At 40.0% G+C, this 124489-nt stretch overlaps 3 protein-coding genes across 20 annotated transcripts; 1 reads left to right on the top strand and 2 right to left on the bottom strand.

Annotated features, from left to right (window-relative positions):
• Positions 1 to 14607: 14607 nt before the first annotated feature.
• Positions 14608 to 46984, bottom strand: Alg5 (ALG5 dolichyl-phosphate beta-glucosyltransferase). The gene is made up of 10 exons (XM_048341493.1): positions 46841 to 46984; positions 42504 to 42675; positions 41855 to 41901; positions 40123 to 40191; positions 39678 to 39770; positions 38702 to 38815; positions 29416 to 29475; positions 23216 to 23367; positions 16804 to 16889; positions 14608 to 14814 (listed from the first exon to the last, which is right to left on the bottom strand). The coding sequence occupies exons 1-10, from the start codon at positions 46904 to 46906 to the stop codon at positions 14699 to 14701; spliced, it is 975 nt and encodes a 324-aa protein (XP_048197450.1). The 5' UTR covers positions 46907 to 46984; the 3' UTR covers positions 14608 to 14698.
• Positions 46985 to 48155: 1171 nt separating this feature from the next.
• Positions 48156 to 57025, top strand: Exosc8 (exosome component 8). Its single transcript, XM_048341494.1, has 11 exons — positions 48156 to 48211; positions 49362 to 49398; positions 49622 to 49685; positions 50042 to 50115; positions 52033 to 52078; positions 52650 to 52755; positions 52843 to 52888; positions 53780 to 53876; positions 55423 to 55543; positions 56401 to 56507; positions 56823 to 57025. The coding sequence occupies exons 1-11, from the start codon at positions 48195 to 48197 to the stop codon at positions 56936 to 56938; spliced, it is 831 nt and encodes a 276-aa protein (XP_048197451.1). The 5' UTR covers positions 48156 to 48194; the 3' UTR covers positions 56939 to 57025.
• Positions 57026 to 57123: 98 nt separating this feature from the next.
• Supt20h (SPT20 homolog, SAGA complex component) lies at positions 57124 to 104757 on the bottom strand. Of its 18 annotated transcripts, none has more exons than XM_048341473.1 (28): positions 104629 to 104757; positions 103211 to 103279; positions 102399 to 102494; positions 100626 to 100661; positions 100033 to 100091; positions 98656 to 98722; positions 94567 to 94696; positions 93626 to 93729; positions 91916 to 92032; positions 91767 to 91820; positions 91003 to 91142; positions 78582 to 78738; positions 78428 to 78484; positions 76720 to 76791; positions 74734 to 74891; positions 72775 to 72801; positions 72397 to 72429; positions 70523 to 70640; positions 69939 to 70041; positions 69662 to 69820; positions 67656 to 67962; positions 67098 to 67252; positions 65541 to 65596; positions 64685 to 64717; positions 62336 to 62464; positions 59535 to 59640; positions 58113 to 58216; positions 57124 to 57407 (listed from the first exon to the last, which is right to left on the bottom strand). In XM_048341473.1, the coding sequence occupies exons 3-28, from the start codon at positions 102399 to 102401 to the stop codon at positions 57270 to 57272; spliced, it is 2622 nt and encodes an 873-aa protein (XP_048197430.1). In that variant the 5' UTR covers positions 102402 to 102494; positions 103211 to 103279; positions 104629 to 104757; the 3' UTR covers positions 57124 to 57269. The 18 variants fall into 18 exon arrangements, with proteins under 18 accessions (XP_048197430.1, XP_048197443.1, XP_048197435.1 ...); XM_048341486.1 differs by having other exon boundaries at positions 67656 to 67725; XM_048341478.1 differs by having other exon boundaries at positions 69939 to 70038.
• Between the last annotated feature and the right edge of the window lie 19732 nt (positions 104758 to 124489).

Raw genomic sequence — 124489 nt, 5'->3', positions numbered from 1 at the left:
CCCCCGCTCTGAGTGTGCGCCCCCTGCTCCGGAGCGACCTCCTGCCCCGATCGTGGCCAAGGGAGGCCAGCGGAGGTCACCTCTCGTCTAGCTCTCTCTCATCTTGACATACCTGAAACTTTTCTAAGCTGCAGCGTGAGGCTGGAAAAGGAAGATGGTTTATCTGAACCAGAATACAAGACCACGACCACCAGTCTGGAATAATCCAAGCAGCACGTGCAGATGTTTCTGACCTTTGGAGGTTACTGTCATTTGTGTGTGTGTGTGTGAGTGTGTGTGTGTGTGTGGCGTGCACGTGTACACATTGGGGCTTAAACCCAGGGCACGCGTGCAGTCTCTTAGTATTTCCACTCAAGGCTGAACCACAGGTCTACTTCCAGCTTTTTTGAGTCTCATGGACTTGCCTGCCTGGGCTGGCTTCAAACCCTGATCTTCAGAAATTCAGGCTCTGACTCGCTAGGAATTACAGACATTAGCCCACCAGTGCCCGGCTTTAGCTGCTTTTCTGAAGGGGATCCACACAACCCTGACACTGCCAATTGGTTTGCACTGGCACAGGCAGAAGGAAATCTAATCAGTCTGAGTGGTGAGTAGTGGTTCGAACTAGTCATGTAATTATGCGGATTGTAATTTCCTTACTCAAGCATATAATACACAATATTATCTAATCTAATAAAGATACAGCCTCATGGGCACACAGCAAATGTTAATGTACAACCTTCTTACCTCCACAGTCTGGCTGCCTTCTACCTCTTGAAGTCATTGGAGACTCCCAGAATTTATTCCAAAATGCCACCCACGTTAACTGATGGCCTTTCCTTACCATCAGACCTCAGCTCTTCACAGAAAGGGCATTTGTAGTAGAGGTGCAGCCCAGACTAAGATCTTAACTTGCTCTTGTGTACAAAAATCAGTTCTCCAAGAGGCTCTGTGACTCTGGAACCAAAAAAAAGGGCCTTGCTTGAGTTTGAACTGCTTTTTCTAATTCTAAAAGCACTGCATGCCACGCACCAGTAGTTCATTCTAGTAATCCTAGCTACACATTGGAGATCTGAGGATCAAGGTCAGAAAAAACGTCTGAGACTCTTACCTCCCATTAACCAGCAAAAAGCTAGAAGTGAAGCTGTGGTTCAAGTGGTAAGAGCATCAGGCTTGTGTGAAAAAAGGAAGCAAGATTTTAGGGCCCGCCCTAAATTCAAACTAAAATAATAATTTAAAGAAAAGAAAACATTACATGTTGTGACATTATCCTACTCGCAGTATTAAACAATGACCTTGCTTAAAACTCACTGTGGTGGAATCCTAAAATACCAAGCTTTAACTTCAAATTTAAATCCTCTTTCTACACCTGATGTACATTCAGGCTTAGGATCAAGATTGCCCTGGGGCGGGGTACATAAGGGTTGCTAAAAGTTCCAGATTGTATTTTAAGGATTATGCTTGCTGTGCACTTTATTTGAAAATGAACTAAATTTGGTCCTCAGAATGGTACCTTGTGGCTGATTCTTGGCTTAAAAAAAATGATATTCAAGAGAGCAATGACTCCATCACTCAGTTTCCTTTTCTTACACAAGCACAGAGGAAAGAAAGAAACCATAACCTCGGCAGTGCTGGCTCATTCTTCTGGCATAGACTCCTCTTTTTTTGTTTTAATTCACAGAATTCTTCTGGCTCTTAACAGGACTTAGATTTAGAAAAGACACCAGGCATAGTGTGCATAGTCCACTTTTCCTGCACAGTCTCATTTACATGCACTCCTTTTTTGTTTTGTTCAGTTTTTGTCTTTTTGCCAGTCCTGGGCCTTGAACTCAGGGCCTGAGCACTGTCCCTGGCTTCTTTCTGCTCAAGGCTAGCACTCTGCCACTTGAGCCACAGTGCCACTTCTGGCCATTTTCTATAAATGTGGTGCTGAGGAATCAAACCCAAGGCTTCATGTATACGAGGCAAGCACTCTTGCCACTAGGCCATATTCCCAGCCGGAAATGTTTGTACTCCGATGACTTTTTTTTAACCTCAAAGGTTAGGAAGATCTAATTCCTGATTTAATTTACTGATACATATTCCCATCATATATTCCTTAAAGCTGGTATAGAAAGTTAACTCATTACCAAGAAGAAGATTAAGATCTGGTGAGCTCCAAGGATGAGAAAACTGTTCTGGGAAAGACGGCTCTGTCTTGAATTGCATTGTTCAGATGCTGACACTGTTCTGCTTAGGAAATTTCTAGTCTTTCTTTATCTTACTCCATGGTTTCTTGTTGGGCTGCAGTTTTGCTGCTTAATAGAATTCCTAGCAAAGCATTGGGTTTCAGAAAATGTATGAGGAACTAGACTCTGCCCCATGGCTGTGATTTTGGTGGAAACTTCAGTAAGGTTTTGGTTCATGACCTCAAAACCACAACAACACTAAGATCTTCCTGCAGTAAGAAAGGCAGAGTCCTTGCCCACAGAGGCCAGATCTTTGCTCTCACCATGTGCCTAGTGCTTAGTTTGGATGTGAAATGTTCCTGAAGGCTCACAGGTCAAAGGCCTGGTCTCCAGTTTGTACCACTGTTGGGAAGTGAGGGAACCTTTAAGAGGAGGCAAGGCCATAGCTCATTGAATATATACCCTTGAAGAGAATATTCACCCCTTCGCCCTTTTCTCTAATTCCCAGAAGCTACAAAGTAAACAGTACTCTTTGTTGAGCACCTACTGCTGTCTACACAGCTACCATAGACCCAAAGAAACAGGGCCAAACAAAATCTCCCAAACTATAAGCCAGAGTAAACCTTTCCTCCTTTTAATTTGTCTCTGGAATTTTGTCATAGTGATGGAAAGCTGACTGACACATGTAACATAAGACAGTCTATAGTCATCCGGAGTGCAAAGCATCTGCTTGGTACACTTCTTGTACTTTATGTTTGATCTAGTGTTATAAAGGTTTCACTCCAGGCCATATATGCATTCCATTTCAGTTTCTTGTCCTCACTTTGAATTTTTTTCAGCCTCCTCCTGGAATTTTCCTAGGAAGTCATCATTCTGTCCATGCTCACTACTGAACACTTCCCTAAGCATCGGGTGCTTTGACTGTGTGGACACCAAGCCCTGGCCTTTAGTAAACTTGATAAACCAATGTTTATCACTGTGGATGAGTCTGTTAGGGAGTGGGAAGGGCAAGGAGCTGACAGAGGCAACATTTTGACCATACCTTGAGAGGTATGAATACTGACACCCTGGCCCCCTCACCTCACTCTGTGTGGGTGAGCACAGCCCTGTGGGTGCTGACCTGGTGGCAGAGGGCATGCTGGAGTTCATACCCTCTCAGCTCTTTACCAAGCACACCAACTAAACAGGCACAACTGTTAGAACACAGAGGCAACAGATGGGAATCTGCTTTGTCCTAAACTTCACGTCGCTCCCCTCTCAGCCCAATCTTTTTATGTACCCAAAGACCCTATATGCGGGACTTGCCTCTCCTCTCTTGGCACAGTCTATGTATCCAAAGATGGAATATGAAGGATTGGCCCCCACCATTTCCACAGATACATACATATACAGGCAAGCCACCAAAGATAAGTTCAGACTGCCTGGTGCAAGCAGGGGAATCTACCTAAGCCTAGCTGTAAACATTCCATTGTGGGCCTAACTGAAAAGCCCCTCACCTCCCTAGACTAATAATGGCTTTTTCATTAACCTCTGGCTCCTTGCTCAGAAGTCATAAAAAACCAACTCCTGTCCCATCTCTTGGCACAGTTTCCAAACCTGGGGGCAGGCTATGCCCTTTACTGTCATATCTCAATAAACAGGCCTCACGCATGGAAGATCAAGCCCGGCCTGTTTCCTTCCTTTCTTCTCCATTTTCCTAACAGCAACTGAGAATGCCTATTATGTGCAGAATCTTCTGAGGTTTTCAATACCAATTTCTTGAATTTTTTCTAAGAAAACTATTAGATAATTTTCCTAAGAAAATGATATTACATGGCAGCTCATTGTCAATAAACACTAAGAAGAGACAAGGAGATGACAGATTATCTTGATTTAGCAGTGAAGAGCAGGAAATCTATTGTGAAACTCTGCCCAGCTAGAATTGGACTAGTGGTTTATTTTTGGTGGTATTAAGGTTGGGACTCAGGGTGTTGCATGTGCCAAGTTGCTGTCCTACCACTTGAACCATGCCTCCAACATTTTTTTGGACCAGTTACTACTGTGATCTTTAGGCTGGAACAATGCTAAGCACAGAGTAGGTGCTCAACAAATATTCACTGAGTGAATTACATGCTTGGTATTTGGTAAAAATAACAGGAAGGTGTTTAGAGGACAGATGGAGTTGTAGCCAAGTGCTTCCAGCTGACACCTGTAATCCTAGCTATTCAGGAAGCTGAGGTCTGAGGATCAAGGTTTGAACTAGTATGGGCAGAAAAGTCCCTAAGACTCAAGCTAGAAGTGGAGCTGTCACCCAAGTGGTAGAGTGCCAGCCATGAGTAAAGAACCTAAAGAAGCTGGGGACCGGTGGCTCATGCCTATAATCCTAGCTACTCAGGAAGCTGAGATCTGACCATCACAGTTTGAAGCCAGCCAATTAACTCCAATTAACTACCAGAAAACCAGAAGTGGGGCTGTGGCTCAATGTGGTAAAGTGCTAGTCTTGAGCAAAAAAGTTCAGAGACAGAGCCCAGGCCCTGAATTCAAGCCCCATGACCAACCAAAAAAAAAAAAAAAAAAAGGAAGAAATAGTGCTGAAGCCCTGAGGTCAAGCCCCAGTATTAGCAGACACACACACACACACACACACACACACACACACACACACACACACACAGTGTCACCACCAAAAAGTGAGAGGAAAACAAAATAGCCTTAGAAAAAGAGCAAAGAATCCTGCCAGAGATAAGAAGACAACTTGCAATTATGTTGCTCATCTATGAGGGATCATGTCCCACCATTCCTCAAAACTAACTTCCTTCCTTCCTACCTTCCTTCCTCCCTCCCTCCCTCCCTTCTTTCTTTCTTTCTTTCCTGTTACATTCTTGTCAGTACTAAGGTTTGAACTCAGGGCTCCATGTATTTAGGCAGATACTCTACCACTTGAGCCATGACTCCACCTTTTTTTCTTTTTGTTTTGCTTATTGCTGAGATAGTGTCATGATTTACTTATTTTTTTGGCCAGAGGCCAGCCTAGACTACAATGTTTTGGTGCCAATCATAGGACTTGAACTCAGGGCCTGAGCTTTGTTCCTGACCCTCTTTTTGCTAAAGGCTAGTGCTCTACCACTTGAGCCATACTCCTATTTCCAGCTTTTTTAGTTGTTAATTGGAGATAAGAATCTCAAAGGTCCATTTCTTCCCAAACCAGTTTCCAACCTTGAGCCTCAGATCTCAGTCTCCTGAGTAGCTAGGATTACAAGTGTGAGCCCCCAGCGCCTGGCTTCCTTGCAACTTCTTTCAAATCTCCCTCAACAAAAGCAGGACTGCAAACAATGCTGGCTGGGACCCGGCAGGGAAAGTTAACATGAAAGGTCCATGATAGCCAGCCTGAGCACTAAACTAAGGGTGGAGACTGGAGAATACAACTGCAAATTTAGCTACAGCCTACTGTCGCCCTGGGAGAATGGAGATGTAAGAGATAAAAGAAACCCAGAATTTTGTGGAAAATCTTACAATTTAAAAAACATTGTTAACTTACCAGATTTGTTTTTAAGGTGCAGGCCAAAGAAAATATTTGTGAGCCAAGTTTCACTAACAATTTGAGATTTATAGTCTTTCTGATTCAGCATCTCTCTCAGTGTCTCTGTTTCTCTCATACTGAGGATTAAACCTCTTCTATAAGAGAAAAACAATACTTCACTCCACTTCTTTATATTCGTGTTGATTTGTACATCTTCTCTGGAGAAGTATCTATTCAAATCTTTTGCCTATTTTTCTAGCTAATTATTTTTGTTCTGTCATTGTGTGGAATTGTAAGAATTCTTTCTATATTCTGGGTAATATCCTTTCTGAGCTGTATGCAACTTTAGTACCTTCCCATTCTGATTATTTTTTTCTTTTGATATGTAGATGTTTTTAAAATTGGCACTACCTTCTTATCTGTTGTTGCTTTTTAAAATACCTTATTTGATCCTCTTTTTTGACTGGCCCTGGGGCTTGAACTGGACACCATCTCTGAGCTTTTGTGCTCAAAGGTTGCACTATACCATTTCAGTGATTTCCCCACTTCTAGCTTTGTTAGTAGTTAATTGGAGATAGATTCTCATAGGCCAGACACCTGCAATCCTCACGCCTGTAATCCTAGCTACTCAGGAGGCTAAGATCTGAGGATCACAGTTTTTTTTTGTTTGTTTTTTGTTTGTTTTTTTTTGTTTTGTTTTTTTTGGCCAGTCCTGAGGCTTGGACTCAGGGCCTGAGCACTGTCCCTGGCTTCTTTTTGCTCAAGGCTAGCACTCTGCAACTTGAGCCACAGCGCCACTTCTGGCCATTTTCTGTATATGTGACGCTGGGGAATTGAACCCAGGGCCTCATGAATACGAGGCAGGCACTCTAGCCACTAGGCCATATCCCCAGCCCCGAGGATCACAGTTTGAAGCCATCCCAGGCAGGAAAGTCTGTGAGTCTCTACTCAGAAAAAGCTGGAAGAGGTTGCTGAAGTGGCAGAACACTAGCCTTGAGCACAAAGAAGCTCAGAGACAAGGCCCAGACCCTGAGTTCAAGTCTTAGAACCAGCCAAAACAATGACAGAGTAATAGATTCTGAGCTTGGATTCACATCAGATTTTTGGTTTCCCAACCAGGAAAAAGCAATGCCTGTCTTTGGTCTTCTCTTGGTAAAACGCGCGGGCGCGTACATATGTGTACAGACATGTACGTGGTAGGAGTGAGATTGGAGGTGATTTGTCATCTCCTGGGCAAGTGGAAGGCACGTTAAAGGAAATGGAGAGAGAAATGTATACACTGAAACTTACTTCCACTGGAAAGCTAACACTACATTCTTATTATTTGTTTTAATGCAGGATTTAATTATTTGATGGTTATATGTGACACAAACTCTAATATAACTAGGCCTTTTAAATTTAAATATTAGGGGTTGGAGCTGTGGCTCAGTTAGAGCACTAGCTAATGAGGGAAAGCATCAGGTACTGCGTTCAAGTCCTGGCCTCAGCCCCCTCCCCCCCCAAAAAAAGTTTTACGTACTTTTGTGAGTTATATGGGGAGTTGGTTTTGTGATACCTTGTTCTTACAGGAATAAATGCGTTTCCTCCTCTCCTTCAAGTAGCAGACACTTAATTTTATGTTAAAGATCAATTTAATTTGGATTTGAGAACTATGCAATGTTTTCTGATATAAAAGGTAAGCTCCTACAATGATAGTTGAGATTTAGTGCCAACTCTAAGTAAACCAAATGAGTAGATTAAATTCAAGTTTTGCCTTTGTCACAAATTGATTAGGAAGATCTCCTCTCCTTTAAAACAGGCTGGGGCTCTTAGAGCAGTCAGAACCCAGCCTGCAGCTGCCTAGCAAAGAAGGGCTCATTCCTTCCTAGTAATTAGGTGATTAGAATGTGCCTTTTGCCACTTGGGGGAGGCTACCTTCTTTACAAGGATTAATGAAAACTTAATAGTCTTTGATCCATGCATTTGTCTTCAACTTCTCTTTCTGTGTATGTGCATGTATGTGTATCAGTTGTGGGGCTTGAACTCAGGCCCTGAGCTTTTTTGCTAAGCTATTACTCTACCCTTTTGAGCCACAGCACCACTTCTGATTGGAGATACGGGTCTTAACTGTGATCCTAATTTCAGCCTTGTGAGTAGCTAGGATTGCAAGCATAAGTCACCAGCACCTGGGTCAATTTATCTTTTTTTTTTTTTTTGGCCAGTCCTGGGGCTTGGACTCAGGGCCTGAGCACTGTCCCTGGCTTCTTTTTGCTCAAGGCTAGCACTCTGCCACTTGAGCCACAGCGCCACTTCTGGCCATTTTCTGTATATGTGGTGCTGGGGAATCGAACCCAGGGCCTCATGTATATGAGGCAGGCACTCTTGCCACTAGGCCATATCCCCAACTCCTCAATTTATCTTTTTAAAAATTGTTCTTTAATTAATTATTCAGTTTATCTTTTGTTTGTAGAATTCTGGGAGATATTAAAGAGCTATTTAAAGAGATATTAAAATTCTTTTGATGCTAATAACTATCTCTAAAAGCAATATTTGAATATTTGTACAAATAAAATGCTTTGTTTGCACAGAATTGTGTGCACATGCACACACATACACACACACACTAGTACTGGGGCTTAAACTCAGGGTCTAAGTACTGTTTCTTAGCTTTACCCATAATGGCTGGCATTCTACCACTTGAGACAAACCTCTACTTTTGGCTTTTTGGGGTGGTTAATTGAAGATCAGAATGTCATGGACTTTTCTTGCTTGAGCAGACTTCAAACCATGATCCTCAGATAGTAGCCTCTTGAGTAGCTAAGATTACAGGAATGAGTTACAGGCACCTAGCTAAGCTATGTTTTGTTTTGTTTTGTTTTCTTTTCTTTTTGCCAGTCTTGGGGCTTGGCCCTGTCCCTGGTTTCTTTTTGCTCAAGGCTAGCACTCTACCACTTGAGCCACAGCGCCACTTTGAGCTTTTTCTGTTTATGTTGTGCTGAGGAATCAAACCCAGGCCTTCATGCATGCTAGGCAAGCACTCTACCTCTAAGTCACATTCCCAGCCCATTTTCTCCCCCTCTTTTAAAATTATGTTTAGGGCTTGGAATGTGACTTAGTGGCAGAGTGCTTGCTTAGCATGCATGAAGCCCTGGATTCAATTCTTCAGTACCACATACACAGAAAAAGCAGGAAGTGGTGCTGATATTCAAGTGGTAGCATGCTAGCCTTGAGGAAAAGAAGCTTAGTGACAGAACCCAGGCCCTGAGTTCAAGCCCCAGGACTGGCAAAAATAAAATACAATCATATTTAGTTTTATTTTTTAGTTTTACTTTTTAGTAAGTAGTTGCACAAAGAGGTTTCAAGTTCATAAATCAGATTATAAGTACATGCATCTTGATGTGTGTCATCTCTTATAACATTCTCTATCAGCTTCCCCAGTTCCATTCCTACTTTCAAATACCCTCAAAGTATCATATCTACATATGTATACTGGATATAGTACCTGGATTTGCCTAGCCTTCCTCTCTGTTCATCTGCTCCTCCTCCTCCCCTACTCCTCAACAAAACATGTTCCATTTGTTAAACTTTTTTTTTTTTTTTTGGCCAGTCCTGGGCCTTGGACTCAGGGCCTGAGCACTGTCCCTGGCTTCTTCCCGCTCAAGGCTAGCACTCTGCCACTTGAGCCACAGCGCCGCTTCTGGCCGTTTTCTGCATATGTGGTGCTGGGGAATCGAACCTAGGGCCTCGTGTATCCGAGGCAGGCACTCTTGCCACTAGGCTATATCCCCAGCCCTGTTAAACTTTTTTTTAACTTTTGGTTATGGGGCTTGAACTCAGGGTTTAGATGCTGTTCCTTAGTTTCCTCCCTCAAGGCTAATGTTCTACTACTTTGAGCCACAGTGCCACTTTCAGTTTTCTGGTGGTTGACTGGAGCTAAGAATCTCATGTATTTATCATTTTGGGCTGGCTTTGAACTGCCACCCTTAGATCTTAGCCTCCTGAGTGGCTAGGATTACAGGTATGAGCTACCAGAGCCAGCCTGTTAAACCATTTTTAATAAAATATAGATTGCAAGCATATATTTTTTTTCTAGAACAAATATTAGCAATATTCCATTCTTCTTTCCTTCACTTTTTCTTTTTTTTTGCCAGTCCTGGGCCTTGGACTCAGGGCCTGAGCACTGTCCCTGGCTTCTTTTTGCTCACGGCTAGCTAGCACTCTGCCACTTGAGCCACAGAGCCACTTCTGGCCATTTTCTATATATGTGGTGCTGGGGAATCGAACCCAGGGCTTCATGCACACAAGGCAAGCACTCTTGCCACTAGGCCATATTCCCAGCCCCACAATTTTTTTTAAAAAACTGGTCCTGGGGCTTGAACTCAGGGCCTGGGTACTGTCCCTGGGCTTTTTGTGCTCAAGGCTAGCACTCTGTCCCTTGAGCCACAGCTCCACTTCCAACTTTTTGGGTAGTTAATCAGGGGTAAGTGTCTCATAGACTTTCCTGCTTAGACTGGCTTTCAACTACAATCCTCAGATCTCAACAGGTGTCAGCTTAGACTTTTATATTTTGAATTTAGGAAAAATCCCTCATTAAAAATAAAACCAGGACACTAAGAGAAATGAAAAAAAAGTACGTACAGGACATAAGAACCATTTCTTTCCATATCTTGAATTTTTTTCTTTCATTTTTCTTAGTTTTTGGTATCTTGTGTCTTATAAATAAGATTTGACCAGGGAAAGGGAAAGGAATCATAGAAACAGCAGGTCAAAGGATGAACTAATGCAACAATGATACTCAGTTGACACTAGTTTGGATATAAGCCTTACAATTTGGGATTGGGGAGGCTAGTAAGGAGGAGTAAGTAGGAGATGGGAGGAAATGAGGGATGGGGTAACAGCGTTTAAAAAACACAACATAATCACTACCTTACTTATGTAACTGTAACCCCTCTGTTCATCACCTTTTAAATAAAGATAATAAATAAAATATAAATAAAACCAGGAAACAACCTAGTAGTTGTTGAAGTGGTAGCAGTAGTAAGAAGAGCAGGACTAGGAAAAAGATAAACTCTTGGGATGAGAATGTGGCTTAGTAGTAGAGTGCTTGCCTAGCACACAAGAAACCCTGGGTTGGATTCCTCAGCACCACATACACAGAAAAAGCTGGGAGTGGCACTCTGGCTCAGTGGTAGAGTGGCAGCCTTGAGCAAAAGAAGCCCAGGGACACTGCCCAGGCCAGTGCCCAGGCTCTGAGTTCAAGCCCCAGGAACAACAATAATAATTTTAAAAGGTAAACTCTTGTTTTACTTTTTAAACTCTTAAATTAAAAAAAAAAAGTGAGGATTCTTGTAGATTCGTGTATGCTAAGGACTCAGGGCTTGCACAGATTTTCTCTCGTTGAAATCCTAAACCCCAGGGGGCTGGTGTGAGGACTGCTGCAAAACTTCCCTGCTTGGGCTGGCTTCCAACTGTGATCCTCAGATCTTGGCCTCCTGAGTAGGTGGGATTACAGGCACGAGTCAAGGTCCAAGGATGCCTGGCTTCAACACCATTTTAATGTAGCTCTGCTAGGCATTCAGTATGTACTCTGAGATGGACTGACTCAGTACAGGGCAATGAGCATAGACGTTCTTCCTTTCCAACAGTTTTACTCTCAAGCCCTGGTCTAGAGCATGGGTGAGTATGGTCACAGGAAGGGATTCTGAAAGCAAAAGACAACATTCATATAACATGTACTATACCATATGGTTATAATTGCTTACTGTTGTTGTTAAATCTTTTACTGTGATTTGTAAATTAATTGTTACCATGTATATGTATAGGAAAAAGACAAGATAGCTGGTGTTTTGTAGATACTATCCACAGTAACTCACTAGGGGTTCTGGGATGCATTCCTGGCAGATCAGGGGCCTGCTGCATTGTTATATTTAAGTCTTTAACTTCCCCTACAATTCTGTGTTTTGAGTCTTGGGGCCCTGGTTTAATAACCTGCCATGATGGTAGTACTGTCAAATAAGTCATCTGCCCTCCATGGACAAACTTCTTGTTATAGTTACCATAGAAATTTATGAGTCAGAGATAGATATACTTTCATTTTCGCTGGAGGAAGAGGTGTCGGTGTGTGTGTGTGTGTGTGTGTGTGTGTGTGTGTGTGGTGTGTGTGTGTGTGTGTGTGTGTGTGCTGAGCCTTGAAGTTGGAGCCTTTTGCTCTCACTAGAGTTGCTTACTCAGAGCTAGTGCTCTATCACTTGAGCTACCTCTCTGGCCCACCAATTTGATGCCTAATTGAGGATGGAGTATCATGGATTTTTCTGCTAGGATGGCTTCAAACCATAGTCCTTCAGGTCTCAGCCTCCTTAGTAGTTAGGATCACAGGTGTGAGTTACCAGTGCCCAGCTCTCAGGATTTTGGTGGTGTTTTGTGATACTATTTAGTAAGAGCCATTTCTGTCTCTTTTCCTTTCTCAGCCCTCAGTCCCATCAGAAACTAGATTGAGGGCTGGGAATATGGCCTAGTGGCCAAGAGCGCTTGCCTCCTACACATGAAGCTCTCGGTTCGATTCCCCAGCACCACCTATATGGAAAACGGCCAGGAGGGGCGCTGTGGCTCAGGTGGCCGAGTGCTAGCCTTGAGCGGGAAGAAGCCAGGGACAGTGCTCAGGCCCTGAGTCCAAGGCCCAGGACTGGCCGCCCCCCTCCCCCACCCACCCAAAAGAAACTAGATTGGATCAAATCTAGAAAAGTTCTGGGTCTTAGAACCATTGAAAATGACCTGGAGTTTACTTCAATGTCAGTGAAATACAAAAGTGTTCATTTCTTACTGGATTAACAAAATAAAGTTATTTTGTGGATTTAGTGCTCTTGAGATAGCATAAAAACAAGGCCATTTGCTAGGCTGCTCCTTCAGAGATTGACCTGTTCATAAATGGATAATCTCATTCATGTAATTATTTTTTGACAAATGAGTTGAAATGGTAGTGTTATATAATCATTTGGGAAATTTTTTTTGAGCAGTCACAATTTAAGATGTTTCGGAGAAACAAGTTAGACAAGGTTTCTGTTTTTAAAGGAATTCTAAGCTAGGTACCAGTGACTTTTGCCTGTAATCCTAGACAATCAGGAGGCAGAAATATGGAGGATTGTAGCTTGAAGTCAGTTTCAGCAGGAAAGTCCACCAACTTCATGTCTAATTAACCAGAAAAAAATGCTGGACTAGAAGCATGGCTCAAATGGTAGAGTCCCAGCTGAGCAAGCAAGCTGAATATTAAGCTCTATTTTCAAACCACAATTATCAGAAGACGAAAAAGGGGGAAAATTCTCTAAATCAGAAGGAAGCAGGTTGTCTCATAATGAGATTATCACGTCAATTTCAATTACATACTAGTAATGTTATATTTCCTATTTCTTCTTTCAGTAGAAGTTCAACTAACTGGCCATTGGTATAGTTTGAGGCACATTACTTGTATATGTCTAGTATTCACTTAGTAAAGCAGCATGGTCATTGATTAATCAGATTTATCTAAATAATGTATGTAAAGTGCAGGTCACAGTTCCCTGACATATTAAAAAGGATGGGGTGCTGATGGCTCATGCTTTCCATCCTAACAACTCAGAAGGCTGAGATCAGAGGATCACTATTTTTTTAAAATATATTTTATTTTATTATCGCACTGAATTACAGGGAGGTTGCAGTTTCATACCTTAGGCATTGGATACATTTCTTGTACTGTTTGTTACCTCGTCCCTTCTTCTGGATCACTATTTTTTTAAGCCGGCCTAGAAAGAAAAGTCCAAGAGACTCTTTATTTCCAGTTAACCACCCTCAATCCCCAACAACCTGGAAGTGGAGCTGTGGCTCAAGGGGTAGAGTGCTAGTCTTGAGCTTAAAAGTTAGGGACAGGGCCTAGGCTCTGAGTTCAAGCTCTAATACTTGCACATACACACAAAGGGCAGTATTCCACTTTTGTTATTGCTGCTCATTAGGCTAGCAAGCCTTGTAAATCAAATTAAGCTGTCTTTCCTTCAGATACTTTGGGTTTTATTCTATGTTTAGGAGACCTGTGCTTCAAAAAGTTAAGGTGACATTGATGATACCAGAAACCTTTAGTCTTTAGGAAGCATTGACACTAAAAACTGTTTCAAATATACATATTAATCATGTGCTTAAAAGAACAAAAATTAATCATTTCATTGCCTTAGAGATTCTTAATCTTGGCTTAAGGCTTATATACCACATTCTTATAAATGCTCATGGTATTTCTTCTATTTACTTTTTATTTGTTTCTACCCCCATAAGCCTTGCTTTGCTGTGTTCACTTGAGTGGCTTAAAGGCTCTTAAAAATCTAGCAGTAAATTAAGCCTGCTTATTCACTTACCATCATTTACATGTTTGCTACATAAGCAAAGAGCTAGGGATACTAATTTGCATAAAGTAGCTTCTATTTTCAAAGAGTTTATCACTTCTTGAAATAGCAACAGAGTGCTATTATTACTGGTTTTCAAACTACTGAAGTAAATTCTAGCTTTTCCATTTGTTTATATACTGACTTTTGTTTTCTCTCTTTCTTCCTCCTTCCTTTCTTTATAAATTTATTTTTTTCTGTGCAGGTATTGGTGCTTGAAGTCTGAGCAGATAATTGGAATCTCACAGACTTTCCTGCCCTGGTTACCTCTGAATTGCAATTCTCAGATCTCAGCCTCCCAAGTAGTTAGGATTACAGGGGTAAGCCAGCTGTGCTTGGCACATTAACTTCATTTCTTAAGTCTCTGAAAATGGTTATAATTGTGATTTGTGTTTAAGGTCATACAAAATATGCAGGCACTTGAGAGTTAAAATAATTGCTTGTCTACAATATTTCTTAGAATCACAGTGACAAAATTGCTAAAGTAGTAGAAAATCTGACCAATGATACAAATGCCTTTAAGAGAAACCATTTAGGTCTCAAAAGAGACCAAAGATTATCCTAAGATAGACACTGACAATACATTTATTCCTGCTTTATTGGAAGCATTAATTTCAAATGAAATAATGTGACACTGATGGATATGCATACAATCAAAGTCCACACGTGGTCTAATTGGTTTTCGCAGTGTGTTCCAGCCTCCAGGCTCCAGTCAAGTATCGTAGTCGGATAAAAAGGAGGTCCCTGCCCATTTGTAGCCAGCTCCAAAATGGAACTAATTTAGAACCTGCAATTAAAAAAATTAAAAATGAACAAATTCAGGAGAAAATGTATCTGTTTAGGGCAACTGCCTAGAATACCCGAGTATCTGGATTAGATCCTCAGTTGAAAAAAAAAAGGAAGGGTGCTGGTAGCTCATGACTGTAACCTTAGCTGCTCAGGAGGCTGATGAGGTCTGAGGATCCTGGTTCAAAGCCAGCCTGAGTAGAAAAGTCTGTAAGATTCTTATCTTGAATTAACCACCTAAGAGACAGAAGGGGAGGTGTGGATGATCTTTGTTAAGTTTCTAGCACTTTGATTTTATTCTATTTGATTTTATTTTAAAAATTTAAAAATTTCACAGCCAAAGTCAATCGTTTAAAAAACAACAACAACAAAAAAACATCTTGAAGTGCAGTGAAACTTGGGAGAAGCTCTAGTATGACAATGTCAGAGGCCTTGAAATAGAGTAAAAAGACATCTTAGGGATGTAAGAGCTCTAAGAAGGTGCAATACAAAGACTTCTGATTGGGCCTGGTGCTGGTTTATGAAAAACAAGCACAGCACCTACAACATAGCCCAGGGCACTACAATATTTCTACAAATGCCCCAATCTGAATTGTGAAAAATAATACTGAGGATCAAACTTTGGGATTCTGTCCAGACCTCTGTCTCAGATTACATTGTCTACTTAAATGTCTGACGCAAAGCCAGGCGTGGGTTCTGACAAGTGTTACCTATAACACACCTGAAGACACACAAACACCTAGCTGAGGAAGGTTTGTAGTTTCATTAACATTTTAGTAATACCTCATTCTCAAAGAATGCCAATCACCCGGCTCTGAATTTCTAATAGCTTTCTTCTGAAAAGTAACCACTAAAGCACTTTTGTAGATGTTAATTTCTTTCTGTATGATTAACCAGAGGATTAATATTATCTTCATTCCACAAAGGGGGAAGTTGAGGTACCTACAATCACCTCTGCAATGTAAAGAAGCAAATGGTGTAAACATGACATGGAGCATGGATTTCAAGCCCCCGGTCCCCCTTCCCAGAGGGTCTCTGTTGGGCCTAGATTAACACAGATCAATAGTCAATTCTCAATAACCCTTTGTCACCTGCTTCTAGCCCTCTGATTCTACATTAATAACAGTGGGGTTAAGTTTCTTCAAATTCAGTTGAATTTAGCAAGACCCTAAAGGTACAAATCCCTTCTAGACCATCTTGAGACTGGTTCCTAACCTTTCTCTGCCCTAACTATCAGGGGTTTGGTGTTCCAGAGCACCACAGGGTAATTCCAACCACGACTCTCCAAGAAAGGGACAGATAGAGGTTCGAATCCTTCCCAAGTACATATTTATATACTCTTGCTTGAGACTGGTTCTGCACCCAGGGGAGAGGTAGACTTTGAAAAACTCCCCATCAGATTGTATTCATTGCTCCCACACTATCAAATTATTCAGATTCATTCCTAAGCTAAGAAAAGAAGAAAACTAGAGCATATTTTTAAAAAAAATCTATGAAGTCAGAGATGAGTAAGCTTTTCAGAACAGGAATGATTGAGATTTATGGTTCACTTCATATTATTATGGATTCGAGAGTACATCCACATTTTTGGAGACATGTACAGAATCAGATCAAATTCAGTAAATGGCTCTGTACATTGGTACGGGAGATGAGAGGACTTCTTGAGTCCATGAGTTCAAAACCATGGTAGGCAAGGTAGTGAACATGTCTGAAAAAATAAATGTGGTAGTGGTATGGGCGAGGGGAAGGCTCAGAAGGGAAGGTGGGCATTTGAAGTATAAATACTTATAACTTCTTTAGTTTTACCTAGTGGTTTGTAGGCATTTATAATGGACTACTGAGAGACTGCCTATTGGAAAAGATTTGGCTTAAAAGTGTTTTTAGCAAGGGTAGGAGGCCTACTAAAGACCCCAAGAAGGGACTTTTTGAGATACCTGCCCTGACCCCCTTGACCAATCCAAGATCAGTGATAAACAAACTATAGACTCACCTTCAATTTCAGTCCAGTTGACAGCAACTTCTGCTATTGGAATTTTAAAGAACTGTGCTATGTAGAGCAGTTCTACATCAAAAGCCCTGAAATAGAAAATATATTGATACTTATTTTTTTTAAAGGACAAAGAGTACATAATTCAATCCCTACCTTGGCAAGGTTTAAAGCTTACAAGGCAGAGGCTGGTACTGTAAGCTAAAGATCAGACTCTTTGAGAAGGTCAAATAGCTGAGCACTAAGTGGAACAGGAACTCCAAGACCAATAAGCTATTTAATGTCATTACCTAACACTTAAATGGGAAACGCTGTATCTTCACCGCCACTCAGAAATCCTCAGAAATGAAAACCGCCTTCTGGGCCCCAAGAGAAAATTTAATCCTAGAAATGTGCAAGATGGATAGTTTTCAACTCCAACCTTGCCTTGCCTGGTTGAGGTATAGAACAGAGAGCATTTTCAGAGAGCTAAAGAAGCAGAAATCAGTGAAGCTCTAGGAGCTCAATTATTTTTTCCTGCTACCAAAGAATTGATGGTTCTTCTCTAAAACACGTCCTTGTGACCTTCCCTGTGTGGTCCTGGATGAAAACAGTATGGGAGTGACAGAAAGGTTGCTGTGGCCTAGCTGAGGTTCCTTGGTTGTGGACAAGTACACACACAGGAACTAGACAACTAGTCTTTTTCTCTGTATGTGTGTGCTAGTAATGGGGCTTGAACTCAGGACCTGAGTGTTGTCTCTTAGCTTTTCTTATTCAAGTCTGGCACTCTACCACTTGAGTTATACCTCTACTTCGGGCGTTTTTGTGACTAATTGGAGATAAAGAGTTTGATGGACCTTTCTGCCTAGGCTGGCTTCTAACTTCAATCTTCAGATCTCAGTCTCCTGAGTGGCTAGGATTACAGGTGTGAGCCACTGGCACCTGGCTTGACATTTTGTCTGGATATAGGGTCCAACACACAGCTAGAACCATTTAGTCTGGATCCCCCTTATCCTTTTACTCAGGTAGTTTTTTTTAGCTCTTCTTTGGTCAGCTCCTAGCTGTATGTCAAATCTTCTTTTCTTGGAGTTTCTGAATTCTGGCCTATAGGGTTTTCTGTAAACTGCTTAGAATATTTCTGAGCCAGGGCTGTGGCTTAGTGTATAGTATGCATGAAGCCTGGAATTTGATTTCTCAGTGCCACATAAACAGAAAAAGCCAGAAGTAGCACTGTGGCTCAAGTGGGGGAGTGCTAGCCTTGAGCCAAAGAAGCTCAGGAATAGAGCCCAGGTCCTGAGTTCAAGTCCCAGGACTGAGCTCTTCTGATTATCTCTGAAGTCAGTGCTGCTTTGCTTCCATCCTTGGGTCCCACTGTCTCATGGCACCCCACCCCTTCCCCCCCTTTTCTGGACTGCATAGAGCATGGTTTAAATGTCAAGAGTTCAATTGAAAGATGAGAACATGACAGAGAGAATGTCTAAAGCCCACTGTGCTGGGGGTCTCCAACTCCATACAACCAGAATTTGTTTTGCGCTAGCTGCATTGGCATCACCAACCATTATGTAGCTGGCTTAAACCCTGAGTACTTGGATAAGTAGATATGAGACTGCATTTTTTAAAAAAAAACCTGTTTTTCCCCTCTTATCCTAATAAAATATTTAGCTAAGATGATAAAAACCGTGTACAAAAGTGGCTTGTGTTCTTAAAATGACTATACAGGAGTTCTGTTAACTTGTTATATAAAATTATGATCCTTCCAGATTAAGGAAGTAATTTCAGTGAGCCAGGTACTTAGCACTTAGCTTTTTACCCCCAAATTGAAATATTAGCTAGTGGACTAAGTTCTAATGGTATTCAGTAACCTGGTTAATAAGATCACTAAGTTCTTCCTAATGGAATCAGTATGTAGCCAATGACTATTCAAAAACACAACAAATGAAAAGGAATAGGAGAAGATGAGCATCGAATAGTTAACACTACTTACATTTACAAAGCAGAAACAAATGAAATGTGTGAGACTGAAAAGTTTTTATTGTCCTGTATCTCCTTTCTTGTCTTTCTTTCTTAACTCAGGGCCTGTGTTTGGCAAGCAATCACTTTTATTATGGCTAAGCTACACCTCCAGTCCTGAGTTTTTCTAGTTATTGATTGTGTGTGCGTGTGTGTGTGTGTGTGTGTGTGCATATGTATGCGTGCATAACAGTACTGGGGCTTATACTCAAGAGTCTCTCACTCTCCTTTAGCTTTTTCATGCAAGGCTGGTGCTCTAACCCTTGCACTATTAGTCTACTTCTGTCCGTGAATTAGTTTTATAACAGGGTTTTACATCTGTCCTGGTGCACACTGGGGACAATCTACCTGTGGTAGGCTTCCCAGTAGCTAAGATGACAAGCGTTTGCCACCAGTGTCCAGCTCTTTATTGCAGGGGGAAGGGGAGGTATCATGAATTTTTTTTTCCTGCCTGGGATGGCATCAAACTGCAATCTGAACAATTTTAGCCTCTCAAGTTGCTAAGATGACAGATGTGAGCCACCAGTTCCCAGCTTCTTTTTCCTTTTCTTTTTTTTTAGAGAAGCTACCTCATGAAACCATCTAGAGTATATCTACAGTGTCATTGGCAAAAATTGCTAAGATGCTGTTACTAAAGCAAAAAGTTCAACTAAAATACCAAGTCACTTATGGCATGCAAGTCACTTTGCAAATTAGGGGTGGGCAGCTCTACATGCTCTTTGAGGCTACTAGTTGCTGGTGCAGCTATTCCCTTAATAATATATCCAGGGACCCTGTGAAACACCTACCTCCTGTTCCCTCTGTAATCCTACTGAAACCAAGGCAATAATAATGGGAGAAACAGCCACTAGTCAGGAGGCTGAGGTCTGAAATCATAGTTCAGAGCCAGCCCTGGCAGGAAAAGTATGACTTTTACTGCCAAAGAGGAGCTGTGGCTCAAATGGTAAAGAGCAGCCTTGAGAAAAAAAAGCTAAAAGACAGTAGCCTGGTCCTGAAGACACAAAAGAAGAGAGGAGATGATGGTGGGCAAGGGGTCCCATGAAAAGAAATAGCAGCAGTGGAGAGGCCTAGAAGCAGCTAATGGCTGCCCTAAAGGATGCTTAGGGAGCAGACTTCAAAGGCCCTCTGCCAGGAGGGGTGGAGATGAGGCTTGCAAATAAGCCTCTGACCATCTGTGTAAGGTTCTTCCTCTCCTATGGGACTCCATGAATGGGGACAGCTGAGTCCAGAGCTCCCAGGCAGGGGAGGAAAGAATTGCGCTTTAGGAAAAATGGCCAGCCAAAGGGGTAAAGGGGTGGCAATTATTCTCACATGGCTCAGCTAGTTTAACCTGGAGTGAAATCCACCAGTGAACCAGACACGATGCCCACACGATTCTTAGAAGCATTTTAATGCCATGCCAAAGGCACTGAGAAAAGACTTTGATGAGCTGGGAATATGGCCCAGTGGCAAGAGTGCTTGCTTTGTATACATGAAGCCCTGGGTTCGATTCCCAAGCACCACATATATAGAAAACGGCCAGAAGTGGCGCTATGGCTCAAGTGGCAGAGTGCTAGCCTTGAGCAAAAAGAAGCCAGGGACAGTGCTCAGGCCCTGAGTCCAAGCAAAAAAAAAGACTTTGATGAGTTGGGAGTTGGGGGCTTGTGCCCTCGCGTAGTCCTAGCTATTCAGGAGTCTCAGATCTAAGGCCCACAGTTCAAAGCCAGCCCAGTCAGGGAAGTTTGTGAGACTCATCTCCAATTAACTACAAAAAAGCCGGAAATGGTACTGTGGCTCAAAGTGGTAGAACACTAGCCTTGAGCACTAAAGCTCAGGAATAACACCCAAGTCCTGAGTTCAAGCCCCATAACTGCCCCGCCCCCCCCACCCCTACCCAAAAAAAAAAAAAGACTTCCATGATAAAAAGGAACATGGAAAAAAACTGGGAGCCTCAGAAACAATGCAACAGAAGATGTGAGTTTTCAGTGAGTGAGACATTCATAGGGCTGTAGAAGGCACTGTAGTCATGAAACAAGAATACAATAAAAAGATCATGTTGAAAGCCAAAAATCAGTTCTAGGAGATAAAAAGTTTGGCAGCATAAGTAAGAATTGAAGGAAGTAAAAATAGTAAGTAACTTGGTATTTTAGTTGAACTTTTTGCTTTAGTAACAGCATCTTAGCAATTTTTGCCAATGACACTGTAGATATACTCTAGATGGTTTCATGAGGTAGCTTCTCTAAAAAAAAAAAAGGGAAAAAGAAGCTGGGAACTGGTGGCTCATCTGTCATCTTAGCAACTTGAGAGGCTAAAATTGTTCAGATTGCAGTTTGATGCCATCCCGGGCAGGAAAAAAAAACTCATGACACTCCTCCCCCCACCCTGCAATAAAGAGCTGGACACTGTGGTGGTAAACACTTGTCATCTTAGCTACTGGGAAGCCTAACACAGGTAGATTGTCCCCAGTGTGCACCAGGACAGATGTAAAAACCTGTTATAAAACTAACTCCAAAGAACAAAAGTAGAAAAGGGTAAATTACAGGACCAACAGGGAACATTTATTCACAAGAGAACAGAGGAAATAGGGAGAGGACAAAGATGACTAAAGAACATACATACATAAAGATGCTGGGAAAACTGAATATCTATCCACATGTAGAAAGGAGAAATAAGACCCTTGACATATAGCGAAAGTACCTAAAATGAACTGGAGAGTTATACCACTAGAAGAAAACAGAGAAACTATATAACATTGGTCTGGGTACTGAATTTTAGATTTAACTCTAAATACACAGGCAATATGAACGACAACAAAACAGACACTTGGGACTACATCAAGTGAAAAAGCTACTAAACGGAAAAGGAATCAAATCTACAGGGTGAATGGATAGGAATACGTTTTGGCTATGGAGCAAAATATCTTGAAGCCACATATCTGTGAAGAGGCTAATACCCAAAATACACGAGAAATTCAAGTCCATAAAAAGCAAGCCAATAATTATATTAAAAACTGGGCAAGGGACCTGAACAGAAAAGAAACAGGAGCGTGCTTATAATCCCAGCACTTGGGGGGCTGAGGCGGGACCAAGTGTTTGAGTTTGCCTGGGCTACAGAGTCAGACCTTACCTCAGCAAACAAATAACACTTACTGTGAGACCTCACTTCCATCCGCCAGAACAGCTATTATCAAAAAGACAAAAGGGAACAAGTGCTGGAAAAGAGGGGAGGAGAGGGAAGCCTGGTACACTGTTGGCAGGATGTACACTAGCACCATCATCATGGGAAACGTGGAGATCCTTCATATGGAATCAATATGGAGGGGCATGCTTGAATGCCTATGTCCCTTGTGATACTATTCACAACAGCCAAGTTCGGACACACACACACACAGGAATATTGCTCAGTCTTTAAAAATAAATTGTCATTGGAAAAAAAAACACAGATAGAATTGGAGAATAATAGCATGCTAAATGAAATAAAGCTTGACTCAGGAAGACATGCTTCATGATGTCATTAATTTGCGCTATCTAAAACAACTGAATTTAGAAGTGGAGCATAGAATGGAAGTTACCAGTAGCTGAGAGTTGAGGGAAGACAGAGATGGTATGTATGTATGGGGGGAGGGGGGAGCTACAAAGTATGAGCTATAAGGGAAAGGTTTTCTTTTCTTCTTTTTTTTTTTTTGAGATTTACTGAACAATTTAGCAATACAGTAATAATACATTGTACAACTAGAAAAATAGCTTGGTAGTGCTGGGTGTAGTAGCACATATCTGTAATACTAGCACTTGAGATCAAGAGTTCAAAGCTAGCCTGGGTTACATATCAAAACCTTATTTCAAAACAAACAAACAAGACCACTGGGCATTATGAAATGGCAGTAAGAGTAATGGGAGATAGGAGTAGCCAATGAGACTGAGATGGGCAATACAAACCATTTTTTCAAAAATAGGCTAGCTGCAGAAGGAAGGAGACACAGGCCCAGAACAGCAGGGATCGTGGAGAGGATGAGGAAGACACGAGATTAAGAGGAAATGGCCAAAAATGTCCAAGAAAAAAGAAAGGGAACAGACTAGATTTCAGAGAAGGTGGAGATCAGAGGTCAGAGCCCTGGCCTTGCAGAGAGACCCCATCTCCTACAAAGCAGGAGACAGGGGACAGGCATAGAATCAACAGGGCATGTTCCATGGTTCTGTGTTCTTCTTTTTCAAAGAGAAATGGATGTTTTCCCTTTCTCATTTGGTACTATCTCTGACTAAGATGAACATTGAAACCATAGGTTAAATTTGAGTGTTTTCCAATTAAGATCAAAGCAGTTGGCAGGGCTTGTTTACAAACCTGTGTGGGTTAGGTTTGAGTCTGGAAGCTCATTCTGAAGACACAAGGCTGCTGCTGGTTACAGGCGAACTAAATTGACCAGACACCACCCGGGCCGAAAGAAACCTACCATCGTTCAATGTGCAGAGATGAGAACGTCCGGGAAGCTGCTTCTCGAGTTAGTAATTTGAACCCACACTGTGTGTCCCTGATTCCTTTGACACAAAGGAACCACACCAGAAAGTGGAACCCATACATGAGAAGGGTACGGAAGTAAGAACGCTGAAACAAAGACAAAACAGAAATGACTGTTCCATTTCCTGCCAGGAGACTCCGAAAGCTATACTTGCTGTAGACAGGGCATTTACTAGTTCATCCACGGCACATGTGACTGGTGAACACCAATGTTCCACTGGCTTCACAAGGTCAATGTCAAGAAGTAACACTGAACCCCTGGGGGATGAGTCAGACAGGATTCCTCCCAGGGCTCAGAGACCATGCTTCAGCCTGGCGGGAGGCAATGGGTGTCCTTGCTATGAGCAAGGACATGTCAGCCAGCTACAGATACTATGCCTCTTTGTCCTGTACACATTTCAGCTTCACAAAAGGGATAGTTTCCAGAATGGTGTAGCAAAAGGAAAATGTGAATCTGGGGTCTGATACCTAACTTGTAAGAACACTGGCAGAAGAGGGATAGTAGAGTAAGGATAACAAAAGTTACACCCTGGAAAACCCAGGCTCTCTAAGCAGGAACAAGCAAATACACTGCAAAGGCCCAGTGCCTTAACACTTAGGATATTTAATTACTAAAGTGGGTTTTGAATCTGTCTGAGAAGACACTGCTGTTAGTGCTAACTATTGGAAATATCAAGAAATAATATTCCATTGTGCCATTAAACATTACGGACTTTAAATAATAGATTATTAGTTATATTGAAGGCTTTCATAATGAAAAGTTTCAAAACAGAAGTTGGGCATGGTGGTACCCATGTGTATTTCTAGTTAACTGTAGAGGTAGAGGCTGGGGAAGGGTGAATTTGAGACCAACCAGGACAAAGTAAGTGAGCTCTTACCTCAATAACAAACCAACCAACCAACTACCCTAAAACAGAATTTAAAAGAAATGGGCTGAGGTGGAGAGAGGGGAGGAGAGAGGAAGGTGACTCAAGCCTAGAGACTCTAGAGTCAGTCTCCAGTACCACACACACAAAAACAAATAAAAAAACGTATGCTCTCTTAAAATGTTCTATAATTAAGGTGATGGCTTCAGGGAATGCTGTTATTTATGTGCGTAAACAGCCTACTGAGGGTCTACTGGGTGGTATCTCCCACTACAAAATAGGGCCCCCTTCTCCCTTTGTCTTTGTGCTTGTAGTAGGGATTGAACTCAGGGCCTGTGTGTTATCCTTTAGCTTTTCCTCTGAAGGATGGCATTCTACCACTTGAGCCATACCTCTACTTCTGTGTTTTTTTATGCTTAAGTGGAGATGAGAGTCTTATGTACTTTGCTGCATGGGCTGGCTTTGAACTGTGATCCTTAGATCTCAGCCTCCTGAGTAGCTAGATTACAGATGTGAGCCCCTAGCACCCACCAGTCCTTTGCTTTTCATGGGGCTCACCACACAACTAGCCCATCAGCATGTAACACAAACAGTAACACCACAGCTCATAGGAGAAAAGCTGCAGGCTGAGCAAAGGCCTGGCTCCATTACTAATGAGCCAGGTGACCTTGTGAGTTATGTCCATGCTGCCTTTGTTCAACTACTAAAAGGAATGGTGGTGCCCATCCCTCAGTTGTAGTAAGGATGAAATGAGGTGTGTTAAAGGTATCAGGCAAGGGCAATAGAAACTCAGCAGTGGTTTCATAAAGGAGGCCGAGGGAGGCCTTTCTTCACTCTCCAGACTAAAGCTTTGCTTGTGTGACAGGGCAGGAGGGAAGGTGAACACAAGGTAAAGAAATGACCTAGTGCTCCCCACGTATCACCTAGCACCATTAGTTACACTGTGCTCTAAGTATTCCTTTCTTCCCTAGGTAGAAAGGGCAGAAACTTCATCATAAATTATTCTGGGAATCTCACAATGGCTTGCTCAGGGCTTTCCATACAAAATGCTTTCCAGAAATCTCAAGGTCCAATTAACCTCCTAAAAAGCACTTACTGCTTAGGGAAGAGCAAAAAGAAATCAAAAGATAGAAAAATAAAAATAAAAGAAAATAGTATCTGTAAACCATTCTTTTTTTTTTGTTTTTCTCCCCCACTAGTCCTAAGCCTTGAACTCAGGACTTCTTTGTGCTGAAGGCATAGCACTCTACTACTTGAGCCACAGTGCCACCTGTAGCCTTTTCTGAGTAGTTTATTGGAAATAAGAGTCTCATGGACTTTCCTGCCTGGGCGAGCATGGAGCTACGATCTTCAGATATCAGCCTCCTGTGTAGCTAGGATTACAGGTGTGAGCCACTGGAGTTGGGCTGTAAACTATTGTTCTTACATGCTTTTCAGTGTGATTTGAGGGAGCTTATTTGTTAGCAAATGAAAATACTGACAAGTGCTTTTGCTTCGATGTTAATACACTTCCTATGTTTTGTTTTAGAATAATAGTTACTTGTACTTTTTTTACTTGTACTTCTAATGTATGCAGAAGTGTAACAATTTAGGTAAAACACAAGATCCTGCTTCAATTTTTAAAAACTCTACAAAATATCTAAAAATCTAGAAGATGCTTAAGACAGACTAACTTTGCTAAAGGAAGCTAAGAAAGTCATAGAGTAGCATTATGTAAACTTCTGAAACAGATATTTAAAAGCATGGAGGAAAAAGCCACTCACTGAATCAGTATTAACAAAGCTATCCCCATAGTTTACAGAATGTAAACAAAGAATTCAGGTGACATGGAAAGCTGACTGGTAATTTAATTATCTTAAATACTAAAAACTGGCACTGGTGGCTTGTACTTCCTAGCTACTCAGGAGACTGAGACTTGCAGGATCCAGGTTCAAAGCTAAGAAATGTCCACCAGACTCTAACTCAAATTAACTAGAATGGAGGTGTGGCTCAAATGTTAGAGTCACAGCTGTGAGCAAGAAAGTTGAAAGCTAATGGCTCGTGTCTGTAATCCTAGCTACTCAGATTGAGATCTGAGGATCGAGGTTCAAAGCCATCCAAGCCAGAAAAGTCTGAGACTCTTATCTCTTGAAAAAGGCAGAAGGGTAGCTGTAGCTCAAGTAGTTAGAGTGCCAGCCTCAAGAGGAAAGACCCAAGGAAAAGTGTAAGTCCCCAAGTCCAAGCACCTGCACACACACACACACACACACACACACACACACACACACGCGCACGCATGCACACACAAAAAACACCACACCAAAAAAGAAAAAGAAAAAGAAAAGCGAAAGAAAGAAAAGCCGAGCAAGTGCATAAAGCCCTGAGTTAAAGCTTCCTGGTATGGGTACAAAAGCAAACACAAGACAACAAAAACAAATAACTTCAAGTGGATCTATTTTGAATCCATTTAAAAATCCAGGCTTGGGAGGTTGAGGGAGCGAAGGTAGAAGGGTGGGATGAATCAAAGAAAAAAAAAAGATAAAAAAAGATTCCGTAATAACTGGCTACTAGTAAAAGAAGGTAAAGAAGATTTAGACCACAGTCTCATGTAAATATTATTTCTAGTAAAAATTCAGTTTTCAGAACTGACAGGAGTTCCAAAGTTTTTGTTATCATTGGTTTTACTGCTTGCTTACTGCTTATTCCGTGGGGGGAGCTATTTTTCCTATTATTAGGATTCAGCATTTTAGTTTCTAGCGTGTGTGTGTGCGCGCGCGCGCGCGCGTGCAAGCCCGCGCATGTGCGCACAGGTACTGGAGCTTGATGTTTAGGCTTTGCACTAAGCTTTATTAGTCAAGACTGGTGCTCTAAAGCCACAGTTACACTCTGGCTTTTTGCTCGTTAACTGGAGATAGGAGTCTCTCATTTGTCTGCCCAGGCTGGCTTCAAACCACAATCCTCAAACCTCAGCTTCCTGAGTAGCTAGGATTATAGGTATGACCCACTGGCATCCGACTTTCTAGTGTTTTATAATTACAGATAATGTGCTGAATATTTTATACAAATATGTTCTCTTCTCTATCCCTAGTGCATCAATAAACAGATGAGGCTGGACATGCTATAATTTCTAAGAAGTGGAGGGTCTAGGTTTCCACATTTAAGCATAATCCTTAAGAGAATGTGGGACTTTGCCACCAGTATATCTTGAAAAAAAAAAAAAAGCCAGAATCTCCTTTTATGTTTTTTGAGAATCACTGAGGAGGAAAGTGCACTCTTTTACTGCAATGGTTTTCAAAGCCTGACAAGTGTAAAATGACCTGAAAATTCCAAACTGCAGACCCCAGGTTGCATGCTGATCTAATTCAGTGTGGCTGGACTGACTAGGTCAGCATTAGGAAATCCTTCCTTCCTAACCAGGTGCTTAGTGACTGACACTTATAATCCTATTCAGGAGTTCTACACCTGTAAAGATACTCAGGAGGCTGAGAACTGATGATCACAGTTCTAAGCCAGCCCCAGCCCAAATAGCAATGTCCATGAGACATGTATCTTCCATTAACCAGCAAAAAACTGGATGTGAAGCTGGGGCTCAAATGGCAGAGTGCCAGCTTTGAGAAAAGTTCAGACAGTGCGGAGGCCAAGAGATTAAGCCCCAGTACAGGCACACATTAAAAAAAAAAAATAAGGGGCTGGGGATGTAGCCTAGTGGCAAGAGTGCCTGCCTCGGATACACGAGGCCCTAGGTTCGATTCCCCAGCACCACGTATACAGAAAACGGCCAGAAGAGGCGCTGTGGCTCAAGTGGCAGAGTGCTAGCCTTGAGCGGGAAGAAGCCAGGGACAGTGCTCAGGCCCTGAGTCCAAGGCCCACGACTGGCCAAAAAAAAATAAAAATAAAAAATAAAAATCCGGGGCTGGGGATATGGCCTAGTGGCAAGAGTGCTTGCCTCATATACATGAGGGCCTGGGTTCAATTCCCCAGCACCACATATACAGAAAATGGCCAGAAGTGGCGCTGTGGCTCAAGTGGCAGAGTGCTAGCCTTGAGCAAAAAGAAGCCAGGGACAGTGCTCAGGCCCTGAGTCCAAGCCCCAGGACTGGCCAAAAAAAAAAGGAAAAAAAAAATCCTTCGTAGCCACTCATTGAACCCACTTCATTCTCCATATGTTAGTCTAATGGATATAGCACTGCGAATGTATTAGATACTTTCTGGGTTTGCTATGTGAGACCTGCATTTTAGTGTGAAAGCCATGATTAAGGTGTAAAACAATGGCATAGAATAATTCTCAATGAAACAGATTCTTTTGCTTCACGTTACCCTAGCTTGTCTAGCATAATCTACAAAAGGAAGAATTTAGAGTCTGCAGTGATTTATTGTATCTTTCTAAAAGGCAGTCTGGGGGCTGGGAATGTGACTTAGTGGTAGAGTGCTGGCATAGCATGCACAAAGCCTTGGGTTGGATTCTTCAGGACCACATGAACAGAAAAAAACAAAAGTGGTGCTGTGGCCAAAAGAAGCCAGGGACAGTGCTCAGGCCCTGAGTTCAAGACCCAGGACGGGTCAAAGGGCAGTCAAAGATTCATTAAATTTATAAAGAAATGTTTTCTTAAAGAAAACAAAGTGAAAACAAAATATGTAAGCTTTGAATGAAGCTCAAAACACAGTCTGAGTGTCTCTCAGCCAAAAAAGCTTGGAGCCAGAAATGCTTCAATTTGGATGTTTTTCAGGTTTTGAGATATTTTGCACATGAATAAAAGATAGTTTGGGGTATGGAATCCAAGTCCAAATATGAAATTTATTTAGGTTTCATATACATCCTATTCATATCAACGGAAAGTAACTTACATGGTGTTTTAAATAATTATGTGCATGAAATAAAGTTTCATGATGTGGAATTTTCTACCTATGGTAGGGTCAAATCGTCAAAGTTTCAGCTTTTGGATTAGGAATGCTCAATTGTAGAGCGCATAACTGTGCCAATATAAGTACAAAAGGCAAATTGAGTGTTCAACAATACATCATTTAGGAAGAGTTTGCCTGATAGTATAAATGAATGGAAACCCTGTTAAAAAAAAATCTCCAAAGAACTGCTTACATCCTAAGGCAAAAATGAAATCTACATCTTTCCTGTAATCTCCTTAAAAACAAAAACAAAAAAACTTTGAAATCTTTCGAGGAAGATTTAACGGAGGCTGAAGAAGACCTTAAGGAGAACCCCACAGCCTCTCCTTTCCCAATGTAAATGTGGAGGGAGGGAGGCTGAGACCCAAGGCAGCCAAAGAAGTCTCACCTGAGCAACTGACTCTTTCTCCAAATGAGCTCTTGATCCACAGGCAATGGCCATGTGATCCTAAGAAAAGAAGCAACAAAATATCTTTTTAGTATTAAGCATCACTTATAAGTACAATTGTTTTTAACATAATTGTGTCATGCTTAGACATATCACAAAAAACCAAAAAAATCTTTTTAAAGGGCTAAGTGTTTAGAAGCCTAACCATATATACTCAGACACTGAATTTAACCTGAGTAGGCAGGCTTATGGATAATGTAAATACTTTCAAGACTCTATCTTTAAATAGTATTCTTTTTTCTAATTAAGACTGCTATGCCAGGGAGAAGGGAAGGGAATGTGATAGAGGGAGAGAAATTGAATGGAATACAGTGTAAATATGTGTGGAGATATATAGTACAAGCCAATGAAGAAAAGAATACTATGCCATTGTCTTATAGAAAAAAAAAGTGATATGGGGGGAGTGTTATTTGCAAATGGTATATATACTTCTAAAATTCAAGACTGGCAGCTGAAAAATGATTATAAAAAAGCCCAAAAGTAAAAGGATGAGTGAAAAGAAAATAAGTATACTAAATAATAATTTAGTCTTCATATGGACTAACAATTGTAAATACAACATTTATAATACCATCAATGGCAAAGACAAGTCTAGAAATAAATCCTAAGAAAAATGTCAACATGTAGTAAGTCTGTTGATGTTAGAAGGATACAAGGACACTCCAAGGGCATGGATGAGAGTGTGTGATACACAGTAACATTAGAAAGTTAGTGCTCCTTCCATTAATCTGTGAACTTATGTCTTCATTCAGTCAGATTCCACAGTTACAGTTACGAATTAAAGAGTAAAAAACAATACAAGAAAATTAGGGGGCTGTGAATATGGCCTAGTGGTAAAGTGCTCACCTCGTATACATGAAGCCCTGGGTTCTATTCCTCAGCACCACATATATAGAAAAAGCTGGAAGTGGCGCTGTGGCTCAAGTGGTAGAATGCTAGCCTTGAGCAAAAAGAAGCTGGGGACAGTGCTCAGGCCCTGAGTTCAAGCTACAGGACTGGCAAAAACAAACAAAAAAGGAAAATGATAAGAGTGAGTAAGGACTGGTCCCAGAGGACGTAAAAACCTACTATATGTCCCACTATTCACAACTGTCAAGCTATGCAAACAGCCCCAGTGCCCTACAATAGATGAGTAGATCCAAAAAAATGTGGTACCTATACACGATGGAATTTACACTGCCATTAGAAAGAATATGTCATTTGTAGGGAAATGGATGGATCTAGAGCAGATCATGTTAAGTGAGGTAAGTCAAGCTTAGAGAGACTAGGGGCACATTTTTTCTCTCACATGCAGAAGCTAGATAAAAAATTACCCTGGGTGATAAATTATACAGGACTCCAGGCATTTATACGCAATGAGACCAAAGGAGGATACTCAAGGGGAGGAACACATGGGTGCAATGCCTATGTGCATTTGATCATACAAAATCTTATTTATCAAAATGAACTCCAGGGAATAGAAACAGGAAGTTTTTTCTTTGTTGCTGTTTTTGTTTTCTTTTTGTCTTATCTGTCTTTGAGTGGGTAAGGGGAGCACAGAAATGAAGGGAAAAAAGGGTGAACAAACGCAGCAGTGATATTCAATAGACACTACATTGAAAATGAACTATACAATTTGTGGGTGGGGATGGAGGAAAAAAAGAGAAAGCAAGGGAAAGGATGATATTGTCCAGAAATAAATGTACTCTTTATCTGACGTTACTGCAACCCCTTTGTATATCACCTTTATAATAAAATTTTTAAAAATTAAATAAAAAACCCTACTATAAAGCTTCAATAATCAAAACTAAGGGGGCTGGGGATATGGCCTAGTGGCAAGAGCGCTTGCCTCTTATACTTGAAGCCCTGGGTTCAATTCCCCAGCACCACATATACAGAAAATGGCCAGAAGTGGCGCTGTGACTCAAGTGGCAGAGTGCTAGCCTTGAGCAAAGAGAAGCCAGGGACAGTGCTCAGGCCCTGAGTCCAAGGCCCAGTACTGGCAAAAAAAAAAAAAAAAAAAAACTAAGGTAAGCTGGGGGCTCACACCTGTAATCCTAGCCACTTAGGAAGATGAAATCTGAGGATTTCTTTTTTTTAAATAATTTATTTATTAATTAAACAAATTTTTTTTGACAAGGTGTTGTGCAAAAGGGGTACAGTTACATAGTAGGGCAGTATGTACATTTCTTGTGCTATCTTACACCCTGTTTTTCTTTCCCTTCCCTAGGTCAGGTAGACATATATACAATACACAATGTACCAAGAACATATACAGTAGCCACGTGGCCTACACCAAAGAAAATTCGCCTAGGGCTTTAAATGTAATGTCTACAATAGACAATATATATGTTGACAATAGTCTTATACGTATGTACATACATAGCTTTTGAGCTATTGTGATCCACTGAGAGGTCAATTTTTGACCTTTAAATGTTGAGTAGTTGTTTGGTTTTAGTTACATAATGTAGGGCTCCTGACCCAAACCTGTGGGAAATACCGAAATCCGAGGATTTCTGTTCGAAGCCAGCCTGGCAAGACAATGGTGAGACTCTTATCCCCAATTAACTACTAAAAATGCCAAAAGTGGAATTGTGGCTCAAGTGGTAGAGCATTAGCCTTGAGCAAAAAAGTTCAGGGTTAGTGCCCAGGTCCTGAGTTCAAGCAATAGGCACAAAACCAAAAACAAGGTATAAGGTAGTGGGGCGTGGCAGTCATGCACCAAAGTAGCAAAGTGAAAAACACATACCAACCCTCCTTACAATATGATAAAAATATTTCTTTATTTTATTTTTGCCAGTACTAGGTCTTTAACTCCAGAGGCTGGGTGCTGTCCCTTAGCTTTTTTGCTCATGGCTAGCGTACCTACCATGAGAGACACAACACCACTTCCAGCTTTATAGTGGTTAACTGGAGATATCAGTCTCACAGACTAGCTCATGCTGATTTTAGACTGTGAATCTCATATCTTGACCTCCTCAATAGCTAAGATTACAGATGTGAGCCACCGGTATCTAGCTTATGATGACATTATGAATCAATGGGGAAAAGATGGACTTATAAATGGCCTGGGGCATCTTGGTAATAAAGCAAATAAAGTTGGTCTGGAGCTTTTAAAAAAAATTAATTGTAAAGGTGATGTAACTTACAGTTATATAAGATATTGAGTACCTTTCTTGTTGAACAGTGTTAGCTCCTCCCTCATTTTCTCCCACTTTCCCTCTTTCCCACTCCCTTCCCTCCCCATTTGTAAAGTTTACTTCCAACATAGTGTCTTGTGAGTATCACTGTTGCATTGGTTCGCCCTTTTAAAGTGAGTTCCAGGCTGGGCACTGGTATCTCATGCCTGTAATCCTAGCTACTCAGGAGGCTGAGATCTGAGGATCGCGTTTCGAAGACAGCCCCAATTTAACTACTCAAAAACCAGAAGTGGTGCTGTGGCTCAAGTGGTAGAGCGCTAGCCTTGAGCACAAAGAGGCACAAGGACAGTGCCCAGGCCCCAAGTTCATGCCCCACAACTGACAGACAAACAAAGTGAATGCCAGGAAAAGTTCCAGATACAGTGACCATTTAAGTAAATATTAGAAATCATTTCGTAAATGATCCGAAAGAAAGGAACAAATATACAACACATAGGACAAGACAGAGCAAGATGAACACCTGTATCCCCATCACCTGGGAGGCCCAGGTAGGAATAGCTCAAATGCACAAACTATCCGGGCTATGCACTGAGTTCCAGGCCCGACAACTGAGGGACAATATTGACAATTGATATTGCAGATAAAAGATTACCTTCTAAAATGCAGAGAGGGCTTTTACACACTGTTCTCAAAAGTACCCAATAATTCAATTTAGAAAGACCAATTCTCTGAACATGGAGTTCATAAAAGAGGAAATGAAAAGAGCTCTTAAACAACTGAACACCTTCATAATTAAACTTCTACCGACAGCAAGGCAAATAAACCCTATCAGTGCCTCCCACACTGCTTACACTTTCTATGGAAAACACTTATCAGAATTACACATACACTAACCTCAACCCTGCTGTCTCAACCACTTTCCTAGCAAATATAAATACTTGCATATGGATAAAGTGACTTTCATTCAAGGTTAATATTTCAGAAACTCATTTCTGTCCATCCAAAGGGCGTGGCTAAAAGATTTGAAAGAAGGAAGAATCAGTAAGGTTCAATTTCCTATTACACTGTTATATATGGTGCATTATAACTGTAACTCGTGATTTTGTTTCTTTTGGCGGTACTAGGGTTTAAACTTTGCGATACTAGGGTTTGAACTTAAGGCCTTGGGATTACTTCTTGGCTAGCTTGCTTATGTACTTTAGTGCTCTATCAATTGGACCAGGTGTCTTTCCAGCCTTGCTTTTGGCTGGTTATTTTGAACATGAACTTTAGATAATTTGTCTGCCTTGGCTAGCCTCAAACTTCCATCCTCTGAGTATCAGTTTCCTAAGTAGCTGGGATTACAGGCAGAAGCACACAGTGCCCAGGGAAGAAACTGTATTTAAAGAAAACCATGCATTACACTTTGCCAGTTACAAGCAGACATTGTGTCATGGGATTTTACCCATTTCGATGTGTTTTCTCTCTTCATTTAAAACTACTAAAGCTGAAATTAAAAATACATGTTTTTGCCTTGAAGTTTCTAACATCCAGGCTCATTGTTTCTGAGCTTTTTATCAGTGAAGCAGAAAACAGAAACAAAACTTCATCTACCCATCACCTGGCTTCTACAATTATCAACACATGGCCACTCTCAAGTCAGGTAGGTTTCTAACCATCCAACTCAACCTGCAATTATTGGGACACAGACTCTACGCACCTTAGATTACAAATTAGTACATATGTCTACCAGAGTACTACTTTGTCTCAAAAACACAGTCTTTTCTTTGGATAATTGTCAGATTTTCAGTCTAATAGAAAGGACACACCCATGTGGGTCAAATCTAATTTGATGCCTGATTTTTTTGTTTGTTTATTTGTTTGTGTGTGTGGCTTGAACTCAGGCCCAAGTGTTCTCCCGGAGCTTTTTTTTTTTTTTTGGCCAGTCCTAGGCCGTGAACTCAGGGCCTGAGCACTGTCCCTGGCTTCTTTTTGCTCAAGGCTAGCACTCTGCCACTTGAGCCACAGCGCCACTTCTGGCCATTTTCTGTATATGTGGAATCTGTATATGAGGAATCGAACCCAGGGCCTCACGTATACGAGGGAAGCACTCTTGCTACTAGGCCATATTCCCAGCCCCCGGAGCTTTTTTTGATCAAGGCTTGAGCCAAAGTACTACTTTCAGATTTTATTTTTTTGGTACTTAATTGCAGATAAGGGACTCAAGAATATTTTCTGCTCAGGCTGGCTTCTAACTGCAATCCTCAGGTCTCAGCCTCTGGACTAGCTAGGATTTCAGGTATGAGCCACTGGTGCCCAGCTCTGCTGCCTGTTTTTCCATGAGAGAAAAACAAAGCTCTTTACTTAAACATTTAAAATTTACTTTGTTTTTCTGAAACAGGATTTTGCTTTGTAATCCAGGCTGACCTTGAACTCATTCAGCCTCAGCTCCTCAAGTGCTAGGATTACAGACTTGTCTCACACCTGGTCTATCTTTGTACATTTCTAAGGGTTAAAAATACAAAGAAAAAGAAGCCCTCTGCAGCAGAGACTATATGAGATCCAAAAAATCTAAAATCCTATTCTGATTGTTCCTAGAAAATGTTGCTATTCTTTGCTGAAAGTTCTTAAGTAGGTTTGCTGGCACTGAAGCTCAGCTCTATGGGCAGCTCCTGTGCTGAGCCCTATTTTCAATTATCCAGGGATGGCACCGGGACAGACAGATCCTGAATGCCTTGTTATGGACAGACCACCCTCTCTCTATCTTGAACAGATTGCCCTTTTACTCTTTCTCGTTAAGCGTGCACAATGAACCTAACAAGATGAACTGTAAACTATGACTTTATAAATCAAGAGGTCTCTGACTATGTGCTTAGGAGGCTGAGAAGTGAGGATCAAGGTTGGAAGCCGGCCTGGGCAGGAAAGACTGTTAGGCTCTTATCTCCAATTAACCATCAGAAAACTGGAAGCAGTGCTGTGGCTCAAAGTGGTAGAGCACTAACCGTGAGCGAAAAAGCCGAGGGACAGCACCTAGGACAAATCCAAGCCACATGACTGACCAAAGAGAACAATGACCTTAGTGGAAGGAATTGCAGGTGATGTTTTGTTGTGTGTGTTGTGTGTGAGGGGGGAATGAACTCAGGGCTTCACACTCAGCTTGCTTGCTCAGCTCACATAATACCACCTGTGCCGTGCCTCCAATTCCAGCATTTTGCTGGAATTTTAACTGGAGAAGCAATCTCCTGAACTTCTGTACCCTGGCTAGCCTCAAGCCTCAAGCATCCAGGTCTCAGCCTCCTGGGTAGCCGGGATTACAGGCATGAATCACATTGGTGCCTGGTCTGTAAGTGACTTTTCTAAGTTGACCATTCTAATCTGAATAATCGGATTAGAACATGTGACTTGGTTAGTGTAAGAGGAAATATAGGTAAGAAATAGTATTTTTGTGTGTGTGTGTGTGATAATAAAAAATGAAATCAGCTAAGAAAAGACACTAGAATTCACTGAAAATTCAGAGTACTATACTGGAAAGTTAAAATAGTGAGAGGAAGCGAACTACTGCCATCTAGTGGGTCAGATATGTAACTGTTAACAGGAATAGGAAGTTTATTTTGGAACTATTCCACTCAGTTTTTAAGGTTTAGAGGAATATGTCCCAGGCATATTATAAAGTTTGCGTTTAAGTGAATTGAGAAGGGGATAACTATTATCCTAAGGACTTGAATGCAAAAATGGATGCTTAATTGGAACAAACAGTTATACTTCCATTCCTCTGAGTTGCTTTTGCAGCTCAGAGAGAGTAAACACCTAGGTCCCAACTTTTTTTCTCCAGCATTGGAAAAAAAAATAAAAAAAGAAATCACCAGAACCAGTAGAAGAATTCCAATGAAGTCTGGGGTGCCAATGGTATGGTGCATGAAGAAATGGCAGTGTGCATTAGTAATCTAGTCAAACCCCTACACACTGATGCTTCTGTAGTGGAAAATCACTGGGTTTGTATAGACTTGGAGAACTACTGACCACCTGAAATAAAGAGGACACCTAGAAAACCACATTGGCTCTTTGAAGGGTGATGCATGACAGAGGGCAGCTCTGTTTGCTGCTATCCAAGGTACTTACTTGAATCTTTGCAAGCTCGGATGTATGTATTTGGCAAAAAGCTTTGGATTTGGATGAGTTCCCTTCTTTCTCTAAATAGCCCTGAGAAGGTGAGAATGGCATCTGTATTTTCTGTTTTTCTTCAATCTTGTTATGGCCTAAAGTTGTACTTGGTCTTTGGGATTTTATGTTTTATTTCTTTCATCTTAAAAAAGATGGAGGTGGGTGTGGCATTCCAGGCAGGGGGCCATTGGTGGCCCTGTCTCCAGGGCGGGGTCTGTTCCTTGAGTGGCATGCGAGGCCTCAATTGACCAAATGCACAGTCATCAGAGTGACTTGTGTGGCTCTCATGGGGTAGAATGGAGAGGAGTAGAGAGCTCTGAGGACAGAGCCCAGACCAAAAATCACAAAGACACCTTCCAGCCAGGTGCTCATAATCCTAGCAACTCAGAGGGTTGAGGTCTGAGGATCATGGTTCAAAGCCAGCTTAAGTAGGTAACTGTAAGAGACTCATCTCCAATTAGCCAGAAAAAAAAAAAAAAAGCCAGATGTAGAGCTGTGGTATAAGTGGTAGAGTAGCAGTTTTAAGTGAAAAAGCTAAGAAAGAGCATGAGCCCTGAGATCAAGATGAAGCACGAGCACCCTCCTCTCCCATCCCCCAACAAAATCCTCAAATAAACATACAAGATTCTGTGATTCAGTTTCATTCTACATTTTTACCTGTCATTCTCAGGCTATACTTTTCAACAAGAGCTGAGCCTTTAATTAAAGACTTCATCGAATATACATAATCAGTACAGCCCAAACAACTACAAAAGCAATACTTGCAAAACTGTTTGGTGTAAGTGAACTGAACACCTCATGGGGGAAAAGGGAAAGGGGGAAGAGGGAGGGGGGTATGAGGGACAAGGTAACAAACAGTACAAGAAATGTATCCAATGCCTAACATATGAAACTGTAACCTCTCTGTAAATCAGTTTGATAATAAAAATTTGAAAAAAAAATTACAGCCCAAATATTGTATATTCAACAGTCTAGTCACTCAGGAAATCAGTGAGTACGTGTATCATATGATTAATTTTTCTGTGTGAACACTGATCATTTTTGCAACAAAAAAATCCTGAATTTTTAAGTCCCAGGTAAAGTTGGTGTAAATTTCACTTTCAACACTTGTGTTCCAGCTATTTTTTTATTTTTTTGTGTGTGTGTGTTTTCTTTTTTTGGTACTGGGGATCGAACCCAGGACGTTACACTTGCTAGGCAAGCACTTTGCCACTGAGATACATCCCAGCCCTAGCTATTTTTTTTTGTCAGTGGTGGGGCTTGAACTTGAGGACTGGGCACTGTCCCTAACCTGTTTGATCAAGACCAGCACTATATCATTTTGAGCCATAGAGCCACTTCTGGTTTTCTTGTGGTTAACTGGAGGTAAGAGTCTCACTAGAACTTTCCTGCCTGGGCTGGCTTGGAACTGCAATCCTTAGATCTTGGCCTCGTGAGTAGCTAGGATTACAGGTGAGAGCCACCAGCATTCAGCCAATAGTAGAATTCTCTGTGTGTGTGTGCATTGGTCCTGGGGTTTGAATTTGGGGCAGAGGCACCATCTTTACTCAAGGCCAGCACTCTACCACTTGTGCCACAGCCCCACCTCTTTGTGCTCTTGACTGAATGTGATTTTACCATATTCTTTTCTCTGGGTGAACACTGACAACTTTTATGGCAAAACAACCCCTGAATTTTAAACTCCAAGGTGAAGTCTATGTAAATTCCACTTTGGTATATATTGGTGTTCATATTTTTTTTTTTAGCTAGTCCTGGGGCTTGGACTCAGGATCTGAATGCTGTCCCTGTCTTCTTTTTGGCTCACTTCAGCCACAGCTCCACTTCCGGCCATTTGTTTATGTGTGGTGCTGAGGAATTGAACCCAGGCTTCATGCATGCAAGGCAAGCATTCTACCACTAAGCCACACTCACAGCCCCTACATTGGTGTTCTTGACTAGATGTTATTTCACCATATTCTTGTACTCACAGGCCATGGCTGGAGATCATTTAATCCCTTTTCCAACTTCTCAACATCTGGAAACTTTGTGGCCCCATCAGCATCTGCCATAAGGATCTTTTCTCCTCGAGAACTGAATACGCCCTGCATTAAGGAATTTTAAGTTTAAAAAAAAGTGGCACAAAGTTATGATTAAATTTAGTGACAGTTTCAGTACAGAGTGTTGAGGTCAAGCTCTGGGTGCTGGGGTTACAGGTATGCTCTGTGCTGGCTCCGAATCTACCTCTGGATGGCTGTGTGACTTTAAGTAAGTTGTTTTACCTATTTGAGCCACATTTGCCTCATGTGTATAATCAAAACTATGGGACCTAACTCATGAGACAGGGTGGGATTATGTGTGACCGTTATGGCACAGTGGTTCATTTACTCTCCAGATTAAAATAAGCAATCAGGAAGTGAAAGCCTGGGTTCACCATGGCTGGAACTCATCTATGAAGTTGGCTACTTTTTCCTTGTGGCCTATACTCAAGAAATAATCTGGCTGGGAATATGTTCTAGTGGTAAAATTCTCATCTCATATACATGAAAAGCCCTGGGTTCAAATCCTCAGCACCACATATATACAGAAAAAGCCAGAAGTGGCACTGTGGCTCAAGTGGCAGAGTGCTAGCCTTGAGCAAAAAGAAGCCAGGGACAGTACTCAGGCCCTGAGTTCAAACTCCACAACTGACCAAAAAAAAAGAAAAAAGAAAAAGCACATAACCTTCCTTGGTAACTATACTGGAGACAAGCATGAGCAGATAATAGCATTAACATAAATATATTTTTACCAAGCCTTCTATTATGTGACAGCTAGGAGATGATGTTTAGATCTGACAAAACAAGTGAAGTTGCTAAGTTTGCAGTGCTCATATTTGACTGGCTGCCAACCATGCCCATTCATTATATAGATTGCAAAAGAAGCAACAGAAAATATCTCTAGACAAGAATGGAGAGCAAGGATTACCATCCTAACGGCGCCACCTTTCCCACGATTCTTCACCAGGGTTAGCACTCGGACTTTGTCACTTCCATATTTCTGACAGTATTTAAAAGCTACCTGTCAAATAATATCACAGTCAGAAGCAAATCCGTTTGGAAAATGGAGGTCAGAGATAATACTACTTATCCTGACTTGAATAGTACATCAAGAAGATATGCATATATATGTATGTATGTATACGGTAACCCCACATGTCACAATATATCCCCTAAATACAACTACCATGAGTCATTTAAAAACATAATGAACATAAACACATAATACATACAGGCACATCAATGTGTAATTAAAAATACATAATTAAAAGAATACATACATAATTAAAATACATAATGAACTCGCTTCCATGGGTGGTGATATGATTCTGTATTTTCTACCTACAGGCGAGTGTAAAAGCCCATGCATTCACCTTCGAAGTCCGGTCTTTACTGCCATCATCCACGACTAGCACCTCATATGTGAACGAAGGATCGCGTTTCTGCAAGAAACAAGTTGAAATACCATAGTTTGGTGTACTTGCCATCACGATGAATAAAAAAGTCATTTAAGCAAGTCATTTAGTATTGATGTATATACATGTCCATACATATATATGTGTATATATGCACATATACACATATATAGTACATAAACAGTGTACATAGTATAAACAGTGTACAAGTCACACAAAATAAACGCTAGGAACAGAAAGGTGAGCCACTGGAGCACACTGTCTAAACAAAATCTGTGCGTTCTCACTCTTGCCTGTGCCGCACCATGCTGGGAGAAGAGGCCAGGGCAGCTGTGGTGCTGAGACACCCTGGAGAGGCCACAATGCCCAAGGAAAAGTGCAGGAGGTGGAAGGTGGAGATAGAGTCCAACTGGGCTGTGCCATTTCTCAGGCAGCATGACCAGGGCCCCTCCGCATTCCTGGGCCATTTCTACCCACGTGGCCCATGGCAGACTCCCTGTAACAGCAGAGGCTGAAAGCCCACATGCAACAAGGTTCCATTCACTTCTCCTTTCTTTTTTTAAAATTTACATTTGAAGCCAATGGCTCAGGCCTGAAATCTAAGCTATAGATGTACATATATGTATACATAGATATGTATGTGCATAGATGTATAGTTCACATATAGTTCTTTCTAGAATCGATAATGGTGGCTGAGCTGGGTGCTGGTGGCTCACATCTGTAATCCGAGCTACTCAGGAGGCTGAGATGTGAGGATCATGACTCAAAGCCAGCCTGGGCAGAAAAGCCTGTGAGACTCATCTCCAATTAACGATCAGAAAATTGGAGGTGGTGCTATAGCTCAAAGTAGTAGAGTACTAACCTTGAGCAAAAAAGGTCAGGGGCAGTGCCCAGGCCCCGAGTTCAAGCCCAACAACCAGAAAAAAGGAAAAAAAATTTAAAAAAATGGTGGCCGTCTCTGGGAAAAGTTTAGACTGGTAGTTAAAATAACCTTTCCTTTATAGTATTATATTTTAATTTTCTTCAATTAGTTACATTTTTATTTTAGATTTTAACTTTGTTGTTTTGGGTTTTCTTTTTGTTAGTTGTGGGGCTTGAACTCAGGGCATGGGCACTGTCCCTGAGCCTCTTTGTGTTCAAGGCTAGTGTTCTACCATTTGAGCCACAGTGCCACTTCTGGTTTTTGAGTGGTTAATCAGAGATAAGAGTCTCATGGGGACTCTTCTGTCTCAGCTGACTTCAAACTGCGTTCCTCAGATCTCAGCCTCCATAGTAGCTAGGATTATAGGTGTGAGCCACTCGCACCAGCTAGATTTTAATTTTGTATCCATCAATCCATATAGAATTTAGGTGTACTTAACACTTAAGAATTTTAAGAAGCAATTTGAAATATGAACTCAAAAAATATAAAGATGTTAGAGCTGGAAACCTTACAAAAAAAAAAGAAACACCTCCTTTTTAAAAAGGCCGTAGAAGTAAAGCTGGCCTTGTGCTGTCATGCAGACTCTGTAGTTCCTGGTTTGTGCTGGTCACTCCAGGCTGGGTCTCCCCACTGGCGCACCGCTGACCTGCAGGGCAGCCCAGGGCCAGCTGGGCCTGCCTCTCATAGCATGTGTGGCTGGGCCTCCACCGCTGGGAGCCTGGTTTGATTTTCACTGGAGAAATCACAGGGGAAGAGAAAGCATGGTACCTGTCTCTTCTCCAAGTAGCCCATGGCTTCATCCATCATCACAGGCACTTGAAGAAAAAAACACATCAAAGATGGCTCAGCACACTCCATTTACATAGGAAAAAAGTCTCAATAATATAACAAGCTCTTCAGGAATGCTCCCCCTGGGCTATTTACAGCTGGAATGTCTGCTTTGTTAATATCTTGCTGATTTGTGTCTCAGGCAGGCACTGTGCCAGCTGAGCCACTCTTCCTGACTATCTTTTCTCTAGAACAGTTCAGGGTACTTTACTCTGACAAACATTTCCATTCTGAACTACAGTCACCAACCAGGCTCTCTCCCCAGCCCACATCTTCAAACACAGTGAAGTCTCATGCTTTGGATTTCCTTTTCTTCCCAAATCACCCCTTATCAAGAAATCAGGGGTGTGTGCTAGGGGCTCAAGCCAAGAATCTGAGCTGTTCAGGAGGCTGAGAGCTGAGGATCACAGTTCAGTCCAAGAGACTCTTATCTACAATTAACTAGCGAAAGCCAGACACAAAGGTATGGCTCAAGTGCTAGATCACAAGCCTTGAGCAGAAAAAGTTAAGGGAGAGTACCCTCCCTATATTCAAGCCCATGTATGAACATACACACATATACATACACACACACAGAAATAGTACCTACAGCGTTTTTCTTCATTGTATGAAGGCACAACAACAGAAAGCTGTTTGGTTGGGGGGTCCCAGATGCTGGGCAGAGTTTCCTTCTGGCCTTTGGCATTTACGAAGAACTTTTCTTCTTCATGTTGGTGGAGTGCTGGCATTTTGGTAGCAGTTATAAATGCAACAACGGAAATCTAGTAGACATGCATGTAAAAAAATTACGGTATACTGACCTTTTAAACATATCTGCTCTTAATAGAACTTTATCATTTACACATTTTAATAGAATATTCATTGTTACTTTTTGGTTCATTAATAATGGTCTAGGGGGGACTCCAAACTTAGCCAGTCCCCTTTTATGACCTGATGATCGTCCTTTGTCCCATTAGTTAGGTGCTAATGCTTCAGGACACCTTCACCTCTCTGCTGTCCTTTCCCAGGTCTTTGACCTCTTGACTGTTCCTCCTATGTGATGGGAAACAGTGGCTACAGGAAATCCAATCTACTCCGAGATGCCTTGAACCTGCTTCTGCAGTGCACATACATGCACACCTGCATGGTGAACATGCACAGCACTTCCCCACAGTGCACACATAGCAAGGACCCTTCCCCATCAGAGGCCCACATGTGACAGGGAACAAGTTCACACTGCAGCTAAGCCCTGTGGGGTGAAGGCAGATTTCCTATTCAGGACCAGAGAGATGCATCCTATATTAAAGGGAAGGTTGCCCTAACCGCCACACTAGGGGCCTGGGAGTAATATAGAAGACTATATTTCATACTTATCTTAAATTTGAACTCACAGATGTTCCGGTAAGGTATAAAACTCCTAATCTAGACTGGAGGTGTATATCAAGTAGATTGAGTGCCAGCCATGAGCAAAACAAGCCAAAGAACTCAACGGACTGAGTTCAAGCCCCAGAACCAGCAAAGCACCAAAGCAAAGCAAACCCTCTGCAGTCTCCCTGCTAGCTGTACTTGGTATCTCTGGAGATAAGTCATTCATTATAATGTTGTTCTTATCATATGCTGTCTGCTTTCAAAATAACTATTCTGTAAATCTTAGGAATTTTACAGTTTTTATTTGGATGGCTTTTAATTTTCCAGACTTCTGCTTAATGGAAGCGTAAGGCAGTGGCCACACTAGCGGCTGCAGCCCCATGGTGCTTGCCTACACTACGGCTCCTGAATTCCACTTCCCACTAATTGCAACAGGGGCTCCCAAAAGGATGGCTGATGGCTGATTTGGGTTCGAGGCAAGAAACTACAACAGCAGAATGGCATCCACGCAGAAAGCAAATCTATTAGCAATAATCAGGGCTGTGCCAAAGGAAAAAAGCAGTCAGTTTGAAGGTATTCCTGCTGGCCTAGGAGAGAATAGTATGACAAAGAATTATTATAATAGATTAAACCAGTGAAAACATTTAAACCATGAATTGTAACACTGATCATTTTTTTGCTGGAAGCTGGTGGCTCATGTCTGTAAATCCTAGTTACAAAGGAGGCTGAGATCTGGGGATTGTGATTGAAAGCCAGTTTCAGCAGGAAAGTACATAAAAACTGGCTCAAGGGTAAAGTTCCAATCCTGAATGAGAAAAATAAGGGATGGCACCCAGGCCCTGAGTTCAAGCCTCAGTACAGGCAAAAAAAACAAAAAAAACAGGTCAGTTTTTTTTTTGTTTTTTTTTAAGATGTCAGAGAACAACTTCATTCTTTAAAAACAAGACTTTAAATATAAAAAGTATTTGAAGGTAACCGGATAATTGAGGCTGAGATACTTTCATTATAAAGTTTTAGAAAATAAACGGGAATGAATGATGCGAGGAAGAATTTCCAGTTTGCAATGCCAACGCACAGTAAAACAAAGCATTTAGGTAAGGACCATCCGTGACTGCTAAAAATCAATCGTTAAAATCAATGCTTGATTACCAATGTTGCAGCTGGCAGGGCAGGCCAGCAACACAGAAGCCACAGACTCAACACCAGATATACCCATCTGTCATTCCTCTCAGACACAAGAGGAAGGAGTCAACATCCTTCACATGTTGTCATTCATTACAAAAGCAAACATGAGTTTAATTAAGTATCCAGTTCAGAACACCAGGAAGTCTGTGGGACAGAGGAGGATATACTTAAAGGCCCCAAGAGACAAGGAATACAGACTCTAAGAAAGGCTATAGAAACAAGCAGAGGACTATGGGGACCTTCTTTTTTTTTTTTTTTTTAAGGCTAAAGTACTAACCTTAAGCAAAAAAAAAAAAAAAAAAAAAAAAAGCTCAGGGATAGCACCCAGGGCCTGAGTTCAAGCCCCAGGACTCGCACAAAACAACAAAACTAAAAGACATGTGTGGGACAGCTGAGGGCATGTAAACTGACAGTGTTAGAAATTTCAGAAGAGTGGCTAAATTAAAAAAAAAAATCTGCACTTGGGGTGACAGTGAAGATGCATTATATACATAAACTCCTTTGCTAAATGCAACTCCTTTGTACAACTACCGTTGTACAACTACTTGAAGAGAACGAAAAAGGACCCTGCACTTTATGGCAGATTTTAAAGTGTTTTGTGTGTGTGTGTGTGCGCGTGCGCGCGCGCGCATGTCCTTGTGCTGGGGCTTACACTCAAGGCCTAGATGTTGTCCCTCAGCTTTTTTGCTCAATGCTGGTACTCTATCACTTGATCCACATGACTGCTTCTGCCTTTCTGTTGGTTAATTGAAGGGAGAAGTGGACTTTTCTGCTTGGGCTGAATTTGAACCTCAATCCTCAGTTCTCAGTCTCCTAAGTACCTAGGATTACAAGAATGAGACTGTAGGTTTATAGCAGGCCCTCCCTCCCTCCCTTCCTCTCTTCCTCCCTTCCTTCTTTCCTTCCTGTGCTGGGGTTTGGGACTCAGGGCCTGAGCACTGTCCCTGCCTTCTTTTTGTTCAAGGCTAGCACTCCACCACAGCGCCCCTTCTGGCTTTCTGTATATATGTGGTGCTGAGGAATCGAACGCAGGGCTTCATGTATATGAGGCAAGCACTCACCACTAGGCCATATTCCCAGCCCCTAGGTAGGGTTCTTATACAAACAAATACTAATGATTTACAGCTAAAATGTTTTGTTTTTTTCTTTAAAAATAATCCAACTAGCTACTCAGGAGGTTGAGAACTGAGGATTGCAGTTTGAAGTCAGTCCTGGCAAGAAAGTCCATGAGGTTCTTACTTTCAATTAAACACCAGAAAAATCACAAGTTGAGTGAGCTGTGGCTCAAAGTAAGGAATGGAACCTAGGGCTTTATGCATGATAGGTGAGCACTCTACCACTAAGCTACGTTCCCAGCTCCAGGAAACAAAGTTTGATTACTTTAAACATATATCTCTAATCTGCATCCTGTCTAGTAAAATAAAACACCATCACTTATGTCACATTTATGCTGTTCCAAAGATCAAACAGTGAGTACAATTCCTCCCTGTAGCCAATAGCCAATGAAAGGGACCTTACTATCCAGCTAGGATAATCAAATCCTGTCAGTACAACCTGTAAATCTGGGGCACAGATTAAAAGCAAAGCAGTCTCCATCTAGTGCTGTGTCAAACTCTGCTCCACCACAACCCTGGAGGAAGACACGCCAGCAAAAGAGGGCTCTCCTCTCACCCAGACACAAACCAACCAAAAGGTCAGGGCATTGCCTTTCCCCCAGCAACACTGTCCCTAAGCTGTCCATTCCTAAATTCTCTGGGAACAGGGGTGAACGTCCTGGCAGAGCACCCCAATGCCAGGGAGACTGAAATCCGCTCAGTTCACCATCAGGATGGCAGGCTCCACGTAAATTCCATGGCAGTGAGTTCGACCTTGGTACCCACCCCTTACAGACCACCAGCCAGAGCTCGCCACGGTTCGCATCTGTATTCCCAGAGCAATGGTAACAAACCCACGAGGGTGTTCAACCTTGGGGCGTCAAGGACCTCCAGGGCAAAGAAGGTACCAGGACCAGGCCTGGGGCCTGCCTCGCTTACCCTGCATCCCTACTGGCCCCTCCGGACTCACGGATCCATCCCCCCCGCCTCGTCGCCCAAGGCAATCTCGGGGGGACCCAGAGCTCATGTGTTGGGGAGATTGGGGGGTGGGGAGCCAGAACTGTCCGGGCTTCAGGCCTGGGACCAGGGAGCAGAGTGCAAGGCCAGGTGGGCGCGTGTGTAGGCTCTGGGCACACCGGGGGGGAGGGGGGCAGCACCGAAGGAAAGGAGGAAGAGGAAGCCCTGGAGAGAAACTCGGGGGGTGAGGCGGGGGAAGCAGGGCGCAAAGGGTCCCCTCCCAGAGCGGGCGGCAGAGCCACGTGCGTGCAGGCCGCGCGGGTCCCCTTCCCCCGGTGCTCACCAGTAGCAGGGCGGTGGCCGCCAGCGCCACGCCGAGCACTGCCAGCTGCAGCAGGAGCGGAGCCATCCTCCTAGCGGGGCCGCCGGCGCCCGCCCGTGCCGCCCCGCACCCTATCCAGCACCAACACACACGCGGAAGCGCGCTGCGGGGCCCCGCCCCCCCTCCGCCCTCCCGGGAGGACGCCCGCCGCCCGCAGCGCCCCCTGGCGGCCAGGCTCGGCCTCGACTCGACCCGCGCTGGCCACATACACACACAGCGCCCCCGCGCGGCAACGGAGGAGAGGCGCAGGCGAAACTGGGAAGATACAGAAGCCACCAGACGTCCCACGCTCTTGTGAAATTTCTGATAGATTTCAGCTAGTAGTGTCCGTTCAGTTGGACTTTTCAGATACACAGCTAGCAGTTTTTAACAGCCTCGTGGATATATAAACCCTCACACTATACAAGGCATTCGTTGGAAGCCTTCGGTATGGAAGGATGGACCTCCACCTTATCATCCCCTCTCCCCCCCCCATCAAGCAAGACACCAGGTGCGCGCTCAAGTGCTTGTCTGCAGTAGGGCCTAGGCTCAGCTGAAAGCCCCCTCCCCAGGAGGGGCATTCCATTCTGGGCCTGGTTAAGGACACTGCCCTCGGCCTCCAAGAAACCATAACCTAGCACCTGCCTTTGCACCCTCCTCCTTCAACCTAGGCGGAGCATTCCATTCTGGGCCTTTTATGTATACACACACATATATTAAACAGTTGTAAAATAAAACGCTAACCATTTTGACTACCTTAAAGCGTGCAATGCACTAACTAGTGTTAGGTACAGCCACAAGGTTGTGCAGTCGCCATCGTCATCTCCAAAACTTTCTGATACCTCCAGTTGATCACTAATCAGTAAGGACTGCTCTTTAATCAGTAATTAACAATATACACGGCTTGGGGTCGAGTCTGCCAATAGCTGCTAATGTGATATTGAAAAATCAAGTCAGGCGGTCGGTGGTTTATCCGGCAACGCTGTCTGGGAGGAATCGGTGGAACGTTCACGTTTCTCCCAGGGGAGATTCCGAGGGGAGGACACGGTCACACCCAACCCCTAACAGCTGCAGACACCAAAACTGATGGCCTTAGTTTATCCTAAGCGACGCTTCTCTTAGCAGCAGATTCGTCAAAATACATCCCAGACCTAGAAACCGAGAGATACCTGCCAGGATACCTGACAGAAGCCAGGCGGGGCCATGGGTAGCCTGCCTGGGTGGGAGGGAGGCGGTCCCAATGTGGCCCTGCCTTCGGTTACGGAGGCCGGCATTAGTGTTGAAAGTGCGGCTGCGGCTGCGGCGGTCTGCGCAGGCGCGTCGCGCGGGCGGGAAGATGGCGGCCGGGTTCAAGTGAGTGTCGGCGGCCTCTGGCCTCGTGTTGAATCTTAGCGGGGTCCCTTTATCCTTAGCTGCGAGGCTGGCTCTGCTCCGGTCCTGTCCCGGGAGGCGGCTGGCGGGAGTGCACGCAGGGACGCGGCCGGGGAACGCGGCCTTTCCCACGTGGGGGCGAGCGGACGGGACAGGGGCGGGCCCGAGCGCGGGGGCGCGCGGGGGACCGCGGGGTGCGCCTTCCAGTCCTTTGCAGTCACCCGGAACGTCGCTGCTTAGGAAATCAATCCTCTTTGGAAGGGTTTGTTGCTGTTGCTTGTTTTTGTTCCACTCCGGTGAAGCCAAATGCGCTCTCAGAAAGTTTGTAAGCGCACGAAATAAGACTCCAAAGGGAACCCACGATGCCGAAGTAGTTATCTTGTAGACCTGCCAATTCATCACACGCACGTTTTAATATTAACTTTCAAAAACAAGATCTGTGGCTTTAGTAAATTCCTGGGGTTTCAAAATAACCGTGAGCCCCGCAACTAGAAACACGGAAACACCTGTGATGCCCGAGGTGGTTCAAGTGGCAGGTGCTGCTACTTATTACTGAAAGGACAGGTCCCAGGCCATCCCAGAGGACCATCCCAGAGATAATCACAGACAGGAGAAGAAGGTTCATAAGTAGGTTTATTAGTGGGGCCATCGTTCCCACGGGAGAGGGAGCTACATGGCGTCTGTACCTTATCTAGGTGGCAGCTTCTCTCTCTGGGGGTAAAGGGGAAGTAGGTAGGTAGTGAGTAGGAGTGGCTTATTAGGTATGGGTGGATCTGGGGGCTAGTTGGAGGAGCTGAGGACCTGAGGACCTGAGGACCTGAGGCTAGGGAAATGCTAACAATTACTATTCCGCTTTTATCATCCGCAGTCTTGAGGCAAGCGTAACGCATTTCATTTGCAGTGCAAATGAAGATAGTTTCTTCACTATCGCTAGTTTCCCGAGTCCTGTTTCAGAGTGGGATGGATGTGACTTATTTTATAAACACCTAGGTGAAACTTCTTAAAATGATGTCAGAGGGCACAAGACTCTGATCCTAAGTACTTGCTACAAAAAGGCTATCTACATTTTATAATTACTTAGAAACTACAACATAGACATCTTTAACTTTGATGTAATTTTAACATGTTTCAGGACTGTGGAACCTCTGGAGTATTACAGGAGATTTCTTGTGAGTACATAGTTTATGCTTTTTTTTTTTTTTTTTGGTGTTCGTTCTCTGGCTTGAACCCAGGTCAAGGCTGGTACTCTTACCTCTTGAGCCACATTTCATTTTAATCACAATATGAGATGTGTCTTTTAAAGACAAATTTTACCTAATTCATCTTGATGAGATTTAGTTTCCCCTTGTTATATAAAACATATATACAATTATTTTTTTATTAACCATTTAGAAAGAAAACTGTCGTCCAGATGGAAGAGAACTCGGCGAATTTCGAACCACTACTGTCAACATAGGTAAGCTCTGTTTTTATTTTTCTTCTACAGTTATCCCAGGCTTCAGCTTTGTGCCCCTGAAGCAATTTTTCATGCAGATTCTACTATGTCTGTGGGATCTGATGGTTTTGTGTTAGAAATTTTGACTGTACAATAGCTCGGTGACTAAGAAATGATTAGATCAGATTCGCAGAGAGCAAATTATTCTTAAACACTAGTTTTAAATAGCAATACTGCTTTAGAACCAACAACTTAAACTTAGTATAAAATTTCATAGGCCTCTGAGATGTGTAGCTAGATAATTATACATAGCAAAAAGTTTTTCTACACAATTCTGTGCCCTTTTTCCAATAATTTTTTAATACCATACTTTTCAGGTTCAATTTCTACAGCAGATGGTTCTGCTTTAGTCAAGCTGGGAAATACGACAGTAATTTGTGGAGTTAAAGCGGTAGGTTTAATAACATTAATTAGATGGCCTATTGGCATTTAACTTACCAAATTAGTTTCAAATATCTACTAGACTGTAATGTACACCTATAATTCTTTTTGTTGATTAACAAATAAAAGCGATTTTGTCTCAGTGTGTGGTACTGGAATTTGAAATTGGGACTCTGTACTTGCTAAGCAGGTACTCTCCCATTAAGCCACACCTCCAGTGCATGTGTCATTATTTTTACTAACTTAACATCTTCAGATGACTGGAATGCTGCTGCTTTAAGATAGTAACAATGCGGGCTGGGGATATAGCCTAGTGGCAAGAGTGCCTGCCTCGGATACACGAGGCCCTAGGTTCGATTCCCCAGCACCACATATACAGAAAACGGCCAGAAGCGGCGCTGTGGCTCAAGTGGCAGAGTGCTAGCCTTGAGCGGGAAGAAGCCAGGGACAGTGCTCAGGCCCTGAGTCCAAGGCCCAGGACTGGCCAAAAAAAAAAAAAAAAAAAAAAAAGATAGTAACAATGCGACAGGTATCAGTAGTTCACCCTTGTAATCCTAGCTGCTCAGGAGGCTGACACCTGGAGGTTTCAGGCTTGAAACCACCCTGGGCAGAAAGTCTGATACTATTTGTAATTAACCTGTCCAAAACAAAACAAAAACCCCTAGACTTTTCTTTGGATGTGTAGTTTTAAGTGGCAGAGCACCAGCTGTGAGCAAGTCACCTGAGCAAGCATGAGGCCCTGAATTCAAATCCTTGTACTGGGGCACATACAGAAGAATATAGTTAAATTGTTTTAGAAATTAATTTTCTTTTGGCCAGTGATGGCCTTTTAAGACTGCTTGAAAGAGAAGTTGAAGGAATAGTAGGTATCATTACTAAGTACTGGTTGTTCCAGATACCTGATTAGGTGCTTTACAGAATTATCCAGTTTCCATCTCTTATTCAACAGTTGAGTTAAGGAGGCTTGTAAGTAGAGTCCAGACATAAATCTAATTCTAAAGCCTATGCATTTTCTTTTTTTTTCTTTTTTTGCCAGTCCAGGGGTTTGAACTCAGGGCCTGAGCACTGTCTCTGGCTTCTTTTTGCTCAAGGCTAGCACTCTACCACTTGAGTTATAGCACCACTTCTGGCTTTTTCTATATCTGTGGTGCTGAGGAATCAAACCCAGGGTTTCATGTATGCGAGGCAAGCACTCTACCAGTAGGCTATATTCCCAGCCCCCTATGCATGCATTTTTGACTATATTGTTATTTAACCAAAGTTGAGATGATAATTAGTAAGGTTTGAGCACTTACCCCTTGCCAGATTTTATGCTAGCAACCTAAGGGTATCACCTCTTTAGACCCTCATTAGTTGTCTTTAGGAGTGGGCACTGCTACTCTGCCAATTTGGTAGGTGAAGAATTTGTAAGTGGGAGCTTAAATAACTTGCTCAACATCTTGCAGCAACTCAAGTATGGGTCTGCCATTTGAATTAGCAATTCAGGGCTTTTACTCTCAATGACTAGGCCCTAAATATGGCGAGCCAGTGTTACTAGTGGAGTACATTCAGATTCTTGGCTTACAAATGAAGATGGGGGAGAAGCTCAATGAATAGTTTTTATGTTCTTGGCACACTGGGGTTTTAACTCACGGCTTTGAGTTTGCTAGGTAGAGCTTGTCTGGACCACGGTCCCATTTTTGCTTCCCATTGCAGCTGGGATGACAGATGTGCACTACTGAGCCCAGCTATCTAAAAGGACCTCCCCCCCCACCCCCCCGCAGTGCTGGTAAGCAGCACGTGGTCCACTATGCTATACTGTCATTAGCAGAGTTATTGTGAGGGATCAGTGCTTACTTCAGACCCTTGATACAGTTCCTTATAAATGATGGCCAAAATGTCCTCGCAATTTCTAGTTTTCTTTTTCTTCATTTGTTTGCTTATGTAGGAATTTGCAGCACCACCAACGGATGCCCCTGATAAAGGATATGTTGGTAAGCTGAAAGATTTTATAATTATAACACAGATACCTTAGCATGTTTAGTGCTAATAGTTGTAATCTCTAATTTGCAAATAGGAGGAATAATGCTAGCTCCCAAAGTTTTCTTTATGTGTATCAGGTGATATCTCAGTGACAGTGAATTTCATAAATTTAACTTGGCAAACCAAGAAAATAAATTTTTTAGTGAAGGCGCTATCTTTACAACCTTGGAGAAAGTCTATTCTCAGGTTCATTTTACATCACTGGTATTTTTCTTGTCTTGGATCATGTTTTTTTTGAGAAAACCACATTTTTAAAAATGCAAATAAGAGTTGAGTGAGAGCAGAGTAGCTATCTTGTTAGATTTAGGTATTTTGAAAGAAATCAGAAAAATTTTTGTAATGGATTCTGGATTAATGCCTAACATTAGAAAAGCATACATTTCTTTTCCTCTAAGCCTGGGAGTCTTGAAAGACCATAAGGAGTAATTTAAGGTTACATGTCCATGACCACGATCACCTGGGCCGTAGCTGAATCTGAACGAGAAGGGAGAGTTCAGTTCTTAGCTGCAGTATTTCTTTCAGTACCTAACGTGGATCTACCACCTCTGTGTTCATCGCGATTTCGGGCTGGACCTCCAGGAGAAGAGGCCCAAGTGGCTAGCCAGTTCATTGCGGATGTCATTGAAAAGTAAGACCATCATGATGACATTTTACTGCATTCATTTGCTAATGCCTTTTCACCTTTCATGTAACTGTATTTTGTCATTAAATCTAGTTCACAGATAATTCAGAAAGAAGACTTGTGCATTTCTCCGGGAAAGGTAAGAAAGCACAGAGCAGCAATGACCTTTTACTAATTCCGAGCGTGTGCGTGCGTGTGTGTGTGTGTGTGTGTGTACCAGGAAATCCAGCTACAATATCCTTAAAATATGGAGATAGTAAGAGCTTGTGTGGAATTCTGGGGGTAAAAAAAAATGTCTTGTAATACCCTCCAAAGTGTGTGCCACTGCATACTGCTAAAAACAAACTTTGGCTTTTATCTGGGGGCAATAATTTAAGATAAGGTAATTTCTCTGTTCCCTTTAAGAAAAAGGGAAGCTGATGCTGGTGGCTTAGGCCTGTAATCCTAGCTACTCTGGTGGCCAAGATCTAAGGATCCAGTTATCTCCAAATAACCAGCAAGAAGCCAGAAGTGGAGCTGTGGTTCAAATGGTGGAGAGCCAGCCTTTGAGTGAAAAAGTTAAGGAATAGTGTTCAGGCCTTGGGTAAAGCCCCAGTACTCCCAAAAAAGTAGTATTCCATATAGCATATAATTTTTGATTGTGACTACATTTAATACTCATGGTAGAACCCTTTGAACTCAGAATTAGGTTAAGACCTAGTGAATGTTTTCCTGCTAGATTTAGTTTCTACAGCCTCCTTTTCCTTACAAAGTTTTCTGTGGAAAAGTACATTTTGAGCTTCAGTTAGGGCTTTGTGAAACCACTTCCCTCATGTGCTGATCTAGCAGCAAGAGTGTAGATGTCCTCTACTTTTATAGTTGCCTTGAGGAAAATGGCCATGTCATGTTGGTAGTGTGAAACCAGCTCTTTGTTTTCTACTTAATAAAGGCAAAATATTTTGGAAGTGTTTAGCCCTTGGTTTTAAATGTAAGCATACACAATGTGCTGCCCATCAGAAGCTTTAATTTCTTTTTGTGTGAACTGTTTTAGCTTGCTTGGGTTCTATACTGTGATCTCATCTGCCTCGACTATGATGGGAACATTTTGGATGCCTGTACATTTGCCTTGTTAACGGCTCTAAAAAATGGTAGGTATAACCCAATGGCGGTATTTCCACTAGTGGTTCAAGTGTTGTTTTTTGGAAACATTTGCTGTTCATTTGCTCAAAACTTTTAAAAGTTGAGATTGTGTGTTTCAAAATAATGAACTGACTTACTGACATGATCTTCCAAATGTACAGATGTGATGAAGGCCTTGAGTAGTGTTACCCTGACTATATTCATCTGTTAGATGGTAGTACAGTCCTTCCCAAAATAGGAGTGATGGGGGAATGAAAGCTCTAATTAGTCTAGGTGGTTAAGGAACAGGTGTTCTTCAGGTTCTTTATGTATTGCCAGGAGGAAGAATGGATCCTATTGTCTTACACATAAGGCCATAAATTTTTTCTGGGTGGGGATTACTGGTGTTTGAACTTAGGGCATCCAGCTTGCTAGGTAGGCACTCTCCACTTGAGCCATGCCTCTGACCCTTTTATGAGTTATTTTTCAGATAGGATCTATGTTTTTGTCCATGGTTGGCTTTGGACTGTGATCCTTCTACCTATGCCTCCCAGTAGCTGGGATTACAATCACATCTATCATATGCCATCATACTTTTTTCTTTTCTTTTTGAGATGGGGTCTTGCTAACCTTTTGCCCCAGCTGGTCTGGAACCGTGATCCTCCGAATCTCCACCTCTTGAGTAGCTGGGATGCAGGGGTAAGATATTAGGCGCCTTGCCTAAATGTTAGTTTGAATAGTAAAGTTTTAGTAAGGAGTATAGGTAGACTTTCAGGATTTCAGTTACTTGTGTATATTCCCTATCATTACATTGCTGAATTGATAGTACAGCTAATTGAAGTCCTGCATGAGGCCCATGCGTGTAAGTCCTGTACTCTGGAGGCTTCGGTTAGGAGGATTGACGTTCCTGGGCTATATATTGAGACCCTGATTCAAAAACAAAACCTAAGACACAACCACAAACAAAATAAAAACAAAATCCCCTTGAATAGGAGGTAGAAGATGTAATTAACATCAGCATTACAATAGTAGTAGTTATTAAAGCAAGGATTTAAATCTTGCTTACACCACTGCAGGTTTGTTTCCTTAATTTGCAATAAAATAGGAATGATAGTATTCAATTTATTATGTGTCAGTGACAAAGAGGTGAAAATGTTTAAAACAGTACCTGGCATATAGAAAGTAGTACACATTTGATTTCTTAAACTTGAAAGTTACTCTTACTGTTCTATACTTTTTTTTTGGTGCTGGTCCTGGGGCTTGAACTTAGGACCTGAGCTCTGTCTCTCAGCTTTTACTCAGTGATGGTACTCTACCACTTGAGCCACATCTCCACTTCCTTTTTTGAGATAGGAGTCTTGCACTTTCCTGCTGGATTGCTTTCAAACCTCAATCCTCAGATTTCAGCCTCCTGAGTAGCTAGGATTATAGGAGTGAACCACTGGTACCAGCTCTAAAACATTTTTTTTTTTAAAGGATGCTCTGGACAAATTGAGGGAAAAGTGAGTTAAGGAAGCATAGAAACTATTTCTTATATGCAATAGAGGCTTACTTTACATACTTGCTCTTTTCTAGTACAGCTGCCTGAAGTCACTATAAATGAAGAAACTGCTTTAGCACAAGTTAATTTAAAGAAGAAAAGTTATTTGAATATTAGAACACATCCAGTTGCAACTTCCTTTGCTGTGTTTGATGAGTAAGTTAATTAAATACATTTAAAGACTGTAGTCAAGATTAAGGTAATTAATGGCTTAGCTTACTCTTAAGAAATTCTCAAGGTGACCAAACATTCTTGTTTGCGCTGGACAATTATTTTCTGTCAACCTTTTCATTTCAAAGGCATTCTAATGTGTAGTTTCCTTATTTGTTACAACTTTTTACTATTCCTGTGTAATTTTTTTTTTTTTTTGTATTGGCGTTTGACCTTAGGGCTTCACACTTGCTGTGCTTGCTTGATGCTCTTGTTACCTGGCCCTTGCCTCTAGCCTGGTTTTTTACAGGCTAATTGGGGATGAGTTTGTAAGACTTTTCTGCCTGGGCTGGTTTCAAATCAATGTGGCTTAGTGGTAGAGTGCTTGCCTAGTATGCATGAACCCCTGTGTTCGATTCCTCAGCACCACATGCACAGAAAAAGCCAGAAGTGGCACTATGGCTCAAGAGGTAGAGTGCTGTCCTTGGGCAAAAAGAAGCCAGGGACAGTGCTCAGGCCCTGAATCCAAGCCCCAGGACTGGCAAAAAAAAAAAAAAAAAAAAAAGTCAAATCACAGTCCTCCAAATCTCAGCTTCCTGAGGAACTATGATTACAGGTGTGAGCCATAGGTGTCTGGCTATCTGTAATCTTAATTTTACGTTCTTTCTCCAATGTTCTACTTGGGTAGCGTTTGCCAACAACTTATATTTAAGAGCCATTATTGTTTTTAACAAGTTGCTACTTTTTCCCTCTTCTAGGTCTTTATAAGCTATGCTAAAATGCAAGTACTGTGTCTACTATTTTTTTTTTTTAGAGTAAAATCTGTTTCCTGATTTGATAACCTACACTTTTTTTTTAAATAGCACTTTGCTAATAGTTGATCCTACTGGAGAAGAAGAACGTCTGGCAACAGGAACTTTAACAGTAGTAATGGACGAGGAAAGCAGGCTCTGTTGTCTTCACAAACCAGGCATGTCCCTGTCACTTCAGTTCCAACATACGTAATGTAGATGCATACTCAGGGGGGGCTTTAAAGAGGGCTATATGGAATATAGATGTTTATTATTATTTATGTTTATTTGCTAACTCAAGTTAAATTTCTCTATATCAGTGGTTCTTGAATTTATAGCACAAGTGAGACTCTTTTGGAGACCCTGCTAAATTCTAACTTGCAAACTTTAGTGCTATACCACCAATTCACATTATCAAAGTTTTTTGTAATCTGATCTGTTAAGATTATAAACTTAAGATAACTGGAAGATTAAGTGTTGGCATAATTTTTCAGGTGGAAGTGGGCTGACTGGTGCTAAACTTCAGGACTGTATGAGTCGTGCTGTTACAAGACACAAAGAAGTAAAAAAATTAATGGATGAAGTAATTAAGAGTATAAAACCCAAATAAACAGCCACCACAGTTTCAAAAGATTTGTAAAAACTGTATTTGTTATTCTGTCTACAAACTTTTATACTAAATAAATACCAAACTACATTCTTCTGAAAGTGGTTTCTTCTATTTCTTAGGTCACCTCCATACATATTATGTATAGTGAAACCATTTTAAAAAGCAATGACTTAGGCAAACCAACCCCTAGTTAAACCATTTCCCTGCTTTTATTTAAAAAAAAAAAACCCACAGGGTTGTGCTTTTGTATAAAGTTTATACACCTTAAAAAACAAGTAGAAACAACTGACTCAATGCTCTTGTGTTTTTAAAAAAGAGAAAATATAAAAACTCAGAATTTTGGAGTGGTTGATGTGCCTTTCTTCATTTTACTTTTTGACTGGCTGCCTGAATGACGATGATGATGTAGCTGAGCTGTTTGTGCTGCCGCTGCTGCCATAGCCATTTGATGCTGCAAGAATCGCAACTGCTGCAAAAGAGAGGGAAAATCCAGTTAAGTTAAATGCAAGCAGGTAGGGAAAGGTGCTTTCCTGAGAGGTGAAAACCATAAAACCGAAAAGGAGAAAGCACCAAGATAACAAAAAAGGGACTATAACACATCAGGACAATGCACAGTCAAACAGCACCAGTGGCACAGAAGCCTGCTGAAGGCTTTAAAAAGGATTCTTTGCAACCTTCACAATTATGTGTTACTTAGCTCTACCACTCTACTGCAGTAACTCAGCAACTTCAGTTACCATTTTGTTTTTTAGTGATAGTTTATAGCAAAGTAAAACCACATACCAAGGTTCAACACTCTAATATGCCAACTTTCCTTTTTTAAAATAACAGTATAACATTTACTAAAATAGTATGACATCTAACAGAAATACTTTTCTGCAGCACAAAAATATTAGAAAGTTAACAATTGGACTATTTCAAAGTATCCTGCAAACTTAGATGTACGTAAATGTGCCACCCACCAGCACTTGAAGGGTATTTCAGTTAGGGAGTTATGACCTATGTGTTTTAAGTACATTCAGTGCTCCAAGTTGAATGAAATATCAGACTTTTTACTAAGTTATTCAATTACTGCACTGTCTGAAAAGTCAATCTAAACCTAATGCAAGGTATTTGAGGCACTTTTGGAGCTGAGTATCTTAAATATGTAATCAGAGTGAAGTTGCTGGATTACTTGTATCTGTTGCTGCTGCTGTTGAAAGGCAGAGGAGAGCTGGAATCTCTGCTGAGGAAGGCTTTGCTCAGGTCTGTTCTCGGCAGAGCCAAGCTGAGACAACACTACAGAGAGGAGAAGGGGAAAGCAGGCCAGTCAAAAAGTTTGAAGGCTACCAGAGTTAGAAAAGGACAACACAGAAAATGAAATAGAAAAAGTTAGCAGCATGATTAATCTTAAGTATCAAATCACAGACATTTCAGAATAAATTTAGTCTCCTGTTAGTTGAGGATATCGCTGATGATGGAACTCTGGACATGGAGAAGGAAGGGAATACACATGTGCCAAGCAAGGCATCGTTGTATCCCTCTGGAGCCTCAACGAAAGCCTTCTTAAACCACATTCTTCTTAAATGTGCCCATTGAAGTGTGAAAGAGGAAAGAAGAAATTCAAACTTCTAACAAAACAAGTACACAGGCTTTGAATAAGAGATGTGATAACCTCAGTACTGATGGTAATGCACTAATATTTTATTACTTGTTCAGTTGACAGGAGCCCTCATGTACAGGTAAGAAGTTTTAGGTATGTCTGTATGTTTATAGAATCATTCAATGTAATTAGTAACAAGCTCAGAGCTAGAAATACCCTCATGATATTTTACCTTAAGAGTTCTTTCCAGTACGCTATATGATAGTTATTTTGGAAAATGTATAATGTGTATAGCAGAGTAAACTTCCATTTGGAAAACTAGCTCTAATTAGAACTTGATATTTACTTATTTTTAAACAAAAACCTTGATTATTTCATCAAAAAGGACTTAAGATAGTCAGAAATGAAGCTGAACTGAAATCTAAAGGCATCCTAGTAAACCCAGTGATAAAACTTTGATATGTTCACTCATCAAAAATCCTCAAATTATCAAAGCTGTCTTATACATGAGATTACTCATTCTAGATAAATGTAGAATTCAAATTATTATCAATTAACAAGATAATATTTACTGTCTTCCTTTACTGTTGAAAGCAATTGAGTTGCCATTTCATTTTTTTACAAGTGACAAGTGGCTTATAGAACTTACGTTACTGACCATAACACTTAGGTCATTTAATTAAAAGCCATGACAATGAGGCAAGAGTACACAAAAATAGGGAAAGGTAGCCTCAAGTGTTTAGGAAAACTGAAGAATTAAGGCAATTCTCAAAACATTATAAGCTAGTTAGCTTCCTAGTAAGTTCACTAATTATATAAAAATTTTCTAGCAAACTGTACCACTAGGAAAACAACTATTTTATGTAAGTCAAAGCTCTGAGTTGTAAAACTTATGACAAAATTTCACCCAGTCAATATAATAGTTTACAGATTAAATACATTTTGCCAATCACTGCTCACAAGGGAAGCAAAAGAAAATAATTCAGAAAAATATGAAGCAAAGAATATACATACCAGCTGCCTGTGACTGCATAAAACTTCCTACTCCAGTAAGGTTAATAACAGCAGCTTGCTGAGCAGATAAGGCCTGTTCTTGACTACTTGAACCTTGTTCAGAACCCTGAATTAAAAATTTAAAAAAAGTAATAAATGATTTATGCAAAGAGTAAAAACAATTTTGAGTTGGTGAAAGAATTTTTTTTTCTACACCGAGGGGAAAAAAATCTACATTAGGTCTTGTTAAAGAAGTAACGTAAGGAAAATACTACTACACAAGTACAATTAGCAAGAATTAAAAGAAAAAATATTTTTAGAACTGAATCTATTTATTGTTTAATGGTATATTCTAATCCCTAGGACTTTTTTGAGAAGTTTCTTATTTGCTGCCCTAAGATTTTTTTTGTGTGTTAATAAAACATTTTTTAAAGCTTCAAACACTCTGAAATACAGTACTGGAGTGTCTTAGCCAGCAGAGGAACTTAGGAAAGTAGAAGGCATACACAGTTTGTAAAGGAAAAAAGTAACCTCATGTAATTGGTATGAATGTCTATGTATAAGATAACTGGGAATCTGTAGGGGGGTGGGGAACAAGTATATTTAAAAGGATTGTAAAATAGAAGAGATCAGCCAATACCTGAGCACTACCATCACAGAATTTGCTGACACAAAATAAAAGATGAAAACAGACCATTTTCTGGGCCATAAAACAAACCTCAACAAAGTTACAGCATGTGTAATGACCCCAGTGATTTAAACTAGAAACCAATGTGGAAATGCCCAAATGTTTAGCCATCATGTGTAAAGCCCATTTAAAGAGGAATTCACAAATTACAGAACATTCTAGGGAGTGAAAATGAGATAATATATGAAAATTTGTGAAGAGCAGCTTAAGCAGTACTGAAAAGGAAATGAATAACATTAAATGCTTTAGAAAGTTAGGTACCAATGGTTATATCTGTAATCCTAGCTACTCAGGAGGCCAAGATAGGAAGAACCACAGCTCAAAGCCAGTCAAAGCAGAAAGATTGCTAGACTTCATCTCCAAAATCACTAGTAAAAACCTGTGTTGAAAGCATGGCTCAAGTGATGTAGTGCCAATCTAGCAATCAAGATGAGCAAATGTGAGGCCCTGGGTTCAAATCCCAGTAAGGACAAAAAGTTTAGAAAAGGTCTTAACCCAATAATCTCAGATTCTGCTTTAAGATAACCAAGAAACATCAAGAGATATATTAAAGAAATCAGCTGGGCACTGGAGGCTCACTCTTGTAATTCTAGCTATGCAGGAGGCCTCCGAGGAGCACAGTTTGAAGTTAGCCTGGACAGGGAAGTCTTGAGACTTTTATCTCCAATTAACCACCTAAAATCCCCAAGTGGAGCTGTGGCTCAAGTGGTAGAGTAATATCCTTAAGCAGAAAAGCTCAAGGACACTGCCTAGGCCCTGAGTTATAGCTCCAGGACCAGCACACATTAAAAAGAAAACATTAAGAGAAATAAATCAGACCTAAATCTACACAATGAAGGGCCCATAAGATATGGAAACACCAATTGTGACACATACCAAACTGAAAATACTAAACTGTGAAGACAAACACCTCTAAGCAAAATGACTAAAATAAACATCCTTACAAAAACTGCCATTAGACTAATCAAAATATAAAAGATAAGACAAAGAAGCATTTTCAGTAAATCTTAGAGAAAAACATAGGTAAAAAAGTTTCACAACTCTGGACTTGTATTTCCTCAATGACTGCCCCAAACCAAACCAAGCCAAACCACCCCCTTGCCCCCAAGATCAAAAAAACAAAAAAGAGATATTTTAAAAAGTTCTAGAAATCTGTTGCAAAATGTGAGTATCTTTTACTCTACCACTCTTCACACTTAAAAATGGATGAAATGTGTATTTTATTACATAAAATGAATAGAAAGAAAGCAAATGAATTTTAATAGCTAAGTTAGTCCTCATTGTGTTAATAAAGAAAAATTGTACGTATCCATTCTAAGAAATAAAGGATGAACTTTATCCACTGCAAGTTGACTGAGGAGAACTGTCTAAAGAACTGATAGTGAATGTTTTATGTTTTTAATTATGAGCTAAGAAAAACTTTTGGGGATGGGACCCAAGAATCAGTCTTCTTAGTTTACCAGATGATTCCAAAGGATAGCCAAAGTTCAAAAATACTTGTGGTAGTAGTCTTTCGACTTTAATTGACACAGCTCTTGCTTAATTTCATTGTGTTTGGAATGTATAGTACTGGCTTTTGTCTATCCCATTATCCTATACTTTATGACAATAGAGGTAACTTCCCAAAGGGAAGACTGGATAGAAATACATGTTATAGAAGTAGAAAGCCTGGGGCTGGGAATATGGCCTAGTGGCAAGAGTGCTTGCCTCATATATATGAAACCCTGGGTTCGATTCTCCAGCACCACATATATAGAAAACGGCCAGAAGTGGCGCTGTGGCTCAAGTGGCAGAGTGCTAGCCTTGAGCAAAAAGAAGCCAGGGACAGTGCTCATGCCCTGAGTCCAAGGCCCAGGACTGGCAAAAAAAAAAAAAAAGTAGAAAGCCTGGCACTGCTACTCATTGTATGCCTTTATGTTATTTATCTGAACTCTATTCTTATCAAGCAAGACGGATGTATCTATTCAGAATGATACTCACTAAAAATAGGTAACCAATGGCTGACAGCTACTATTGCTAATAAAATATAGGAAATGTTAGTTTCAACAAATTAAATAAAACCACTTAAAATACATAGAGAATATGTCCTAAATTCTATGGCAAAAATACAGGTAAGGGTTAAACAACCCCATACCTGTTCCCCTGGCTGTTGAGGACTAGGAGTTGTGGGCTGCTGAGGTTGTTGTGGTGCATACTGAGAGAGTTGCTGCTGCTGCTGCTGCTGCTGCTGGAGGGTGTTAAAAATGAGCGAACCACCAGGAAGCTATTCAAGAATACAAACAAGAATTAGTCACCCATGTTTGCATTTATTTTTTACATGAAATATTCTACAAATATTTGTAGAGCTTTTAATTACATGCCAGGCCCTCTTTTAGGTGCTGAGGAACACGGTGAACTAAAAGCAAAACAGGCTGTAGATAAAGCTTGGACAGAGTATGTACCTAGCGCTCACAAGTGCATGGGGTGCATGTGTGCACATGCACATAGCCACCTCATGAAACTTCCCAGAAAACAATTCCTTCCCTGCAGGGAAAAAAAAAGTTGCTTGCCCTAAAAAAGATCAGCTTAGAGATAATTTTTAAAGTGCTATTACTATGGATTCAAAAATACTGTTACTATTTGGCCATACTGAGGACTGAACTTAGGGATTGGTGCTTTTAAAGGCAAGTGTTCTATCAGTTGAGCCATGCCTCCAGCCCTTTCACCCAGGCCAACTTAAGCTTTGATTCTCCTAGCTTTGTTTCCTCATGTCATTGGAGATAACAGATATGTGCCATCAGATACGTGCTGAGACGGAGTCTGTGAACCTTTATGCTGAGGCTGGACTTGAACTGTGATTCCCTGATCTCTACGTTGCAAGTAACTAAGATTATTAATACTCTTAAACATAGTTAATAGTAAGCTATCCAAAGTATTATTATTTTCTTTTATGTAGGTCCGAGGACTTGAACTCAGGGCTGGGCAATGTCCCTTAGCTTTTTTTGCTTAAGACTAGAGCTGCATCATTTAAGCCATAGCACTGCTTCCAGCTTTTTGGTGGTTAATTGGACATAAGAATCTCAAGGACTTTCCTTCCTGGGCTGGCTTCAAACACAATCCTAAAATCTCAACCTCCTGAGGATTACAGGATTGAGCAACTAGCACCCAGCCATCCTATTATATTTTTTATTTACCCTCCTTATATATCAATAGAAAATAGTAATAAATGCATTAAATACACCAGGCATAGTGGCACATTACTGTAATTTCAGTAGTTGACAGGCTTACGAGATGGATTAGAAGTTGGAAGGCAACTGAGTTACAAAGGAAGAGATCCTGACTCAGGGCCTGGGCACTGTCCCCAAGCTTGTATGCTCAAGGCTAGCAATGTACCACCTGAGCCACAGAGCCACTTCTGGCTTTTCTGTTTATGTGGTCCTGAGAAATCCAACTCAAGGCTTCATGCACACTAAGGCAAACAATCTACCACTAAGCCCCATTCCCAGCCCAAGTACTTTTTTTTCTAGCTGGGCCAAAAAACCAAAACCACATGGATTTTCATGTGACATAGTTAGAAATTCTGAAGCTAGTAAGAAACTGAGTTAGATCTCCTTTTAAGTGTGAAGACAATTATTTGCTCTCATTTGTGAACTAAAAAAAAATAGTGTGGAGGGGAGTGGTAAACTTGGATAGAATACTGGCTTCTTTAATCAACAGTGAGTACATGCAGGGAAATAAAATTATCTCAATAAGCTTAATATTCCTTTTCAATCAACATTATAGAAGGTTTTTCACTCCTCTCAAAAGTATGAGAAATTCTGTAAGGGAAATTCCTCACAGAAAAACTCCAAAAGCAGTATGCAGGAAAAGTAGTCTGTCTAAGGCAAAGTAATCTGCAGTCTTGTTTGTATTATAAACATGTGGTTTGCAGTAACAGTTGACAGACACTGACACTGCATCATGTTAACAATATATTTTAAGTTTTAGCTCTAAGAAAACTACCCATTTAACTAATACCAAGTTGGCTGAGTTCTGTCAGTAATCCATAGCTCTGCCATTTCTTATCATCAGATCTTTATATTCGGTCTAAATCCTCTGCAGATTAATTCAGTTCATTTTCCCAACAAGTAGCATATCACACTCCTAGTGTAAGAGCTAGAATAGTCTAAATATACACTGTGTATTAAATTCTCCTTCTTACTGTGCTTGCTTGCTTACTTTTGCACATCCTTCTGTGCAAAAGTAAATTGCCTTGCTAAGGCTTGACTCACTTTCCCCCCATCTCCAATTTTCATCTCTTTTTCTTGCATCATAAGGATTAAACCCAAAGCCTTGTGCTCTCTGCAACTGAGCTACATACCCAGGATTAAGGATCTAGTGTATCCTCTCTATGAATTAACACAACAACACATATAAGAAAAGTAAAACTTCATCATTAGATACATATTATAATTTAAGATTACATGCAATTTGTATTTATGATTACCATTTAACATTTACTCACAGGTGCTGAACTAGGTAGGTACCTACCACTGCACTAAAAAAAAAAAAATCATGCTCTCAGCAAGACACCAGGTGCATACCGATAATACTAGAACCCAAGAGGTTGAGTTGGGAGAATCTCAAGTTCTAGACTAGCCTGGGCTACACAGCAAGACTCTATCCCAAAAAGCCAAAACAATACAACAAAAAAAAATACCCTAACTCTTCTCAGGGCAAGAACATGCAGAACATATATATATATATATATATATATATATATATATATTTTAGAACATATATTCTTTAAAAATATAAAAATATCCACTTAAGCATAAAATCTATTATAAGTAAATAGTATACATACACACTTAATAGAAAATCTGGAAGAGGAATTACATTTATATCTACACCACTACAGTAGGCAAGTATCTGCCCAAGTAGGTATAAACTCTCCCCACTGGAGGAACTAGTTCTTGCTGGAGTCTAATAACTGGGGTACCCAATATACCTACTCTGTTCTTATCTACTTGACCACAAAAAGGTAGCAATAACCACACCATTAAAATATTTGGAATAGATCTCAAAATGTCAATACTGACATGTACAAATATATACTTTTTTTGCCAGTCCTGTGGCTTGGACTCAGGGCCTGGGCACTGTCCCTGGCTTCTTTTTGCTCAAGGCTAGCACTCTATCTCTTGAGCCACAGCACCACTTCTGGCCTTTTCTGTTTATGTGGTGCTAATGAATCAAACCTAGGGCTTCATGCATGCTAGGTAAGCACTCTACTGCTAAGCCACATTCCCAGCCCCCAAATATATATTCTTAAAAAAAATCAAATTACAAAATTTTCATCAAAAGCAGTGTTTCAGATTTACCTGCAGTAGGTTTAAAGGCCTGAGATTTGAAGTATTTTTTAAACCAAATGGAACACCTGTTAAATAAAATCCATGGTTACAATGGAACTACACATAAAAATAACAACACTTTAGTATATACACCATTTATGTACTTTTCCTTAGGTGTGCTTATTTTCTATACTTCTAACACATTTTAAAAAACAATTTTCTTAGATATTGATCAATATCAATATTTTATTCCTAGTACAGAGTACTAGATGTTCACTGTATTTATGTATTTCAGAAACTGTTTTTCATGATGAATAAAAGCAAAACTACTGTTAATACATTTCAAGTATTAGCATCTATTTACATTTCCTGGTGACGTAAGACAAGTAATAATCCCATTTTTAGTGCTACTGCTGTTGTAAGTATAAAGATAATAAAAATGTTGAAGAAAGTTGAATTTTGTATGAAAAGATCAAACCCAGTCAGGAGAAAATTACACTCTATTATGAATTTGCTCCTAAAACTCAGTACACAAAATTAAGCCAGAGTGAGGTAAAGTTTTAAATTAATAAGTATTTATTTTTAACAATAATTATTAAATAATAAATGTGGGCTAGAGGCCACATTCAGCCTTGTTACATAATTTACTTCTTTTTCCTTACTCCATCCCCCCATCCCCCCACCCCTTCTCCACTTTTTAAAACAATTTTTTAAATATGTAAAAATGATCTTAGGAGGCTAAGCTAAAAGGATAATGAATTTAAGGCTACTCTGGGCTACAAAGTGAGACCCTGTCTTGTTTTTGAAAACCATAATGTTATTTTCTGGTTATATCTTTCTTCAATAGAAAGAAACTGAACGGTTTCGAAATATTACAACACATTCACTTAAACAGCATATGTTGTTTTGCAGTTTTAAATATATATTAATAGTAACAGAATAAAACTACTACTATAGATAGTAGCAAATACCTTTGAATGTCATTTCTAAGCCACAGTTTAAATACTTTATATTGTACTTGTTCTTTTATCTTTTTGGTGGTACTCAACTGAGCTCAGGGTCCAAGTGCACTACCACTTAAACCATGCCCTTCTCTGTATTTATATACCTTGACAACTACAAGACAAGTCACTAATATTATGCACATTTTATTTATGAAGAAGATACAACACAAAGGTAACTTTCACAAGATCATAAACAGTGAGTTGTCTAACATGAATTCAAGTGGACATGGTGTGCCCCTAGAACTTAGAATACCTTTAACTCTTGCACAAAATACACTTTGGAACTACATTTATTTTCCTGGAACATGACCACATTGGTAGCAACAAGGCATTTTTATTATAATGATTTGAAAAGAGAATATAACATGTACAGACTTACATATTTATTAATTTCTTCACAGAAGTTGATGATATACTGCGTGGTAATTTTAAAAAATCAGAATTTCAAAGGCTTTTGGAATCTTTGTGGTACAACACTTCACAGATTAATTAACATTAAATACCTTTAGAAATACTCTTACAATATTTTTCCTTTCACATGTACTTTAATGTTTTTGTAAGTTAATATTTACAATATTCTAACCTGCTTGAGAAGCTGCCTGCATTGCACTGGGCAATGCATTTGGTAGTAGACCTCCTGAGGGTAGAAGGCCACTCAGGTTTATTCCTGCAGGAGTTATGGCACCAGTGTTACAGCCCAGCATGGAGTTTGAACCACTCATCAGAGCCTGTGCTCCACTGGAGGAGAATGAGACAAAGCATGAAACCGCACTGAAAAAAACCAGCCACACAGTTAAAAAAAAAACCCAACTTCAGAACAACATCAATGAATTCCTGTGTCTTGTTTCACTTTAGTTAAGAGAACAAGGATGACTAAAGCCAAATATACATCAATGTTTAATTGGAAAAGTAAAGCACTAACCAAAGAATTAAAAGATGGTAACAGAGGATAAACAGGAAAATTTATTCTGCTGTCAACACAAAGTATTTTCTTGCAGGTAAGAGATTCATTACTAACATTAAAATATACATGTGAGGCTGTGTTTGCCCATATCTAATGTGTTCTCTTGACTGGTACATAATTTCACAAATGACTATCTTTAAAAAATAAAGTAAACCCAGCACATCACTGAAAACTTACCAAACAGAGCTCACTACATTGATGAAGTTAAGTCCAGCAGAGTTTGCCATGACCTGGGTGGCCGTGGTTCCTGTAGTTATAGATGTTACCATGGTAGAAAGAGGAATGGTCGTTACAGGCATTGCCTGGCTCAGAGACCTTTGCTGCTGAGCAAACTGAGTTAACAAAGTGGGTTGAGGGGTGATGCCTGAATATTGGGGAGTAGGGGTGGCTGAAGGGGTACTAGGAGTTGAGCTCTGGGCATCAGGAGGGTGTGGGGTCGATGAAGGGGTTGGTGTAGGAGTAGATGGCTTAGGAGTTCCAGATCCTGCTCATTGAGAAAAATAAAAATTGCTAGTTTGTTATAAATGGCCAGTCCTTTTTTTTAAAAAATAAGGTTAATGGAATCTTACTTAGCACTGACAGTTTGTTCCAGCTGTTTTTTTTTTTTAAAGCAGTTAACTGCAAGTGTTAATTTCTACACATGATACATGAGTGTTGATACACTCAATTACAATTAAGGATGCAGTATATCAACTACAACTCCCATTAGAAGATGCTATTACAGTGACAGTAAAAAATATACATTTGTATTCTACCACAAGACCCATTTAAAAGTTAGTTTCCTACATGATGCCTTTGGCCTAGAAAGTTCAAACGGAATTCAAATTACGTTTTGTTATTTACGATTTCACTAATTCAAGACTTCTTTTAAAAATACTGCATAACAATCTGAGATACTGTGAACATATTTAATAAGTTATATATGGTTAACATTCATATTTGGCACCTACATATACATGTTTAATTCCTAACACATCAAGTTCATCCTGATAAATTTACAAAGAACAATAAAGCAATTATTTGATAGATAATACTGCATCTTTAACAGTAACTGTGTACTTCTGCTTAAATGTAGAATGTATAGAAAATCTGTTGTGAATGAAGTATGCACAGTTTATCAATTTTTTAAAAAAACAAAAACAAAAAATAAAAACCAAAAAAGTAAAACCAAAGCTCTTGAGGTGTTTTCTTTTTTAGCTTTCATGTCCTGCAGAAAGAAAGGAAAGAAATGTGAATGTCCAGAAGCTGTCACTCAACCCTTACTTAAAAGTAACAACTGTGTTCAGTAGATGACCATAATCTATACCCACAACATAAGAAGTGTGAATAAGACTTCCATCAGAAAATTTATATTTTTCTTTGTGCAAAACAAGAAGGCAGAAAAATTACACCTTTTGAGCTATCAAGATGAAGATGTTTATATCTAATGCGAAAACTATCCTATTACTGTGCAGTGTACTAAAACTTTCAGCACTCATGATCTATAAAAAAAAATCTAAAAAACTGGATTTTTTTTTCCAAACTGCAATTGAAAATATTTAGATTTGCTACTGTGGAGAAAGTCTCCCAAAGTAAGTCTAGCTTTCTTATAGAACTTCCTGATGTTAAAAAAGTATCCAGTAGTAAAAATCACATTTTATTATCTTCAGAATAATGCTTTATGACCATCACATTTTAGTAACTGACAATTTACAAAAAGTGTATAAGTGTTTTTGAAATACTGCTTTTTGGTTGATCATATCACGACCTTGGAAACTAGCTGGCCTCTAACATATACAAATAAAAAAAATCTGCATCAACAGCTCATAGAGCACTTTTTTTTCATACCAGTCACACAGTTTCCATAAAATATAAAGCAACCCTATGGTACAGTAAAATAAAAATAGTTTGGAATCTTATTACCATGAGTAACTACAAGATTATTTTTTAAAGGAGATATGTAGGTTGCAAGTCTAAAAGAAAGGTATACACAAAGTGCATACATAGATACAGAAAAACATACAGTTACAATAAGCACATAATACATACAATCAACAAAAGCTCTGCTCGAAACTACTCGCAACTTACACATTTGGAGTACAGAGTACACTCAGATTTCACTATTCACAGACAGTCGAAAAGCTGTCTTAAACATTAAGCAAAAGCTTATGAAAATTGTAATGAGAATTTAAGTTATAACTTACTTTGTGATGAGCTGGCAGGTGACAGGGCAGCTGGAGAAAGCATGCTAACTTGATTGAGATCTACAGATGACTTTCGAGAAAGACTTGGTGGCTTAGAAGATGGAGGAGGAGTTGGAGATTTAAGAAAGCTGCTGGCCTGTTGAGGTGTAAAATAATTACCTAGGAGAAAAATATGAAAATGATTCATGGACTCATAGTTCAAAATTCTGTGAATTGTAGAAATAAAAATGAGTAAAGCTTCTCACTCTAGATTATTGAAAACTAAGTATTTTAATACCTGAGGAACTACTTCCTGAGCTTGTAGGAAGTTTGATGGGTGGAGGTCGATGCTTTATCCCCTTCCCCAAAACTGAAGATTGTACTGACAGGGTCTCAGACTGCTAAAAGAGTGACATACTTGTTAAAATTGAAATCAGTAGCACTACATAAATATAACCTATCACTGCAAAGTATTCTTAGTGGTTGGTACAGATGGAATATTCTAAATATAACAAAAGAAACAATTTCACTAGAACCTATGAATTACCTAACCTTCATAAAGGATGAGGGGAAGAATTCTGAGTAATAGGATAAGGAGAGAATCTGAGTGAGAGGAGCCAAAGACTTAGAAGGCAAAGAAAGCTTCTACCTTCCGCTACCTATCATTTCCTGGAAAGTAACACTTGAACCTAGATGACTAGCATACAGATATGTACTTTTTCTATCTTTATGTACTTCTGAAATTTTCTATCATAAAAAGATAAAAAAAAAAGTTTAAAGTAAAAACGAAAATTAAAGAATCTCTCTACATTTCAAAATATGATATCTTAACAGCCTTTAGATTCTCTGAACAGACAATTAGGCACAAAAATGTATACATACTTCCCCTTCTTTCCCTGGAGAAGGCTGACTCAGATTGGCTGAACCACTAGAGCTGTGCGACATCTTGACTGGACATTTAGCTTCATTCTGGACCAATTCTTGGTATTGATTAACTATCCTAAAGTATTATCAAAAACAAGGACCTGTTAACCTTATTTTATATTATTTATACACACACACACGCACACTCTCAATTTTGCGTTGCAATTCTGGCATTTGAACATAGGCCTTGAGTTTGCCAAGAGGTAAATTACCACTTGAGCTGTACTTGTCAGCCTTTATGGTTTTTTTTTTTTTTTTTTTTTAGTGCCAGGCTTGGGCCTGAACTCAGGTCTGGGTGCTGCCCCTGAGTTTTTTGCTCAAAGCAACTATTCTACCATTTGAGTCATAGCTCCACTTCCAGCTTTTTTTTTTGGCCAGTCTTGGGCCTTGGACTCAGGGCCTGAGCACTGTCCCTGGCTTCTTCCCACTCAAGGCTAGCACTCTGCCACCTGAGCCACAGCGCCCCTTCTGGCCATTTTCCATATATGTGGTGCTGGGGAATCGAACAGAGAGCTTCATGTGTAGGAGGCAAGCACTCTTGCCACTAGGCCATATTCCCAGCCCCACTTCCCGCTTTTTGATGGTCAACTGGAGATAAGAGTCTCATGGTTTTTCCTGTCCCAGGCTGGATTTAAACTGCAATCCTCAAATCTCTACCTACTTTAGGAGCTAGGATCCTGCTCCTGTTCCTGCTGCTCTGCATAAATTTTTTTATTTAAAATAAAACTGTAAGCATTATTTTTTAATGTTCAAAAAATATAATTAGGGGCTGGGAATATGGCCTAGTGGCAAGAGCGCTTGTCTCGTATACATCCCAGCACCACATATACAGAAAATGGCCAGAAGTGGCGCTGTGGCTCAAGTGGCAGAGTGCTAGCCTTGAGCAAAAAGAAGCCAGGGACAGTGCTCAGGCCCTGAGTCCAAGGCCCAGGACTGGCAAAAAAAAAAAAAAACATTAAATCCCCCTAAATCTCATCCTATGAAAATGATTCTTTTTTTTTGCCAGTCCTGGGCCTTGGACTCAGGGCCTGAGCACTGTCCCTGGCTTCTTTTTGCTCAAGGCTAGCACTCTGCCACTTGAGCCACAGCGCCACTTCTGGCCATTTTCTGTATATGTGGTGCTGGGGAATCGAACCCAGGGCTTCATGTATACGAGGCAAGCGCTCTTGCCACTAGGCCATATCCCCAGCCTGAAAATGATTCTTATAAATTATTATACCATATCCTTTATACATTTTTTAGAATTAACTGGATTTTAAAGTTGGAAAGGACTAAGATCTAATTTTACCTCTGAGGGTAACATATTAAATTACTTCCTGTTCAAAGAGTTAAATTCATCATTAAAATTGAAGCATATGGAAGGGGCGACATTCTTCAAAAAGGATTATACTTCTTTTTTTTTTCAATTGGTAGTGGGGCTTGTACTCAGGGCCTGGGCACTGTCCGTCCCTCAGCTCTTTTTGCTCAAGGCTAGTGCTCTACAACTTAGAGCCACAATGCCACTTCTAGTTTTTGGGTAGTTAATTGGAGGTAAATCTCATGGAGACTTTTCTGTCCAGGCTGGCTTCAAACCAAGTTTCTCAGATCTCAGCCTTCTGAATAGCTAGGATTACAGGTATAAGCCACTGGCACCCTGCCAGTTATATACTTTTTATGAGACTCATGTAACTATTACTCCTCTGTACATCACCTTTGCAATTATAAATTAAAAAAAACAAAGTATATGATTCTTAAAACAAACCTCATATCCTATATGAGCACAGACCTCATATCTATTATGGCAAAATAATAAATATGTATATATATATATATATATATATATATATATTTACCTTTCAGCATCAGTCTTTGACCCAATAATGAACCTAAAATGTTAAGAAAAAGAGAAAAAAAAAAACTATTAGGGAAGAGTGTTTGAAGAAATTCTGGGATTACTTTTTAAGAATTTCCAAGAATTACAAGTATTATACACTTTGACAAATGCTGGCCATATTACTAAATCACTAAATTACTGTGGCCTTTGCTTTCATTTTAATCTTTGAATCTAGGAGTTATTCTTACTGTCACACAACAGAACTTTACAATATTATTTTATACGAAGAATATATCAAAGAAGAATATTTACCAAGTCTTTAACGAAAAGATTGACATTATTATTAACAAATTATACTTACTAAAGTAATTTAATGGATTATTTATATTGTAATTACCAATTTGAATGATCATCTGGGGAGGAGCTGAAATATAAAATATAAAAAAAAATACTTGGTTAATGTAGCTCAAACTTTTCACTTTACACTTATTAAAATAACTTATGAATATAGAAGAATGACAAAGATAACAAATCAGGCAACACTTCTTTTTTTTTTAAATGTACTTTTTTTTTTTAGAAGCACTTTATTATTATTTTTTGTTCTTGTCTTTTGGCCAGTTCTGGGGCTTGGACTCAGGGCCTGAGCACTGTCCCTGGCTTCTTTTTGCTCAAGGCTAGCACTCTGCCACTTGAGCCACAGCGCCACTTCTAGCCATTTTCTATATATGCGGTGCTGGGGAATTGAACCCAGGGCCTCATGTATACAAAGGGCCTCATGTATACAAAGCAAGCACTCTTTTTTTTTTTTTTTTTTTTGGCCAGTCCTGGGCCTTGGACTCAGGGCCTGAGCACTGTCCCTGGCTTCTTCCCGCTCAAGGCTAGCACTCTGCCACTTGAGCCACAGCGCCACTTCTGGCCATTTTCTGTATATGTGGTGCTGGGGAATTGAACCCAGGGCTTCATGTATACGAGGCGAGCACTCTTGCCACTAGGCCATATCCCCAGTCCCCAGGCAACATTTCTATAGCAATTCCTGCATAATGGTAAACAATTCAATTCTCTTCTTGGTGAGATAAGTAATCTGTTGGTAATTTATATCTAATCGTTGACAAGAGAATATATACTTTGTTGTTTCAGAGAAGTTAATAAATTTAAAATAAGCCAATATACATTTAATGGGAAGATATTCAGTACAGGTAATATTAAGTGTGGGTATTTAACATTAAGTATATTAAATATTGAGCAGTGTATTGAAACATTTAAAACATTAAATATATTTTATAAAAATACAAAAATTAAATAGACATTAAAATAGGTAGTGAGAATATCTGGTGTCTGTGTTTTGTTAGCTGAGGATTTTTGAGCTAGAGCTTGAACTTAGGGCCTATAGCACTGTCCCAAGGTCTGTTCCTCAAGGCTAGCACTTTACCACTTATGCCACAGATCCACTTCTGGTTTTTTTAGTTATTTGGAGGTAATTGATGTACTTTTCCTGCCTGGGCTGGCTCTAACTGTGATCTTCAGATTTCAGCCTCCTGAGTAGCTAGAGTTACACCCATGAGCTACCAATACCTGGCTAAGGAGTTTGTTTCTTACAGGTACTGATAAACTTTCTCTTAAAATCCACTTTTTCTACTCTAATTTCTATTAATATTTGTAACTTGACATAGGTCTGACCTGGTCTTTTACTGCTGAGGTCTTTTTTTTTTAGTTTTCTTCTTTACAAAGCAGTGTCAGTGTGATTAAAAATAAAATAGCTAAAACAAATAAAAGTACGTAGTAGTACCTTGTATTAAATATGTATAATATTCATTTTGGAAGGTCAATTATATAAACTGCCAACACATAAACATACCAAATATCCTTCAAAGCAAGTATAAAAATAATTACATCATGGGCTTTTTTTTTTTTTGCCAGTCCTGGGCCTTGGACTCAGGGCCTGAGCACTGTCCCTGGCTTCTTCCCGCTCAAGGCTAGCACTCTGCCTCTTGAGCCACAGCACCGCTTCTGGCCGTTTTCTGTATATGTGGTGCTGGGGAATCGAACCTAGGGCCTCGTGTATCCGAGGCAGGCACTCTTGCCACTAGGCTATATCCCCAGCCCCAACATGGGCTTTTAAAAGATAAAAATTATCTTAATTATCTCAGACAATGTGGTAACTATGACTTAAATTTACTCATATCTACTGCCAAATGTAACTGGCATATTTAACCAACAATAAGTAAAGAGTCCTCATGGGAAAATTTTTATTCATTAATAGCTTATTAATAAATTATTTAAGTTATTTAAATTAAATTTATTTAAATAAATTCTGGATGTCTGAGTTTGTCAATACAATACATTAAACAGAACTCACTGGGATGGAGACATCTGGCTGTCACTTTCTTCATCTGCTTTACATGGCTGTATTTTACCATAGTAAAGTGGATCACCAAGTGACTGCAAAATAGTCAGCTTTGTTTTTTGATACTGATTACCAGCTTCACATTCAAAAATATAATCATCTCTTACATCCTGAAAAAGATAGAGCATCTAAATAACAAATTCTCAAGCAATCAGAATTAGAAAAAAATCAGGAATAAATGACACATTAAATCACATCTGGCAATAAGAAAATGAACTGCATTCATAGACTACAGAAATGTTTAAGACTGAGTAAGAATAAACATCTAGATGGTTCTTGTACTAGGGAATGAACTCAAGGACACACTGAACAACTTTGCTAGCCCTTTCCATTGGTTACTGTTGAGACAGGGTCTCACTTTATGCTGTGGCTAACTTGGGACTACATTCCTCCTACCTGTGCTTCACTTGTGTTGCTGAGGATGACAGGCACACAGTGCTGTACCTAGCCACTGTGCTTTCCCCAGAGCTGGAAAACAGGTGTGAGTACTGAGACAGAATCTTCAGAACTATTTTCTTTTTTTTTTTTTTTAACCTGGGTTCACCTTAGATCTCTATCTCTGTTTCCCAGGTAGCTAGGACTACAAACTTGACCCACCATACCCAGTAGGATATTTCTTTTCTTTCTTAAAGAAAAAACAAAACAACAAAGCATTAATGTCTACTATGAAGTATAAATGTAATTTAATAATACTAGTAAATCATTTAAACATTTACTGAACATGGTTATCAGCACTAAAAAAGTAGTGCCTCATGTAGTCCTCACACCACATCCTAATGGTGAGCACCATCTCTATATTACAGGTAAAGGATTAAGTTACTTGCCTGGGTCCTGGAGCCTGAAATCCAAACCCTCATGTTGTTCTACCCTGAGCTGTATAGGATTCTTTTTTTTTTTTTTTTTTTTTGGCCAGTCCTGGGCCTTGAACTCAGGGCCTGAGCACTGTCACTGGCTTCTTTTTGCTCAAGGCTAGCACTCTGCCACTTGAGCCACAGCACCACTTCTGGCCGTTTTCTGTATATGTGGTGCTGGGGAAATCGAACCCAGGGCCTCATGTGTACAAGGCAGGCACTCTTGCCACTAGGCCATATCCCCAGCCCCAGGATTCTTTTTTTATAGTACTTTGGGGATGAGAGTGCCAACTGAATGTAAAACTTGAGAGAAATATGGTGAAATTTCATATACTGGACATATAAATTGCAAATATAAAATGATTTAATATAAAACTTTTGAAAGCCATTCTATTGTTTTCAATTAAGTCTTGTTATGCATATAAAATATCCTGTGTACAAAACGTCATTATTTTGTCCCCAGGGTTCATTAAATTTATTATAGTATGCCAATTTCTTTCTTTTATACGTTATTATTGTAATAAAAAAATAGAACATTTTCATTGAGATATCCCTACAAGAATATTCTAGTTTAATATAAAAAATGTAGTTCTTTTGTTTTCTAAGACAAGGCTTCCCTATGTGGCCTAGACTGGACTTAAATTTATGATCCTCTTGCCCCAGTCTCTGTAGCAATGACAGTAGGTGTGCATAGGAATGCCAAATGAAGTTCTCCATTAAAATTAGTTAACTGTGAGTCAAAATAATTATTCCTTCTAAAAATTCACTACATCTTCAACAATTTTATTTTTTAGGGGGGGACAGTCTTGGGGTTTGAACTCAGGGCCTAGGCACTGTCTCTGAGCTTCTTTTGCTCAAGGCTAGCACTCTACCACTTGAGCCACAGTACTACTTCTGGCTTTTCTGTTTATATGGTACTTTGGAATCAAATCCAGGGCTTCATGCATGCTAGGCAAGCACTCTACCATGTAAGCCACATTCCCAGCCCAAGAATTAAAAAAAAAAAATCCTACATTAAAAGAAATTGTATTTATAATTTAAAAAATTCACCCATATTAGAAATGGAGATTGGGAAATGATCACTTACATGGGCTGGCCAAATTGTTGGTTGTGAGTCATCAGATTTGATAGACTTTTCCACTTTAGCATATTTCTCCACCTGCATAAGCCAAAGCATCAGATAGAATGGAACCAGTATTCTGACTGAAGAACTGAAGCATCTCAAGAATAAGGCATAGCTATTAACCCCCAAATTCTTGTATCACTAATGTTAGCAACTACTTGTGCTTAAGTAGTTTTGAAACTTACCTGATATGTTCAATTAAGACAAGTTTAATAACAAAAAATAGAATTAGCATCTCACTGGCTACATTAGCTTTTCTGGACAGTGCCCTTTTTCATATTCTAAACTGACATCATGTGTTCTTAAGAGACTTTCCTTCAGGGAAACTGAAATGTCAGAGATAATGGCAGGAGTTTTAATAGAACAGAAGCTGCCGTCTATTAGTGGTAACAAAGTTGAATAGAGAATACAGAAGACACATATTAAAGTTGATTAAAAAATTTAAATCTTTGTCATTGAGGCCATTTATTTTGTGGTATCTCTTAAGGAATCTGTGCAAATGAAATGTTGTCATGTGCTTGTTAACCATGGTTTTAGGAATGGGGAAAGCATATAGTTCAGTGGCAAGGAGTCTGTGTTTCACCACACAAGGCCCTGGCTTCAAACCCTAGATCAAAATGAAATGAAGCAAAAGGAAACCAATCACAGGACCAAACAAAAACAACAGTAATTTAGACTTTCTTGAACACCTGTTTAAAAAACACATTTTTTAATTTTATTTTTATTTTTACTGTCCCTCTATTAGAAACCCTTATGTAGGTCTGAACTGGGGCTTGAAATCTGTATGCTTATCCTATGAGAATCTTCTGACTGAAACAGGCTGGCAAATTGTTATTAGGGTTTTGCTACTTGAATTGTGGTTCACAGGCCTAGTACCACTTAACTTACAAGCTTGTGAGAACAGCCCAGATTTGCTGAGTGGGAATTTACAATTTAATAAGCTTTCTAAAACTCTTTCAAATATTAACATTTTAGAAGAACTGCTTTAGATATTCACCCTGCCCTCCTTCTTACAGTTTACCCTAAACATCTATTCTTATGCTGTTTCTTTAGGAGCACACATGTTTAAAAAAGTTGTGTATAGTCTATTCATACTTTTGGTTTTATGCTTTGCAGAACTGTCTTTTAAATGATAGTAACTTGTTCTGTTAGCACAGGGCACACAAAAAAGTATGTAACAACAATTATAAAGAATTGGATTCACCATAAACCAGAATGTAGAGAACAACAGGAAAATATAAGACCTATCATCAAAATAACTCTATGTCTAATCTTATAATTCATGTATATTTGAAATTAGTAAAGAATACATTTAAGATTCCTAATGATGGTCATTGCTCCAAAATTAATGTTTGAAGACAAAAGCAAGTAAGAATATTATGAACAATAATTAGGGAAAAAACCCAGGAGCACCTTAGGCACATTACATAACAAACACCTCATTTTCTACATTTTCAAGATATTTTACGATGCTGCTCTAAATTCAGAACCATATTCAAATGTTACAGTTTTACATAGCTTAATGGAAAAATGTACTGGTACTTAAAACAGGCAGTTGATTTTTATTTTAAATTTCCTTTTAAGAGGAGACTCTTTTCTCAAGTATTAGCTGTCTAATGGTAAAATTTAGGAATTGTCTATGAAAAAAAGAGAACTTCATGAATTGACTTACTTCTACTTCAGATGGCATGACCAAATTACAGGGACTACGCTTCCACATATCTACACACTGAAAAATTTAAAAAAAACGTAATTATATCAAAACTCTTGAAGGCAAGCCTCTAAAAAAGTTAAGCTTAGTTTAAATTATGACAATATATACTTACATTGCCTGCTTTAGAAATTTTGAGGTCATAATGCTGACCTGCCTTTCTTTCCTTTTTTTTCTGCAAGAAATCAAGTAATCTCAGCTGAGGAGGAGGGGGACAGTGAGATAGATCCTGCTGCCGATTCAAGGAGGACCTGGAATACCTCTTGAAACACCTGAAAGAGTAAAAATACGCGTTCAACAAAGCTAACTGACTTATGATATACATGGGTTTAAACTAGTAAATATTAAATATTAAATAAAATCACAAATATTTATGGAACATTATCACATGTCAAGCAATGTCCTAGGCACAGGTGAAGTAAAAATAAGCAAGTCAAACCAAATTCCCATTACCATGAAACTTATAGTCCACAAGGAAAACAACTGTAAGTAAAAGATAATTCGAAATTCAGATAACAAAATATGCATTGAGGGGAAAATCCAGTTCTGTGAGGAGCAAGTGAATGGGAGTGCTACATGAGAAAAGGGAGGGAAGAAAGGGACTGAAACAAAGAAAAACGAGTGCGCTAAGACATGAATGATTAGAAGAAACTAGCTATAGAAAGTTAAGGGATCTCTCCTACAGGAGGATAACCATCCTAAATATCTACACACCAAATACAGGAGCACCCAACTTCATCAAACAAACACTACTGACTCTAAAAACACTCATAGACCCAAACACATTGATAGCTGGAGACATTAACACTCCATTGTCACCTCTGGAAAGATCAACACACCAAAAACTGAACAAAGAAACCACAGAACTAAACAACTGCATAGACCAACCAGACTTAACAGACATCTACACAATATTCCACCCAGCAACAACAGAATACACATTCTTCTCAGGAGCACATGGAACACTCTCTAAAATAGATCACATCTTAGGGCACAAAGAAAATCTATACAAATTCAGAAGCATCAAAATAATTCCCTGCATTCTCTCAGACCACAATGGAATATAATTAGACCTCAATTCAAACAGCCAACACAGAAAATTCTGCAACTCATGAAGACTAAAGAACACACTGCTGAACCATCAGTGGGTCATTGAAGAAATTAGGACAGAAACTCAAATGTATATGGAATTCAACCAAATTGAGTAAACAAAGTACCAGCTCCTTTGGGACACAGCAAAGGCAGTACTCAGAGGGAAATTTATATCTCTGAGTGCCTTCACCAACAAACTGGAGAAACAGCAACTCAACAACTTAAGGAAGCACCTTTATCTCCTCGAAAGAGAACAACAAGACAAACCCCAAGTCAATAGATGGAAGCAAATAATTAAAATCAAATCAGAATTAAATGAATTAGAGACAAAAGAAACCATCGAAAGAATCAATGAAACAAAGAGTTGGTTCTTTGAAAAAATCAACAAGATAGACAGACCCCTAGCAAACCTGACCAAAAAACGAAGGCAGCATACCCAAATAAACAAGAGATGAAACAGGTAACATCACCACAGAAACAACCAAAATTCAGAACACAATAAGAGACTATTTTGCAAACCTGTATGCCAACAAATTCGAGAACCTGGAAGAAATGGACGATTTCCTAGAAAAAACTGATATCCCCAAACTCAACCATGAAGAGTTAAACCTTCGACACAGACCCATATCCAGCATTGAAATAGAAACGGCAATAAGTGATCTCCCATCCAAGAAAAGCCCAGGTCCAGACGGATTCACTGCAGAATTCTACAAGGCCTTCAAAACAGAACTCACACCAATATTTCTCAAACTCTTCAATGAAATTGAGAGGGAAAGTTCACTACCAAACATATTCTGTGAAGCCAGTATAACCCTCATCACCAAACCAGGCAGGGACACATCATGGAAAGAGAATTATAGACCGATTTCCCTAATGAACATTGATGCAAAAATTCTCAACAAAATTCTGGCCAATCGACTTCAACAGGTTATCAAAAAAAAAAAAAAATCATACTATGATCAAACTGGATTCATCCCAGGGATGCAAAGTTGGTTCAATATACACAAGTCAATTAATATAATCCACCACATCAACTGGAGCAAGGTAAAGAATCACATGGTTATATCTCTGGATGCAGAAAAGGTGTTTGATAAAATCCAGTACCCATTATGATAAAAGCCCTGGAAAAATTGGGATTCCAGGGAACATTCCTGAATACAATAAAGGCAGTTTATGACAAACCAAAAGCAAGCACAATTCTAAATGGTGAAAAGCTAAAGCCATTCCCTTTAAAATCAGAAGCAAGACAGGGATGTCCGCTCTCTCCCCTCCTCTTCAACATAGTACTAGAATGCCTAGCCAGAGCAATTAGGCAAGAAGAAAACATAAAGGGGATCCAAATAGGAAAAGATGAAGTTAAACTTTCTCTCTTCGCAGATTACATGATCCTATACCTAAAGAAACCCATAGACTCTACCCCCAAGCTACTAGAGCTGATCCAAAACTTTGGCAAAGTTGCAGGATATAAACTAAACCCTCAAAAATCAATGGACCCGGGAGAGAGAAAGATGGCGCCAAAACAGTAGGGAGGCACCCCGACTCGCTCCAACTGAATAGCGAGCTGGGAACTCCAACACCCAACACCCCATCAAGAACCCAGCAAAAGCAGCAGCCAGAAGCAGTGGAGATACGCAGGAAAACACAAAGGAGTAAAAAAGAAGAGCCAAAAACCTACACAGAGCCGGAGAATCTCCGGGGCACCCTCCCCCTACCAGCCGACCCTGGCCCAAACGGGGCCAGGCTGGGAAAGGGGAACCCGGCGATCAGCAGACAGGCTGCCAGGAGCTCAGAATTCAGACAGCAGGAGACCCCACGGTCACTAGGGAGGGTGCAGACCAAGACATACAACGGCAGCCACGAGAAGTTTGGGTCCACACCGGGTTCGGACAGACTGCGGCTGGGGAACCCAGCGTGGCAGAAGAAAGGAACTGGGGAAGCCACCACGACACTTTGCCACCCCCTGAAGGACCAACGGCTGCGCGGGACACACACACAATCCAGGATCAGTGGGTCCCCCATTACCCCCTCACCCAACTGGAGACCAGCTATCAGAGACCCAAGCCCTACAAAGAAGCTAGATCTCCCCCATACCCCTCCCCACCCCAAGGGAACAAAGAACCCCAAATCAGGGGGGAAGCTCCCATCAGGCGCTGGGAAATCATTTTAGCAAGGGAAGGGCGGAGCAGCCCCAAGGCCACACAGGATCCAGATCTGGCCGAATCGATCCTGCCCCCATCGATCCTGCCCCCTTCCCAACAGGGGTGGGCAATACCAGCACAGCAGGGACACCTGGGCCTGATCACATCCCCCCCTCGCAGCGGAGGCGAGGTCTGAGGGTGCTAACCCACGCCTGGACAGTCGATCCCACTGGGCCCCACACATACCGCCCCCCCCCCCCCAACGGACTTGCGGGAGGGCGCAAACACAACCCAACAACCCGGGGCTCGCTCAGGGAGGCGTACCCCACTAAAGTGGATGGGACCACAGCGCCAGCGCCTGTTGTAGCCGGCGCACAGCGCACAGGTGGGCAGGGCCCCCGGAGCCAGCGCCCACTCTGGTAGGCGTACCCCGCACTGGTGGGCGGGGCCACAGCGGCAGCACCTGCTCTGGTAGACGCGCCTACACAGGAGGGAGAGCAGAGCTACAAACCAAACCTGAGAAGCCATCCACAGATCTCAAGATGCGCAAATCACAAAGAAACATAACAGTTCCACAAAGAGCAAGCCAACTCGCCAGCTCCAAAAAGCAGCACGACTGAAGAGGAGATGGAGATTAAAAAAGCAAATGAGGCCATGTTAACAGGAATGATGGAAAGTGTCAGAAATGAAATCAGAAAACAATTCCACGAGTTTAGAGTGGAAATCTTGAAGGACACCCAGGAAGCCAAGAAACAAATGGAAGCAAAAATGGATACAATGCAAGCCTCCTTTAAAGAAAACCTTAACATCCTGATAATTGAAATGCATGAAAAGATAGATTTAAAATACAACTCTTTAAAGGAAGAAATTTCCACGATCAGGGCTGATCTGACAACCATAAATAGATCTCTGTCATCCATAAACTCTGCAATTGAAATCATAACACAAAGAGTGGACCATATGGAATCCAGAATCTCTCGCCTGGATGATGAAGCAGCCGACAACAACCAGAAAATGACCACACTCCAAGAAACGGTGAAGCTTCAGGGCAGACTAATCCAGGAACTAATGGACAAAGACAAGAGATATAATCTGCGTATAATTGGAATAGAAGAAGGAGCCGAATACCAGAGCAGAGGGCTTAAACATGTTCTCAATAAAGTTATTGCAGAAAACTTCCCCAATCTCACAGGGGACCCCATCCAGGTAACAGAAGCCTATAGGACACCTGGCAGGCCAGACCCCAGAAAAGCCACCCCAAGGCACATAATATTCAAGACTTCAGACCTCAAGATTAAAGAGCAAATTCTGAATTCAGCCAAAGCGAAGAAGGAAATTTTCTACAATGGGAAGAGAATCCGAATAACAGGAGACCTCTCTACACAAACCTACCAAGCACGAAGTGAGTGGAAGAACACCATCCAAGTACTACAGGCAAACAATATGCAACCCAGGATTAAATATCCAGCGAAATTGGAGTTCACATTTGAAGGGAAAACCAGATCTTTCCATAGCAAAGAGGATCTAAAGGAGTATGTGAATAAAAAGCCAGACCTACAGCGAATTCTAAGAGGGGAATCCCACCCAACAGAGATCGTACAAGACACACAGACAGAAACAGATGGAAACGACAATAGCCAGAGCCCAAGAGAAAGAGAAGCTCACTAAAGACAAGAAAAAAAAAGAGGAAAAAACAGCCCAACAAGAAGAAAATGGAAGGAGGGGCTGGGGATATGGCCTAGTGGCAAGAGAGCTTGCATCGTACACATGAGGCCCTGGGTTCGATTCCCCAGCACCACATATACAGAAAACGGCCAGAAGTGGCGCTGTGGCTCAAGCGGCAGAGTGCTAGCCTTGAGCAAAAAGAAGCCTGGGACAGTGCTCAGGCCCTGAGTCCAAGGCCCAGGACTGGCCAAAAAAAAAAAAAAAAAAAAAAAAAAAAAAAAGAAAATGGAAGGAGAAAAAAACACTCTTATCCTTGATCTCTTTGAATATAAATGGTATAAACTCTCCGATAAAGAGAAGCAGACTGGCAGAATGGATCCGCAAACAAAAAGTTGGCATCTGTTGTCTACAAGAGACCCACCTTACAGCAAGGGACAAAAACAGGCTCCGAATGAAAGGATGGAGCAAGATCTTCCAAGCAAACGCACCTACCAAAATGGCAGGTGTAGCCATCCTGATCTCAGACAAGCTGGACTTTTCATTAAAATCAACTCAAAAAGACACAGAAGGACACTACATTTTAATACAAGGAAAAATCCAAAATCAAGACATCACGGTGATAAATGTATACTCACCAAACAAAAGAGGCCCTACATATGTCAAGCAAATTCTCACAGAATTACAGAACAAGATAGATGCAAACACAATCATGGTGTGTGACCCCACTCTTTCCAAGAGACAGATCCAACACCCAGAGGATTAGCAAGGGAGCTGAGGACATAAGTAACACCATTTCCCAAATGAATCTGACAGACCTATACAGAATCTTCCACCCTACAGAGACCCAATACACCTTCTTTTCAGCAGCCCATGGATCATATTCCAAAATAGACCACGTCATAGCCCACACAAAGAACCTCAGCAAATACAAAAGTATTGACGTCATCCCATGTATTATATCTGATCACAGTGGATTAAAGGTAACCCTCAACAACAAAGGATACCACAGAGGCTATACACACTCTTGGAGGCTAAACCACACACTGCTATCCAACACTTGGGCCACAGACCAAATTAAAGATGAAATCAATGAATTGATAAGCCACAATGACAATGAAAACACATCACAAAGAAACCTATGGGACACATCTAAGGCAGTATTGAGGGGCAAGATCATTGCCCTCAGCACTCACATTAAAAGAATGGAAGTAAAGCAGGTGAATAACCTCACAATGACACTAAAACAACTGGAGAAACAAGAAATGACAGAATCTAAAACGATTAGGAGGGGAGAGATCACAAAGATTAAAGAAGAGATAAATCTGATTGAAAATAGAAAGACCATTCAACAAATAAATAAGACTAAAAGCTGGTTCTTTGAGAAATAAACAAAATTGACAGACCCCTTGCAAGACTTACAAAAAAAAGAAGAGAAGAGACTCATATACGTAAAATCAAGGACTCCACCGGAAAAATTACAACAAGTGCACACGATATTCAAACAATCATAAGGAACTATTTCCAAAACCTCTACTCAGCAAAAAACAATAATTTTACAGAAATGGATCAATTCTTAGAGAAGTACAAACTGCCCAAACTGAACCAAGAAGAAATAAATCAACTAAATAAACCAATAACTTACAGTGAGATACAGGAGGTAATCAAGAACCTCCCAACAAAGAAAAGCCCAGGCCCAGATAGATTCACCAACGAATCTACAAAACCTTTAGTGATGAGCTAATACCAATACTCCTCAAACTCTTCCGCGAAATAGAAACAGAGGGAGAAATCCCAAACTCATTCTATGAAGCCAATATCATACTCATTCCCAAACCAGGCAAAGACCCAACAAAAAAAGAGAACTACAGACCAATATCACTAATGAACACAGACGCAAAGCTCCTCAACAAAATATTAGCTAACAGGATCCAGAAACTGATCAAGAAAATCATACATCATGACCAAGTAGGCTTCATCCCAGTCACAAGGATGGTTCAACATCCGTAAATCAATCAATGTAATTCACCACATAAACAGATCTAAAATTAAGAATTACATTGTTATCTCAGTCGATGCGCAAAAAGCCTTTGATAAAATACAACATCCATACCTATTAAAGGCTTTGGAGAGAACAGGAATAGATGGAACATTCCTCAAAACAATAAAAGCCATATACAACAGACCAATTGCTAATATCATATTAAATGGAGAGAAACTTAAATCATTCCCCCTAAACTCAGGAACAAGACAAGGATGCCCACTCTCCCCACTTCTTTTGAACATAGTGCTGGAATCCCTAGCCATAGCAATAAGGCAAGAGGAGGACATCAAAGGGATCCACATCGGCAAGGAAGAAATCAAACTATCCCTATTCGCAGATGACATGATCTTATATCTGACGGACCCAAAAAACTCAGTCCCCAAACTCCTACACCTATTTGGCAAAGTAGCAGGATACAAAATCAATCCACAAAAGTCAGCAGCTTTTCTGTACACCAGCAATATACAAACAGAAAAGGAAATTATGGAAATAATTCCATTTACTGTAGCCAAAAAATGAATAAAGTACCTAGGAATCAACTTAACCAAGGACGCGACGGACCTATTTAATGAAAACTATAAAAATCTAATAAGGGAAATCAAAGAAGACACAAGGAGATGGAAAGACCTCCCATGCTCATGGGTAGGCAGAATCAATATACTGAAAATGGCCATATTGCCCAAATTGTTATACAAATTCAATGCAATACCTATCAAAATCCCAGCCACATTCTTCACTGAAATAGAGAAACCAATCCATAAATTAATATGGAACAGCAAAAAACCTAGAATAGCCAAAGCAAATCTAGGCAAAAAAAGCAGTGCAGGAGGTATCATAATAGCAGACTTCAAGCTCTACTACAAGGCCATCATAACAAAAACAGCATGGTATTGGTATAAAAACAGATCGGAAGACCAATGGATTAGAATTGAAGACCCAGAAATAAAACTGCACTCTTACAGCCAACTGATATTCGACAAAGGAGCTAAAGACATACAATGGAATAAACATAGCCTCTTCAACTACTGGTGCTGGGAGAACTGGGCAGCCATATGCAGAAAACTCAAAGTAGACCCAAGCCTATCACCATGCACCAAGATCAACTCAAAATGGATCAAGGACCTCAACATCAGACCTGAATCCTTAAGGGAAGTACTGAAGGACAGAGTAGGAAAGACACTAGAACTTATAGGCACAGGAAGGAACTTCCTGAATAGAGTCCCAGGGGCACAACAAATAGGGGAAAGACTCGACAAATGGGACTACTACAAATTAAAAAGTTTCTGCACAGCTAAGGACATAGCCACCAAAATAGAAAGACAGCCAACAATATAGGAAAGGATATTTACCAGCACAGCAACAGACAAAGGCCTGATATCTGTCATCTACAGAGAACTCAAAAAACTAAGCTCCTCCAAGCCCAATAAACCTATTAGGAAATGGGCAAAGGAGCTAAAGGGAGACTTCACAAGAGAAGATATAAAAATGGCAAAGAAACACATGAGGAAATGCTCAACATCCCTGCTAGTAAAGGAAATGCAAATAAAAACAACCCTGAGATACCACCTCACCCCAGTTAGAATGGCCTATACTCTGAACTCAGGCAACAACAAATGCTGGAGGGGGTGCGGGGAAAGAGGAACCCTTCTCCATTTTTGGTGGGAGTGCAAATTAGTACAACCACTTTGGAGAACAGTATGGAGGTTTCTCAAAAAGCTCAACATAGACCTACCCTATGACTCAGCCTACCACTCCTAGGCATCTATCCTAAACAGCAAACCCCAAGATATCAAAAAGACATTTGTACTTCCATGTTTATCGCGGCACAATTCACAATAACCAAAATATGGAAACAACCCAGATGCCCCTCCACAGATGAATGGATCCAAAAAATATGGTACTTATACACAATGGAATACTACATAGCGATTAGGAATGGTGAAATATTGTTATTCGCAGGGAAATGGTCAGAACTCGAACAAATAATGTTGAGCGAGACAAGCCTAGAACACAGAAAACAAAGGGGCATGATCTCCCTGATATATGACTGTTAACAAAGGGAGACGGAGAGACAGTAGAGACCAAGTCTGTGAAACCAAAAACTGCTTGTCAAGTAGTATTCCCCACAGGAGTGAGGCAGCGTCCCAACAGTATGTAACTAAAACCAAACAATTACTCAACATATAAAGGTCAAAAATTGACCTCTCAGTGGAATGCAATAGCTCAAAAGCTAGGTATGTACATTCATATAAGACTACTGTCTACATATTGTCTAATATCAACATTACATTTAAAGCCCTAGGTGAACTTTCTTGGGCGTGGCCACGTGGCTACTGTATATGTTCTTGATACATTGTATATTGTATATATGTCTACCTGACCTAGAGAAGAGATAGAAAAACAGGACGTAAGATATCACAAGAAATGTACACACTGCCCTACTATGTAACTGTACCCTTTTTGCACAACACCTTGTCATAAAATTTGTGTTCAATTAATAAAAAAATAAATTAAATAAATAAAAAAAAAAATCAATGGACCCGATCGCCAAGGCTGAAATCAGGAAAGCAACTCCTTTTGCAATAGCCTCAGAAAACATAAAATACCTAGGAATAACCTTAACCAAAGAAGTGAAAGACATCTATGATGAGAACTTTAAAAACATGAAGAACAAAATTAAGGCAGAACTAAGGAAATGGAAAAACCTCCCATGCACCTGGATTGGGGGGATTAACATAGTCAAAATGGCAATATCGCCAAAAGCTATCTACAAATTCAATGCAATACCCATTAATATCCTAACACCATTTTTTTTTAATGAAATAGAGGAAGCAATCCAGAAATTCATCAAAAGACCACAAATAGCAAAAACAATCCTAAGCAGAAAGAACAGTGCTGGAGGAATTACAATACTCAGCTTCAAGCTGTATTATAAAGCTATAGTAATAAAAACAGCTTGGTATTGGCACTGAAACAGGCCTGAAGACCAATGGAACAGAATTGAAGACCCAGAAATGAACCCACAGAACTATGCCTACTTAATCTTTGATAAAGGAGCTAAAAAAATAGGATGGAAGATAGCCTCTTTAACAATTGGTGCTGGCAAACCTGGCTCAAAACCTGCAACAAACTAAAACTAGATCCTTATATATCACCCTGCACCAAAATCAATTCAAAATGCATCAAAGACCTTGAAATAAAAACAGATACCCTGAAAACACTAAAAGAAAGTGTAGGAGAAACACTTGGGTTCCTTGGCACAGGATGGAACTTCCTTAACAAAGACACAGAAATGCTAAAAATCAAATAAAGGATGGACAAATGGGACTGCATCACACTGCAGAGCTTCTGCACTGCAAAGGACATAGTGCGCAAGATAAACAGAAAGCCCAGAGATTGGGAAAAGATCTTTACCGGCCATACAATGGACAAAGGCCACATAGCTAAAATATATGCAGAACTAAAAAAATTACATTCCTCCAAAACAAAACCGCAAAGAACCAATAGCTCCATCATCAAGTGGGCTAAAGATTTAAAAAGAGACTTCTCTGATGAGGAAATGAGAATGGCCAAGAGACATATGAAAAAGTGCTCTACATCACTGGCCATAAAAGAAATGCAAATCAAAACAACATTGAGATTCCATCTCACCACAGTAAGAATGTCCGTTATCAAGAAAACTAACAATAATAAATGTTGGAGAGGATGTGGCCAAAAGGGAACCCTACTTCATTGTTGGTGGGAAAGTAAACTGGTTCAGCCACTCTGGCACACGGTATGGAGATTCCTCAAAAGGTTAAACATGTAGCTCCCCTGACCCAGCAGCCCCACTTTTGGGCATCTACCCAAAAGACCACCAACAAGAACACACTAAAGCCACCAGCACAACAATGTTCATCACAGCACAATTTGTCATAGCTAAAATATGGAACCAACCCAGATGCCTCTCAGTAGATGAATGGATCAGGAAAATGTGGTACATATACACAATGGAATTTTATGCCTCTATCAGAAAGAATGACATTGCCCCATTTGTAAGGAAATGGAAGGACTTGGAAAAAATTATACTAAGTGAAGTGAGCCAGACCCAAAGAAACATGGACTCTATGGTCTCCCTCATAAGGAATAATTAGCACAGGTTTCAGCAGAGGATCACAAGAGCCTAATAGCTATGCTCTTATGAATGCATAAAATAATGCTAAGTGAAATGAACTCCATGTTATGGAGACAATTGTTATGTCACTGTTGTAATTAATTTCAACATGCCATGTGAAACCGTAGCTTCTATTGCTGATGATCCTCTTGTACCCCCTTCCTGTGGTTGTACCCGGACTATCACTTTATCTTATCTGAGTACACTGGAAACTGTATATACTGGTACTAGAACTAGGAAAGTGAAAAGGAATATCAAAATCGAGAGACAAAGGATAAAAAGACAAACGACTACAAAAGCAATACTTGCAAAACTATTTGGTATAAACCAACTGAACAACTCATGGCGGGAGAGGAGAGGGAGGTTAAGAGGGAGGAGGTAACAAACAGTACAAGAAATGTACCCAAGGCCTCACATATGAAACTGTAACCTTTCTGTATATCACTCTGACAACAAATAAGAAAAATTTAAAAAAATTTTAAAAAAAGTTAAGGGACAGGAAACTTATTTCTGATCTAGGCACATAAGAAACTAAAATTCACCAGGACATCTTAACAAATAAATAACTCAAAAGAAATCAACAATTCCTAGATCCATATGAAAACTGGTATACCACCAGCTGCACAGGTCTTACACACCTGTAATCCAAGCAGTTTGGAAGCTGAGAAAGATCAACAGCTCAAGGCCAGCTTAAGGTATGTATTAAGACTTTATTGCAAAAAACTGATAGGTATGTAGTACTTATTAGCATGAGCAAGCCACTGGATTTCATCCTTAGCTACAACGTTCTATGCGTACTATGCCTTAAACAGGCTTTTTATCACACATAAGTAGATGTGTATCATAAAATCTGGGAATGTAGCTAATGAAATGAATGAAAAGTGCCCACTTTTTTGTATGTGTGTGCCAGTCCTGGGGTTAGGAGTCAGGGCCTGGGTACTCAAGGCTAGCACTCTACCATTTCAGCTTTTTGCTGGTTAATTGGAAATAAGAGTATAATGGATTTTCTTCCCTGGTCTGGCTACAAACCATAATGCTCAGATCTCAGCTTCAGGAGTAGCTAGGATTTACAGGTATGAGCTACCAGTACCCTGCTTAGTGCCCACTTAAACGGGCAGCTCCAGAAAGCAATGAAGTTATTTCCTCTGTTGATACTTTATCCTGATCTCTTTTCAGTTTCTCTACTTACACAGAAATGTTACGTTAAAAAATTATAGAAAATTCATCATTTCACTACACTAAGAGTATTAAAGAATTAAAGAGTATTAAAGAATAAATAAAGAGTATTAAAGAATGCTAAGAGTATTAAAGAATTTCATAACATTAAAATCTTATTTTTTTAAGGATCTCCAATTCTTAAAGTATCTCCAATTAAAAGTACTTATACTTGAAGGAAAAGTAAATAGTAGAATTTAGTGGTACTTATGATACAAGTGTGAGCAACTACCGTTTCATTGGGCGAGTATTCATCTTCTGCCTGTTATAGAGCAGTCTGTTTGCAGTGCAGGCTACTGCTACAGAAGGATCAAGACACAGTGGTTCAGCTGTAGCCAGAATCAGTTGGCTCTCAAGCAACAGCTTGTCTTCCTGAAATGTATATAACAGACATAGGTTTTCAAAGAGTAATCATACATGTCACTTAAGAAATATTCATTGTAAGACTATAGTAAAATGCAGTAAATTCTAGTTCCCAACACTAGTGTATAAATTTCAGAAACTTGACAACAATGAGAAAATAACAGGAATCTAGTAATTTGTACATTGTATGAAATAGTCAAACTGTAAGAGTGAATATTCATCAATCATACAAATACTTAAAATACCTACTGTGTGCTAAGCTTAGTTCTAACTACTGGGGATAAAGCAATGAACCAAACAGATAAAATCCTCTTTTCTCACAAAACTTACAGGACTGTAATGAAACACAGCTCTCTTGGTTAACTGAAAAGTCTGATTCTACACTTTGCCTAACTACATTATGTCAGGTTTGCTTAAACTTAAAAAGGTAGTAACCTGCTGGGACTTACTGTTAAAGTTGGCTGAGGGAGGGATTATCGAATGTGTAACGAGGCCTTTAACAGGTAAAGCTCAAAAAGGCATACCAGTTTTTTACAGAGAAGAGTCAGGCTTACTGGCAACTCCTTTGTACATCTACTTAAAGGTAGTAATAAAAAAAAAATTAAACTAAACCCCCAAACCAAAAAAACTAACCTGGGTCCATTTATGGTTATCACTTGTTAGTGAATGAACATCACAGATTAAAGTCTGGAATAAAAATTTAAAAATGAATGGACATTCTTACGAACATATGGAGAAATAAATCCTGTAAAAAATAAACTTCTCAATTAAGCATTCCATACCTGCATGGTTGGTCGTAATAGGATGTGCCTGCTTTGGTAATTAGGAGGCTTCATATTATTGAACTGCCTATAGTCACGTATTTCTGCTATGACACACCCACAATGAAAAATATTAACCTGTTTTTGAGGAAAAACATTTATGTGAATATAATTTTTCAAAAGCCTTAAAAAGTGAGTTTATATGGAACATTTCACATTCTTTTTTTTTTTTTTTTTGGCTAGTCCTGGGCCTTGGACTCAGGGCCTGAGCACTGTCCCTGGCTTCTTCCCGCTCAAGGCTAGCACTCTGCCACTTGAGCCACAGCGCCGCTTCTGGCCGTTTTCTGTATATGTGGTGCTGGGGAATCGAACCTAGGGCCTCGTGTATCCGAGGCAGGCACTCTTGCCACTAGGCTATATCCCCAGCCCACATTTCACATTCTTGATCAACTTTTTCCTCAGCAAAACTCCCAATATTGCTGAAGTTAAAAGGCAGCAAGGAAAAAACAAAGGAGAATAGGGTAATGACTGTCAAAGCCGGCTATAACAAAGTACACACATAAAGGCCAGTTTCTGGCCCCCAACTTAAAAAACCTTCATAAATAAGTCAAAGAAGTTCCCTTCTCTTCTTTCTTTTCCATGTATGTGTCTGTGTGCCAGTACTGAGGCTTGAACTCAGGGCCTGTCTCTTAGCGTTTTCACTCAAGGCTAGCATTCTACCACTTGAGCCATAGCTCCACTTCTGAATTTTTGCTGTGTAATTGGAGCTATAGAGTCTCATGGACTTTTCCTGCCGAAGCTGGCTTTTCATCGGGATTTCAATATCTTTGCCTCTTGAGTGCTGAGATTCAAGGTATACCCTACCACACCCAGTTTTCCTTCATAAAAGGGAGATTTCAATTGATAACCTAATAGCTCTAATAAGTTTTGAACTGAATAACCTGCACATTTTTCTAGTACATAGGTTAAAGTATTCCACCATTTTAAAAATAGTAATGCAAAATGTATCATTTCTTGTTCTTAACATTGTTGAAAACACTGGTAAAAATTAAGTATCATAGCTAAGCTTGTTATCACAGGAATAGGGAGGTGGAGGCAGGAGGACTATTAATTCAAGGCCCAGCTGGGCTACAAAGCAAGACCCTGTTCATGTCCCATAAAAGATTAAATATAATTTATCAAATACCAAAGTTAATACATACATATGTATATAAAGTATATATATTTGTAGGTCGTGGGTCTTGAACTCTGGGCCTGGGCACTGTCCCTGAGATCTTCAGCTCAAGGCTCTACCACTTTGAGCCACAGTGCCACTTCTGGTTTTCTGGTGGTTAATGGGAGATAAGAGTCTCATGAGGGGCTGGGAATATGGCCTAGTGGCAAGAGCGCTTGTCTCGTATACATGAAGCCCTGGGTTCGATTCCCCAGCACCATATATATAGAAAATGGCCAGAAGTGGCACTGTGGCTCAAGTGGCAGAGTGCTAGCCTTGAGCAAAAAGAAGCCAGGGACAGTGCTCAGGCCCTGACTCCAAGGTCCAGGACTGGCAAAAAAAAAAGAGTCTCATGGACTTTCCTGCCGGGGCTGGCTTTGAACTGCAATCCTCAGATCTCAGTCTCCTAAGTAGCTAGGATTACAGGCATTAGCCACCCGGCCTAAAAATTGTATTAATATGTATTTATATTGACATTTAACTGCAGGCAGGACACTGTACAGAAGAAAAGTTTATACCTGAGATTTTTCTAGAAGATCAACTAGAATAGGAGGTAATTCTTCTGCATCTAAGTATTCAAGCAATTCTCCTTCTTCATAAGGTAGTCGAATGGTCTCAGAATCTTAAGTTTTAAAACAGAAGGTTTATTGCAATGTTTAGGAAAGCCAAAAGTTTAGGTACATAATTTAAATTTTAAAAAATTTAAAGAAAAAAGTAAAATGAAATTTTCTAATGTCCTTCTTTAATTATAAGTCAATCACATTACTAAAAGACTTGTTAACAGTCAGCATTTTAGACAGAAAGGGAAAAGCAGTCTAACATATTATAGCAGCACATCGGACACTGTAGCACAGTTCAAATCATAGCTATCAATTATCAGAACATAAAAGTAACTAATCATTTACTACACATTAATTAATCATATCTGGAAAATAGATGATACCTCATCTAAAAATGTCTACTCTCAGAACAAAATTCTGTTGGCATCCAATGTTTCAGATTACTGTAGCGAAATCTAAGAGTATATACAATAATATTCTCAGAAACAAATATTTTTATAAAAAATATTAAAAAGGCAATGTATCTGCTTAATTTTGAAGGTTCCAGACTCAAAATACATTCAAAATGAAGTGCATATTACAGTTTCTTATGGTATCTTTGAATACAAACATCAATAAACATACTAACAATAAACTAAATTTCACAATTATTTAAAAATTATGTCTTTTATAAGGTGACCTAAAAGACATATGAATTAGAATACTTTCCAAATGCCTGTTCAGTAAGGATAATCACATATACTAGAATAATTTCAAACATTCTAGCAAAAGTCATAAGGAGAAAAACTGGGAATAAAAGTCGCCTTTTATCACTGTCAACACTGAATAAGTTAAAAAACTAATTTTTACATGAAATATCCTGCTCCTGGCAGTTATTTTGGATACTGTGGAGGTCTTACCTGATCCATTTTTTCCCCTGAGCATCAGAGAATATCCCTCATTTCCTGGGTAGAGATTGACCACCAAACAGGACAAAGTTTCTTGTATAACAAGCTTTTCTAACAAGTTCACATTTCTTCTTAATTTCTGCTTTAAGAAGAGGCAGAGCTCATGAAAATAATCCAATATAACCTTGAAAAATGCTACAATTTCACAAAACCAGATCTGAATCAGTCTACTGGCATTCCTTCTACACTGTAATCTTGAATAGATGGGGAAGATTTAAAGTATTATGGGGCAGCAATATAAACTTTATTAATTTTGTTGGTTGTGGGGCTTGAGCTCTAGGCATGGGTGCTGTCATTGAACTCTTTGGCTCAAGGCTAGCGCTCTAGTAGTTGGATCCACAGCGCCACTTCCAGTTTTCTGGTGGTTATTTGGAGATAGGAGTCTTACAGACTTTCCTGCCCCAGCTGGCTTTGAATTGCTATCCTCAGATCTTACCCTCCTGAGTAGCTAGGATTACAGGCGTGAGAGCCACCAGGGCCCAGCTTAAAATTAATGTTTTTTTTTTTTGGTGTTATCAAAAGCTTTTATGTGAAATAAAAGATTCCAAAGATATAATCTTATTTTGATTCATAACTATTAAGGTTTTAACATAGATATTGTAGGAAAGTTAAATACTTTTGTCAGTACCAGGGTTTGAAATCAGCTTTGACTCTGATTGTTAGGCTGGAGCCATGCCTCTTGCACAGCTTTTTGTGAGATTATTTTTGAGATGGACTCTTGTGGACTTTTATGTCAAGGCTGGTTTCAAACCATGATCCGTTCAGCCTCCTGAATAGCTAGGACTGCAAGCATGAAAACTTAATGTTTATGTAATACTACAGTCTACGTAAATTAATTAACATCAAAATCAAACTGGAAATCCTTAAAGCAATAAAAATATTAACTACTTTAGGCAGAAAACAAAAATACCATTAAATGTGAATATGTTAAAATACAGGTAAAAGTGTTGCTTAGTGGTGGAGTGCTTGCCTAGCATGTGCACAAAGCCCTGGGGGGTTTGATTTCTCAGTGCCACATAAACAGAAAAAGCCAGATGTGGTGTTGTGGCTCAAGTGGTAGAGTGCTAGCCTTGAGCAAAAGATGCTTAGGGACAGTAGCCAGGCCCTGAGTTCCAGCCTCAGGACTGGCAAAAACAAAAACACCTATAAAAGCATATTAATGAAGAATTTGAGCCATTGTAGCTGTATGGCGGCAAGTGCACATTTCTTCACTATTTCAAGCCTATAGTAGATCTAAATAAGTTTTTTAAAAAAGACTTGTATTAGCTGAGGGGCTGGGGATATAGCCTAGTGGCAAGAGTGCCTGCCTCGGATACACGAGGCCCTAGGTTCGATTCCCCAGCACCACATATACAGAAAACGGCCAGAAGCGGCGCTGTGGCTCAAGTGGCAGAGTGCTAGCCTTGAGCGGGAAGAAGCCAGGGACAGTGCTCAGGCCCTGAGTCCAAGGCCCAGGACTGGCCAAAAAAAAAAAAAAAAGACTTGTATTAGCTGAGATATTGAGTCTAAAAATATCTGGTTGGTAAGAGGAAATAATAAATAAAAATTTAGGCAATGCTCTATAAATTCAGTATATAACAGCTTCTTAGGAACCATCTTAACTTAAAAGTCCATCAGGAAATAAAATGTACATACATCAAAATCCACAATTTTAGAAATGTGTATGATATATAACTAGCAATCCCTTTAACAATTCCTTTAATTCTTTTAACACTTTTTTTTCAATTATATTTTTATGGCACAGATTGGAACTTGATCGAACTTGGGACCTAATGCTTTCACTCACTGGTTGGCACTCTACTGAGCCACCCCTCCAACCCCTCCTTTTTTTTTTTTTTTTTTTTAAATCAAAGTATCCAAAATTTTACTTGGAAAGATGTTTGAGTCAAGAATATTTACTTTTTGCAAGGTCTCAACGGAACCAACACTGTTTTTTTGTACCTTATACAATAAATATGTTAATATTAAACATAGAAATGATCAATTCTGCACCTATGACTTCCACTGGGAAACTACAATCGGAAAATTAAGAAAACTCAGCAAACTCTTAACTTTAATGTAAAAACCAAAACAAATCGCAATAAAACAAAAAATGCACCCAGTAGCACAGTTTTGTAATCTTGTGCATTGGGAGGTGGAGGCAGGAGGCAGGAGGAACAGGGACAAAATTTGAGACCAGCCTGGTCTACCTAGTGGACCTTGTCTCAAAAACGAATGAAGGAATGAATGAATAAATAAATAAAACAAAAACACCAAAATTTCTAATTTTTTTTTTTTTTGCCAGTCCTGGGTCTTGGACTCAGGGCCTGAGCACCGTCCCTGGCTTCTTTTTGCTCAAGGCTAGCACTCTGCCTCTTGAGCCACAGCGCCACTTCTGGCCATTTTCTATATATGTGGTGCTGGGGAATCAAACCCTGGGCTTCATGTATACGAGGCAAGCACTCTTGCCACTAGGCCATATTTCCCAGCCCTTTTTTTTTTTTTTTGCCAGTCCTAGGCCTTGGGCTCAGGGCCTGAGCGTTGTCCCTGGCTTCTTTTTGCTCAAGGCTAGCACTCTGCCACCTGAGCCACAGCACCACTTCTGGTCGTTTTCTATATATGTGGTGCTGGAGAATTGAACCCAGGGCTTCATGTATACGAGGCGAGCACTCTACCACTAGGCCATATTCCCAGCCTCAAAGTTTCTAAAATTTTAAGTCTTTTTCAGTGCAAGAAAAAAATGTCTCCAGAATGCTGACTCGAGACAAAATTAGATAAATTCAGAGTATGTATACCTTTTCAAGAAAACAAGTTACAGTTGGAGAATGATGGAAGAAGTGACTGATCAAGATGCATTGTACTCATAAATGGACATGTTGAACCGAAACCCCTTGAACTATTTAAAGATAAAGAAAAAAGGAACAAAGGAAGGGAGGGAGGGAAGGAGGGAGGGAGGGAAAGCAAGCAAGTTGTTTCTTACTGAGTTGATTCTAGTTAAGAGTGGAGGTTGGAACCTTTAAAGAGTCAGACAGTATAAAAAGCTGTGGACCACATGCCGTGTTTATAACTTCTCTTCAAAAATAGATTTTAAAGATAAATACAATAATGTAAACACAATAAAATATTTGGCATGTGGACAGTTTAAAATCTTTGTGATGGGTAAGTCCCACGTATCTTAGTTGTGTCTGTGAGACATGGATAGAACATTATGTGGATTATTGCAAGTTTCACAAGTATATACATATTTTATGTCAGAAATTTAATACAGGAATCATACTGTAAGATTTATAAAAGTATCATTTGTTTTCCTAATGTAAAGACTTTAAAGGCTAGACACTTATTAGAATTACACTATTCTTTATTTTTTGGTGGTCCTGGATCTTGAACTCTGGGCCTAGGTACTGTCCCTGAGCTTCTTTTGCTCAAGGTGTGAGTACTCTACCACTTGAGCCACAGCACTACTTCTGCCTTTTTTGAATAGTTTATTGCAGATAAGAATCTCATGGAGTTTCCTGACAAGGCTGGCTTCAGAACCAAGATCCTCAGATCTCAACCTCCTGAGTAGCTAGGATTATACCACCAGCACCCAGATGAATTACACTATTTTTTTTTGCCTAAATGAGTTTTTAAATTAAAGACAAAAGAATCTCATAGAACCTTTAAGATGCCAGCCATGAGTTTATTTTGAGACAAAATTTACTTTTTATTACCATAACTGAATTTTCTGTATGCCTATCTTTTACTTTGCAGACAAACCACCATGAGTTACTCTTGTTTGTACCTAAGTTTACAAGTACTTTGCTCACAACTTTCTAGTAAGATATTCTGTTACTCAGTAAACACTACTTCACTTCTACCCACCATGGCAGTGCTACCTGGTGCCACATTTAAGAACTGGCACAGGGTCTGGACCATTGAAGAACTGATGAAAGTCTGGGAAAAAAATGTTAGTTCACCCACAAGGATATAAACCATTAACTGCTTGAAACATAACTCAAATTAAATATCTTCCTTCTACTATATATTTTGAAAAGCTGCAATATAATAAAAAAGTATACTTACCTTAATCTCTGGTTCTTTTTCACATTCTTCAACATACAAGTCATAAAGTTTTTGAAATATAGATTTTCTAAAAAAATTAGTAAAGACAATATACAAAATAGCAATGTTAATAAATAATGATGATGAAATATTACTTTTCTTTAAAACAAGATCTTACTATGTAGCTAAGGCTGGCCTTGAACTCAGCCTCCCAACTGTTGTTATTGTAGGCCTGTACTACCACCTTGACAACTACCCTGCTTTCCAAGAAAACTGGGATTGGATGGGCTGGGGTATGTTATTTAACATCAATTTACGAACTCCCCAAATTGAGTAAGTCTGGGCTGGGAATATAGCTTAGTGGTAAAGTGCCTAGCATGCATGGGTTCGATTCTTCAGTACTACTTGTACAGAAAAAGCTGGAAGTAGTTCTGTTACTCAAGTGGTAGAGTGGTAGCCTTAAGCAGAAGAAGCTCAGGGACAGTGCCTAGGCCTTGAGTTCAAGCCCTAGGACTGGCCAAAAAAAAAAAAAGGAGAAGTCGAATATGCTCAGAATTTGACGTTTTTTTTTGACCAGTGCTGGGGCTTGGGACTCGGAGCCTGAGCACTTTCCCTGCCTTTTTTGCTCAAGGTTAGCACTCTACCACTTGAGCCACAGCACCCCTTCTGGCTTTTTCCTATATATTTGGTGCAGAGGAATCAAACCCAGGGCTTCATTTGCGAGGCAAGCACTCTACCACTAGGCCATATTCCCAGCACCTTGAAGGTTTTTTTGTTGTTGCTTTTTGATATGGCAATAAGCCTTGAACTTAGGCCTGAACTCATGGCCTGGTCACTGTCCCTTAGCATCTAGCTCAAGGCTAGCTAGCATTTTACGACTTGAGCCACAGTTCCACTTCTTGCTTTTTGGTGGTTAGTGATGAGTCTTAAGAACTTTTCTGCCTGGACTGGCTTCAAACCATGATCCTCAGATCTCAGCCTCCTGAAGTACCAACATCCTGCCAGTGTTTTTAATTTCTTTACATTTGAGATATTTGCGTATACCACTTTAGGACGGGATTACAACTTAGACACAAAAATTAGTCATTTCATATTCATTCACTTATACAATTATATTGAAGATAATTTTATGCAGTATTTCTTTTTATTATGCCTTCATTGTGATTAAAACCAGTTACAAGAAGTCGGATGCAATATTTTCTACTTGTAAGGTTCGGTGGTACCAAAAGTCTCAGACTTTGGGTTTCTAGATAAGAGATGCTTAGCCTATATATGGAAAGAACCTAAACACATTTCTAACCCAGTGATTAGAAGCAATTAGGCAATGGGTTAGAAATACCTTAATGAATCCCAAACATTATCAACTAATCCAAGATATTATCCATTAAACATTCATACCTTCCACTGGATAGGTATTTCCTTTTAGGAGGTCTCTGTCGAGCACTTTCAATGATATACTGAAAAAAAGTTTATAAAAAGTTTGTCTTTTGTTTTGTGAATGGACAACTATATTAAGTACTATATATCAAAAATAGCTAAAATAGCCACTTAAGTCACCTAGGTGCCTGACACATACTAAATTATACCTTGCAAGAAAAAGCTCCTTAGCTTCTAAATGTACAGTTATAAACAAGTGAAAAATAAACTGCTCTAAGATTTAACACAATTATTGTTATAAACTGTTGCATTTCACAAGACACAAATATACTCAATGCTTTATTGCTATTAAATATGTGCTTAGTGTATTAAAAATTGTATATTCAATTGCAAGGTTTCTGTTTCTTATTGTAGAGAATTTCTCAAAAGCAGAAAAATAAATGAGTTTCCACATGTAGACATTCTTACATAACCAACACTGTAATCAAAACAAGATTATTTCCATCACAACAAAACTAAAATAATATATTCCTTTGATGATAATATACAAAAATCTTAAGTTTTTCTTAGTTTCTAACAACAGTATTTCAATGTGTAGCTTAGTCATGCCTCACCTCTGCACGATCCAAAGCTAGTTCCAAAGCTTGTTGCTGTTAAAAAAGAAAGTGTTTTTGGTAGTATTAGTTATTTCCACAAAAAGATCATTTAGCAAAAATATGACAGTCTTAAAATGCTTAAATGTCTCATTTCCTGAAATAAGTCCAAAGTATTCTTTTTTCTCTTCTCCAACACACTGTATGATGAAAGCATATAACAAGAAAAAAAAATGACTGAGTGGGGCAAACTGAACACAACAAACTAGATAGAAAAAATGGTGTCTCCAGTGAGTACTTGTTGTGGCAGATATGTCCTCAACATCTGGTCACTATTTCCTTCAAACACCCAGGAGGGATATCACAGATACTAGAAATACAAAATACAAGGTGAGATCGGAATCTGCTGTGACAATTTCATTTTTTTCTCTAAAAATCGGGGCATGGATAGATCCCAGGAAGATAGGTAAGATAAATACTTCCTGGTTCGTATTACCAAACAGGGTTTATTAACTCATCATTGTTATCAATCAGTAAATGAATTTACTGTCAAATACCTTATTTATTTTGCAGTAATGGAGTTTGAATTAAGGGCTATGCCTTCTAGGTGGGTTCTCTACCAGCTGAATGACTCCTCCAGATCTGTTATTTGTTAGTTATTTGAAGATGAGAATCTATAGAATTTTTCTGCTTGAATTGAAACCCTCCAGATTTCAGCCTCATGAGTAGCTAGGATTACAGGCATGAGCCACAGGAGACTGGCTTATCAAATACTTTAAAAATAACAATTTAAAAATCTAATTTAAAATAAAATTTGATAATTAATATTTAAAATATCAGAAACTATTCCCCCCCTTCACAGGGTTTAATTTTTATTATAGTATTGGGGATTGAACTCAGGGCCTCACATTCCATTTGAGCCATGTTACCAGTGCTTTTTTGCTTTAGTTACTTTTCAGATAGGTTTATTAGTATTTTTTTTCTAGCTAGCCTCAACCCTGATTCTTTTACTTCCGCCTCCCAAGTAACTAAGCTTACAGGCATGTGTAACTACACCTTACCTTAGGCTTTAATGTATTTTCTTTCATTGTTTTGTGGTGCTGGGGGTTTAACTATTCTAGGAAAGTGCTTGTACTCTAGGCATGTGCTCAGTGAGCTATAACAAGCCTTCAGGCTTTAATGTTTCAATGGTAAAAGATAAATCCCAGTTGCATATTAGTGGCTCACACTTGTAATCTTAGCTACTCTGACTAGGATCTGAGGATCAAGGTTTGAAACCAGCTTAGGGAAGAAAAGTCCATGAGACTCTTATCTTCAATTATCAAGCAAAAACTTGGAAGTGGAGGCATGTGGTTCCAGTGGTAGAATGCCAGCCTTAAAATAAAAGCAGCCAAGCAATAGTGCCAGCATGCACATGTGTGCATACACACACATACATACACACTAAGTGCTACTCATAAGGATATTTGTCACTGTGAACAGAAATATACTGCTGCTTAAAATGTTTCATTAAAAAAGATAAAAAACCTAAGTTAAAATTATTTGTATTTATATCCATCCTCCTTGCCAGTGATTTGGGAAATGGTATATTAGAAGTAAAAATTTAACACATAGATTACTGGTATACCTTGGATGTGATAACAAAAGACTCAAGAGATGAGCCACATACTTTGGGAAGATTTTGCACATGACTGCTAAGTAATTTCCTAATTAGGATAACTTACATAGCTAGCAGGAGTTTAATACAAATACTTTTATGGAGATGAAACGAATACAAATTTGAGTATAGCTTACCATTGTGGTATCATAGGAATCCAAATAGAAGAGAATTTATACGTGTTGGTGAAGTGAGGTAAAAACCATGTCTTTAATATCAAGCTTATATATACACTGTAAAAATAAAAACAAGAAACCCCTCATGTTAATATAAGACTATAAATGATTCAATAAATAAGAAACATTACTTGAAGTATATACATTCTTAACATGTTTTAATAATCTTCCATAATAAAATTCATCTATGTACTCACTGCTGAAAAGCAGTTACAACTAGGTAGTGCAAAAGAGGGATTTCAAGTTAAAAACTCACCTTTCCTCAGAAATATGTAATGTTGTTAGATAAAAGAACAAAGGTGTTGGCTCTTATCATCAGTACTTCAGCTCTCACATTTCCTGTGAATTATTCTAAGAGCCTAAGCACTGGCTTCATACAGTACTTTTCACAAATGATAGAACTCATCATCTGCTGAAGGAAAAAAATTCTCTAAAGGTATTTTCCCTCCATGTCCCAGGTTACATTTTCCAGATAACAACAGCCCTTCTTTTCCTTAGGAAACAAGACACATACCTGAAAAACTTCTCCCCTGGAATACAAGGGTTCTTATCCTGGCTGTACCAAGTATCCTAATAACCTACTTAGCTTTAATTCTATGGGATGTCTCTGCAGACTTTCATGAGTGATTAATTGGTCTGGAATGAGGTACAGGGAACAGCATTTCTGGAGACCTCAGGTGATGTTAGGGTTGAGGCCCATTGCCCTATTCTCTCTTCCTACCAGAGATGATATATGTGTACTGGAAGAACAAGAAATGAAAAAGTGAGCTTACTTGCATGTAATCCTTCATCTAACTCCTTGTATCCACTGCTGTACACATAGCGGAGCTCAAGCACAACTTCTGTTAACAGAAATTAAGATTTATCATGTAAAACTGTCCTTTGTTTTTGGTAAAAACCCAAAGTATAGGTTTTTGTCAGGTTAAGTAAAAGAAAAACTGAAAAACAAACAACAAAACTTCCCAAAAGCTACAAAAAAGGATGCAGGAAGCTAATCTGGAATACATTGCAGGTCCAATGTATGTTCCAGAGTTAACCTGAAAAACTAAGAACATTAATTTTATCTTTGAATTGCTCATAGGAGGTTTGAATTGAATTAGGTTAAGGTGATCATTAAATCTAAGATGAGGGGCTGGGAATATGGCCTAGTGGCAAGAGTGCTTGCCTCATACATGAAGCCCTGGGTTTGATTTCCCAGCACCACATATGTAGAAAACGGCTAGAAGTGGTGCTGTGGCTCAAGTGGCAGAGTGGCTTTGAGCTAAAAGAAGCCAGGGACAGTGCTCAGGCCCTGAGTCAAGGCCCAGGACTGGCAAAAAAAAAAAAAAAATAAATAAATAAAAATAAAAATAAAAGAGTGCTTTAAAACAAATCTAAGATGAGGCTATAAGGACTTACAGGTAAAATGGTATGAGCCACCGGAGCTGCATCCCCCATTTTCCACTTTAGTAGGTTTATTTCTAACATTACAATGTTCAGACCACTCAAACCAAATTAGTATCAACAAAGTCCTAGTTCAAACAAAATTTTAGAGTAATTTTTAGTTTAACCAAAGCTTTTTAATTCATCTTGGTCAAACTTCGGATCATTAATGATCGATCACAATAGCCGGTCCCCTCGGTCGAACCCCAGAAATCTTGTTTCATGACCGTATTTCAAGTCTAACCAGGAAATCGGAAAAAAACCCTATCCTCCCCGACGCTGGCCGTAACCACCAGAGATGCTTCGTGGGCACAGGTGTTCTCCAAGTTCAGGCCTCAACGCCCGGTGAACCGTGGCCGGGCCCAGTAATTTAATCCGATTCTAAATGTCACTGTCAACCAATTAATTCCACGGAGGCAAACTTCCTCGGTTCACAACCCGGCGTATAGCAAAACCTCGCCCACCGCGCGGGACCGCGACCCGCCTTTCTCCAACATGGACGCCACGAAACCCGCCCCCTCCCCAAGAAGCGCCACCCCAAATTCCCACGCGTGCCCGGAAACACCGGGGACCAGAACTTCAGATGTCTAAACTAAAATGCCAAGTGCGGCTCAGCGACGCCGCGAAACGCTGAGGCAGACAGGCCTCCGCCCAAAGCTCTCCTTTCAGGCCTGCAGGGCCCCGAGGCAGAGACGTCCGTCCCCCTCCGCCCTCCAACCCGCCCGCCCGCAGGACCCCTTACAGAAGGCACGGGAAGCAGCTTCCTCACCCTTCACCCGGTCGATCCTCCGAGCCGCGGGCCTTCCCCTCTCACCACCCAGGCCCCGAAGCACCTGTGCGGGCCGCCGCCCCCGCCGGGCCTCCGAAGCTATCTCAGTCTCGGTCGCAACGCCCACCCCCCTTTAGCGGCGCGTTGAGGCAAAGCTGCCAATCACCTGTCCCGGCTACGTTCAGCCAATCACCTGTTCCGGAGGCCGCACTTCCGACTGCCGGAATGGGCGGGGCTCGGGCCGGTACGGAAGGGGCGGAGCTTGGATGGCGGGGCAGAACTTGGAAAGCTTGTATCGGGGATCGGTAATAGAATCTGGCAGGTTTCCGCCCTACTATCTCTCCTCTGGTCTGGATGGGAAATGGGGTGCAAAAACTGGCACCGCGCGCCTGGGAAGTAGGCGAGAGAGAGAGAGGGAGGGAGGAAGGGTTGTTCCTTGCGGTGCTGGAGAATGCCGGGTAGATAAGAAGAAAATTTGAATCTTCTTTGCGCTAGTTACCTTTACTACCTTCACTAGCTACCTTTACTAGTCACTCCATACATCTTTCCACGGTAGATCAAATGCTAATGATTTAGAAAAAAATTTAATCACCCCACAGATCGGTTCTAAGACATTCGGAAGCTGGGGCTTGGATGTGGCTCAATTGATAGAACACTTAGCAAGCACAAGACCCTGAGTTCAAACCTGCCCAAAAGTGTTTCGAAAAGTATATATCAGAAGCTGCATCATCCGTGCACATTGTAGGATCCGGTTGTAATTCTGTACTTGGAAACAGCTTTGGTCATTGGGCAAATGTTTTATATAAGTTGAGGTGAAATTCAGTGGCCTTCAGGAGCCATTTTAGAATGTACGGTTCAGTGGCGTTTAATCTGTTCATAATGTTAGGCAACTACCACCTCTAGTCCTGAAGCACTTCTGTACTACAAAACTAAACCAGAACTCACTAGGTAGTTAGTTCCCAACTCCTGGCAAAGCAGCTTTCAAGACCATGGGTTTATGTATAGCAACTATTTTCTATGAATGGGTATTTGTGTATTCTCTTCCACTTACTATAAGGTTTGGCTGGCTCACTTCGGACATACTGTAGTGTAACAAAGACTTAGCAACTTCTTCATAAAAAGTTGTGAATTTTCACTTGGGCCTGCCAATACTTAATGGGTCAGGACGAGTTTACCATCACTGCCTACATTTTGAATGTCTCCTATGCTCTGAGCCATTCTCTTCCAGTCACCTCAAATTAGCAGAGAAGTCAGAGACACTTCATCTCAAGGAAAGAAGCTGGGTGTAGTGGTGCATGCACACTTGTCTTCCTCACCTTGGTGGAAGATAATAAGTAGGAGGAGGATGGCTGGGCACCAGTGGCAAACGCCTGTAATCCTAGCTTTTCAAGAGGCTGAGCTCTGAGGATCTTGGTTGAAAGCCAGCCCTGGCAGGAAAGGAACATCTGTGAAACTCTTACCTCCAATTAACCATCAGAAAACTGGAAGTGGTGTGGTGGCTCAAGTAGTAAAGTGCTAGCTTTGAGCTAAATAGCTTAGGGACAGTGCCTAGGCTCAAGGTTCAAGCCCCATGACTGAAAAAAAAAGTAGGAGAATTGCAGTATAGTGGTTTGGGCAGAAAGAAATATCCTTTCTTAAAAATAACTAACATTAAAAAAGACTGGAGGCATGGCTCAACAGTAGAACACTTGCCTCAAAAGTACAAACTTCAGGACTGGAAATATGGCTTAGTGGTAGAGTGTTTGCCTATCACGCATAAAACCTTCAGTTTGATTCCTCAGTGCCACATAAACAGAAAAGGCCAGAAGTGGCACTGTGGCACCAGTGCTAGCCTTGAGCTAAAGAAGCTCAAGGGCAGTGCCCAGGCCCTCAGTTCAAGCCCCAGGGCTGACAAAAAAAAAAATCCTAGTTGCTCAGGAGGTTGAGATCTAAGGATCTTGGTTCAAAGCCAGCCCAGGCAGGAAAGTTTAAGCCTAAGCCCCAGTACACACACACACACACACACACACACACACACACACACACGAAAAAAGTACGAGGTCTTGAATTCAAACCCCAGTGTTGAAAAAACATAATCCTATAGTATCATAACATATCTAGTAAGAGTTTTTTTCTAACTTTATCAATTAATAAAACTGTTCAAAGCATCAAAGTCCGCACATTGCACTTGCTTTTCATTTTGTTTTGTTTTTGCTTGAACTCAGGGCCTGAGCACTGTCCTTGGCTTCTTTTTGCTCAAGGCTAGCACTCTACCACTTGAGCCATAGCACCACTTCCGGCTTTTTTTCATATATGTGGTGCTGAGGAATCGAACCCAGGGCTTCATGTATACATGGCGAGTACTTTACCACTAGGCCAAATTCCCAGCCCCACATTGGACTTATTTTATATGATACTTTTTTTTTGACATTCCTGGGGCTTGAACTCAGGGCCTGGGCACTTTCCCTGAGCTTCTTTTTGCTTAAAGCTTAGCACTCTACCACTGGAGCCACAGTGCCACTCTGGCCTTTTCTGTTTATGTGTTACTGAGGAATCAAATCCAGGGCTTCATGCATGCTTGGCAAACACTCTTCCACTAAGCCACATTCCCAGCCCTATATGATACTTTTGATATAGAACAGTAATGATGTCAATCTACAACACTTGTCTCTCCCACTTACATGTATGGGGAAAAAAGCTGGATGAGGTGATACACACATGTAAACCCAGCACTTGGGAGGCTGACACAGTAGGATTGTGCATTTCAGGCCACTCTGGGATACGTACTGATAACAAAGAAAAAAACTGAACAAAACAAAAACACTACATCTTTGGTGCATGCAGTGTCCCACACCAGACTGATTTTCATCTTAATGCGTTTATCAACTTTTAAAAATTTACTCTAAATGGAATATTAGGCCTAGCAGTCTAAATCAAATTTAGAATTTTGAAGTTAGGTTTTCAAAGAGACTGCATCTATTAAAGATACTGAAAGATAGAAATCTGTGTAATAGCAGAACATGGAAATATGAGGCAGAAGAATCATGAGTTCTAGGTCAACCTGGTTTATGAACTGAGACTCTTCCTAGAAAAAAAAAAGATTCTGCAGCCTGCTGACTTTGGCTGGAGTCTCTTTAAAAGACCATTTACTACCCATCTCAGTATCAAACATAAATGATCTTTACCTAAAATCCTTGGAATGCATTGCTGTATGGACAGGTAGTTTCTAAGAACCTTACAGCTATGAATATGATAAAGACACCATTTGCATCCTACAGTGTTTCCTGCCTTTCTGTCATGCTCCCAGCTTTTGTACATCATACACCATATAGAAAATACACCCAACAGACCATAGACACCACCCAAGTATAGACATTCTTTGATTCCTGACTTTTTTGTCTATAAAACTCATGTTAGCCTCTGTGATGGAGCATGTCATTCAGGTAACATTAATCCATGTTCCTGGGTCATGGATACACAGAATCAGCTCTTTTTTAATTTCCTTTAAGCAGAGTTGTCAACAAGTTTGATAGTTTCTATGAACATTTCATAAATGGAAGTGAAAATTTTGCTTATTGCTTTGCTTTAGAACCATTATAATATTTGCCTCTCGTGAAAATTAAGGTGATTTAGTAGGTAAAGTTATTGACTTAGTTTCCTTTAGCCACTAGAGGTCAGAACACCCTTAAAAATGAGTACATGCTGGCCTTCCTGGAGAACCATGGACTTAATTTTTGGCTTGAGGAGTACAAAAATCTTTTAATATGAATCATCATCACCGGAAATTTCTGGTCAAAACAATTTTGGTTCTTAAATATGTAATTATCAGTTGTTTTAAATGCCAAGCGAACTTTTCCTAGGATAAGTCTTCCATTATGGACCATTATCACTATAACAAAATTACATATATTAGATTTAAATGCTCTAGTATTTAAAATGTAGCCCATTGGCAGAGAACTTCCCTAGTATGCATAATTCTGTATTCCATCCCTATAACTGCAAAACAATTACTCTGATATCCCCAAGCATTTCAGTTAATTTGCTGCTTTACATGTATAAAATAACTTGGTTAGATGTGTGTGAGAGTGCTCACTCTAATCCCAGTAGCTGGGAGGTAGAAGTAGGAGGATGCTATGTAGCTTAAACAAAGTAGGGGCTACCTAATGAGACAGTGCCTCAAACAAAATAAAACAACCATACAACAAGCTTGCTTAAAGTAGTAATGTTAAAGTAGGAATGTTAAAAATTTTCCTCCTTTTTCATTTAACAACCAGTTGCTGATCCTTCTCATGCTGGATAGTAGAGCATTTACTGCATTTATTTATGTGTGGGGCTCCTAAGTAGTGGTGAATTCTTTGAAGTCACTGATATATTTTATCCTAAATACTTATTATCAGTCCAGATTGGAAATGTCTCAATCAAATGCTCCCAAAGAACATTTTAGAAGCTTTGCATAAACGACTTGGAGACCTCTTGTAGTATGAAAAATATGGTTCACAAAAGTGCATTCTAGGGGCTGGGAATATGACCTAGAAGCAAGAGTGCTTGCCTCTTATACATGAAGCCCTGGGTTTGAGTCCTCACCACCACATATATAGAAAAGGCCAGAAGTGGCGCTGTGGCTCAAGTGGCAGAATGCTAGCTTTGAGCAAAAAAGAAGCCAGGGACAGTGATCAGGCCTTGAGTTCAAGCCCTGGGACTGGCAAAACAAACAAACACAAAGTGTATTCTAGAGGAAAGTTATCTGAGGTGAAAAAAATTGTGACCTGAGTTAGTATATACTAGAGTTAAAAAAATAATTATAGAATAGGAACTAGCAGTGATGAGAAATGTTGACTCCTACTAAGAGGAAATGAAAGAGACAGTAAATCAAGTTTATGAAGTAAAGTGATTCATTATGGTTTTACAGTAGTGTTTCTGTGATGAGTGTGGTAACGTCTCTGTGTGATCTGTAGCACTTAGGAGGCTGAGGCAGAAAGTTCTAGAGTTCAAGGCCAGCCTAGTAAGTTCCTGTCTCAGAAAACAAACTAAAACCAAAAACAACCAACCAAGCAACCAGAACTACAGTAAACAACATGTTCTTTAATTTATTTTTTTGAGGTAGAAGGTAAATACTATGCTACATGAACAGAGAACATTTACAACTGGTATGGAAAAATGAAAACACAGAACTTTGACACAGAAAAGCTTGATTGAGTCTTCCTTTTATTGCTTATAAAAAACAGGAAAACTGCCATCATCATTGTAGACATTATTTCCATATAATATGATAGATGAGGGAAATAAGATAATGCAGGTGATAAGAAAATATGTTGGCTGTCAGAAAATTGTTAGTAGAAGTTGTCTTTGGCTCTAGAAGCAATCCAGCATGCCAAGCACTAACCTACATTCTACTCCCCAAAGTGAGTTTCAGCTGGGAAAAGGTCTACACTGACCAGGACCTGGGGAACAGGTGCAGCCAACCCTAGTGCAGAAATAATCCATATTCTTAACATCTGTAAACCTGGAGATGGTAGAATAGTTGCAGACATGGTAGGAGAGTTGTAATGTCCAGGAAGAAAATAACATTTCTAGAATTGGTTTCTAGACATAGGAAGGACTAGTTAGAACATAAAGCTGCCCTGCACCCCTCTTAAACATGGGGGCCTCTGGAACTGGAATTGAATAGAGTTTCTAACTTGAAAAAGCAGCTGTGCAAACACATATCTTCCCACTGAGCTCCATCTCTATACCCACTTTTTCTTTCTTTCTTTTCTTTTTTGAGCCAGAATCTCCCTATGTAGCTTTGGCTAGCCTGGAACTCATGAACCTCCAAAGCTCAGCTGCCTTAAGTGCTGGTGACTACAAGAACTCCAGGAATATTTAAAGAGGGACAAAGATGTCCTCCTCTGTTTTCTGGGTTCCTAGTTTTCAAAAACTAAAGTTCAATGAACATTTTCTCTTTAGAGTATATGTTACAAAAAGCTCAAAATTCTACTGTGAGTTTTATTAGGGATGATATGAAATTTATAATTTAATTTTTTTTACCGATACTGGGGCTTGGACTCAGGACTTGGGCACTGTTCCTTGGCTTTTTTGCTCAAGGCTGGTGCTCTAACTTTGTGCTTAGTTGGCAATAAGAGTCTCATGGACTTTCCTACCTTTCCCAACTTTTCCTAAATTGGAACTGCGATCCTCAGATCTCAGGCCTCTGTTTTGAAGGATCAATTATGATGTTAATTCCATATTTGGTAGAATGGGTCTATGTCTGTAGGGTAACATGGACAAAAGAAAGCATTTGGCCAGGTTCAGGTGGCTCAAGCCTGTAATCCTAGCTACTCCAGAGACTGAGATCCGAGATTATCATTGGAAGCCAGCCTGAGCAAGAAAGTCCAGTTAATCACCAGTTAACCAGTTAATCACTAGAAATCAAGAAGTGAGCTGTGGCTCAAAGTGGTAGAGCCTAGCCTTAAGTGAAAAAGCTCAGGGAAAGTGCCCAGGCCCTGAGTTCAAGCCCCACAATTAAAAAAAAAGACATATGGGAAGTCCTTCTTGTGAGTGCATGAAAATCAGGAGTGGAAACTTTAGGATCCTCCATGGGTTTTGCATTCAAAAAAGCCTGCTAAGGGGGCTGGGGATATAGCCTAGTGGCAAGAGTGCCTGCCTTGGATACACGAGGCCCTAGGTTCGATTCCCCAGCACCACATATACAGAAAACGGCCAGAAGCGGCGCTGTGGCTCAGGTGGCAGAGTGCTAGCCTTGAGCGGGAAGAAGCCAGGGACAGTGCTCAGGCCCTGAAGTCCAAGGCCCAGGACTGGCCAAAAAAAAAAAAAAAAAAAAAAAGCCTGCTAAGAAGTCTGGGAGTGATTGGCACTCTGGTATCAAGATTATCTTAAAATCAAAGGATATTTGAAAATGTGTTTGTTTTTTTAATCGATGGAAAGAGAGAATTTTCATCATATAGAACAGAGAAATCTTTGGTATCATTTAATAAGATTCTTAAGTAAGTGTGAAAAAAGAGAGAGGCCGTTACACAGAGTGAGGTAAAGTGGAAGTAAAAGAGCCTGTCAAGAGTACTTGGGGTGGGGCTGGGGATATAGCCTAGTGACAAGAGTGCCTGCCTCGGATACATGAGGCCCTAGGTTCGATTCCCCAGCACCACATATACAGAAAACGGCCAGAAGCGGCGCTGTGGCTCAAGTGGCAGAGTGCTAGCCTTGAGCGGGAAGAAGCCAGGGACAGTGCTCAGGCCCTGAGTCCAAGGCCCACGACTGGCCAAAAAAAAAAAAAATAATAAAAAATAAATAAATAAAGAGTACTTGGGGTGATTGGCATGTTTGTATTTAGACTGGGAAGTATTTTAAGTACCTAGAATTTAGTTAATTTTGTTCCCCTAAGCAGTAACCTTCTCCATATTAGCCTAGCAACCTAAGGAAGCCAAATAAGGATAGATTGCCAACACTGAGCTTGAATCAGGTGTTCTTTTGTATCAGAGATTTCGAATTAAACCACTGTGTCGGGATCTAAACAACATGTTAAGTCCCACATAATGTGTTAAAATAAACATGAAAATAAAATGGGAAATTATAAAAAATACTCCATGGTGAGTTGTATAAGGAGAGATGAATTAGCTTGATCAGCAAAAAGAACTTTGTAAAAAGTCTAAACTCATAACCTCAGTTCATTTAAGATAACCTCTGGTTTTGCATATGTGGTTATCCTAATTTACTTTCTATGATCTAACTTAATCACTATTCTTTAAAAAATAGACTTTTATTTAAAAAAATTTTGTGCCAGTAATGGGGATTTAATTTAGGGCCTGGGCCCTATTCCTCAGTTCTTTGCTCTACCACTTGTGCCACCTCTACTTCCAGAATTTTTGGCGGTTAATTACAGGTAAGCGTCTGATGGACTTTCCTGCCTGAGCTAGCTTTGAACTGAGATCTTCAGATCTATTGCAAGTGTGAGCCACCAGCGCCTGACTTAAATACTAATCTGAATAATTCTTTTCATACCCTTGCAGGTTTGGCCATTAATGTCTTTATGTCCTCATGACTCCTGTCATGCCATATCATAGCACCTTTATTTATTATCTTTAAGTAGTTGGACAAAAGGCCTTCAACATGTCAATTTATGAGTACAATGCATCTTGCTCAATGTCATCCCTTCCTCATTCTCTTCCCATCTCTTCCAGTCCCACTTACCCTCTGAATTTACCCAGTTCAATTTTTACGTATGTATATTGATAACATTTGAGGACAATTCTTTGTTTCTGTGTCTGTCTCTCTTTATTCAATTTTAGTTTTCTGAGGGCAAGAAAGTTTCCATATTATTCAGTTTCATTTAAAATTTCCAGTGTATTGCTGAAAATAGGTATTCCAAAATAAATAGGTTTCTTACTTTTTCGGTTCTAACTAACTTGGTCATTACATTGTTCTAGGAACTTTCCACGAACATTCACATTTCTTGCATTTATGATGTCATTTTCCTTATTTTAAAAATCACGTTCCTCTTTTCTGTGTAAGTCTTGTGCATGTTTCTAAGTCCAGAACAGGCTTCATTTCCTTCACAGAGCCCTCGTGAGCTCAAAGAAGTGAATGATTATTCTTTCCTTGGAAATTCTAAAGAAGTCATGAAGAAGGTGGCACATGCATACTCCAGGACTAGTTAGAGGTACTACATTTTATTCTTTGTTACTGACTCATGTCTAGAAGACTGCTTTAATTAGAGTAGCCAGTCAATAATAAATAGTAGTTGGTGAGGAAGGAGGTGAGAAAATGGCTGACCTGACCACCTATGCAATTTCCTATTCAGTACATTAGTGTTAAATGTAGTTTATAATCTAGGATAGTCCTAGCAGAGGAAGACAATAGCTCAATGGCTAATATGATGCTAAGCGAAATAAACTACAAACAAAACAAAAAATGTAGTTTATAAAATCTATACACAGTGAGGAAATAAGATCAACCTTTCCAATATTATAAAAAATATTGGCACAATCACTATCCCTTATTAAGAGCTCCTATGGACAGATGGTTTTGGATCCAGAATTTCCCCTACTTACTACAGTGTTTAGTATAGCATATCCTACTAATATTACACAATTACTAGATAAAGACACAAAAGATAAATGCCCCATGCCAATTCAGAGGAGGTTTTAATTTGTCGGTGGACCTTTATCATCTGAGTTGCATCGACTATGAAGTCAAAGTATTTGCCTATTAATCAGCCTATCCAACCAGTTGTTGACTTTGAAGATTGGTTTTGGCCTGAAAGTTAACCTATGTAGTTCAGTTAGTTTCCATGGGGAGAGGGCTGTGTTAATATAAATATCACAGGAAGACTATAAATCAGGATAATTAGGATCTCTGGATTTCTGTACTTTGCTAGAAGTACATATATGTGGTTTTGTGTGTATGATTGTGACAGTACTGGGGCATGAACTCAGGACTTCGCATTTTTCACTCAAGATTAGTGCTGTTCCAGCATTTTGATGGTTAATTGGAGATTAATTGGAGATGGTTAATTGGAGTCTCTCTTTTTCTGAGCTGGCTTTGAATCTCCATCCTCAGATCTCAGCCTTTTGAGTAGCTAGGATTACAGGATTGCAGGTGTAAGCTATCAGACCCATCTAAAAACTATAGTTTTTTTTTTTTTTTTGCTAGCCCTTGGGCTTGAACTCAGGGCCTGACTTCTCTGGCTTCTTTCTGCTCAAGGCTAGCACTCTACCATTTGAGCACAGCACTACTTCTGTTTTTTTCTATATATGTGGTGCTGAGGAATCGAACCCAGGGCTTCATGTATGCGAGGCAAACACTCTACCACTAGGCCATAATCCCAGCCCTAAAACTATAGTTCTTAGTACTTGATGGATTCAAACATATTATGTAGTTTATGTATTTTAACTATTTTATGGTAAGAATTCTGGCAAGGATTTTTTTAAATTTCAGGATTTCTATATCTTTATTGAATTCTTTAAAAAACCATTGTTATTACAAAGGTGATAAAGAGATTACCCCTTTATAAGTCAGGTAATAAGTACCTCTTTTTTTTTTTTTTTTGAAAATTTCACCCCTTCCTTCATTCTCTCCCACTTTTTCCCTCCTGTCCCTTCCCACAAGTTGTATAGTTCCTTTTCAGAATAGTTTCTACTGAGTACCACTACTGCATTTGCTCACTCTAGGTTCTGGCAAGGGTTTTAATGGCTTTCCTGCTTAACATAAACTAACTGTTTAGAGCAGTCTTGGAGAATAATTAGCTTCTAAATATGGAAAGAATCTATGAGTTGCTTGACTTGCAGCACACTGCTGTTTTTCTATCTTTTCTGTTTGAAGAGGATTTGTCAATTGCTGCATTCCACTTGACCTGAACTGTATATGCTGAGTTTTTATTACTAGCTTTCTATCATTCTTGGCTAGGGTTTAATCAGATTCTTTCATTCAGTATTCACAGATTAAGTTGTTTGGTCACTCTTAGCATGTGTTTAGGTCAATATATTTGTTCACAAAAGTTAAGTCACAGTTGTATGGAAGTGTTTAGTTTACTATTTAATAAATGGGGACAATGAAACCTAAAAAGTATTTTAACAAGTTAAAATATCAAATTTCTGTTTTTGCTTTTATGCTAAAATTGCTCCTAGAGATTATACTATACATTTTTTTTCAAAATTGAGTTTATTTGTAAATATAACAACTAAACAGGGTGACTGATCAAAATGGATTGAGTGTGTAGATGCATTGAGATGAACCTCACTTCTCCATCTAAATGATATTAACTTAGAAAATTTAAAAGAAAACATTGGTAGAGTAGATGCCATAAGGAGAATCACTTAGTTGACTTTTAGAACATAGCTTCAAATGGGATCAATGAAGAAAATACAGTTTGGAGGTTGTAGCTAAAGAGGTAAAATGGGAGGCATGAGAGACTGAGGTTTCTTAGTCTATTCCTCTGATCTCTGTATCTGCAGGTCTTCTGGAACCTTTTCTTCTTCAAATTAAGTATGTCATGGTGATCTAGTCCTGCTCTTGATGGTCAAATCTGTAATTCTCCAGCTCTTTCATCTGAACTGAGCAATAAGACCCACTTGGTTTAAAGTTAAAGAAATACAGAGATAGAGTAAACACTGTTATTACAAGTGCTTTAACAATTTAGAGCAGATGGCTGGTATTTACAAGGTCCTGTCAGGTAAGAAAGATCAAAGAAATGTAGAGTTTCATTTTTAATCTCCTGATGTTAAATCCTATAAAATGAAAACTTCATTAGCCTGTAGGCTTATTCAAATGTTTGTTGAAGGAAATTGTGTTGGCTCAAGGAAGTTAAAAATTTTGTCCTGGGAAATTGAATTTGCTCACCAATCTTATTAAGCTATGACTATGACCTCCTTGGTTCTTATTAAAATTCACCTCTATATTTAAGTATTGTAAATTCTCTATAGGTAAGAACTCTCTCACATTTAGTCTAAATTTTTCTTTTTGGTGGTTGTATGTTAAAATAACATACTAAATCTCACCCATCCAAACTAATTTAGTTCCCAATAACAGAGGCTATATTTTTATTCTTATCTGATTTTTAAATTTTTTGAGGGTACGTGGGCTGAAACCCTGGGCTTCCTACAAGCTGGACAAATGCTCTACCTCCATACTATACTCCTAGCCCTAGTGTATGTGTGTGTGTGTGTGTGTGTGCGTTTGCACACACACCTGTCTCAGAACTCATAGGGCCTGGACACTGTCCCAGAGCATTTTTTTTCTTGAGGCTGGTGCTGTACCACTTGAGCCACAGTTCCATTTCTAGCTTTTTGGTGGTTAATTGGTGAAAAGAATTTCTCTGCCAAGACTCGCTTTGAACCTTGGTCCCCAGATCTTAGCCTCTTGTGCCACCAGTACCCAGTGGTCAGTCCACTTAGAATTTTAACACAGGCAGCTACTGATGGTTAGCAAAGAACCTGCATTTCTCAGAGTGCTACATTCTCTCTGGCCTGATAAACCTGGATAGTCTTATTAAACCTTGTAGTTTCACTCTTACTACATTCTCCAATACTTATTGCACTCAGATACCATGCTCATAAAGATCATGTTCTCCATACAGTCTTGTGCTTGGTGTTCTGTGTTCAAAGTCTACTCCTTTAAAATAATCTCCCTAGACTCTTTATCTGCCTTCTAGGAGTTCATGTGGTTCTTTACCTCAATTTGCTTCTTCTGGAGCATATGTGTCTATAGACATTGTAGAGTGATGAATATTGTTGCATGAGTAATTCTTTAACTTTTGTCATGGTGATTGCTGGACAGAGCAAGCAAGGGTGTTTATCTTTCTATTTTGAGTAGGCTAATATTCAATAGTATACTATTAAATTGCTTTATCTTTTAAAACAATCTTATTAATGTATAGCAGAGAGCAGTATCCTCACCTGAAATAATATTTAAAATTTATAGGCCTTACCTGAACAAGTTGTTTTCTGGGTACCACACTGAGACTTTTACTTGAATCTTCTTTCCTATGAGTGAGGTGTTATGAGGGGCAAGAACAGTTGTAGGTACTTGGAATCTGGGGATTTTGAACTCAAACATCTCTTTCTGCATGATTATTGGCCCTCTTGGTGTCTGCATTAGGGTGTACACCCTAGACCTAAGACATAGCTAAGAGTAGTTGCTTTCTGCGTGGGGGGTAGGGCTTGAACTCAGGTCCTGGGCACTGATCCCTGTGCTCATTTGCTCAAGGCTAGTGCTCTACCACTTTGAGCCACAGCTCTACTTAAAGTTTTTGGGTGGTTAATTGCAGATAAAGAGTCTCATAGACTTTTCTACCCAGGCTGGCTTTGAACTGTGGTCCTCAAATATCAGCTTCCTGAGTAGCTAGGATTACAGGCATGAGTCACCAGCACCTGGCAGTAGTTGCTGCTTCTTCTTCCTCTTCCTCCTCCTCCTCCTCTTCCACCACTTCCTCCTCTTCTTCCTCCTCCTCCTGCTGCTGCTGTTGCTGCTGTCCTGGGGATTGAACTCAGGGCCTAGGCACTATCTCTGAACTTATTTTGCTCAATGCTAGCACTCTACTACTTGAGCCACAGCACCACTTCTGGCTTTTTCTGCTTATGTGGTACTGAGGAATCAAACCCAAGGCTGCATGCATGCTAGGAAAGCACTCTACTACTAAGCCACATTCCCAGCCAGTAGTTGCTTCTTGAAGAGAAGAATACTGACTCTCTCCTACATACTACATTCTGGCTTGGAACTGGAATGATCCTAGGTTTTTATGAATCTGTTTAGTAGATAATGTATAATTGGATAATAAACAAAGCATTCTAATGAATAGTTTGTTGAATTTGACTTCCTACCTTTATTTAGACCAGTGATATTTGAGCCTTCATTTGTACTCCTGATACAGATTCCACAAATATTAGGGATGGGCCTATTTTTTCAGTACATATGGTTTTCTAGTCACAAAGTCAAATATAATTTGTCATTTGACCCAAACAACAGCAAATGAGCAGCCCTTATTGCTGACCTAATTTTATAGAAGTGAAATGGAACCCACGTCACTCCTCCTAAGAACCAAAGATGGGCCTGGAATGAAGAATGGAATTCTGACTGCAGAGAATGAACTCTTAGCCACTGTCCTTTGCAATGGGACTGTTGAAATAGTGACTGAGATTCTCATTCATTTTGAAGTAGGGATAGAGACATTGACTCATTACCCACATATAGTGAGGTCATCTGAAAAAAATAATAGTCTAGGAATCTGCAACAAATTGTCTAGACTCTAGAGTTTTCCTTTTCAGACATGAGTCTAATCATTTTTTAAAAACTGTTGTGTTAGTCTATAATAAAATATTCTGTAAATTAGGCAGTCTAAATGCACAATGGAATGACTAGATAATCTTTCTCCAATGTGAGTTTCCACAAACAAAAGGAACAAACCAGTTAAGGAATGTACTTGGAATCCCAAAGGATATAGCTATTTTCTCATTTGCTAGAGATGGTGGCCCAAGAATTCTATCAACATACATATATTTTAATCCACATATTTAGAATGTACACTAACTGCCAGGAACAGTTCACCCTGTGTCTTTGGGTACTGAATATTAAGGCAAAACTTTAACCATACCCATACCAGATTGTCATCTACTTTAAAGCAAGTTGTCTGTCCTTTGTTCCTTGTTGGAAGCTGGTCATGGTAAGACCAAACAGATCTGAAGGCAAAGTTAAGCTTAGTGACTAGATTTTTTCCCCCTCATGATATTTATGTTTGTTCTTAATAAGTTCCATTTGTAACATGGAGAATGACATCTTTTTTGGCTCTTCAAATGACTGTGAATGTTCCAAGCTCCTGATAATTTGTAAGCCACAAGATACAGCAGCCGAAATGCATTAGTTTAATGACAAAAACAGGGGAAAGTTTGACTTTATAGTACAAAGTATGCAGATGCTGCTTACTAACTAACTGGTGGTCTTTGTAGTGGCAAAGTTTCAGCTCCAGCTGTTTTCCCAATGTACTTACTCAAAGACTATTTTTGAATGTGATCTTCCAATTCCGATACTTTTTCTCTTTCTGGGATGGAATGACAGTGTTCAAGAATTCTATTGACATGTATGTATTTTTGCTCTCATATTTAGTACATATACTACTGTTGGTAGGTTGTATATGGTGCTTCTTTGAGAATAAATCTTGACTTAGAATTATCACCTCTAAGTTTTAATTTTTTCTGTATATGTACATATTTTTAAGTAGTTGTACAAAGGAGTTACATCATCTAGTTTACGAGTCTCTCTAGAAACCTACTAGTCCCTTTAAAAATGGCCTACTTGCTTCTTATCATGCCATAGTTTTTATAATATTGCTGAAAAGCAAGGAGGAACTCTTGGATCATAGCTGGAACACAGCTACTAAAGTATTGATGCTCCTGTAAATCACCTGAGTGAGGAAATGTGGGGATAAGGCAGTATTTGGGATGGACTGAAGGGCAAAGGAGACTGAATGGACCTTTTAAGCTGAACACTGGTGGCCCAGACTTGAACCTCATTACTTGGGAGGATGAGATTGGGAGAATTGTGGTTTGAGGATGTCCGCACTGAAAAGTTTGCAAGTCCCCTTCTCAATGAACAGCTAGATTCAGTGGCATATGCCACTGCTGACCTAGATAGATGGGAAGCCTAATGTAGGTAGACTGGGCCTACGTGTATGCCTTGCAGGAAGTGAGACTCTTCTCAAAAATAACTGGTAAAAACCAAAGGTTGAAATGTGTGGCTTAGTGGGAAGAGCTCTGGCCTGGGAAATGAGAGGACCCAAGTTGAAATCCTAGGATGGGGGATGGAGGGGTGGAGAGGAGGGGGGAGACACAAGATCTTCTGGCCAGACACTTGTGCCTATAATCCTAGCTATTTAGGAGGCTGAGATTTGAGGATCCTGGCTAAAAGCTAGCCCAGGCAGAAACTTGAGACTCTTATTTCCAATGAACCTCCTCTCCTGTACTTCTGGCATTATTTTTTGGGTGTGTGTGTGTGTTAATTGAAGATAAGAATCTCAAGCACTTTACTGTCCAGGATACCTTTGAACCATGATCCCCAGATCTCAGTCTCCTGAGTAGCTGGGATTACAGGCATGAGTCACTGGTACCTGGCCAAATGTCATCTTCTAATGAATTTAATTTACACATTTTTTCACCCATTATATGCCATGTCTGTAATGTAACTTCTGATTGTTGAGATTTACATCTCCTTTGCTGACTAATACTATACCAGTAACTGGCCTTATGCTGGTTACTGGCATGTAGTACTTTCTCAATAAGTGAAGGAATAAGTGAGATGAGAATGAATGAACTGTGCTGAAATATTACCATGGCCTCTTTTTCACATGGAGAGACAGCCATGTTCACATGGGTTTTACATGTCAGAACATGATTTGGTAAAGAATTTTCTGATGACTGAGATTGACTATATGGGATTTTGAAGGTAAATAAGAGATTTAAAAGTAAAAATTAATTTCATCTAGATCTCCCCACCCCCCCAAAAAAAAATTGGGGCTTGAACTTAAGATCTCTCTTAAACCAAATCCTCAGTTTTCTTTTTTTTTTTTTTTCTGTTTAATTTTCAGATAGGTCTTGAGCTAAGTTTTCCCAGACTGGCCTTGAACTCTAACTTTCCATAAGCTGAGGTTATAGGTATGTACTATTACATCTAGCTTTATTTTTGATATAGGGTTTCACTTTTGCGCAAGTTAGTTCCCCAGTGCTGATCCTGATATTTCTACCTTCCCAGTGTCTGAGATTACAGACAGGCATGCACTACCAGGCATGGCCTCATCTACAATTCTTTAGTCAAATTTCCGTTAAATGCAAGGGCCTGCTTTCTAGGATTGAAAACAGGTAAGAAAGGAAGAAAGGAAAAGGATTCAAAGAAGTACACTGGGAATGGGGCGTGGTGGTATATAGCTTTAATCCTAACACTGTGGAGGTTGATGCAGATATTTTGCAAGTTTAAGGCTTGTCATGAACTTGGGTTACACAGTGAGACCTTATCTCAAACTGCACCCATCCCACTCCTATGAAATGCTGAAATGTTAAAGTTGTGATTTTTTTATGATATATATAAGCAAGACTATTTGTTGTGGTTGGTGGTGTGGGTTTTCTTCAGGAATGAAAAGTGTATGTCTGAAGTTTCGATGATCATCTCCAATGGTAAATGCAGTACTGTATTTGATTGCTCTGTCCTCTTGTAGGATATCTGGCCCTGGTGAGTCATGGGTGAATGGGCTGGAGGATGAAGAGTGGGAAGTGTGAAAATGATGTTGGAAGTTCCCATTCTTAAGCCTTAATAAACAAGCTATTACTTCTTCTTTTCCCCTGTAGGTATGAAAGGATGTAGCTGCCATTTTTCAAATTTCATTTTCCCCTCTCTTTTTATTTCTTTAAAATGTATAATTTACCTTTTTATTCCCATGAATATTTTATGTGTTCAGGAACATAGTGTTTTAAGTACTGTGATTCTCCGTGCCTAAGTTTCTAAATGATGTCATATATTGGGAACTGTAGCCAGGAGTTAAAAACCTGGCAGTCAAAAGCTTGGATTTCCTATGAATTTTCTACTATTCCTTGGATTCACTCAATGTGACCTCTTGATGGGTGGGGGACTCTCTTTTCTGTAGTTCCTGGGGAATTCAAAGTTGGAGGTCAGAGAAATACAGAACTGATGATGTGGCACATTTGGAAAATGTATGCTTTTTATCAGATGTGTGCATGTGTATGTATGAGAAAGGGAGTGTGTGTGTGTGTGTGTGTGTGTGTAAAACCAGTGAGAGGCTGAAATATAGTAGAAAAATATTTCTACATATAGATGTGTGTATTCTTTTCTTTTTTGAAATATTTGTTTAAAATATAAAATCTTTTATTGCTTTCTATCTTTATGTAGTAGATTATTGGTCCTTTTGTTACCAGAGAGGAGGTTCCATGCCTACAGACAAAGTGCATGTGTGTTACCGAAGAGTGGCTCTGAGAGAATGTAAGAAAGTTAATGGTGCCCAGTATCAGTGGCTCATGCCTATAATTCTTGCTATTCAGGAGCCTGATATCTGAGGATCATGGTCGAAAGCCACGCCGGGTGGATAAATCCATGAGAGCTTCATATCCAACTAACCAGCAAAAAGCTAGACTACAGGCTTGGCTTTAGTGGTAGAGCACCAGCCATTGGCAAAACAGCTAAGTGAGAACCTTTCCTCTTTTTCTTCCCCTTCCCCTCCCATCCTGAGTATCTAGGATTACAGGCATGGCCTATTATCGATTTTGAGATTATGGACCTCATTATATATGTCATGTTGGCTTAGAAAATGTGGGGGTGTGGGGGAAATCATCCCATAGACAGTAATGCAGTGTCACTGGCAAGTTTCATTACTACAGCTGTCCTCCTTATACAGAAGCAAAACCAAGACACAGAGAGGTTAGATGAATCACTCAAAGTCACCCTACAGACAAGTGACAGAGGCCAATTTGAATGTCGAAAGTGACCTAAGCCATTAAATTTTGTATCAAATTAAGAATGACATTTTGTTCATTTACTCATCCATCTTTGTTGATATTTGCCTAGAGAACAGTTTCCCTCCCAGTGACTTACCAGAACATTTATGTGGTTAACTAAAGCTTGTTTTGTTCCCTTCCTTTGTCACCCTCCAATCAGTGGCTTTAACACAAGCCTTGGAACTTGTTGATCTCTGTGTGAAAGAAGAAACTATTCATACAACTGGGGGGGGGGTGGTGGGAAGGGGAGGGAAGGTGGGAGAAAAAAAATGAGGGAGGGGGTAACAAATTTGACAAGAAATGCACTTACTACCTTATGTATATAACTGTAATCCCTCTATGCATCACAATAAAATAAAATTTAAAAAGAAAGCATTCAAAAAGAGTTGAAGATCATTTGTTCTTGGATAAAAGCATGAATTAAAAAATAGCCTCTTTGAAGTCAGGAACTAAAATAGTTTAATTATAGTTTATTAAAATCTATTCCAGGGCTAGGATTTAGCTTAGTGACAAAGCACTTGCCTAGCAAGTGCAATGTCCTGGGTTCAATCCCCAGTACCAAAAAAGACAAAAAAAATCTATTTCACATCTCATATTTCTTTCTACAAATTCAAGGAATTGTCACAAAGAAAGTCATGTCTACTTTGTCATAATGGTTGGGTGAACGTGTACTAATCAGGAGTTTTGTGAGCATTTCCAGCATAGGAAGGACCACTAGCTGATGTGGCCATAGGACTCTGAATTGCTGCTGGTCTGGTCTCCAGTACACAACATATGCCTCAAGGCAATGGGACTGCTGGGAAATGTTTCCCAGAACTTTTCCTCACCACTCTTTCTCATTGCCGGGTCTTGGAGTAGTATGTTGTTTCAGCAACCCTGAAACGTTTCCAGCCCCGCTTTACCATCCCCACCACATAAATCTAATTCTGATAATGTTTCAGAGCTCCATCCTTAAGGTGGTTTTTTTTTTTAATTTGTTTCAGAAAGGTTTTTTCAATTTCAATTACATGCAAATCCACTTTTGATTTCTTGTTTTGGGCAGTACTGAGGTATGAACTCAGGGCCTTTTGCTTGTTAGCTAAGTTGAGCCACAAGCCTAACTCCCTTTTGCTTTCATTGTTTTTTAAATAGGTCTTCATGCTTATGTCTGAGCCAGTCTGAACTGTAACTGAAATATGTATGTTTCCTAAGCAGCTGTGATAACAAGCATGGGCCACCACACCTAGATTTTTATTGATTGAGATGGGACCCTGAGAATATATTGTTGGGCTGGCTTCCATCCACAATTCTCTTGATTGCTGCCTCCCAAGTAGCTAGGATTATAGGCATAAATCACCACACCTGGTGTGTACATTCTAAGTGTGAGATATCTAATATCCAGATCTTCAAGGTGCTAGTGGCTCATGCCTGTATAATCCAAGCTACTCAAGAGGCTGAGATCTGAGGATCTGGATTCAAAGCCAGCCAGGGCAGGAAAGCTTGTGAGACTTAAAAAAAGTGTTGTATTTATGGAGGGACAAAGTGTTAGCAAATGCATCAGTGGTACTCACTGGACACCATGTTGAAAGTGAATTATACAACTTGTGCATGGGGACAGGAGGGAAAAACTGGGAGTGAGCAAGGCAAGGGGTGACATTATCCGAAAAGAAATGTACTCTTTACCTGACTTATGAAATCACAACTCCACTGAACATCACCTTTATAGTAACAATAAAAAAATTAAAAGAAATAAAATTGTTATATTTCTATAATTTTAAAATATTATACTCATGAGTTGCTGGTGCCTGGCTCCAATGTCTTTTAAGATTCTTATTTAGTCAATTTAAAAATTGCCATTGCCACTTTTTCTCCATGAATACAAGATGACCCTGTTCAAAGCAAAATAATGTTTTCTGCTAGGC

The sequence above is a fragment of the Perognathus longimembris genome, chromosome 3, assembly GCF_023159225.1.
Source record: "Perognathus longimembris pacificus isolate PPM17 chromosome 3, ASM2315922v1, whole genome shotgun sequence".
Lineage (NCBI taxonomy): Eukaryota > Metazoa > Chordata > Mammalia > Rodentia > Heteromyidae > Perognathus > Perognathus longimembris.
Note: the sequence above shows the minus strand (reverse complement) of the source record. Positions and strands in the feature narration are given on the sequence as shown.

What these genes read in the sequence shown, in the direction of transcription:
- Alg5 (XM_048341493.1), bottom strand. Translation starts at nt 46,906, where the DNA reads ATGGCTCCGCTCCTGCTGCAGCTGGCAGTGCTCGGCGTGGCGCTGGCG. An exon ending in ATGATCTCCAGCCATGGCCT is followed by an intron (nt 29,476 to 38,701) that starts GTGAGTACAAGA and finishes TTCTTTTCTTAG; the next exon opens with GATCACATGGCCATTGCCTG. An exon ending in TCTCTGCACATTGAACGATG is followed by an intron (nt 16,890 to 23,215) that starts GTAGGTTTCTTT and finishes TTTCTATTTCAG; the next exon opens with GGCTTTTGATGTAGAACTGC.
- Exosc8 (XM_048341494.1), top strand. An exon ending in TAATTTGTGGAGTTAAAGCG is followed by an intron (nt 50,116 to 52,032) that starts GTAGGTTTAATA and finishes TTGCTTATGTAG; the next exon opens with GAATTTGCAGCACCACCAAC. An exon ending in CTGTTGTCTTCACAAACCAG is followed by an intron (nt 56,508 to 56,822) that starts GCATGTCCCTGT and finishes ATAATTTTTCAG; the next exon opens with GTGGAAGTGGGCTGACTGGT.
- Supt20h (XM_048341473.1), bottom strand. An exon ending in TCAAAGACTGATGCTGAAAG is followed by an intron (nt 70,641 to 72,396) that starts GTAAATATATAT and finishes ATAATACTTTAG; the next exon opens with GATAGTTAATCAATACCAAG. An exon ending in GCAGGCAGCTTCTCAAGCAG is followed by an intron (nt 65,597 to 67,097) that starts GTTAGAATATTG and finishes TTTATTTAACAG; the next exon opens with GTGTTCCATTTGGTTTAAAA.